Source organism: Ictidomys tridecemlineatus, chromosome 5, assembly GCF_052094955.1.
Source record: "Ictidomys tridecemlineatus isolate mIctTri1 chromosome 5, mIctTri1.hap1, whole genome shotgun sequence".
Classification (NCBI taxonomy): Eukaryota; Metazoa; Chordata; class Mammalia; order Rodentia; family Sciuridae; genus Ictidomys; species Ictidomys tridecemlineatus.
Genome location: NC_135481.1, coordinates 25,613,541 through 25,716,603, shown reverse-complemented (window position 1 = coordinate 25,716,603; position 103,063 = coordinate 25,613,541). Strand labels below are relative to the sequence as shown.

General features: G+C 34.3%; 2 protein-coding genes and 1 pseudogene across 7 annotated transcripts; 1 reads left to right on the top strand and 2 right to left on the bottom strand.

The window, feature by feature from the left end:
- Positions 1–22,077: 22,077 nt before the first annotated feature.
- On the bottom strand, positions 22,078–22,617 carry LOC101966655 (mediator of RNA polymerase II transcription subunit 28 pseudogene; annotated as a pseudogene).
- A 3,476-nt stretch (positions 22,618–26,093) lies between these two features.
- On the top strand, positions 26,094–67,648 carry Tex9 (testis expressed 9). Of its 5 annotated transcripts, none has more exons than XM_021726917.3 (12): positions 26,094–26,173; positions 26,276–26,367; positions 31,992–32,055; positions 33,600–33,679; positions 38,556–38,604; positions 39,413–39,495; positions 40,955–41,037; positions 43,591–43,673; positions 44,089–44,262; positions 52,257–52,391; positions 66,800–66,934; positions 67,413–67,648. In XM_021726917.3, exons 1-12 carry the CDS (start codon positions 26,147–26,149, stop codon positions 67,488–67,490), a joined length of 1,083 nt encoding a protein of 360 aa, XP_021582592.2. In that variant the 5' UTR covers positions 26,094–26,146; the 3' UTR covers positions 67,491–67,648. The 5 variants fall into 5 exon arrangements, with proteins under 5 accessions (XP_021582592.2, XP_021582591.2, XP_040130438.2 ...); XM_021726916.3 differs by having other exon boundaries at positions 40,865–41,037; XM_040274504.2 differs by lacking the exon at positions 44,089–44,262 and having other exon boundaries at positions 40,865–41,037.
- Positions 67,649–68,190: 542 nt separating this feature from the next.
- On the bottom strand, positions 68,191–102,114 carry Mns1 (meiosis specific nuclear structural 1). 2 transcript variants are annotated; one of them, XM_021726924.3, is made up of 11 exons: positions 101,985–102,114; positions 101,046–101,267; positions 95,774–95,901; positions 89,897–89,999; positions 87,344–87,573; positions 86,549–86,765; positions 86,342–86,449; positions 79,478–79,735; positions 76,172–76,297; positions 74,476–74,582; positions 68,191–71,182 (listed from the first exon to the last, which is right to left on the bottom strand). In XM_021726924.3, the coding sequence occupies exons 1-10, from the start codon at positions 101,985–101,987 to the stop codon at positions 74,490–74,492; spliced, it is 1,488 nt and encodes a 495-aa protein (XP_021582599.2). In that variant the 5' UTR covers positions 101,988–102,114; the 3' UTR covers positions 68,191–71,182; positions 74,476–74,489. The 2 variants fall into 2 exon arrangements, with proteins under 2 accessions (XP_021582599.2, XP_077905703.1); XM_078049577.1 differs by lacking the exon at positions 101,046–101,267 and having other exon boundaries at positions 101,985–102,108.
- Between the last annotated feature and the right edge of the window lie 949 nt (positions 102,115–103,063).

The window sequence follows — 103,063 nt, the reverse complement described above, 5'->3', positions numbered from 1 at the left end:
TTTAACAAGTTTATATTCTTTTTTAAATATATATATATTTAGTTGTAGTTGTGCACAATACCTTTATTTAATTTATTTTTATGTGGTGCTGAGGATCAAACCCAGTGCCTCACATGTGCTAGGCAAATGCTCTACTACTGAGCCACAACACCAGTCTAAGTTTATATTCTTTCTGATAATTCAAAGACATATCTGTCTTTTTTTTGTGTATAAACCTGTTAGAGGCTCAATGACACAGAAAGGAGTAGAACATGAAAGGATATAACTTGCAGCATCAAAAGTTTCTTTACATGGTGGTACTTGCTAATGGTACAAAAAAGATTATTATGGTGGTACAGGAAGTGATGTATGAACAGAGATCTGAATGAAGTGAGAGTGAACCATGTCAAACTCTGAGGAAGAGTGTTCCAGTCAGAGTACAGCAAGTGTAGGAGTGGGCATGAGCTCTAGGCTTGAGGATCAGCAAGAATGCCAGTGTGGTTAGAGAGGAGTAGGTAAGAGATGGGGAGCAACCAGATCCTGACAGGCCTTAATAAGAAGTAGGCTTTAATTTAAGAATAATACCAGAATGCTATCAGGAGTAAACAGAGGGATGACCTAGTCGGCTTTGCCTTTTTAAAAGTTTAGTATTGCTGCCATGTGGAGAAGAGATATTGGAAATATGGAAGCAGGAAAGCCATTGCAGTTGTGCAGAAACGGTAGCTTGGAAGAGCTGTAGTGTGGAAGGACTGGGTGAGAGGGAAAGTTCTGCTCTATTGCCCAACCAGACCCCATTTTTATGGCTCATCATTGCAAAGGCATGATTAATGTTATCTTAGGATTCCTTATTCTCTTGCACCTTAAATCGATATTGTAGTACATATGGAAATCCTGTGAGGCAATTTGAATGAAGTAGGAAACTAAGAATTTTTAGTGGCTCCAAAACACAAATTATATGATTTTCTTTATTGATGTTTAGAATCCCAGGTATTTGAAGGAAGAAGACAATGATGTTATTGATCTAGAATAAATATTACTATAACTCACACTATAGAATTAATATCTTAATCTAGTACATAATCATATTATGAAGGAATATCACATGATAGAGAGGGGATGGTGTGAAGGGTGATAAGAGGATAGTAAGAATGATGATAAAGAGAGAATGGGATGAGGAGTGGTAAAGAAATAATAGTGAGCAGAGGGAAAAAGGTAAACCTCAGTGTACTACCTAACAAACACAAAGGGTGGTGCAACTTCATGTCTTTTTGGAAAGTAGGCCCTCCTGAAGACCTCACATCATATTGTCACTTGTCTATAATTTATTTTAGAATAGCTCATTATGGAGAATGATACACACACACACACATACACACACACACACACACACACAATTTTAATGTACACCATAGATAGGCAGGCCAATTAGCATCAAGTAGTTGGGTATATACACATCAGTAGAGTGCCAAAAAAAAAGAAAAAAAGAAAACAAAAACAAACCACCTCATATTCCACAGGGAACATCCCTATATCTTTAATCAACACAGAGGGTTTTGTTAATTAGCATAATATGCTTCAGATTATTTTTTATTGATAAAATAATTCATGGGATATGGGTTGACTAGGAAAATTATACTGGCCCTTTTACAGCTGCACAAACAGGAACAGGATATGAAAATAGAGTGATCCCTTAGTTTCTACTCTTTGGAATTAATTCCAGTTAATCCTTTTTACAGCCACTTAAGAAGGACTTTGTGGCCTGACTACAACTAGGAGATGAACTAAATCATGTTTCATCTGCCTTGAGTGAATCTTTCATGCAAGTAGCTTGTACCAATGCTGAAAAGGACAGAAAGCTGAGGCTTTAGGAAGATTACATGATAGTCATATGACTTTTTGTTCCTTCTTACTAAAAAAACAAAAACCCAGTGCATTTATTTATTTATTTCTATATAACATATGTAATATACATCTCTGCACATATAACATACATATGCATATGTTATATAATACAAATACATATATGTATATATAAAATATATATTATATATATATATATATATATATATATATATTCTAAAATTGCCCACTAGGCTCCACCCACTAGGTGTTTCTAACATCTCCCAATTGTACAGAACTATGTGGAGAAGGTTTTGGAATGAATATATATATATATATATATATTTGTTCCAGAAATATTTTTTAAAGTCTATATTTTCTCCATTTAATTATTTTTCAGTTTTACTAAAAGGGTGGGTCTACTTCTGAAATCTCTTTTCTTTCCCATTGATCTATGTATTTACATGATTGTTGGTACTTAGCATCTTAATTACTGTAGTAACATTGTTAAAAATTGTTTTGGCTGGTTGTGTTACTCAGCTTTCAACATTGTAACAAATATCTGCGACAATCAATTTATAAGGAGAAAGGGCTTAGCTTTGCTCACTCACAGTTTTGGAAGTTTTAGTCCCTGATTGTTTAGACTCATTGCTTGGGTTGAGGCATCCCATCATGGTGGGAGTGCACAAAAGAGCAAAATTATTTATTTCATAGTCAGGAAGTGAAACAGAGAGAGAAAGGAACCATAAAGGGCACCATAATTCCCTTCAAAGGGATGACCTCAATGACCTGAAGGCCTCTTCTAGGCCCCACCTCTTAATGTTTTCACTACCTGAAATAGCAGCAAGCTGGAGACTAAATCGTTAACATGAACCTTGGGGGAAAATTCAGATCCAAACTATATTACTACATATTACTGCAAAATGATGGATGCAGACCTCAACAGATTCAGTGAAGCCATTTATTCATTTGTGGACTCGGCACTATAGGGGCTCATTTTCTAGATGTGAAAAATGGCTGTCAATTACAGAGAGGATTTTAGTTTTATAGTGTACAATCAGAGTGCTTTAATCATTGGGAACTGTGGACGTGCCATTTAGATAGCCAGGGGCTAGTTGTGCAGGTTAAAACTTTAACTCAAGAAGGCAGTTGTAAAAAGGTTGAAACTCTGTTACCTGGAGAGACAGGATCCCAGATCCTGAGGGATAAGTATCCAAATCTTACCCATTGCTTTTCTTTCTCTGGGATTCACTGTTCCCCAGAGGTTTAATATTTTTCTGTGCCTCCATTTAGGACTAATTTGCAATGGGGGAAGGTCAAAGTTTAGAGCCCAGCATCCAATATCTGCCCCCTTTCTTCGGGGCCTTTTGTTTTGGGGAAAGGATTTACTGGGAGAGGTTAATACTTGGCTAATTACCCCCCAGAGCTGCACCATTTTTCCATTTTTTTTCCCATGGGGAATGTATTGTAGGAATATTATTTTCCATAGCCCTTCACTACCCCTGTTCTCTTTTAGCTTCCATTTGCCTAGGATATCTTTTTTCATCCCTTTTTTCTCAGCCTATTTGTGTCCTTACATGTGAAATAATTCTCGTGTGGGCAGGATTTCACTAGATCTTAATTTTGTAATCCATTCAGCCATTCTATATTTTTTAATTAGAGATTTTAATCATTTATGTTCAGTAATAGTGTTAGGTCCTTAGGCCAAAGTAACTCCATTTTGAAAATCAGCACCTGCCCACCCAGGCATGACCTTCCTGTTAGGCCCAGCCCCCAAAGAGTCCCTAACTACCAAAACCACAACAAAGATGCCAAGTAACAGTCACAGGACCAGATGGGTTATTTTTTAACCACTCCATTGTACATGAATATATAGTTAAGAAGTTTTCCCAGCAGGCTGCTATGCCTTGCAGAAGGGCAGCCTGGCAGATATTCTTTGTCAATAAACCTTTGCTTGACTCAGAGATGTGTCTCTTGTGGTTATTTCCACCAGATACCCTAACAAATAGGTAAGGGGTTGTCCCTGCCATTTTATTTATTATTTTTGCATTGTTTTGGAGTTCTTTGTTCCTTCCTTCTTGTTTACTTTTATGGTTTGGTGATTTTCTGTAGTGCTAAGCTTTGATTTGATTCCTTTTTCTTATTTGTGTATCTGCTGTAATTTTTTTCTTCGTGGCTACTCTAAGACTTACATAAAAATCTTATAATAGATTTATTTTTTAGGCAGGGGTACTGGGGTTTGAACTTAGGGGCACTCAGCCACTGAGACACATCCCCAGCCCCATTTTGTATTTTATTTAGAGAAAGGGTCTCACTAAGTTACTTAACGCCTTGCTTTTTGCTGAGACTGACTTTGAACTGGTAATTCTCTTGCCTCAGCCTCCTGAGCTGCTAGGACTACAGGTATGCACCACCATGCCCCACTATTATAATAGACCTTTAAAAGGCTGATACCTTAACTTTGGTTGCACACATGTACTCTAGATTTTCATACCCCTCATCCAACTTATAATTTTTTGTCCTAATTTATGTATTTTTATATTTTGTGCTCCTTAATATAGCTATGATTATTGTTCACCATTGACTTTTAATCTTCATGCTATGGATTTGAGATATTTTTATATGTTCATTATAGAAATAGAGTACTCTGAAGTTGATTAGTTCCTTCTGTGAGCTTTATACTTTCATATGTTTTCATGAAAGTGAATATAATTCTTTCATTTATGAGATATACTCCCTTAAGCATTTCTTGTAAGGCCAGTCTAGTGGTGATGAGTTCTCTCAGCTTTTGCTTATCTGAGAAAAGCTTTGTTTCTTCATTATGCATGAAGGATAAGTTTTCTGGCTATAGTATTCTTGACTGGCAGTTGATTTTTTTCTTTCAGCATTTTTAATATATCATCTCAATCTCTCCAGCTCAGAAATCTGCTGATAGTTTAACTGGGATTCCTCTGTAAGTTACTTTCATATTCTCTTTTTGTCTTTGACTTTTGTCAGTTTTGTGTCTACGAGAGGATCTTTTTGAGTGGAATCTATTTTGTTTTGTCAACTTTTTGTTTTCTCAGTGACGGGGATCAAACCAAGGACCTTGAGCTTGCTAAGCAAGTGCTGTATCATTGAGCTACATCCAAGTCCTTGAGTTGAATCTACTGAGTTCTTTGAGTGTCATGAATTTGCATGTCCATGTCTTTAAGACTTGGTAAATTTTCAGTTATTATTTTCTTAAACAAGCTTTAAGTGCCTTTCTCCATGTCCCCTCTAGAGCTCCCATAATGTGAATATTTGATTTACTTAATCATATCCCATAAGCCTTTTTGGGATATGTAGGCTTTTTTTGGTCTTTTCCATTCTTTTCCTCTTTTTTCTTTGACTATTTTTTTTAAAGGCCTCTTTTCAATTCAGAAATTCTTTTTACTTAGTCTGCTCTTGAAGGTCTCAATTTTATTTTTAAAATTTTACTCATTGAATTCTTTGTTTTTAAGATTTCTGGTTCTTTATTATGATACCTAACTTGAATGTCTCATTTACATAATGAATTGTTTTCTTGATTTCACTGAATTATTTGTATTCTCTTTTATCTTTTTTTAAAATATTTTTTTAGTTGCAGATGGACATAATATCTTTATTTATTTATTTATTTAGTGTGGTGCTGAGGATTGAACCCAGTGCCTCTGGGTGCTCTACCACTGAGCTATAGCCCCTTCTCTTTTATCTTATTGAATTTCCTTAAGATCATTATTTCAAATTCCTTTTCAGGCAGTTCATAAATTTCCATTTCTTTGGGGCTAGTTACTAGAGAATTATTGAGTTTCTTTGTTGGCATCATGCTTTTTATGTTTCTTGTTTCCTCTGTATATATTTGTGCATCTGGTGGAACAGTCCCCTTTTCCAACTTTCATAGGGGAAAGAGTAGCTTTCATAGGGAAAGACTTTCACTTACAGATGAGTCTTAGGATTGTTGAAAGCCATTCGTGAACTACAAGTGAGAACCTTTTCAGCATTAGCCAGTGAGTGGGAAAGTTTGGTATTGGGAACTTCCTGTGGCGATCCCCCAGGTTAAGATTGCCCCAATATATGTGAATTCCTGTTCTGCTCAGCCTGGTCCCACATAGCACAGGAGATGAGATGACCTGCTGCAGCCACACAGCCTCTCAGAGATGAGTGTAATCTGCCAAAATGCCTGTCAACCTGTCAAGTCTACATATCCCCAAAAGTCTTATGGGATATGACTGACGTCATGAAGCAAGACTCCACCCCTGAAATCTTATCCCTGCTTTTGATGCACCCCCTTAAATAAAACACAGGAGCCATTTTCTAATTTTCCAGCTCCAGCTCCTGTGTGGGCTGAATCTATCAGTTGCTCCACCCTTTAAAATTATAATTCTGACTCTGTCTTTTGTTCTTCAATAATTATTTCAGACTTTAAGTTCTTCAGAGACTTATCCCTCTGAGTAGGCCAAAATGTTGTGGAAAGGTGCTGGCCATCTGGCAATATAGGGTGTCACTTTGGTAAGATGCTTTGGTTTTGATTCTGGTTCTTGGCAATCTATTTTTATTTTATTTTATTTTTTCTTGAATTACAATCCCTCAGTAAACCACCTGCATATAAATCCCTGTTTCATATTCTGATCTTAGAAAACCCTAGCAATGACACATTAGTATCAGGTATGAGATAGAAATCGGACAACTCTAAGAATGATATCCAGGACTTGAATCACCCACTGGCCTGCTGTCAGTGAGTATCCCATTGGTGAGAGTAGGTAGAGTATTGATTGTTCCTAGTATGCTGAGCAGCGAAATTGTTAAGACTTTTCAAGTGTGGTTAACTGCATTGTCTCTGTGAGGTTTCTTTAGAAATAACCCACTGTCAGTGATGTCTGTAAGTGCCTTGGTGTCTCCGTGGCAGGAGTTTGTATGATGGCAGTATAGAGTATCAGGCTGGTTTGCACACAGGGGGCAAATAGATATGGGGTGGCCCACTGCCTCAATTGTGGCTCTCCTATGGACAGGGCACTAAGCTGGTTTTCATGCTGGGAGGTAGCAAAGAGCTGGCTAACCAGCAATGTACCCTCATTCTAACAAGAACGAGTGGGACATTTCTAACCCAGAGGGTTTAGTCATACCTGAAATTCAAAGTTCTGAAGTGGATCTATTCAGAATCCTCACCCAAACTTCAGTGTCTTACTCCTCCCTTCTCAGGACCCTGACTTTAGCATTTAGAACTTGGAGAACCCAGTTTTAAAATTTAAAATTTTAAATTTCTACTCTTAAGAGTAGGTTCTGGGGCTGGTGCTGGGGCTCATGGTAGAGCACTTGCCTCACATGTACGCGACCCTGGGTTCGATCCTCAGCACCACATAAAAATAAATAAGTGAAATAAAGGTATTGTGTCCAACTACAACTAAAAAATAAATATTTAGGAAAAAAAAAAAGAGTAGGTCCTGATGGGGCTGTGGCTGTGGCTCAGCAGTAGAGCACTGGCCTCACACGTGGGTGCAATCCTCAGCACCACATAAAAATAAATAAGTGAAATAAAGGTACTGTGTTCAAGCACAACTAAAAAAAAAATTTAAAAAAAGAATAGATCCTGAGATGAAATTTTCTTAAAATACTACCAATGAGGATCTTTAGAATTTATACTTTGCTTTGAGTTGATGAATAATTACGCTAGTGTTTTAGTGAGCTTTTGCATTGCTGTCACCAGCAGACCTGACAAGAATACCATAGAGGAGAAAAAGTTTATTTTGGCCCACAGTTTCAGAGGTTCAGTCCATGGTGAACCAACTCCACAGCTCTAGATCTAAGATGAGACAGAAAATCATAGTGAAAGGGTGTGGTGGAGAAAAGCAGCTAAGGACAAACAGCCAGGAATCAGAGAAAGAGCTCCACTCATCAAGGACAAAATATATACCCCAAAGGCAGAGCCCCAATGACCCACCTGCTCCAACCACAACCTACCTGCCTCCAGTTACTACCTAGTTAATCCCTATTAGTAGATTAATCCACTGATTAGGTTACAGCTTTCATGATCTAAACATTTCACCTCTGCTTATTCTTGCTTACATATAAGCTTTTGGGAGATAACTCATATCCAAATCATAACACTTGGCCTATCTTTTTTGTCTTCAAATCATTGATGTAATTCCACAATAGCTACATAATTCCATAATGCTTATAATTATTACTCTTGGCATACTTCCAAAATGCCAGGATATTGCAAAGTCAGTGCATCCCCTTCCAGTCAATGTTGATGTGATTTACAAAACATAAATAGTCTTAACAATTTTACTGCTTGATCATACTAGAAATTATCAGAAACTATCATTGCTCTACCTATTATAGTAAGTGATTCAACTCCTATATATCATTCTGAGAGTCTGATTTCTAGCTTGTACCTGATACCAATGTGTCATTGCTGTGTTTTTTAAAATTAGAATATAAAGAATGGATTTAGGTGCAAGTGCTTTACTGAGGGCTTGTACTCCAGGAAAAATGCTAAAAAATGAAAGAGAAGAAATACAAGGAAGAGGAAAGAGCATGCAATAGTCCCATTGCCTCCTGATAATTTAAACAGAAAAATAATATAAGCAACTATTATTTAAAAATAAATTTAAAAGGTTGAGTTTATAAAAAGTCTTAAATGAATAAGGACACACAAAAGAGAAAAAATAGTATAAACTACATAAAAAGGTAATCATAAATATAAAAATTTCACTTTAATAGGAGATCTTTAATGTTAATTCTAGGTGCACATGAGAGCTGGTGATAAGCAAAACTACTGATGATTTCAGAGATAGAAGTGGAAAAGATGGTTCTTTTTTTGAGTAATGAGCTCATATTGATCTCCCAGTTTATCACATCATGTGGCTGTGTCTCAAATTTTCTCATCAACTGTGTTTGTTTTTGAAATGTGAGATATTTCTACTACATTGACACAGTTTCAGCTTTTTGCTAACCACTTTGATGAAGCCTGGAATATAGAGTTTTTAAAGTCCAAACAAGAACTTCAACTTGCGACTAAAATATCACCCAATTCTCTTCACTTAACTTGGTTGTCAGTTGTTACTTCTCTTGTGATCCCATAATAATAACCTGTGTATTCCAGGCGCTCTCCTCATACTCCATATTCATTACTCTTACCCTTCACAATATCTTTGTAAGAGAGGAAGTGTTATTTTCCCTACTTTTCAGATTAGGAAACTAAAGCTCAGAGAGGTAAAGTGAAAAGTTTACGTAGACAATAAATAAATGAGCTATGCATAGTTGCCTTTGTTCATTTTAGAAAATGCTATATCCAGATAACTGATTTTAAGAAGTAAACACTTTAGAATACTTGTCTTCTCAATGGTCATTTGTTTTATTTGCAATGACAAACTTCTATCCACCCATCTGTGGTCAAGAAAAGAAGTAAAGGCAAATATTATGGTTCAGAGAATTTAGTATTTAGTTAAAAAGAAAGAAAGGGAAGCTTTTGTTGTGAAGCAGAAAGGTTGGTGTTGGGGAGTGGCAGAAATAAACACACCTAAATACAGGCACAGTGTAATCAATTCCCAAACAGACTGTAAAGTACTTTAAAAAAAGAAAGAAAGAAAATAAGCAAAAGATTATGTTGGAACTGAAATACAATCCACAAGGACAAATGTGGTTTTTATAAAATATTCTTTTTTTGTTGTTGTTGGAGAGAATGCCTTTATTTTATTTGTATGTGGTGCTAAAGAGCAAACCCAATGCTTCACACATACTAGACAGTGCTCTACAGTCCAATAAATGTGGTTTTTTAAGGAGACTATTCTAGAAATTTCCTGCAGTTGTACCCAGAATGGCAGCTCCTAGAGAGAAAATGGAATTCCTCAGCTGTTGTTTTTCAATATTTATCAGGATATATACATTCCAATGGAGTAAACTCCCAAGTTACTTAACTCCAAACATTGTCAGACAGATGAGAAAGTAGAGAAAATTAGCCATAGTACTCAGAAAAATGATTTTAATCTTCATCCAACAGTAACAATTTACTTTGCAAGGAGCCAGATGCCATATAATGTTCCAACTTGCTTTTCCAAAAGAATATTGAAGCAAGAAAAATAGAATGGCAACATAGCAGGAGATAGACAACTGTGTAAAGAAAACCCTATGATAAACAGGGAAAAAAATCAGAGACATTTATAAAAATAATGTTGAATAATTCTGGATCAGGGCTGGGAATGTAGCTTGGTGGTAGAATGCTTACCTAATAGAGCCCTGGGGTCAATCCCCAGCACCACTATTTCCCTCCAAATACATATATACATATCATTGAATAGAGACGAAATTGTTGCAAAAATTAGAAGATATCTGAAATGCTTGATACTGAGTATGTTCCTTAAGATTGTCTGAAGTTGTTAAAATACAACTCAGAGAAGATGGATAGGCTTGAATCTTCATATCAGAAAGGACAGAAAGCTAAATATCATTTTTTTTAAGCTTCCAAGAAACTAGAAAAAGAATAACTCAAACTTAACAAAATAAGAGGGCAGGTAACAAGACAGCTAAGAGACAAAACATAGGTTAGTGGTTGCTATGGAGCTGGAAAGTTGAATGAAAACGGAAATGAGTACTAATGGACGTGGGCTTTCTAGGATAATGAAAATGCTCTAAAATTGTGGTTATGGCTATGAAAACTCTGTGAATATACTAAAACCACTAAATAATCCACTTTAAATGGAAGAATTGTATATATGTGCCCTAATATTACCACATTGTGTAGAACATGATTGTATTTGGATATTTAGGTCATTAGAAAAAAAAATCACTAGGAAAACATTCATTATATAGTGTATATAAAAACTAATGAAAAAAACTTTGCTTTCTTCTTGTTTTTAAAATTAAGAATGCACTTGAAACCTCAAAAGCAGAATTTTAGAAAGGCTAGATCTTTTTTTCATTAGTAATACTGTTTGTCCCTGTTCAAAATAACCCCTAGACCCCATCCACAAACTCCCTCTACATAGTAAGTAGGGTAGAAAATAGCCTAGTATGGTTTAGAGAAAGTATCTCTATCTAGATAAACTGTTTATCTAGATAGATAAATCTTACTTGTTTTTCTGTTTACTGATCTATCTCTCTATATGAATTATTTTACTTTTCCCCAAACATTAGTGGTAATATTGTAAATGCAGATATTCCTAGGAAAGCTTATAAATTTCCTCACACTGGATGTATAGAAATTGAGAGTTGGGGAAAGGAGTGAGTGGTTAAAAGAGCAGATACATACTTTAAATTCCTTGTTTTCTAATTCCAGCATCTGAGTAATCTCAAGGTCAGTCTCTGTTTATGAATTTTTGTTTTGACAATGGATCACATTTTCACATTTATTCTTTTGTTAAGTAAATTTGTATTATATCTTGAATTACCTAAATACTAATGTATACACTTTGGGTTGTCTTGTGTTCTTTTTTAATGAAATTATTTATTCTAGTTTGTTATACATGATGGCAGAATGCAATTCATTTCATATTACACATAGAACACAATTTTTAAAGTCACTGATTCTACACAAAGTATTTTCACACCATTCGTGTCTTCATACATGTATTTAGGGTAATGTTGTCTAACTCATTCTCCATCATTTCTACCTTCTTGCCCCCTCCCTTCCCCTTCCTCCCCTTTTGCCCTATCTAAAGTTCCTGCATTTCTCCCATGCTTCCACCCACATCGCCCTTATGAATCAGCATCCTCATATCAAAGAAAATATTTGGCCTTTAGTTTTTAGGAATTGGCTTACTTCACTTAGCATTATATTCTCCAACTCTATCCATTTACCTGTAAATGCCATTATTTTGTTTTCTTTTAATGCTGAGTAATGTTCCAAAGTTTCCCTATCCATTCATCTACAGGAGGGTATCTGGGTTGATTCCACAATTTACCTATTATGAATTGTGCTGCTATAAGCATTGATAATGGCTGTGTCCCTGTAGTATGCTGTCCTTTGGGTATAAACTGAGGAGTGGGTTAGCTGGATCAAATGGTGGTTCCATTCCAAATTTTCCAAGGAACCTCCATACTGCTTTCCAGATTGGTTGCACCAATTTGCAGTCCCACCAGCAATGTATGAGTGTGCCTTTCCCTCCACATGCTCACCAACACTTATTGTTGTTTATATTCTTGATAGCTGCTATACTAGAGTGAGATGAAATCTTAGAGTAGTTTTGATTGGCATTTCTCTAATTGTTAAAGAAGTTGAACATTTTTTTCATATGTTTGTTGACTGTTTGTATATCCTCTTCTGCGAAGTGTCTGTTCAGTTGGCCCATTTATTGATTGGGTTATTTGTTTTTTCGGTCTTAAGGTTTTTGAGTGCTTTATGTATCCTAGAGATTAGTGCTCTATCTGATGTGTTTGTGTTAAAGATGTGCTCCCAAGCTGTAGGCTGTCTATTCACCTCACTGATTGTTTCTTTTGCTGAGAAGAAGCTTTTTAGTTTGAATCCATCCCACTTATTGATTCTTGGTTTTAATTCTTGCTCTATAGGAATCTTATTAAGGAAGTTGGGGTCTAATCTGACATGATGGAGATTTGTGCCTACTTTTCTTCCATTAGGCACAAAGTCTCTGGTTTAATTCTTAGGTCCTTGATCCACTTTGAATTGAGTTTTGTGCATGGTGAGAGATAGAGATTTAATTTCATTTTGTTACATGTGGATTTCCAGTTTTCCGAGCACCATTTGTTGAAGAGGCTGTATTTTCTCCAATGTATATTTTTGGTGACTTTGTCTAATATAAGATAACTGTAGTTATGTGGGTTAGTCTCTGTGTCCTCTATTCTGTGCCATTGGTCTACCAGTCTGTTTTGGTGCTAATACCATGCTGTTTTTGCTACTATAGTTCTTAGTATAGTTTAAGGTCTGTCTTATGTTTTTTTCAGTGAGTTATTTTATCATGTAATTAAGTTGGTCAGACTCAATCTGCAAACTTTATCTCTTGGAAAACATCTCACTTCTGATATCCATGATTGGCTGAGCTGCTTGAAATCTGACCATGCATGTGTAATTTGGTAGTCTACTGGAGATCTGGGTAAACTTTAAACAAAATTTGTGGCTTTCCCATTCTCTTGTCCAGTCATGCCAATATCTGCTCTCTTGTTTCAGAAAGTCTAAGAGTTTTATATCAGAGTTTTAGGCACCCCATGTTGTGCTAACTGCAGATTGATCTCACGCTAAAAGTTATAAAAATGGGAAACACCCCATGCTATTCTCTTTACTCAGGTATCATTTCCTTTCATAAATTGCTTGCTTTTAATCACTCTTTAGTGCTCACTTGTGTGTGTGTGTGTGTGTGTGTGTGTGTGTGTGTGTGTGAATATATGTGGTTAGAATTTATAGTTATCTGCAAAATGATTGGGGCGGTAAATTAACTCAAAAATTGAAACCTGTTCCTCTCTTTTTGACTTGAAGAACATTTGTTCATTTGTCAAGAATCAGTTAAGACATTATCTGCTCTAAGAAACTTTCCCTTTCTCCTTCTTTGGGTTGAGAGTTAGGTATCCCTTACCTGGATTTTCATAAGTCCCTGTGCCAGATTTGCACTTTGAAGGAATGTGTTAGTCAGCCTTGTGTCACTGTGACAAATACCTGAGAAAAACAACTTGGAGGAGGAAAGATTTATTTTGGCTCACAGTTTCCGTTCATGGTTGGCTGGTTCCATTGCTTTGGACATGCAGTGAGGCAGAACATCATGACATGAGGGTGCGTCAGAGGAAAGCTGCTCAACTCATGAGAGCCAGGAAGCAAAAAGAGGTGTGGGGAAGGGACAGGGACAGGATACAGACCCCAAGAGCGCACCCCCAGTGTCCTGCTTCCTCCAAACACGTCCCACCTGAGTTTTCACCATCTCCCAGTAGTCCACTCAACTATTGAGGAATTAATCCACTGATGAGCTCAGACCTTACTTCCCAAAGCCCCACGTATGGACCTTGCTGCATGTGGACCAAGCCTTCAACATGTGAGCTTGTGGGGGACATTCTCATTCTAAACCATAACAAGGAAATATCAGAGTATAGGCCAAAAGCTTCTCAGTTTGCCCTCAAAAAATTGAGATGTATAATTCCCCTTAAATATAAAAAATTATGTCACAGCTGGGTACAGTAGCACATTCCTATAATCCCAGAGACTCAGAAGGCTGAGATAGGTTTATAAATTCAAGGCCCACCTTAGCAACTTAGTGAGACCCTTAGCAACTTAGTGAGATCTTAATAAAAAATAAAAAAGACTGAGAATGTGGTTCAGTGGTAAAGTGCCTCTGGGTTCCATCCCCTGTACAAAACAAACAAAAAGCCAAAAACTATGTCACAAGCAGAGGATTAAAACCAACACAGGCTCACACTTGACTGATCTGTAGGTCTTTGGCTATGGGAAGAAATTAGACCTTACCTGAGGTTATTCTCCTTAGTTTCAATAAATGTCTTAAATAGACTTAATAGTTATTGAAATATTGAGCTCTAAAAAATTCTGGTTTCATAAAGTGATTTTCAAATGAGGCACCAATATTAGATTAATAATACCTTGTGTGAAAGAGAAAAGTGCACTGTGTTAGTATTTGACATCATGTATTCCTTTAATTCAAATGTTATTCCAACTAAAGTACCAAGTTGGTATCTACAAAATTCTTGCTTCTTGTTCCTCTATGTCCTAGAATGTACCTTTGATTAAAAGGTACTTTATAGACCATTGTCATCTTTTTTAGTGCTTAAGTAGGAAAAAATACATAAGAAGTACTTGAGGAAGCTCTTCTTCTGAAGGCATCCCTATAGGTGAGATTAAAGCTATACTAAAGTGGACAAGATTGAAAAAGCAGCAGTTTTCATGCTTTGGGGAATGAACTTCATTTCCAGGAAGTTGATATGTGCATAGGTTTAAAAGGAATTCCAAAGAGGAGAAGGTGGAAGTGTTAAGTAACAAAGTGTTAGATAAAGTCATACCTAGATATAATTACTGCATTTCCATTTCAAGCTTTGCCATTTAAATAGGTTTATACTGATGTTAGACAATGCAGTGGCTGATGGCACTTCTATCCTTGTTTACTATCACTCTTGTTTCAGTATTCTCTCTATGTGACACTCTGTATCAGATTATTGGGAAACAACAAGGATGTTTGTTGTCACAGCAGAAAATTTAAAAATAAGTTCTTTTGGGGTAATTTCATTTTTGTTTTTAGTTATACATAACAGTAGAATGTATCTCAACATATCATACATACATGGAGTATAACTTCCCATTTTTGTGGCTGTACATGATGTTGAGTTACACTGCTCACATATGTTCATATATGAACAAAGGAAAGTTTTGTCTGATTCATTCCACTGTCTCTTCAATTTCCACCTCCTCCTCCCTTCCCCCACTCCACTCTGTCCAATCCAGTGAGTCTCCCCACCTTCTGCCTATTTTGAGTCAGTATCCACATATCAGAGAGAATATTGAGCCTTTGGTTTGAGGGAATTGGCTTATTTCACTTAGCATGATAGTTTCCAGTTCCATCCATTTACCTACAAATGCCATAATTTCATTCTTATTTATGGCTGAGTAATATTCTGTTGTGTATATATACCACATTTTCTTTATCCATTCACCTATTGAAGGGCACTTAGGTTGGTTACATAGCTTAGCTATTGTGAATTGAGCTGCTATAAACATTCATGTAGCCGAGTCACTATAGTTTGCTGATTTTAAGTCCTTCAGGTATATGCTGAGGAGGAGATAACTGGGTCAGATGGTGGTTCCTTTCCAAGTTTTCTGAGGGTTAGTGTTAGAAACTCATATTAATTCAATATTAAGTTTCTCCTATTATCCTTATTGGATTGGCATTGCTTTTTCTTGTTATCTTTTTATAACTAGTTTATGTGTTTTGATGTATATTTGATTTATTAGTTCATCCTCAACTGAGAAATATAAAACTTTAAAAATATAAACTTGGTATAATTAAACTAATGTACATGTTGTTTGGTTTTGGTTATTTTCCTTGAAGACATTCAAGATAATATTATTTTATAAGGAATAAAATACTAAAAGAAATTTTTGGTTATGATTAAAATATGATTTAAAGTTATTTATTATAAAAATTTAACAAAAATTTAAAAATTCAACTAAACAAGCTGATACAATAAAAATTGTGATGTATGTAAAAAAATTATCTTGAGGCAATTTAGTTAATCAGGCCTGAGATTTTGTAATATGGACTGATTCAAAAGAAATACTTAACCATATTTGGCACAGTGATTGCCTTCCACTCATCTCCCTATAGCATGGCTTCTAGTATTTGACTTTACCTTGAATATCCTACCTAAGCCTAGTAAGGGATTTTTTCTTGCAAGACCCAGAGGCCTTATTTCTCTCTACCTGTTGCCCAGTTTTTCCATTGTATTTTAGATGGATAACATCATATTTGTTTCATTTTATTTTTAGTGTTATAAATCCAGAGTGTCCCCAACTAGACGGTTCAAATTAATGATTTTTCAACTTTATGATGATGCAAAAGTGCACCCATATAACCATTCCAGTTTTCACTTTAAGTACAGGCTTCAAAATACTACATGAAGTATTTAACACTTTGTTATAAAATAGGCTTTGTGTTAGATGATTTTCTTCAACTTCAGGCTAATATAAGTGTTCTGAGTATATTTAAGGTAGGCTAGGCTAAGATATGATGTTTGATAGGTTAGGGATATTCAATACATTTTCAGCTTAGCAATATTTTCAACTTAAGATGGGTTTATTAGAATATAACTTCATACTAAGTCAGTGAGAGTTTATATTACAAAATTAATGTGTTCTTGTAATGAAGTATAAGATTTGTGATACTTGAGGCTAACATTTTAGTGGAATTGTTAAAGCATCTGTATACACTGTGTGTCTGTAGCCTGAATTATCTCCTTAGGTCAAAGATAAGAATCATTCTTCTATTAATATTCAGATTTCACTGGCTTTTGCTCCACCTGCTTCCATAGGGCATTAGTCACTTTTGCAGCATTCCTGGAGCATTTCTGGGGGCCGCTAGTGGCATTTCTTGTGTATTTAAAAAGGATTCTTACGTTTAAGGAACTGTGACTGTTCTGCTAACTTGCTACCAGCATTATGGACTCTCTGAACACCAACACTGGCTCTCTAGAGCTCTTGAATTTTCAAAGCAGGGATGACCTTAGAAGTAAAATGATGCATACACCAGGAAAATCAATAATCAAAAAGATGCTAAGTTAGTATTTTTCTAACAGATACAATTGGCCAACCAAAAAAGCTTTATTGGAGATAGATTATGACTTAACAATAAAAGGTTCATTGACTAGGATTTAAATCTTATTTGTTTCTACTATATCTATATTTATACTATATTCCAAGATACATTTTTTTTTCAAATTTTAATATATTTGAAGGCAGAAGTCATCTTACACTAACATTTAGACAAGCAGCAGAAGCAATGTGATTATGGCTGCATAAATAGTCAGGAAGATATTGTAGGTAGAAATGGTGGTGTGAACCTGTAATCCCAGCTATTGAGGAGGCTGAGTCAGGAGTCTCAGAGACTCCATGCAAATTTAGTGAGATTCTGTTTCAAAATAAAAAGGGCTGGCAATATAGCTCAGTAGTAGAGTGTCCCTGGGCTCAACCACCAGTACTACAAACAAACAAAAACTAAAAAAACTTGCAGAAAGGGTGTCAGATGTTAGAGACATGAAAGAAAATTCTAGGGAAAACAGCGAATAATGGAACATTCTTTTTATTTTCTAAATTTTCTTTTCTTTTAAATTTATTTTAACTGACATATAAAACAAAATTATACATATTAGTGGGGTACCATGTAATGTTTCATAACATGTATATATTGCATAATTTTAAGATCAGTTTTGACAAGTCCATCTCCTCCAACATTTGTCATTTCTTTGTGGTGAAAACTTCCGAAAATCCTTTTTTTCTAGCTTTTGAAATGTATTATTATTGTTCTCCACAGTCACCCTACCATGCATACCAGCACACCAGAACTTCCATCTAACTATAACTTATCATTCATTGATTAACCTTTCTTCATCTTTCCCTCACTCTACTTTCCCCAGCATCTGGTAACCACTATTCTACTCTCAACTTCTAGGAGATCAACATTTTTAGATTCCACATGTGAGTAGGATCATACACTACTTGTCTTTCTGTGCTTGGCTTATTTCACTTAACACAGTGATCACCTGTTCCATCCATGTTGCCACAAATGACAGGGTTTCATTTTTTAGAGCTGAATAGTATATATACCACATTTCCTTTATTCATTCATCAGTTTATGGGCCTTAGGTTGTTTCCATTTCTTGTCTACTGTAAATAGTGCTGCAAAGAATGTGGGAGTGCAGATGTTTCCTCAACATTCTGATTTCATTTCCTTTGGCTATATACCAAGCAGGGAAATTACTAGATATGGTAGCTCTATTTTTATTTTTTTTTGAGGAACCTTGTTTTCCATAAGCTATACTAATTTACATTCCCACCAATAGCGTGCAAATGTTCCCTTTTTTTCACATCCTCACCAGCACTTGTAATCTTCAGTCTTTTTCATAAAAGCCGTTCATATTCGAGGTGGTATCTCATTGTGGTTTGAATTTGCATTTTGCTGATGTTGAGTATTTTTTCATATACCTGTTGGCCATTTGTATGTCTTATTCTAAGAAATATCTAATTAGATCTACCTCCTATTTTTAAATCATGTGGCTTAGGGGTTTTTTATTGTTATTACTTTAGATATCACCCTTTTGTCAAATGCCTAGCAATTCTCACCCTCTGTTCCCTGTTTCCTGAAGTAGAATGCTTACTTTCTCTTACCCAGGCTTATCCCTTTTATGAATAGCTCCTACCCTATCTACCAAGAAGGTAAAGTTTATCCCCACCTATGAAACTAGATAGAAGGCAGCCAATCATTTCTGATTAATAGGTAGTTAATCATCTATAATACTTGATCCAAATTCTTATTATTATTGTGGGATTTCACTCATTATTTTATTGTCTTTCTGAATTCCATTACTATTAAACCATATGGTTTTAGTCTAAATTTCTCCTCCTCCTCCTCTTCCTCCTCCTCTTCCTCCTCCTCCTTCTCCTTCTTTTTGTATTCCAATAGATAATTGCTTCTTGTGTCTGTCTTCTTATTTCTCCAGATGCTTTAAAAATCACATATCTCTTTTGGTGTTTTGGAGTTTATCCTAGATCTAGGTATAGACTTTTAAAGTTATCCTCCTTGTGATACAGTGTTCTGCTTGAATTTATGCATTTGTTTCTTTCCTAAATTTTGGAAAATTGCAGTTTATAGCTTAGATCAGGGTTTTAGGTTCAGCTTTGTTTGTTTGTTTGTTTTATTTTGTTTTGGTACCAGGGATTGAACCCAGGGACACTCGATCACTGAGCCACATCCTCATACCTATTTTGTATTTTATTTGGAGATAGAGTCTCACTGAGTTGCTTAACACCTTGCTTTTGCTGAGGTTGGCTTTGAACTCTCATTCTCCTGAGCCACTGGGATTACAGGTGTGCACCACTGTACCTGGCTTAGCTTGTTTATATTACTGTTGACATAGCCTTGTTTATGAACACAGTTCTTCTGTAGACATTTATTTACATTATTCCTTTTATTCTTAGTTTCCTACTCCAAAGATTAGTTTCATTTACTGCAGGGGAGGGTGGGTGGAGATTTGGAGGAGAAGTCAGTAGGACACATGGATGTTTTCCTTCAAGTTTAGCAGTGTGTGTGTGTGTGTGTGTGTGTGTGTGTGTGTGTATGTGTATGTGTATAAATGTAAAATATAGTTATTTTACAATAAGAAGGTGCCCCAGATCATCTAGATTATAATTCTGTTACAGCAGAAATACTTTTAATTCATTTTTAAAGTAGGCTTTCTTTTTAGAAGTATTTTCATTTATAGAAAAATTGAGAATATACTAGTGAGTTCCTAAACCCAGTTTCCCCTGTTATTAACATCTTATCTTAATATAGTTACATTTGTTGTAATTAATGAACCACTGTTAATATATTATTATTATTAACAAAAGTATATAATTTATACATATTTTCTTGGTTTTTATCTAATTATTTTTTGTTTTAGGACTCTATCAGGAATATAATTTTATGCTCTGTGGGCTCCTCTGGGTTTTAAGAGTTTCTCAGACTTTCTTTGTCTTGAATGACCTTGATAAGTGAAGAGTAATAATGTGGTATTTTGTAGGATTCCCTTCTATTGGAATATTTTGTGGTAAAAACTTTTTAACATTAGAGCCATTTTATCTTTTTTTGGGGAAAATCATTATTTATTTGATGGATAACTTCTGAATTAATATAAAGAAATGACAGTAACTTGTATTTACATTCATTCAAAACATTTTCATTAAGCACCAAGTAGAATAGTTTCTGATCTTTTCACCAAAAACACTTTTATCATTGAAAGACTGCCTCAAACTTAGTTTATTTTGTGGGGGATGGGGGGGGCAGGGATACCAAGGATTGAACTCAGGGGCATTCAAACCACATCCCCAGCCCTATTTTGTATTTTGTTTAGAGACAGGATCTCACTGAATTACTTAGCACCTGGCTTTTGTTGAGGCTGGCTTTGAACTTGCAATCCTCCTGCCTCAGCCTCCTGAGCCACTGGGATTACAGGTATGTGCCACCACACTGGGCATTTATTTAGGTTTTTAATCAAGAAACCTAAAGGTGCCAATCAGAGCTTCTATCTGGCATGAGATGACCAGGTTAAAACCCTAAGAGTAAAACATAACTTTTAAGTTTTGACTTATACACTCCAACCAAGGGGAGATACGCTGGCCTCAGGCTAGTCATCACAGGTCATAGGTCCACAAGCCAAGTATCATCCTCACAGGTCACAAACAAAATGAGTAATATGTATACACAACGTGAGTACAAAATACATGTTCCTGTATATTCCAGGGGAGTAATGCCATTTCCCATGAGCATACAATGCAGCAAGGGGCACAAAAAAAGATACCATTCACTAACCCACAAGTCAGTGGAAGGAATAAAAGCCCTGTTCCCTGGAATGGAGTGGAGGCTTTGTGGACCAGATGGCATCCAGGCCACACCAGGAACATGAGTGGATATCGAGGCGCATGGGGAGGGATCTTCAGGGTTGGAAAGGACAAAATGAACCAAGACACAGCCACAGACCTACTGACTATTCAGAAGACAGAGGAGTGTTTGTACTGGCTGAGGGATATAATCTAAGAGTTGCATAAAACAGAGAATAGAAAACCTCTTCTGACAAGAGGGCAAAATACATTCCCCACAGAGGATCCACATGCTCTCTGTGGAGGTGAAGGAGCTGGAGATCACTCTGCAGGTCACCTCCACCCCAAAGCCCTAGGCTCTTGAAATCAAATCCACTGAACAAGAACCTTCCTTCATATAAACTGCCTTTTCTCCAAAAAGTAAAATAAAAACACAAGCAAACAAAACTCAAAAGAAAAAGAATCAGACCAAGCTTTGACCCCTTGTCCATCACTTGTGTCCCAGCTGTCACGCTAGGGAGACTGGGTCTGCTGTCACTCACACTGGTTCATTACTACGAGGCCTCTAGCATGTCGTGCTCCCAACACAGCTCCCTCAACACAGCAAACACCACACAACACATACACTCACCCAAACAAAAGGCAGCATCAACTTAAGGATCTCTGCTAACCTAGCATCCTTGAACCCTTTTTTTCTGACATATTTACAAAATATCTGCACTCTGTACTGCTATGGAAGCATTACAAATGTAGCATTAGATTCCTCTTCTTGAGGTAGTTCAAAGTCTTGAGATAGCAAATTCACGTATTTTTCTCTACTACCATGGATATGTAGTAATCATAAAAGACCAAAAACCAAATTCCTTCTCCCCTCATTCTAGGAGTACTTTAATTTTCCCTCTCGGATCATAACAAACTAACAACTGAGGGGGGGGGAAAACTATATATAATCTACATAAAATTTTAAAAACAAGCAAAAAGCCAAGAAAAAAAATCTGTGGAAAACTAATAGTCTAAACTTTGCTATAGACAAAACAAACAAAACAAAACCTCACTTTGTCTACCAAGCACTTTATAAAGTATTAAGTAATTAACAGCTCATAAAAACTGGGGAAATTATTTAGGTGGAGGTAAAATTAACACCAACTCATTCTCTAGCAAATAGCTGTTCTAAAATGCCACGTCCACACAGAGAGGTCTGGAGGAACTGTCTGCAGAAGGCTACCTTGTAGGCCAGACCTCTCTCAGGTCTGCTTCATAGGCGCAGGGATGTTGGCAGATGCCTGCTCCAGGAAGGCCAAGGAGCCCTGAGGGCCCTCGGCAGGCTTTTTGTGCTGCACATTGATGTCCTCCAGCACCTGCTGCCAATGCCTCAGCTTTGTTAAGTGCTTCTGCACCAGCGCATCTTTCCGCTGCAACTCATTCCTTAGTTCTGAGACGTCCTCTTTGATAACTTGCTTAGGTTTCTGAACAGACAACTGCAATCTTTTTTTTTTGTAGAAAAAAGCATTCTGTCTGTCTTGCAATATCCAGAAACTTCTGGATACACTGATCAACACCAGTTCGATTTTCTTCCTGATCGGTGCCATTGACATAATCCTGACTCACGAGAGAAGCAAAGCAAGCCTCGAAGGACGACTCCAGCTTGTCCACCAAGGTGCTGCTAGAAGTCCTTGGCGCGCCAGGCGCTGCCTGAAGAAGCGAAGCCTGGCCCAAGAGTCCCGGCGGGGGTTGCGGGGGGCCGGGGGATGCCCAGAGAACATACCACCCAGCGGGGCCGCCATGTCTGGGGTGGCGGGTCGCCGCCCACTGCCCATTAGAGCCATTTTAAAATGTAAAACTTGGTGGCATTAGATGCATTCACAGTATTGCGCAGTGATCCATCACTATCCTCAGCGAAGTTCTGTACTTTCCATTCTGTTATCTCCTAACTCCAGTAAACTTTATTCCATTTTCTCTCTATATAAATTTGCCAGATCTAGGTACCTGATATAAAAGGAAGCATATAATATTTGTCTTTTTGTATCTGGCTTATTTCACTTTGCATAACTCTGCATGTATCATGCCTTCATTCCTTTTTAAGGCAAATAATAGTCCATTGTGTGTGTGTATATGTGTGTATATACATATGTGTATGTATTAAATTTTATTTATTAGTTCTAGCAGGCTTTGTTTGTTAGTTTTGTTGTTATGCTTGATTCTTTTTTCCATAGATACTCATGTTATCTGGGGAAAAATAGTTTATTTTTTTTTACCTTTTATTCTGTATACTTTTTATTTCCTTTTCTCAACTTTTTGCATTAGCTAGGAGTTCAGGTATTATCTTAAATAAGAATGGTGAGAGCAGACATACTTGTGTTATTCTTGATCTTAGGGGAAAGTGAATAATTTCTTATCAATAAGTCTGATATTAGCTGTAGGGTTTTTTTTTTTTTGGTAGGTGTTTGTTTTAGTTAGCTTTTTCACTGCTGTGACTAAAAGGACTGACCAGAACAACTGTAGAGGAGGAAAGGTTTATTTGGGTGCTCATGGTTTCAGAGGTTTCAATCTGTGGATAGCTGACTTCATTCCTCTGGGCTCAAGGTAAGGCAGAACATCATGGCAGTTGAGTGTGGCAGAGGGAAACAGCTCACATGATGATCAGAAAGCAGAGCAACTCCACTAACTTTATACAAACCTATATCCCAAAGCCATACCCCAGTATTCCACCTGCTTCAGCCATGCCCTACCTGCCTTCCCTTACCATTCAATTAATTCCATCAGGTGATTGATTTCACTGGTTGGGTTAAGAGTTTCTTAACCCAATCATTTCTTCTCTGAATTGCATTGTCTCACAGTTGAGCTTTTGAAGAACACCTCACATTTAGACCATAACAATATTCTTTATCAAATTGAGGACATTCCCCTCTAGTCCTAGTTTGCTAAGATTTTGCACCTCAGTAGCTACAGTAGTCTGTCTTTTTCAGCACCCATCTATATGATCATATGATTTTTTTCTTCTTTATCCTCTTGATGTTTTACATTGCTGAATTATAATTATTGATTCTAGAATACAGAACAGCCTTCCATACTTGAAATCAAGTCCCACTAGGTCATGTTGTATATTTTCTTAAAAAATACATTGTTGGATTCTAATTGCTAATATTTTGTTGAAAAAATTTTGCACTTATGTTTATGAAAGATGTCAGTTCTTTATTTTCTCCTCTTCCAATGTCTTTAACAGCTTTTGGTACTCATAAGATGAGTTAAAAGTTCCCTTCTGAGGTAGAAGTTGCTTCTGCTTCTGTTTTCTGGAAGTGATTGGCAGAATTGGTATAATTTCTTCCTTAACTATTTGGTAAAACTCACTAAAGTAACCATCTCTAGGCCTAGTGTTTTTCTGAAAGTTTACTAACTTAATATCCTTGCCTATTCAGATTATCTATTTATCCTGTATGAGTTTTGGTAGTTTGTATCAAGAAATTGATCCATTTTTTTAATTTACTGAATTTGGGTTATAGAGTTGATTATAATATTCCTTTATTATCCTTTTAATGTTCATGAGATGATTGACCCTTTCCCATTCATAATGTTGGCATTATATTAATATTTTAAAATTTTCTGTATATTTTAATTTTTGACATCTTAAAAATCTTCTCTAACTGGGGAGAGATACCCACCCTAGGGGAAGTCAATTCTTAAAGATAACAAAGGGCTTAGCCAGAAGCATACCTCTGACCTAAAAGCTAAGCAAACTAGACACCTGACTCCTGTATCTAGGAGTTAATTCTTTTGCTTTAACCATCCTAGGGCCAAGTCTAGGCAAGTATGACTATACCGCAAACCTTTCTAAAATTATTCAAACTGCATCTAATTATTCTTCCTTGCCTTTTCTTTCCTGTGGAAACTCCAATAAAGGATATAATTTAGGTTTTCCCCTCAATCATGTTTTCTTCCTCTTCACCACCTAAAGTTTCCCTATATACCCCTGTGTGGCATGACATGCCTCACTTCTAGATCTTTGAATATAATACTTTGTTTTCGTGATTTCTCCTATGTGTCCTCTTGAGTGACCATCACATGGAAGAATACAGAACAGTTGTAATTTGTGAATTTTCTTTTTTCTTTATTAGTACTGCTAGAGGTTTATAATAGCAAGCCTCTTTTAATGTGATTTTTAGTTATTTGTATGTCTTCTTTGGAGAATTAACTAGTCAAAATCTTTTATCCATTTATTTTTTGTTTTACTTTTGTTTCATCTCTTTAGTTTTGTTATTTTAACAGTTTGCTATATATTCTAGATACAAGTCTCTTATCAGATATATATTTGCAAAATTTCCTTCCTTTCTGTGGTTTGTGTTTTTACTCTATGGTATCTTTTGAAACAAAAAGTTCTTAATTTTGATGATGTTCAGTTAATCTATTTTCATTTATTGTTTTTACTTTTGACATAATATCAATGAATCCATAAGTAATTTAAGGTCATGAAAGTTATTTATACCTATGATTTCTTTGAAAAACTTTATATTTTGCTCTATAATTTAGATCTGTTAGCCATTTCGAGTTAATTTTACATATATGAGTTACAGGCCCAGTTTCATTCTTTTTTTTGCATGTGGATATCCAGTTGTCCTCCGTTTTTTGACTAGTATTCGCAATGAAGGGTCTTGGCGCCCTTGCAAATCAGTCGATGGTAAATGTGAAGAATTATTAAAAACTGCTCTATACATAATCTTATATTAAATGAGTTAATTTGCTCTTTATAACTCTATGAGGTGAGCACTGTTCTTACTCCCATTTATCAATGAAGTAGCTGAGACACAGAGTGATTTATCAAAGGCCATAACACTAGTAAGTCAACTAGTAAGTGGCAGAACCAGGATGTAAACCTGGGCTGACTGATTTGAGAGCCTGAGCGCTTAACCACGGTAAGTAAAAACTAGAAATCTGGACTTCAGAATTCTACTGAAAAGTGTCTTTTAACCAAAGGTAGGGGTAATGACTGGCTGTAAAGCACAACAGGCTTTAGTTGCTGGCTGTATCAGAAATGGACCTGCTGAATCCCTTCCACCCTACAAATTGAGAACTTTCGCTTGCTGTCGATCAAAGCACTGAGTCAGTTTCTGGGTTCCCCGGGCAGAGCCGGCTCTCCGGTAGGTAACCACCTAGGTGCAGAGCGCCGGCCCCGCCCACGGCCCGAGCGTGGCACCCGGGTAACAGTAGAGCTGTGGAGTAGGGAGGGGTGGGCGCTCCCGCGGGAGGCTTCGGGCTTTGGGAAACTCTCGCGGGAAGATGTGTCGTCGCCTCGGTAACGGCGTCGCGGTCGCTTGAAAGATGGCGGGTCGAAATCTTGGTCTCCGGGTCAGTTCACTTCTAGACCTCTGGCTGGTGAATGGGCTGCGGGCATTGAGGACGTCCATCCTCCGTGAACGTGGGATCTGAAAGTCTCTGCCTCTTTTACAGAGACGTAGCGTTCCGGGGACTCCACTGCCGCCGCGTGGGCAGAAACCTGCCACACCTCGACAGGATCTCCTCGCCAGGGAGGAAGAATATAAGTAAGACATTCGGCGGTGGAGTTTTCTTCTTTGATCCAAACGAGGCTGCTGATGAGTATTTTTTACTGTTGTCGGCAGAACTTCCGGGACCACCCGCTGTCCAGCATTCCCTTCCCGTCATCCCGCTCACCTGCCCCCTCTCTGGACCTCCACCTTAGTTACCCGCCTGTGTCTTACTGAAGTGGGCGGAGATTGAGCCCCAGTGTAAGCGTTAGTCGGTGGGAGGGAGTTGTTGAAAGTGGTTTGGATAGCAGGAGTTGCTACGTTGTTTCTAGCGTAGGGTGTTTCGCTTGACTTCGAGTTCCTAGAGTTAACGTGAAAATTTCTTTTAGGCTCGTTTTCTAAATTGGAAGCATATTTCTCAGGGCAACAAGAATTATGTTCTTACCCACATTTGGTGGAGTTAGGGGAGGATTTCCCTTATCTGTTTTCAGTGTCATTGCTCCTCATTGGTCCTGTCCCATTCCTCTCACCATGCCTCAGTTTTCACCCACCAGCTAGGGTATAATCTTTTATTTTCATCATGTCGTTCCATTGCTGTAAGCTCCTCGGTGGTTTCCTTTTGCACTTCAAAAGCTTTGCCATATCTGGTTCTTCCTATCCTTTTATTTGATGTCCCTTCCTCTACCTCTCTTTATCTCCAGCTACCTCTTGTCTGTCTGTATGTCAGTGTCTCTCTTGGCCTAAAACTCTCCAGTTTCACTGGCCTTTATTTCCTCAAACTTTTTTCTTTTCTTTACAGGCAGTCTTACATGCCTTCCACCTATAATGCCCAGAATGCCTTCCTAACCATGCTATACAGACCACCCTGTTGTTCTTTATTTATTGTATTATTGATTTTCTTCCCAATTATAATGTTAAGTGAATTCACTTGTTTACTTTTATAAAATTTCTACTTCACTGGACTGAAAATTCCACTGAAGCAGAAATTTATGTCCATTTTATTTGCCGTCATATATACCCTTACAAAAAAAGTATATTTTAACAACTTTTCAGTTTAAAATAATTAAAAAAGTAAAAACAATCTGGCATGTCTTCAGAGTTTTAAACAGTTACCAATCATGTATAACCAAAAAACTATAAAAAAAGTCAAAACTGGAGTGTATAGGTTTTAGATGAAGTAGACACAAGCCAACTTGTACAGCAGGTAGAAAGATCAATCCTTCTCTTCCTGTTAAAAAGTGCCTTGTTGTCTTAGTTCAACAAGAGTGTACTTAAACAGCTGAGTTTATTGTCCATATACAGTTATCAGCTGGTGCTGGAATCAAAATGGTTATTTTCATTGCCATTCACTAGATAGTATTAAATACCTACTTTGATAAGGTTAATTTGTTTTAGTTATTTGAGAATGTTTTACAGCTGGCTCTGGTGTGTCATTAAGGATATATAGTCCTCATTAAAGTCAGAAATCTATAGGAAATATTCTGTTTTAGTAGGAGTTGTTTAATAGTAAAAGTGGCCAGTTGCTTGTTCTGTTATCTATACTTCAAAGTATGCAAATCTGAGGCATGTGAAGGGAGCAACTCCCTGGTTCTGCCTAAAACTTCTAGAGCATTTCTGGGCCATGCATAAATGTAAAATGTTTGGCAATCCTTATAGGCAAGTTTATAACAGTATTTTGACACCTGTTGTCTTGGTATTAAGCATATTGGTGTGTGTGTATATATATATATATATATATATATATATATATATATATATATATATATATATTCAATTAGCAGAACACAGCATTTCCCAGTGACCTCAATCCAGAATCTGCTACATTTAAGCTCCTGTCACATAGTTGGAGGAAACAATCTCTATTGGAAAGGCTAGACCAAGGAACATGCTAATCACTCCAGTTGGTAGATTCTCCAAACTTCATGCCTCTGTTATAAAACCAGAGAACAAAACAAGATTATATGATAGCTGGTAGAACAAGCCCTCCACCTTATAAATCCCAATTACATAGGATTTATGTATTTTCAGGGAATTAACATCGTTATGTATTGAATCTTTTATGAAAATGATACATCTCCATTTACATAGTTTTTAGGTTCATTTAATAATTTATCATTTTACTACATACAAATCTTGCATACAATTTCAGGGTGCCTTACAATTTTGGTTGCTTTGAGTGATTTTTTTAAAATGACATTTTCTAGTGGCTTATATATGTGAGAATATTAGTGATTTTTGCATGTTGTATTATATCTAATGTAGACAGAGATCTTCCCCTGCTGAACTTTTTCATTCTACAGAGTCCCGTGAAGTTTTGATGAAGATGGTCATATGCAAATTAAGATAGTTTTGTCCCTTTTATAATTTCTCATATATTGTCTTTTACCTCCTCTGTGTTTAGGGCAATGTAGTATAGAATAGAAAAAGCTTCCTTATTCTGGCTATTAATTTTGAGAAGCCCAATTTAAAAAAATATTTTTGATTATGAATTCAGTTTCCTCAATGATTATGCATCTATTTAGATGTACTGTTGCTTCTAAAATAAATTTCACTTGATAGTTTTCTAGAAAAGTGTTCATATATGCTTTAAAATGAATTAGCACAAGTTTATTGTATACTCATAAATCGTTGACTATATCTATGACCATGTATACATCTACTTTTGGAGCTTTTTTTAGTGTTTATTTTTTATCTTCTCCTTTTCTATCCATCTTGCCAAGAGATTTATGTATTTTATTGGTATTTTCAGAGAACTAGCTATAATTTTCTTGCTCATCTGTTTTTATATTTGTCCTTATAGAAATATAAATTATTCTTATTATGGTAAATTTACTTGTTGAGCTCATTTATTTTGTTCTTTAATAAATATATTTGGGTTTGTAAATTTTGTTTCACTACAGCTTAACTATTCCAGAACCTATTTTTTTGTATATATACATACAAACATATATAATTATATATATATGTATGTGTGTTTATATATATGCATATACACATATGAATACACACACACCTATATAATTTCTTTTGTGGTTATTTTTAAATATTTTATTATTTTTGTAGTAATTATTTAGGAGTGCTGTTTTAATTTATGTAGGGTTGTTTGTTTACTTTTTTTTTAACTGAAGTTTATTACAAGTGGCACTATGGTCAAAGAATGTTTTTGATACTGATTTTTAAAACTGTTTTGGGACTTGTGGCCACATACATGTTCACTTTTTGTAAATGTGCTATGTGTTCTTGGAAGGACAGTTAGAAATTTTATTTACTATTCATTTTAGTTTAGTTTTCATCATCACCATATTTTGTACTAGCTTTCTTGGTTTCTGTTAGAGGTATATTAAAATAATTATAGTTTTAAAAAAATCTTAGAATCGTGGCCATTTTTGTTTAGTATACTTTATTACCTGTTTAAGTTTTGATTCCTTTTGTTATTGTGTAATGTCCATTCTATCTTTTTAATTTCTATTTATTTCTCTCCTAAATTCAGTACTCTTTTGTAATATTTTCTGGGTCTTCCTCAATGATTTCTGTTCTTTCTTCCCCACCCCTTAAATTAAAATTCTAATTAAAGTCCTTTTTCAGATTGTTTCATTATCTCTTGTTCTTATGGTACAAGATTTTCTTTTTAATTTTTGCATCTCTTTGGTGGCTTGTTTATGTGATTTTTTTTTTCTTTTTGAAGTCATCTTTAGCAGGGTTTGCTTTCTGAGAGAGTCCTGTTCCATATATTCTAGATGAGAAAATATCCATATAGGGTGGTCTTGAATTTACTTTTGTTAGCTAAGAGTTTTCTTTCATTCCAGGACAGCTTTCTTCTGTATTAAAATATTGGCAGAGTGTGCCTGAACCATCTGTATAAGATGACTCCACTTACGTGTGTTCCACTTATTCACATGGTAATCTTTTTCCACCATGCCTCTACCTTCATCTTTACTCATGTAAGGTTATGGGTGGAGTTTCTGTAGCATGTGTTTACAGGTGTAGCCCTTCATGACTCATATTTAGCTCTTTGGGCTTCTATTCCTGTTTACTGCTCTCACTTTGAATTGCTGCCTTATTCTTAGTATGTGGGCATATTCCCCTTCTGAGTTTGAGCTTTGCAATAGTTCCTTCATAACATGTTATCTGGCATTTTCATAGATTGGAATAGAAGTATAGTCTCAGTCATCTCTATCAGTTATATTGTTTGAAGCTTCTATTTAAGTCCTTCTGATTCTTATTAGGAAAATTGGAAAAATCAGATAATGGAACTTTAAATGCAACTTGAAGTCTTAGATATTTTTCTTTTGACCATGTAATCTCAAGATATAAAAGTATTTCTTAAAACACCACACTATTGGGGTAGGATTATGGCTCAGTGGTAGAGCACTTGCCTAGTACATGTGAGGTACTGGGTTTGATCCTAGCACCTCATAAAAATAAACAAATAAAATAAAGGTATTGTATCCATTTTAAAAATCAAACTGTTTTAAGAAAGAATATGGTACTACCCCCTCCTATTTCCTGAGAGCTATGGTTATAAGTGGTTGTTACTTCTGATTCACATAAATAAGAAAAATTCCTCCACATATCTCCCTCATATACTTTCAAAAGAGCCTACAGGTCTAGAACTATGACCTTTTCAAAAGGAGAAAAAAGTTATATGGTTTTGAAGGTGTTTATTGTGGTGTTTATCTGTAATAGTGAAAAAGGGACTTGAACTCATTGAGCAGAATTTAGCACATGCTAACTGAAATTCATTGGAATATTGTGAGCCATTTCAATGCTAAAACTTATGTAGAGATAAACATATTCCCTCTGTCTTGCTGTGGGAAAACAGCACAGTATTGGGCTAGGGTTGTGGCTTAAAACACCTTTCTTAAAACACCACACTATTGGGCTAGGGTTGTGGCTCAGTGGTATGGTATACATACAAAATTGTATGTATACCATAGATGAAAATTGGAAAGGAATATTAAAACTGGATGATGGTGGTAGTAGGATTATGAACATTTTTTTCCTTTAAAAACAATTTTCTTCAATGATATTGTCATTCTTGTGGTATTGATTAGACCAAGTAAATAGTCTTTCTGTTCTTTGCTAGATTTCTAATAGACTGATGGGAAAAAGGAGTTTCAAGGGGAGGTCCTTTATTAATTCCTTTTATTTCTGATGAAGTTGGTATTGCAGTATGTGGCTGAGTTGTAAGCCATGTTTAGACTGCTCACTAACCCAGAGATTTAGCTCCCCAGTCACAGCAGCACTTCAGACCACAACCAGCCTCCTCTACCCGGTCCACACCCAACCTCAGATGGAGCAGGGCGGCTCTCTAAAGCAGCAAGTTTGTAATTTGTATTCTTTAAAGATAGGCCATGCCCAAGAGGATGACTAGTTAAACTCTGTTAGTTTTCCCACTTTATTCTTCCTAAATTTATTAGATATATTATTTCACCTGGAGTAAGGGCTACAGAAAGGCCAGTACTTAGTGTGTTTAAGTTTCTACCACAAAGGAGGGAGAATCATGGAGGGTTGGGGATAAGTTCCAATTGCTGTGATCATTTTAGGGTATAAATGTCATGTATATGTTCTAACATTTGTTGATTAGGTAATTTTCTAAAGTGTAATTGCTGAAGTTAAATTTTTAAAATTTCATTAGAATTTCAATATAACCCAGTTATTGACTTATTTTCTCTTTTTAGGCGTTTAAATGCAGAATTGGAGGCAAAAACAGCTGACCTGGTTCGACAAGCTGAGGAAGTAATAGTAAGTAGATATATATTTATTAATAATTTCAGGTAAGTGCTCATTTAACTTTTTAACATGATGTATAGCATATGCTCAAAAAAGTAGCCAAAGGATTATATTCAACTCAATGAATGATCACAAACTGAATGTGAATATATTTGCACAAGAATAGGTATGTGTACATGTATTTGTAATCATACATTTTCTAAAAGCCATAAGAGTGTTTTCCATTTAGATGCTCCAGTCCTTAACAAGAACACTAATATTTAACAATCTTTTCTAGTACCAAAAAATTAGTATTTGAGAGTAGCTATGTAGAATTAACACTAATAATTCAGTAAGGATAGAAATAAGTGATCTCTGGAGTAAAGTTGTAACCATTATTACAAATATTCAGATGAGAATTTGTTTCTTAAATTCTGCCATTGAATCTAGCCCCATTGAGATTCTTGTGTCTAGATTTGAATTGCATTTATATATAGGGAAAATGCTGTGAGGTTATATTTAAGCATATTATTCATCATTCTGGTACCAGATTGGATATTCCTACTTTAAACTTTCCTCCTTAAGTATCAGCATTCCTATTTTTAATTGATAGGATGGAATAGCCCTCCTTAGAGGAGCACAGTAGCTGCTTTCAGACTTACCACTTCTTACCCAAATTTAAGTATAATTCTTCCTTTAATCCCCTTCTCCCTGGCTTCAAAAATGGAATTGATGGAGGAAGGGAAAGAAATCTAGCAATATTTTAATGCCCTATACAAATCCATTATTTATTAGTTTAGGAATAAGAAATGTATCATAACATTTGAAGTAATAGATAATGGTTACAGATTTGCCAGTTGCATTTGTAATTAAATATTTTACTAAAAATATTTTCCTTTTTTAGTTTTGCCAGCATATGAAGAGCAGGGGCATACTTGTACAGAAGGATTGCTTTCTTTTCAGAGTTCCCTAAAAAGAACTTTTTTTCCCCAAAAAGGAGCAGGGAAGAAATACTGAAGAAATTTTGGGAAATGGAAAGGGACATTTTCACACCCCCCCCACAGAAACTTACCAAATATAACTTTTACCATACTAAATTGCTTACTCAACTTTTATTTCTTGATATATATTTGCCAAAGGCTTTTATTCCTGATATTTCATTTTTAGCATCTTCATGGTCATCTCAATATGAAAGTATTACCTGATTTGCAACAAGTTTTCTACCTGTTAAATGGATTTTTTTTTTCATTTCTTGTATCTCTAATTTCCATTGCATGCTACTTAAGATGGAAGACTCTAATGTAGTTGAGGGGAAACAAGAATTGCATATATAGGGGCCTTGCCATTTGTAGTTTTCTGTTTAGATTGACTGTTTTACTGAAGAATAAATGAAAAGTGAAGCCATAATATAACAGACTCTATTTTCATACCATAGCATGTTAAATTCCATACTTTGGTATCCTAAAAAAAACATGGACAGCTCTGAAATGATTAATGTTCAGAGAGGCATTTGAATATATCCTAGTTTGTTGGAATTTTTATTATAACCTGTGACACATCTTTCCTCATTTAACTAGAGAGATCAGCAAGAGGTACGAGCCAGGTCTTTTTCAACACAAAATAAATCATATGAAGAGAAAGATGATTTTAATACAAGGTAAGTGACTCAAATTCTCAAATGCCATTGATTGATTTTTAAATTTAGGGATCTATGTGAATCTTTTATTATATAAAATCTTTTTGCATGCAAATATTGAAAGTTTATAATTTGAAGAATAATATGTAAAATAATAATTATGGGCTTAGCTAGTCAGATAAAAGGCAAGCACTTTACCTACTCTGTCATGTAACACTTCTTGGTCCATCACGTGGTGAATGGATAAACAAATTTGGTACATCCATGTGCTAGAATGCTACTTAACTATAAACAGAAATGAACTACTGATACAATGATATGGTTGTTAAGTGAAAGATACCAGACTCAAAAACATATAGAATCTGTTTCCATTTATAGTCATACATTATTTAATGGCAGGAATACAGAGGTAATTTCATTACTGTAAATCTCAGAGTATGACTTAAATAGGCAATAGGAATTTTTCAACTTCATTATAATCCTGTGGGAATGCCATTGTGTTTTCAGTCCATTATTCACCAAAACATCCTGAAGGGGTTTGCTTTAGTCATCTTTCTCCACTGTTCTGACTAAAAGATCTGGTAAGAACAATTTTAGAGGAGGAAAAGTTTATTTGGGGGCTTAGTTCCTAGACAGCTTAGTCCCTAGTCCCATTCCTCCATATTGGAGATGAGGCAGAACATTATGGTGGAAAGTGGCTCATATGATGATCAGAAAGCAGAGATATTCCACTCCCCAGATCTCAAATATATACCCCAAAGGCATGCCTGCAATGTCTACCTCCTCCAGCCATGCCTTATGTACCTACAGTTACCACTCAGTTAATCCCTATCAGGGGATTAATGCACTGATTAGGTTAAAATTTGTCTTAACAATCATTTCACCTTAAATGTTCTTTCATTGTCTTACATATGAGCTTTTAGGGGACATGTCACATCTAAACTATAATAGGGATCATGACTATATTTGGTACTCTGGAAAAGGCAAAACTATAGGGATATAAAACAGATTAGTGGTTGTCTAGGGCTTAATGAGACTAACTACCAAGGGGCACATGGGACCTTTTTGGGATGATGGAAATATTCTCCATCTTTGTGGCTGTGATGGTTATGTAACTATATAGGTTGGTTAAAGTCTATTGAACTGTATACCCAAGATGGATATATTTTATCATGTGTAAATTGTATCTCCATCTGAAAAAAAATGTTTGAACACTGTTAGTATCATATCTGGATACCAGTAGTACAGTAGTGAAAAAACAGAACTGACCCTGTTCCAATTTTTTTTTTTGTAAATCAATGAATATATTTTATATTACTTGATACCAGCATATATATGTAAATGTAACTTAAAATCATTTATTCTTGTATGTTATGACCTGTGATACCTTATGAAAAAACATACTTAAAGGTTTTTAAAATTCCAAAATTTGGGTTACAAATTTGGCCTTTAATCCACTAAAGGATTGAAATCATGGTAACAACAGATGACTTCCTAGTTTCTGTTGTAGGAAGTGAAAGACTGCACAAGCATGAAAATGAATCTGTTGATTTTTCTTTTACCAAGTTTTCCTTAAGTGCAAAGTGATGAAAATGCCTGTTTACCAGATGGATTTTTTTCCTTAATATTACTGTTTGAACAGATGACTTTTACCATGTAAAAAATGGCACTTGATTAGTTGGGAATCATTGAAAAATGGGAGATAAATAAAGAGACCATCCATTTTCATGTCAAAACAATAATAACCCACCTAAAAATTATAATCAAACAATGTATAACAGTTCTTCAATACCTAGGATTACTCTTGCAAAAAATAAGGTAGGAAATCAGGATTTAATTTTTCCTAAAGTAAATATACATATCCACCAGTTTGCTGGAAGTAAAATTTACAACACAAATAATTTCAATCACATTATGAAGAAACCTTTTATGGAAAAATGTACAAAAGTAAGCAGAATACTATTGTAGTTCATTTTCCATAGAAATATACAAACAAAGTAATATCACTGAATCCTGAGGGAAACATAAAACTATTAAACATCATTTGGCCAATAGGTATGTGTATGTGTTTGGGGTTAGGGTGGAATGGAAGGTGCAGAAAAGGCACTGAAGAAATTGTAAGCAATTCCAAATTAGAGTGATTAAAGGGGACAGTCAAAATTTGTGTAATTGAAAGTATTTTCATGTCATATGTGGGAATCTTTATTCTCTGTAATTTTAAGACATTTTGTAAACTTTTTTCCCCTAAGGTATTTTTAGTAAGTAGTTAAAAGGTCATATTCAATATTATCTAAATATATTTTGTGTTTAATATTGAAAAACAATCTATACATGACCAGCTCAGTAGTGGCCTCTGATGGAAAGTAATTTTATCTCTTTTTATGGCAAGGAGTTCTAAGGTAATATGATGGAATTTATTTCTTAGCAATGATAGATACTGTTGTTGTATGTTTTCAGAGGTATTAGTGTGGATGCTCTAGACAATTGAAGGGTAGGTGAACTTTCTCTGTAATAGGCTAAATAGTAAATATTTCTGGATTTGTGAGTCATACAGTGTCTGTTGAACTACTCAATTTTGCTATTGTACAAGGAAGATGGCATAGACAACATGTAATGAATGGGTATGGATTAATTCAGCCTGTAGATTGTAGTTTGTGGGCCACCATAAACACTTTGTTTTAAACCATAAACATAGTTTAAAACCCAAAATAAAATGTGCATAAAAATGAATTACATTTTGAATGTATTAACTCATTCAAAATATATTTTAGTGCCAATATAAGAACTTATAAGTGAGTTACTGTGCCAAGTACTAATCATTGAGTAGTGGAAAAGGGAGATCTTGCTCGGGTATTGTGGCACACACCTGTAATCCCAGCCTCGTGGGAGGTTGAGGCAGGAGGATCATGAGTTCAAAGCCGGCCTCAGCAAAAGCAAGGTTCTAAGCAACTTAGTGAGATCCTGAATCTAATAAAATATAAAATAGGGCTGGGGATGTGGCTCAGTGCTTAAGTGCCTAGGAGTTCAATCCCTGGTACCCCCTCTTAAAAAAAGGGAGATGTGATTCCTGCTCTCTCACAGTGTAATGAGTAAAAAGACAGTGATCAATATTTAAATGCATTAGTAGAATAACATTGAATGTGCTCACCAAACCAAACCAAACAACCCTGTGGTGCCCACTGTGAGGGCACACTCCTGTAATCCTAGTGACTTGGGAGACTGAGGCAGGAGGATCACAAGTTCAAGTCTAGCCACTGCAATTTAGCAAGACCTTGTCTCCCAAAAGGACTGGGGATATAGCTCAGTGGCAGAGTACCTCTAGGTTCAGTACCCAATACTGGGTTTGGGGGTCAGGGGGAGCTCTGTGTGTATGTATCATTTTGTAAAATGAATAATCCCTCTGTGTAGCCAATAGTGACTCCTTATGATTTCTATCCTTTAAAATTTGGGCTACCTTTATCTATACAAATATTGGTATTATAATTTATCTTCTCAAAGGTGAATTATGTAACCAAAGCACCTTCTTCTTCTCATTCTCCTTCTTCCTTTTTTAAATAAAGTAGAGCTTTGTGGTTATATGTAGTAGTTGGGTTCATCCCGACAAACTCACACATGCATGCAAATCAGTTTTGATTCACCATCCTCCACTTTTCCTTGCTGATCTCCCTCCCCTCTTCCTTTCTCCTTCCTCCATTAGACTTCTTTCACTCTTCTAGTAATTTTTATTTATGTAATCTTATCCTTCCCTCCCCTTTTCCTTTATTTTACTCTAGCTTCTGCATATAAGAATATTCAACTTTGAATTTCTGAGTTTGACTAATTTCATCTAGCATGATATTCTCCATTTCCATCCCTTAACCAGCAAATAATTTCATTCTTTTTAATGGCTGAGTAGAACTTTATCACATATATACACCACAGTTTCTTAATCTATTCATCTATTGATGGACATCTGGGTTGATTCCATAATTTAGCCATTGTGAACTGTGCTACTATAAATACTGATGTAGCTGTGTTGCTGTAGTATGCCGATTTTAGATCTTTTGGTAAAATACCCAGGAGTGGGATAGCAGGGTCTTATGTTGGTTCCATCCCTATTGTTGTTTGAGGAATCTCTCTACTGCTTTTCAGAGTGGTTGTACTAGTTTGCAGTCCCACCAAAAATGTGCAAGTGTTCCTTTCCCCCCACAACCTCATCAGATTCATTGTTGTTCACATTCTTGCTCTTTGACTTTCTGATTGGAGTGAGAAGAAATCTTAGTATAGTTTTGATTTGCATTTCCCTGATTGCTAGAGATGTTGAACATTTTTTTTTCACTTATTTATTGGCCTTTTGTGCTGCTTCTATTGAGAAATTTCTGGTTGGTTCTCTTGCCCATTTATTGATTGGGTTATTTATTTATTTATTTAGGTTTAAGTTTTTTGAATTGTTTGTAAATTCTGGATATTAATTCCCTATTAATTGGAGGGGTAGCTAGTCAAGACTTACTCCATTCTGTAGGTTCTCTCTTCATTCTCTTAATCATTTCCTTGGCTGTACAAAACATTTTTAGTTTAATGGCATCTCACCTATTTATTCTTGGTTTTATTTCTTTCACTTTGGGGCTCTTATTAAGGAAGTTGGTACCAGCATCTAAATGATGGAGCAAAAAAGCACTTTTTTTCTAATGATACTCATTCAAAATAAATTAATATGTGGATAACTAGAATTAAAGCAGAACATAGTTCTAAAGATATAATAAATAAAATCAATTATAAAAATATAATTCTATATAATTTGTTAAAAGTAAATTAACATGTAGATAACTAGAATTATAGCAATAGTTGTGTATGTTGAATTTCATTGTCTCAGATTAGTATCATCTATTATTAATGTGTAATATTTGCTTTTGTGTAGAGGTCTATTATCGTCTGAAGAAATAGTTCATCTGCATTCAGAAAGTAAGGTATGAAATCAAACTTTCTGTGAATGCAATTACATTCTGTAGAATTTAGGTTTTTAAACATACAGAGAAGGGCTAAAACTTCATAGAAATAGAATATACTTAACATACTTAAACATACAGAAAAGGGGTATAACTCGGAGGAGGTAGAGTATGGACCTTGATACTCAGAAGGGATGCATTCATGAAGTGTTGCTTATTAAATGAATAATTTTGCCTCATAATTTCATTGAACAATTTGGAGGACAGTGGAAATTCCAAGTGGAATGAGTTTGTAACCTGAGGCTTTTCAGTTTTCTCTCTGAAGTGTAATCTAATAGAAAACCTGAAAGAGAAAGATACTTGTATACAAAGAAGGTGATTTTAATGGTTTATTCATTCATTTAAATATCTGCAGTGTAGAGATCATTCTTCCAGGTACTGGGTATATTGGGATCTATAAGTTCCCTACCATGAATATCTGGGCCAAGGGAACTGCATACTTACTTGAAGGCCAGGGAAGGCCTATGTAAAGAATAATTCATTAGTGAAAACTAGATTTCTTGAGACAAAGCATCCAAATATAATATTCCACTAACTATGCTAAATATCCTTGAATCTTTGGGACTCATTTTATTGCTGAATCTTTGGTCCAGATAATATAGAGGTCTTTTCCAGGTACATAATTGTGGGATTCTTGAAAATACAATTGAATTAATTTTTTGAAAATAGCTAGCATGTTTTTGTAGCAAAATAGCAATTCAGTGTGTTAAAAATTGCTTTCCCTGGCAAATGATTAGACTAATCAATAATTTCAATTCTTTTCATTTAGCCAAAGACCAAAAATATTGGTTCTGTAAACAAGGTTCAAAACAAACTGCACTCTGCAAATAAAGGAATTAAAACAAATTCAAGGTATAGTGCAATTTTAAAAGTATTACATTCTTTATTAGTTTTATAGAATATAATATATAATATACCCAAAATATATAAAGTTACAACTACATGTATCTTATTCATATTTGGTAATTTGAAAACATTTTCTACACAAATGTTTTGTGGCAATTAATGAATACTTTGTAAAAGGGAAAATATTTATATGATCTGAAGAGAAACATTTTTTGAGTGTTTAACAGAATGCCATACATTATGATGTATGTTTAGATAAGAATGACTTGGCATTCTCTAAGACTGTAGTACGTTATAATTTACCTTCTGTTGGCTTTGGTAAAATGAATGCAAGATGATCCTTAGGAGCATAAAAAGGCACCCCAAAGGCTGTCTAGGATAGGAAACTTTGTAGAAAAGGAAGAGGTTGGATTGTAACAACCAATCTAATTTTTAGCAAGTTATGATATTTATATATCTGTTACCCAAACTGACACTCATATTAGAATTCGGGCAAACTCTTTGATTCTTGTCTTTTAATTGCTTAAATAACTTCAGTTTTATTAAAAAGAAAGAAAAATTAAAGTGAAAGGGATAAGAAGAGAGATACAAAAATACTGAAGAAAAGAACATATTCAGCATATGTTATATCACTGGAAAAGGTTAACTTGTTTTTAGATTTTACATATCCTTTTTTTTTGTTTGTTTGTTTTTAAAGAAAGGATTGTTTTTCTAGGCAGGATTCCGATGCCTTTTGGAACCATGGACTTGATGATGTGTTTGTGTGTTAGGCCTTGCTAGGGCCTAACTCAGTGCCTTTGTAAAGGCCATTTATTTTATAGTTATTCTTCAACTTCATGAAATAAACAAAAAATCCAGCTTTTTGATAAACTTTGATTCTGGTTACAATGTGTTTCTGTAGGTAGGAGAAAAAAAGTTGAGATAATCAAGCCAATACTATTCACTCTATAATTTTTTCTCAAGAGGTATTATTCTTTCCTGGTAGAATTATAGCCAGGCATTGTCAATTTTTTATACTACGTCTCCAGCAGCATGTAAAATTAAAAGCCACAGGCTGAATTTGATATAGGTGGCCAAGTTCAGTACTTAGTTTTTATGTTTATTTATTTGGAGGCAACGTCTAGACCAACTATCTTCGTAAAGCCATCTCTTAGCTTGTGTGTTTTATAAAGATCAAAAGTCTTATATAGTCCTTGAAAGTCTCAATCATAGATTGCATCATGAATTTGACATTTGTAATAATTTTGATCTGTTATTTGGGCAAGACCATATTTCCTTTCTGCATTTCTATCTTTATTTACACGCACCTCCACACATCCCACACACACATGCACATTTTATCTACATGCATACATATATATTTTTTGTATTTTAGTGTTAAATTGAAATACTCGGATATACAAATTGCTGATGATGTTGCCATTCCAGAGGATTTCTCAGACTTTTCTCTTTCGAAAACCATTAGCAAAATTGAAGGGCAACTGGAGGAAGAGGGCTTACCTGAAGATGATGACATTTTCTCCGGTGTGAGTAAAGACATTGGAACAGGTAGATTTTCTTTTGTCATTTTTTTTTCTTCATATCACAATTACTTAGAAAAAAATGATTTGGGCCAGGCGCAGTGGCCTATGTCTGTAATTCTAGTAGTTTAGTGGGATTGCAAGTTTTAAGGCCAGTCTTAGCAACTTAATAAGGCCCTAAACAATTAGGACCCTGTTTCAAAATAAAAAAATAAACAAGGGTTGGGGATGTGGCCCAGTGTTGAAGCATCCTGGGTTCAATCCCTAGTATGAAAAAAACAAAACATGATTTGTGGGAACATTTTGTGCATTTAAACTATTTATTGTGATGCCTTGGATTTGTTTCAGGACAATCTAATGGGATGTGGTGATGGGAGGAATGAGTGGAATTATAGATGAAATAACATTGACTGTGAGTCCATAAATGTTGAAGATGGGTTGACATTTGTAATAATTTCATGAACTTATCTTTCTACTTCTGTATATGTTCAATATTTTCTATTATGAAAAGTAAAAATGACTATAGTATTGTTTTGGGTTTATTGAGCACTTTTCAACTGAAAGTGTTGCATAGCTCATGACTAAAACATTAAGAAAGTTTCTCTGCTTTTCATTTATTGTTATAGTTTATTTATTGCTTGTTAAATCAATATATGCAGAGGATAAATGAATTAGCGATGTATCATCAGGTACAATAATCAGTTTTCTAATATAATTTTCTTTATTAATTCATCCTTTGAATACTACTGTAAGAATAATACTATGTTTAGATCATCTAAAAGCATTATAATATCAGTAATGGTCTGTTTAAATTATGTATATCTTCTTGGCAATCCGGGCACATCCTATGACTTAAGAAATTTGTCGATGCCTTCAATGTCTTCTATTTTATTAGAGTATAAGTTTTCAAAATAGTTTCTAATTATCCTCTGTTTTTCTGTAGTGTCTGTTGTGATATTACCTTTTTCATCACGTATGCTGGTAATTTGAGTTTTCTTTCTTCGTTAGTGTAGCTAAGGGTCTGTCAATTTTATTTTTTCAAAGAACCAACTTTTTGTTTTGTCAATTTTTTCAATTGTTTCTTTTGTTTTAATTTCATCTCTAATTTTAATTATTTCTTGCCTTTTACTGCTTTTGCTGTTGATGTGTTCTTCTTTTTCTAAGGCTTTGAGATGTAATGTGAGGTCATTTATTTGTTGACTTTTTCTTTTTTAAGGAATGAACTCCGTGCAGTGAACTTTCCTCTTAGTACTGCTTTAATAGTGTCCCAGAGATTTCCATATGTTATGTCTATGTTCTCATTTACCTCTAAGAATTTTTTAATCTCCTCCTTTATGTCTTCTGCAACCCATTGTTCATTCAGTAGCATATTGTTTGGTCTCCAGGTGTTGGAGTGGCTCTAAAGTTGTTAAATAACATAAGGGGAGCCAGCTATGTTATTGAAACAATAAATAAGACAAATGAGTATGTATGAACAGTTAATGCTGAACTGTAATAAGTACAATTAGTCGTGACTTCAGGCACACACTTAGCCCTCCTGTCATTTGAAATTTAGCAGTTTTGTTATATAATCATAATATTATCTTGATTCTTTGGAAAATTACAAGTTTGTATGTGTAATGATATTGAACTGCAAACTGGTCAGTCATAGTGGAGATATTTATTAAATTTATTTATTTATTAAATTTATTGGTCTAATTATTAAATTTATTAAATTTATTGGTCTAATCAAACTTTCCAGGGGTAATTGTGGTAGGAAAGGTAAGTGAAATCATAAGTCAGTTGCCCTTCAGTCTGTCTCTTTTTTTTAACCACAAATTTAATTTTTTATTTCTTTTTAGTTATACATGACATCAGTCTCTCTTAAGATGCTTTCAAGGAAGTGATGGCCAGACCATGGGCAGACAGTCGCTCATGCCCACAATGTTCCTGCTCCCATACAGAGAGAACCAGGACAAATGACCTTTATCTTAAATGCCACTTTTTTCTTATTGCTGAATTATCCTGCCACTCTCAGTATCTTCCTTTTTTAGTATCTTTGACCTAAGTGGAAGAATTTTCCCTTACTCTAGATGATTGCTTAGAATGGCTGGGTTATGTATTGGAGTAAAAGATTAAAAAGTAGTTTGGGAGCACAGGCTACTTTAAAAGATTTAAAGCTGACTTTTGCTAGAGAGGATTTGTGTTTGTTTCTGTCAGTCACTTTGGGACATTACTGTCCTGAGACCCCTGTCAATTCTGTTTATTGTGGACCACCTTATTGAGTATAAATTCAGTCTGCAAACTTATGGGAGTCTAGGAGCAGGTTAGATCCTCTGGAGAGATTTTTCTTCCTCCTTCTAAACTCAGTTCTAATGAGATGTGAATAGTTAGTTGCCTGTCGTTCCTTTCTGTTGAGAGGATTTATTTTTCATTCATCTTTGCCTTCAGAGTATTTAATGACTTTAGTGTCCCTTAACAGGGATCTACCTGTTTTGAGCTATTTTGAGCATTTTTTCCCTCTTAAAGTAGCAGTATGTCTTAAAACTGCTGATATATTAATTCAGCAAAAGACAGTAAGTGCAATTATTTAAATCCACAGAGGCACAGATCAGATTTCTAAAAGCCAAACTCCATGTTATGCAGGAGGAATTGGATAATGTTGTATGTGAATGCAATAAAAAGGTAAGATTTTAAAACTTCTTAAAAGAAATGCTCTAACATTCGAAGACATTTGAGGGCAGTTTCAATTATATTTTAATGGCTTTATTTTTAGCTATTATTCAGTTACATTTTGAATTAAAAATTATATATAAATACAGAACTTTATTCCAAAATGTTGAATTATCACAAAGCAAAAGAAGTTTTAAAAGTGTACTAATTAGAATTCTTTTTCAGACTTTCAAGGTAAGCTGTTAAACACAAATAAGCTATCTGACTTGCATTTTGTAAGATGAAAATGGAATATACTTTTTTCTTCATTAAATGGGTATAAATATCTCATCAAAGATTATATTCTGAAGTTCCTCTTTTGTTTTCTGCTTTGTTTGGATATGAACTCATGTGCATTTTGTCACACTATCTCTAATTTTGTAACTAGGAAGATGAATTGCAGGATTTAAAGTCTCAAGTAAAAAACCTTGAAGAAGATTGTGTGAGACAGCAACGAACAATTAATATGCAACATTCCCAAATAGAAAAATATAAAAATCTTTTTGAAGAAGCAAATAAAAAATGTGATGGATTAGAACAACAGTTGACTTTAATAGAAAGGGTAATGATTTTGCTATTTTTCCTAACTTAATACCAAAGATACATTAAAATTATTAAAGTAACATTTGTATAAACATACTTTTGGTTATTCAATTATTAGTATTTACCAAAAACAACCTAAATACTATATATTTCATCCATTTAATTTTTTTTTTTAGTTGTAGATTGACTCAATGCCTTAGTTTTTATGTGATGCTGGGATTGAACTCAGTGCCTCACACTTGCAAGGCAAGTGCTCAACTACTGAGCTACAACTCCAGCCCTGTAAAGAACATAATTCAGTAGCTTAGTATATTCATAGAATTACACAACTACAACCATAGTCAATTTAGGCCATTTTCATAACCTAAAAAAAAAATACTTTTGTACCCTTTGGTTACCATACCTGACCTCTCTTTCCCCAAATGCTTTGAGCCGTAGGCAACCACTAATCTATTTTCTGTCTCAATAGATTTGTCTATTCTAGAAATTTCATATACTTGGACTTATATAATATGTGCTTTTTAATATTGACTTGTTTTTAAGGTTGATCCATGTTGTAACATCAATCAGTATTTCATTCCTTTTTGTTGGCCAGTAATATTCCATCATATAGCTGTAACTCGATCATCATTTAGACATGTGGATTATTTTGAATAATGCTGCTATGAACATTCACGTACATGTTTTCACTTCTTTTGGCTATATACCTAGTAGTGAAATTGCTGAGTTATCTAGTGACATTATGTTTAATATTTTGAGGAACTATTCAGTTTCCTAAACTGGCTACACTATTTTATATCCCACCAACAGGTGGAAGGAGGGGTCCAGTTTCTTCACATTCTCACCAAAACCTGTTACAGTATATTTTTTATTGTAACTATTCTTCTGGTGTGAAGTAGTTACCTTATTATGTTTTTGCATTTCACTAATAAATGATGATGTTGAAAATCTTTTTATGTGCTTATTTTCTCTTTGTATCTCTTCTTTGGGAGAAATGGCTGTTCACATTGTTTGCCCATTTTAAAAACTGAATTTTTTATTATTGATAATAACAGTTCTTTAATAGGATATATATAGCTGTAAATCTATATAGAGCAGTAAGTCCCTTATCAGATATATAATAGGCACATATTTCTCTTAAGTATGTGGGTTGTCTTTTTTTTAAATAATGTTGCTACTACTCTCTATGTATTTTTAAAAATATTTATTTAGCTGTAGATGAACACACAGTATTTTTATTTATTTTCATGTGGTGCTGAGGATCAAACCCAGTTCCTCACACAAGTGAGGCAAGCGCTTTACCACTGAGCTAAAGCCCCAGCCCCTGTGGTTTTCTTTTACGTTCCTTAAAGTATCCTTTAAAGCATGACATTTTATCTAATATTTTGGTTGTTTAGACTTGTAGTGTCATATCTAAGGAAATAATATATTTTAAATGAACTCCTATTTAATTTTTTTCTATTAATTTACCATTGTGATAATAAAAATTCAATAATACTATATAGGATTACTTTGTAAAACTTGATGATAAAAATAATAATATAGAATGTACTGAGTTTTTAGTAAGAAAATATGCCTTCTTCATTACTACATTATTATGATTCTCTTTAGTATATTTGTATGAGAGCCTATTTTTAGGCATTTTATTTTGGTATAATTGACATTATCTTTGGTAATAATTTTAGTATCAGATTTATTTAGGCATAGTTTATATACAGTAAATTTGTTTTTTAGTATACAGTTTTGATAAATGCACACAGTTGTTTAACCATTACCATAATCAATGTGACATAGAACAATTCCATTACCCCCAAAATTCCTTGTAAATTTAGTCGAGTACTTCCCCTAATCCCAGCCCTGGTAAATCACTAATAGTTTGGCCTTTTCCAGTATATCTCATGTAAGTAGAATCATACAAACAATATCCTTTGAGTCTTATTTTTTCCACTTACCATAAAGCATTTGAAATTTATCCATGTTGCCCATTCCTTTCATTGCTGAGTAGTGTAAATGGTGAATGGATGTACCACAGTTTACCCACATATTTAGTAATGAAAATTGATTATAGTATCTAATAGTTTAAGTCTGTACTGTCCAATAAGATAACCATTTATGGGCAGGGGTTGTGGCTTAGTGGTAGAGTGCTCGCCTAGCATGTGCAAGGCCCTGGGTTCAATCCTCAGCACCACATAAAAATAAATACATAAAATAAAAGTATTGTGTTCAACTACAACTAAAAAATAAATATTAAAAAAGACAGCCATTTAATATTCATAGCTAGTCTAAATTGTGGTGTGCTATAGTTATAAAATAAACATCAGATTTTAAAGACTTATTATAAAAGAATGAATAATTTAAAATATGTCAATCTTTTTTTTATTCTTATTAGTTACACATGATAGTAGAATGTATTCAATCTTATTTTTTATATTGTTTACATGTTGAAATAATATTTTAGATATATGTGGTTAAGTGAAATAACATTATTAAAATTAATTTTGCCTTTTTCTTTTTAACCTCCTCAAAGTAGTTATTAGAAAATGTAAAGTTCATATTTTACTTCTGTCAGTTTAAGAAAAATAGATGATTAGTCTAAAAAAAAAGCTGTGACTGAGAGATCAACTTGTTTTTTTTGATAGTATAGGACATTGAACCCAGGGCCTTATGTGTGTTAGGCAAGTACTCTACCACCAAGACATACCCTGAGCCATTTTTTAATCTATCTTTTTATTTATTTTTCAGTACTGGGAATGGAACCCAGAGGCACTTTACAATGAGCTACATCTCCAACCCTTTTTAGAAAGGGTCACTAAGTTGCCCAGGCTAGCCTCAAACTTATGATCCTCCTGCCTTAGCCTCCTGTTACTGGGATTACAGGCATGTGACACTGCCCAGCTATACTGTGTTTTAATTTGCCATTTATCATTTGTCACCACACACCCAAGTACTAGCTTTATCACTATTTTAGTCTCAAATAATATTGAAACTTTGGTTACATATTTGTTCTTTGCTCTCATATCCTATCCTATGCATTATTTCTTCTAAATGTTTTCATGCATCTTTTTCAGTTTCTTGTCACCACTTGGTTCAAGCAATTACTACATTATTTTTGAACCCTCTTAATAGGTCATTTTATGTCCATTCTCTCTTTGTCATCCATTATATCCTGGACTCTTATCAAATAAATATTCTTAAAGGCAGCATTGCTTATACTCTTTCCTTTGAGGAAAAAGAGGAACAATTTTTTTTAATGTTACATAGTAGGGGAACTGAGTCCGAGTGGTTAAGCAAACAGAATTCAAACTGTTTTGTCTGATTCCAAAGTCTATATTCTCCCCACAAATGAGATCAACTATTTTTTAAATTGTGTATTGTTATTTTAGCAGCTGATAGTGACAGATGGATTATTTTCTAAATTATAAAAACAAAGCATTAGGCTTTTTCTGTTATTGATCTTTTTTAAAAATTAACTATATTGGGGAATGAATTAAATACAATAAGACTTTTAAAAATACAGTTCAATGAAGTTATTTTATTCTTTGCACTGGGAATTGAACTGCTTTACCAGTGAGCTACATTCCCAGTTCTTTTTATTTTTTATTTTGAGAATAGAGTCTTGCTAAGTTGTTGAGACTGGCCCCAAACTTGTAATCCTTTTGCCTCAGCCTCCCAGGAAAGGGCCAGTGAACCTGGTCAATGAGTTTTGATGAATTAACATATCCTTGTAACCATCACAATCAAGACAGAGAAAATTTGTCACTCTCCTTCAAATGTCCTTTGTACCGCTTACCCATAGAAACTTAGAAACTTCCAATTTCTATCCAGGGCCCCAGGCAACCAAAGATCTGCATTCTTTCACTACAGTTTTGTTTTCTCTGTTCTAAAATTTCATATAGATGGAATCATAAATATGCAATTTTTGTATCTGGCTATTTTTGTTCTTAATGTTTTTTAAATACATCAGAATTATAATATGTTTTGTGGTTCATTTCTTTGTATTGCTGAGTAGTATTTATTTGAAGATATGCCATATTTTGTTTATATCTTCACTAGTTTATGTGGGCATTAAAATTTTTTTCCAGTTTATTAAAAATAAAGCCTTTTTATTTCCATACACAAGTATTTTGTGTAGATTCATATTTTGTGAATTCATATCCAGCATCAGAATGTTGGATAAATGTTCTGAGTCTTATAGAAATTACATATTAAATTTTTAAAGAAACTGTCAAATAGTTTTCCAAAGTGATAATTGAATTTTGCATTCCCACTAACAGTATGAGAGTTCAGTTCCTCTGTCTCCTCATCAACACTTGATATTTTCAGTCTTAATAATTTTAGCTCTACTAAAGGTGAAGTAGTTTGTCATTGCAGTTCTTTATTTCCTTTCTGTTAATGTTTAACATCTTTTCATATGCTTATTGGTTATTCATATTTTTCTTGTTATGTATCTGTTGAAACCGTTTTTCCTGTTTGAAAAACACTGGGTTGTAGGAGTTCCTTATGCCTCTTTGTATAAGAGGTTAGAAGTGTATGTATTGTAAATAAAATGTCCTAGTCTGACTTGACTTGAATTTTCCTAACAGTATGTTTCCAAAGACAACAGTTTTAAATTTTGATGCATTTCATACATTATTTTCTCATTTTTTTTAAAATTCTCTCCAGAAAGCTCTGTCCACCCTAAGGCCATGAGGATTTTCTCCTACAATTTTTGAGTGTGTGTGTACACGTTTGTGTGTATAATGTAAAATAAAAATTACATAATGTCCTATCTTTGAAATTAATTTTATGGTATGAGGGTTAAGGTCAATCTTTAATTTTTTTTTTCAATTTGTCCCCCTTTGGTTACCATGTTACCTGTGTAGAAAATGCATTGACTGCATATACTTGTGGGTCTATTTCTGGACTCTGTTTTGTTAGCGTGAACTATGTGTTTGATATAATTCATAAGATAAAATTTGTAGGTAAAACCATGTGGAGTTTTCTTTCTGGAAGTATTGTAGTTACCAATTCAATTTATTTAATGCATATGTCTATTCTACCTTCATATTACTTTTTGAATCAGCTTTGGTAATCTTTATTTTCCAAGAAACTTGTCCATTTCATCTAAGTAATAAAACATACTGACAAAATTGTTTATAATATTCCTTTATTTATAATATAATTTATAATACTTATATGACCTACAATAATGACCCCTTTCATTCTTGATATTGATGATTTGTCTTATTTTTAATTAATTTAATGAATTTATTTATTTAAATATCAAGCATACTGCATTTTCTAATACATTTTCCCCCTTTCAGAGATGGTTATTAATGGTTGGTCTTCTTTCTTCAACTTTCCAACACCCTTTCCAGCCTCTGAGTTCATGACTTTGCCCTCTGTTTTATTAAGAAAATAAAAATCAAAAGATAACTTCATCATCCAATCATGAAATCTACCAGCCTCTTTGCTTCTATACCCATATATTGTACTCCCTGTTATAATGGATTATTACCTCTTCTATTTAAAGCTTATCCTTTAATTGTGTGTGGATCCCATACCCTCCTACTCAAGGATTTTGCATCTTGCCATTATCCTGCCTTTGTCTTGCAAAATTAAAATTTATTGGATTCTTTTTCGTGAATATACAAACAAGCCATATGATTCTCTCTCTCTCTCTCTCTCTCTCTCTCTCTCTCTCAAACCTGTTTAGATCTCACATCTCCTCCCACCCTACATCATTGCTACATCTTCCACAGCTGCCAGGATTTTCATTCCAAGTCTATTCTTATTCTACCTTCGTTATTTGTTTCTGAAACTTGATCTGATCAGTTATTTATCCTTATCTGATTTTTCTCACCTAAATTACTGTGGAACTTTTGTGACTTTCCCAGTGTTTACTGCATTGTGCTGTGGCTGATACATGCACCTCTCTCTTGTTCCCACTATCTTTTATGAGGGATATAAGAATTATGAGAGGGTGGTAAATTATTTCCTCTTGTAGCTCCTAGCATTGGGTTTTAAAGCTAAATTTTATTTTCTTTATACTACCTAGCTTTTAAAAATATTTATTTTTTAGTTATAGGTGGACACAATACCTCTATTTTTATGTGGTGCTGAGGGTCAAATCCAATGCCTCATGCATGCTAGGCGAGCGCTCTACCTTTGAGCCACAAACCCAGCCCGCTATCTAGCTTTATTTTCTTTAAAACATGAAATTCAAGACGTGGGATTTTTAATGAAACTTTTGTTCAGCAGTATATAAACTGCTTTTTGGAGGGTAACAGATTAATTTTGTCTATTTTGCCAGTAGTATCTTGTCTGTACTTAGTAAACGATACTAGAGTATGTCTGAACACAGAAATGTTTTCAATTAGGTTTTCCTTTCTTTAGTGGCTTTATGTATGTAGAAAAAAAAATTATTTCCTGCTTTACTATTCTCCTGACTGTCCTTTTTCTTCTTCACGTCTCCCCACAAGGGGATAGTATTGATTAAAGAATTGGTGGGGAAACATCATGTAATGAAGGATGTTTTTCATTTTTCTGCAAAGTAGATTCCAAAGTCACCAGCAGGAAGGAGGTTCCCCTGGTCTGTGAGAGACGGCTGAAATTAGGTAGCAAGAACTGTAGACTTTGAGCTAATGAACTTCTTTGCCTTTTCCATGTGAACAATGAAATAAATCATATGAGTTTTTAGTGTAACTGCCACCTACAAAGCTGTGAAGAAGACTGTGACAGCAGATGGTATCCACACACAGTTTGATTTGTTTAGAAACCTACATAAAAAATAGCATGTGTTGTTTTGTTTTCCCCCTTAATTACTCAAAGCCAAGGAGATCAGTATTCAAAGATGATATAGCGTTATATCAGGAGAAAAAAAATCATGAAAGAATACAGACTATGTTTTTATTGAATCATTTTATTGTATCAGTTCTACAGTATTTATTGGGTCTTTGCTTTCAGTAAGGGTCTAGACTAGGCCTTATGTTGAAGGGGCTACAAAAAGAGTGGGTTAAGTATTTATAAGTTCAAAGATGTCATTAGTCCCTTTTATATGCCACTGAAGTGCTGGAAATAAATTAAGACAGTTTCTGTCCTCAAGGAACGAGTTTATAAAGGAGTGAAGGAAAGAAAGCAAATGGACAGTTTCATGCCATGTCGCAGGTGCTGTAATAAGTATGTATTAAGAAGTCCTAGAGGCTCTAAGAAAAGGCAACCAATGCAACCTGGGTGGTTAGTGAGGGTTAGAGATAGGAGGCTTCCTGGAGGAGGGAAAGTCCTAATGAACAACAGTGAGTCTTAATGAGTAGGTTAAGAGATCAGGATCAGAAGCAGGAAACATATGGCTGTTTGGGAGTAATCCAAGTACTGCTGATTTTACTGAAGGTAACATCTGTGAGAGATGAGGCTTGTTGATAGGGGCCAGGTTCTGGTGGAGTTTGAAGTTACCAGTATGTTCACGTTTCTTTATGTTCTTCATGTTGGCCTATTGACTGTATGCAATGGAATATCCTAGGTTATTTGCAGAAATATAAGTCTAATCCAGGACATGGAAAGCCATCATTCATAAATTATTGTTTCTGCTCAAAACTGAGATTTTCCTGTAGGACTAATACAGAATGTTTGCATTTGGCGAATTTTCTTAAATGACACATTTTGCCAGTTCTACCCAAAAACAGTGTTTGTGTGAGAGTGTATGTCTTACATTGGCCTTTTGGGAGGCTTCTGAAAGAACTACTACAGTTATAAAAGGTTGCTTATAAAAAATAGGAACTGTGTTATAATGTTGTAGGTAAATAAAGGGAGAAAATTCCAAAGTAAGAATTTAGTTCACAATTACATTTTTAGGATATATTTTTCTAATACCAGTTTGAGGCAAGAATTCCCTGAGAACTCTAATACTTAGTGACCATCTACTAGCTGTGGTGTGGGGGGGTGGGAGTGGGGTATGTGGAGGGGGCAGCAGGGATTTGCAGGGAAATTTGTGGAATGGAAAATATAAAAAGGGAAATTATCTTTTTTACTATGCAGGAATTAGAAAATAAAAGACGACTACAAAAACAGGCTGCCTCTACCCAAAGCACCACAGAAGTCCGCTTGAATAGAGCCCTAGAAGAAGCAGAAAAGTATAAACTGGAGTTAAGTAAATTAAGACAAAACAACAAGGTATGGAAAGATTAAATAGTTTTGGTAGTGATCACTTTGGGTAACTTCCTCTTATGCAAGCATCAAAAATAGTTTTAGACTTACAATTCTTGATGTTATAACCAACATTTTTCTTTTTCAGCAAGTTAGGATTATATGCTGGGGCTGTTACCTAATTGGATGATACCATAGTTCTTTAGAGAATTCATTCACTTCTTTATCCAAAAGATCTTTATGGGTGCCCAAATTATATGCCAGACACTTTTCTGAGCTCAGGATAAGGAGTGGGGAAAAAAGTGTGTTTGATGTCTCATGTTGGTTATATTCTTTTCTGAGCCTCAATTTTCTAGTATAGAAAGCAAGGGGCTGTTTAACTAGCAGTAGCTTTCAATAACTTGGCAGTAGCTCTCAAACTTGAGCATGTATCAGGATCACCTGAAGAGTTTGTTAAAACACAGATTGCTTGGCCTCAGCCTTGGAGTTTCTGACTCAGTAGGTCTAGGGTGAGGCCTGAGAATTTGGAACTTTAAAGAGGTTCCCAGGTGATACTGCTGCTGGTTCTTAAACCATAGTTCAATAACTACTGTCACGGAGCCTATTAGAAAGATCCCATCTCCAAGGCCTAGCCAATGCTTGGCATAGGATTAACATTCAATGCCTTAACTAGCTGTTAAATTAATGAAGGTTCAAGTATTGATGTATATGAAGATATCTGTACATTCTGTAAATATTGGCTATTGTTTTTTGTTCTGTGTCAACCTGAAAGGACAAAAGTTGATACTCCATTGGAATCTCTTCCCTTAGAACAATATTTAATAATTTAACAATGACATATGATGAAATTAGGAACCACCTTCATTTCATATGCAGATAATACATTTTGGATTATATTAGTAACAATAGGAATAGACTGGAACTGACCTTGATTAGTCCTCCAACATGTTTAACAGAGGCAAATATATGACAGTGACTACAGTTTTAACAATATTATCTGTGAGATTGTTTATCCTATTTTGATCAAACTATTTTCATGTTCATGTGCCATTAATGACGATATGATAACAGATTTATTAATAGAAGTTATCAGATGAGCAAATTAAGTCATCTCTTGGGACTTAATAATTAGTATATTATAATATTTCCAATTTGCATTTTAAAAGGATTTTGAAGACAATAAAAGGAAGGGTAACCATGAGTGATTCAGGATTTGCAATTCTGGTTGCAGATTTGATCTTTATATTAGCACACAGTAGAAAGTAGAAAGAAAAATTGGTTTCCAGCAGATGGCTCTCCTCATTGTATCTGGCCATCTTGAAAATTCAGGTGATGAAGACTTGTTATGTGAATAGCTCATTCTAAAACCATCAACACTATAAGAACAACTTGGATGCATTCAACATATAAACTTCTGACCCCAGATCTGCATTATGATTGATTGATTTAAATTTGTGGAATAATATTTTTGAATATATTGCTTACTCTATAGTATAATGTGGCCAGATTTTTAAAATGTAACTTATTTCAGAATTCCAAAAAACTATGTGTCTTATACTTTTGATTTAAAAAAAATTTTTTTTTGTAGTTGTAGATGGACAGAATGCCTTTATTTTATTTATTTTTATGTGGTGCCGAGGATCGAACCCAGTGCTAGGCAAGCTCTCTGCCGTTAAGCTACAGCCCCAGCCCATACTTTGATTTTTTAAAAATTATTTTGCCTAACATTTATCATTGGGGGATGTTCCAGGATTATATAGTAATTCTCTTAGAGTCTAATCTGTATGTTTTTGTGTGTGTGTGAGAGAGCAGGTTTTTTTCTTTCAATTTAATTCTTTTTACTTTACCTCTCATTTTGATTAAACATATAATTATTGTTAAATAGTCAATTAAAATTATTCAGGTTTAAAAAATATAACAGGGAAATATTAATGTTTCCATAAAACAGAACAAGATTACCTTGTAGTCATCAGAAACCAAAGATCTGTTTTTAAAAATAATGACAAACTTATTCTTAACAGAAATTAGAAAACAAATTTGGTTTTAAAGTAGGAGTAACTTTTGAAATGAAAAGTCAGTTAATTTAAACCAGGTGCTGTATGAATGAAAGGACCTTAGTCTTAATCACTATCATGTCCTCAGGGTCTAGCAAATGGTCATTGCTAAAGTCACACTGAAGGAAGGAATGATAAAAGTAATGGTTTAACTGGAATTCCACTTAAAAACAGGACATTTGATTTGATGATTACTTGAAATCCTTTTATAATGTGACACCAAAGTCTATGTTACTTCATTTAAAAAGAGATAATTTCTGATTCTTCATTAATTCATTTAGAAATATTAGGGCCTGATAAGTACTGTACTGGCCAGATCTTTATTAGAAGCTGAAAGATGGAAGGGAGATGAAAATTGAATATATTCTTTGAAGTCTTGCAGCTTTTAGTGGAGAAGTTGGATGTTTAGATAACCCATCAAGCAAAATTAAGGGGCAACTGTGAGAAATTCTGTGGGTAAGCTAAGATCTGAATAATATATAGGAGTTAAGTGTCCAGAGAGATAATTATGGACAGAAGGAATACTAAGTAAATATGGTTCTCTGGCAAGAAAAGAGGACAAGTTAATGAAAGGAAAATTAGATGTGAAGGGAGTGATACAAAGTGAAGCTTTAAAGGGTGACGTCATCTAGATCCTTTAGGCCAGGGTTAAGGATTTTAGATTTCATCCAAAGAGCAGTGCAAAACTACTATACAATTATTCTTTGAAGGGCAGAGAATCTGGCAAGCAGGCCAGAATGGATGCAGATAGATTGGTTAAGAGTAAGTGTAAGAAATGATGATGTAGTTTGGACTAAAGTGATAGTGGTAGAAATGGGAGGGGTTCTAAGTTCTCAAATACATTTAGGAGCCAGGCTCAGTAGTGCATGCCTGTAATCCCAGCACCTCAGGAGGCTGAGGTGGGATGATCACAAGTTCAAAGCCAGCCTCAGCAAATTAGTGAGGCCCTAAGCAAGTTAGCAAGACCCTGTCTCAAAATAAAAAGAGCTGGGGATGTGGCTCAGTGGTTAAATGCCCCTGGGTTCGATGCAATAGGGTTTAGTGATAGACTGGATATGGTCTGTGGGAAAGGAAAGCTTAAGGAAGGATAGTACTATTCACTGAAATAAGAAACACTGGAACAATTCTGGGGAAGAAAATTATTAGTTGTTTAAGAATATATTTCTTAAAGTTTGAAGTTATTCTGAGGAATCCAAGATGAAATGTTTTAAAATTTAGAGAAGTCTCATTGAATAGGAAGACAGAATAAGTGAGAGAAAGAGAAAAGCAAGGGCCAGACTGAGCCTTGAAATAGTCCAGTATTTCTAAGGAGTATTCAGTACTTAACCACACCAATTGATCACCAAGAAATATTTTGGTAGAGTGATAAGGGAAGAAGACAGATTTAATGGGAAATGAAAAATGAATGCAGGTGAGGAAGTGGAGATAGTGAATATATATGTGTGTAATTCTTTAAAGACACAAAAGAGTAGAGTTGGAAGGACAGAGCTGAGTGAATTTTTTAATGAGATAATTTACATACAATAAAATGCAGATTGCACATGTATAGTTCACTGAGTTTGGGCTCCTTGTTTTGGTCAGCTTTTTCACTGCTGTGACTGACCAGACCAACTGTAGAGAGGAAAAGTTTATTTAGGGGCTCATGGTTTCAGAGGTCTCAATCCATAGACAGCCGGCTCCACTCCTTGGGAATGAAGATGAGGCAGAACAACATGGTGGAAGAATATGGTGGAGGCACACAGCTTACATGATGACAAGGAAGTACAGAGACTCCACTTACCAGATAGAAATATATACCCTGAAGCCACATCTCACCTGCCTTCAGTTACCACTCAATTAATCCCATCAGATGATTAATTCAATGATCGGGTTAAGGCTTTCCTATCCCGATCATTTCTTCTCTGAATCTTCTTGCATTGTTTCACATGTGAGCCTTTGGAGGACACCTCACATCCAAACCATAATACTCCTACTTATCTGTATAACCAGCCACTTTATAGAATATTTACATTTCCCCAGAAAGTGCCCTTGTTTCTGTTTCTAGGCCCCTCAGAGACTGCACTGGTCTGATTTCATTGGCTTCTTTCACTTACCATAATATAAAATTGACCTGTGTTTTTATTTTTTATTGATCCATCTTGTTAATTATTTACCAACTACTCTTTCCAAAGACTCAACTTTTGCCTTTATTTTCTTTATAATTTGTTTGCTATTTCACTGAATTCTCTTTATTTTATCCTTTTGTCCACTTGCTTTGGCTTTAATTTGTTCTTCTATTTCTAACTTCTTAAGTTGAAGGCTTAGATCATTGATTTTAAATTCTTCTTTTCTAAAGCATTTAATGGTAGTTTCCCTTAAAATTATGCTTTAGCTAAGTCCCAGAACTATTTTTTGCCTCTTTTAACTAAATATTTCTATTTTAATATACCTACTGTAATATAATTAATTTACAAAAACCTGTACATATTTAGTGTAAAATGTATTGAATTTTGACTGTATACCTATGAAATAATCACCCATTATATATATCTGTCAGCCTTGAAAGTTTGTGTCCCTTTACAATCCTCCATTCCAAGGTAACTTGTTTCTACATTTTCTAGAATTTTATGTTCTTTTAAATTTTTTTCCAATGTGACTTCTTTTATTCAGGACAATTATTTTGAGATTCATCCATGTTGTTTCCTGTGACAATAGTTAATTTAATAACTTTTTTTACCCATGGTATATACCAGTATTTGTCCACCCATTAACTGTTGGACAGGTGGATTGTTTCTAATTTTGGCCTATTTTACAAAAACTGCTATGATCATTCATGTATAATTTTTTATATAGGCATACGCTTTTTTTCCTGTTGAATGTCTAAGTTATATTGTTAAACCTAAGGTAACAGATTTGTTTTCTTATAGAAGTTGAGTATCTTTTAGCTTTTATATTTTAGTTTTTATGTTTGGGGTTTTTCTTTATGATGCAAGATAAAAGGCATAAGGTTTTTTGTTTTATTTTGTCTTTTGGCTTTTTTTGGCATTTATTCCAGCACTGTTTGTTGAAAAGATAATTCTTTCATCATTGAATTGTCCTGAAACTTTTGTTGAAAATCTATTGCTCAGATAGGTATGGATCTATTCTGGAATATTTATTTAATTGGTCTGAATGCCTGCTTTTATGCTAATCATTATATATTAGAGCTATATAAGTCTTGATATCAGTGAGTCCTCCAACTTTATTCTTTTTTTTTTATTGGTTGTTCAAAACATTACAAAGCTCTTGACATATCATATTTCATACATTAGATTCAAGTGGGTTATGAACTCCCATTTTTACCCCAAATACAGATTGCAGAATCACATCGGTTATACATCCACATTTTTACATAATGCCATATTAGTAACTGTTGTATTCTGCTACCTCCCCTCCCATCTTCTCTCTCTACCCTATCTACTGTAATTCATTTCTCTCCTTGTTTATTTTCCCATTCCCCTCACAACCTCTTTATTCTTCCTTTTTATAAATTGCTTGGTTATTCTGAGTCCTTTTTTTATAAATTTTAGAACTACCTTAACAGTTTCCACAACAATTCCTGTTGAAATTTTGATTGGCATTGCATTAATCCATAGATGAATTCTGGGAAATTTGATGATATTGTGTCTTAAATCACAAATAGAGAATATCTTTATTTTAGGCCATCAATTCCTCTAAGCGATATTTTATACATATTAATATGTAGGTCTTGTGTATTTTTTGTCAACTTATCACTTAGTATTTCATATTTTTGATGTCACTATAAATGCTTTTTTAAATTCAAATTTATCTTTGTTACTAGAATAGAAAAATACTATTTACCTTCAGTACATTGTATACGTCTGCAATTATGCTAGACTCACTTATTCTAGAAGCCTTAGGATTTTCTGTACAGACTATGTAAAATGCCAACTAGTAAATATTTTAGGTTTTGTAGGCTATGTATGGTTCCTTTTTGTGTATTCTCCACTGGCTTTCTTTTTAAAATTCATCTAACCCTTTCAAAATAAAAAAATTTTCAGGAGTCGGGGTGGGTACTAGGGATTGAACTTGTGTGCACTCAACCACTGAGCCACTTCCCCAGACCTATTTTGTACTTTATTTAGAGACAGGGTCTCACTGAGTTGCTTCCCACCTCACTTTTGCTGAGTCTGGCTTTGAACTCAACATCCTCCTGCCTCAGTCTTCCCAGCCGCTGGCTGTTGTGCCACCGTGCCTGGCAAAATAAAAACATTTTTAACTTATGGCCTATAGAAAAACCGACCAAAGTTCCCTGGAAGATCTTAACAGGAATGCATACAGGATTTCTTTTCAGTTTCCTTTTTCTTGATCTTTTGAGATAATAATATATTTTTCTTTTAGCCTATTAATGTGACGAATAACATTGGTTGATTCTCAAATATTAAGACAAACATATTCCTGGGATGAACCTCACTTGAGATGTATTGTTATCCCCTTTATGTAATATTAGGTTAAATTTGTGAAAATCTGCAGGCCTGTAAACTCAGTGGCTCGGGAGACTGAGGCAAAAGATGGCGAGTTCAAAGCCAGCTCAGCATAGGCAGGCGCTAAGCAACTCAGTGAGACCCTGTCTCTAAATAAAATACAAAATAGGGCTGGGGATGTGGCTCAGCGGTCAAGTGCCTCTGAGTTCAATCCCAGGTACCAAAAAAATATTGTGAAAATTTTAGAGACCTTTTTGTTTTTTAATATATGTACATATGGGAACATACTTTTAGTCTGTAGTTGGTGTGTGTGTGATTGCATTTGTGGTGCTGGGGATTGAACCCAGGGCCTCCTGCATGTTAGGCCAACACTGTACCAATCAGCTACATCCTCCAGCCCTTGTTTTACTTTTCTTATAAATTCTTTCTCATCTATAGTTTATTTGTAAAAGATTATTGTTTTTGTTTTGGTATAAGCGTATAAGTTATGTCATGGAATTAATTTCCAACTTGTTTTTCTGGAAAAGCTTAACTTTCTGAAAAAGCTTTTGTAGAGTTATGTTTTTCTTTGAATGTCTGGTATAGTTCACAAGTGAAGCCATATGGACCTACGGTTTTCTTGTGGAACTATTTTAAAATTCAAATTCAATTTATTCAGTAGTTAAAGAAGCATTCTATATAGAGGCTTTTGTATTTTCTTGTTTTTGGTATTTCCATCTTGCAAGGAATCTGTTCATTTTACCTATGTTGTTAAATTTGTTGGCTTGAAGTTTTTTTTATACTATTTTTCCTTATTATCCTTTGACTATTCCTCTTACATTCTTATTTTTGATTGTACCCACCCCCAGCTTCTTCCTTCTTTTTTTTTTATTGGTAATTGGCTTCTTATCAGTCTCCCTAAAGACTTACTAATTCTGATTTCATTGATTTTTATCCGTTTTATGTCTCTTTATGATTTATGTTTTTTATTATTTCCTTCTCTTTATTTTGGGTTAAATTTGTTCTCATTTCTTAAAGTAGTGGAGTCTGCTGAAATGAAACCTTTTCTAATGTAAGCATTTAATCCTAAAAATTTTCCTCTGTGCATTCCTACATCCCATAAACTAAAATTATTCATCCTATTTTGAATATTTTCTAATTTTCCCCTTTGACTCATAAATTATTTAGAAGTTTGCCATTTCTAAATGTTTTGGGATTTTCCTTAACCATCCTTACTGATTTCTAATTTAATTATATCATGGACAGAGAATATATATGGTCTCATTTATATCACTGTAAATTCATGGAGACTTTTGATTCAGAATTAATGGCTTAAATTGATAACTATTCCACGTGTCCTTGAAAAGAATATGCATTTTGCATTTGTTGGGTGGAAAAGTCTGTAAATGTCAAATACATCAAGTTACTTAATGGTGGTATTCAAGTTTTCTGTATCTTTACATATATTCTGTGTACTACTTCTATCAAGGATTAAGAGAGGTACTGATTCTAAGTATACTTGTATATATACATATATATAATATGTCTGTTTCTTCTTTCAGTTTTATTAACATTTGCATCATATATTTTGAAACTCCAATGATGCTCTATTACTATGAATATTAACATTCAGATTGTATGTCTTCCTGATGAACCGACCCCTTATAGTATTATAACTTTTATTTCCTGGTAATAGACTGTGTTCTGATATTATTTTATTTGATATTTAAGCAACTCAGGTTTTATGTTAATTGTTAGCATTATTTTATAATTCCTTTGTTTCTTCTTATAGACATCATATAATGGAGCTTTGTTTTCTGTTTGTTTTATTTTATTTTATTTTTTATTTTATTTTTTTGTACCAGGGATTGAGCCCAGGGGTGCTTAACCACTGAGCCACATCCCCAGCCCTTTAAAATTTTTTTTTGAAATGGGGTCTTGCTAAGTTGCTTAGGACCTCAGCCTCCCAAGCTGCTTGAATTATAGGCGTGCCACCATGCCTGGCTTGTTTTTAAAATCTGACAATCTCTAACTTTTTAATTAGGGTACTTACACCTTTGCATTTAATGTGATTTTTAATATGGTTGGAATGAAATCTATTAACTAGCTGTTTGTTTTTATTCCTTATGTTCTTTTTTAAAATTAACTTTTAAAAAAATGATCTCCCTTTTTGTCTCATCTCCACTTCTGTGTGTGCATTTTAGCATTCATTATATACATCTTTAACTTATCAGGTAATATAGAATTTTATGAATAATGTAAACCTTTTAGCAGTATACTTTCTTTACACTATCCTTCCCTTTTTGCTACTAAGTAAATTTAAACATTTAAATTGTGGCAAACTACAAATGAAAATTACCCTTTTAAACATTTTAAAATGAGGTATATATATATTCATATCGTTGTGCAACCAATAACCAGAACTCTCTGCATCTTGTAAAAACAAACCCTGTAGTTCCCTCTTGCCGTCGTCCCAGCCCTTGGCAAGCACCATTCTGCTTTCTGACTCTTCCTCACATGAATGAAATCATACAGTAGTATTTGTCTTCCTGTAACTAATCGACTTCATTTGACGTAGGTACTCAAAGTTGACCCATGTAGCATGTGTCAGAATCTGATTGCTTTCTAAGGTGCAAAAATAATCCATTATATTTATAATATCACATTTTGTGTGTTCATGTGTCAGTGAATACTTGGGTTGTGTCCAACTTTTTGGCTGTCCTCAATAGTACTGCTATGAACAAGGTCTACAAATATCTGAAACTGCTTTCAATTCTCTTAAGTGGAATTACAGGATCAGAGAAAATTATTTTTGAATTTTTTTAGGAACTGCTATTGTTTTTGATAGCAGCTGTATCATTTTACATTCCCACTTAGAGTGTACAAATTTCCCAGTTTCCCCAGATCCTTTCCAATACTTCCTATCATCTACTTTTTTTTTCTTTTTTTTCAATAGTAGTTATCCTAATGGGTTTGAGGCTTTATTTCATTGTGGTTTTGATTCTAATTTTCCTAATTATTAATTAAAAGATGTGGAACATCTTTTCATGTGCTTTTTAGTCCTTCATATGTATTCTTTAGAGAAATATATATTACAATAATTTAATGAAAGTATTATTATACTTTTAATGTCACATAGCTAAGAAATCCTTGCCACATCCCATGTTATGATCTTTTCCTCCTGGGTTTATAAGAGTTTTATAGCATTAGCTCTTATTCTTAAGTCTTTGATTCACTTGAGTTAATTTTTGCATAGTATGAGATCAGGAAAGAATTCTTTTGCATGTGCATATTCAGTTCCCCAGCACCACTCTGTTAAAGAGACTATCTTTTCCCATCTTCTTTTTTTTTTTTTTAAATCTCTTGACCATATATGTGAGGGTTTGTTTCTAAGATTTATTCTATTCTATTGATCCATATGTCTGTCTTGATGCCAGCACCACATTGTTCTAATATTGTACCTTTGTAGTAAGATTTGAAATCAAGAAATGTGAGACCTTTATCTTTGTTCTCTTTCAAGATTAATTTGGCTATTTGGGGTTCCTTGAGGTGTCCTATGAATGTAAAGATTTTTCTATTTCTATTTTTCTATTTCTATTACTGTGATTTTGATAAAAACTGAATTTAATCTGTAGATCTCTTTGGGTTACTACTGACATCTTAACAATATATTAAGCCTTCCAATCCATAAACACATGATGTCTTCCCATGTATTTGTCTTTAGTTTCTTCCAGCATGTAAGTCTTTTACCTTCTTTTTAAAGTGTATTCCTTAGTATTTTTATTCTTTTTTATGGTATTTTAAATGGAATTGTTTTCTAAATTTCTTTTTTGGAATGTTCATTGTTAGTATATAGAAACAATTCATTTCTGACTTTACTGAATTCATCTATTAGTTATGATAGTTTTTCCTTATGGTTTTCTACATATAAGAACATGTTGTTTATGAACAGCAATGTTACTTCTTCCTTTCCAATTTGGATGTCTTTCTTCTTCTGTACTAATTGGTCAAGTTACAACTTATAGTACTATGTAAAGCAGAAGGGACATAAATTGGTGCCTTTCTCTTGTTCCTGATCATAGCTTTTGGGCTTTTCACCATTGGGTATGATATCAGATGTGGTCTTTTCACGTATAGCCTTCTGTTATGTAGAGATAGTTTCCTTCTTTCCGGGTTTTAAATTTTTTAATCAGGAGCTTTTGAATCTTGTCAAATTGGCATCAATTCAGATGACAATGTGGGGTTTCTCCATTCTGTTAATATGGTATGTTAACATTGATTTTTGAATGTTTAATTAGAGAACTATAAATTCTGTTTGATCACCATGTATAATTCTTTTAATGTGCTGTTAACTTTGCTATTATTCTGTAAAGGATTTTTACATCAAAATTGATCAGGTGTTGAGAGCCACAGCCAAAGGGGCCCCAGCAAACTTCCAGCTGATGATTAGCTCACAATGGCCCCAGCAACATCTAGCTGATTGGCTCCTCTGCGGTGATGTTCATTGGGCTGTTTCCCTGCCCTTCAGACTGCCAGCTGATGATTGGCTCACAGCAGCCCCAGCAACATCTAGCTGATTGGCTCCTCTGCGGTGATGCTCATTGGGCTGTTTCCCTGCCCTTTCAGACCACGGAGCTGCTCATTGGGGGACTTCTTTGGCTCCGCCCACACGACCCAGCCAATCGGCCTCAAGAGCAGGAGGATTGTGGGAGGTGGAGAGGCTGATGTGGGGGGTGAGAGGCTTGTGGGAAGCCGGTGGTGGCAGTTGGGCTCTGAGGGTTTTTTCCTGAGGAGCTGTTTTGTTTGGTGTGTATAGTTCTAAAAATAAAGTTAGTTTCTTTTGACAAGTGGCTCCTGAATTGTGCCCAGCCAGACTGCGGCAATCAGGGATATTGGCTTATAGTTTTCTGTAGAATACAGAAGTGTTCAATTCTAGGGAAGTATTTAAGGATAGATGGTGTTAATTCTTCTCTAAATGTTTGGTAGAATTCACAAGTGAAGCCAGACAGTTCTGGACTTTTATTTATCAGAAGGTTTTTGATACTCATTCAGTATCCTTACTAATTATAGGTCTATTTAGAATTTATATTATTCAGTTTTGGTAGGCTGAGTTTCTAGAATTTTTAATTTTATTTTGGCTATCCAAATGTTGGCTACACTGTTCATAGTATTTTTATGATACTCTCTATTTCTGTAAAATTGGTTGTATTGCCCCCTCTTTCATTTCTGATTTTAGGTATTTGAATCCTCTTTATCTTTTCTTCATCAGTCTACCTGAAGGTTCATTAATTTGTTAATCTTTACAAAGCACCAACTGTTTCATTTGATTTTTTTTATTCTCTTATTTCTGCTCTCATGTTTAGTATTCTCCATTTCTGCTAGCTTTGAGGTATTTCTGGTTCCTTAATTATTAAGTTAGGTTGGTTTGGGATCTTCTCCATTCTTAATATAAGCATTACATTATTAATATTAGCAATGTTTATACTCTATCCTATACATTTTGGTGTATTGATTTTCTAATTTCCATAGTTAAATCTTCTTTGACCCACTGGTAGTTTGAATGTGCTATAAAGTTTGGATCCTGAATGTCCCCCAAAGGCTGATGTGTTGAAGACTTGTTGGTGGCCCATGAATCTATGGGCATTAGTGGACCTTTAGGAGACAGGGCCTATGGAAGGAAGTTAGGCCCTTGAAGGGGATATTGGGACTCTAGCCCTTTCTTCTTGTTGCTTCCTGGCTGCACTGAGGTGAACAGGCTGCCTCTGCCCTGTACCTTCTGCTATTATATACTGTGCCCAAAGCACCAGGACCAGGTGACCATGGACTAAAAACCATGGGCCCAAATTAATTGTTGATCTCAGGTATTTGGTCTTAGTGATGAAAAGTTGAATGATACAGGATTGTGTTGCTTAATTTGTGGATTTTCCAGTTTTTCTAATTTCATTCCAATAATTCAGCATTTTAAAATTTATTAAGAGTTTTTTTTGTGGTCTATGATAATGTATCCTAGAGAATGTTCCATGTGCACTTGAACACTTGAATGTTCCATGTGCAATAAACACTTGTTGGGAAGAGTGTATTCTTCTTTGGTCTAGTTCCTTTGTAGTAGTCAGAAAATAAACAAGGAAACAGGGGACCTGACTACTACAAAGCAACTAGACCAAAGAATAATAAACTCTTCCCCAAAATGGGTAGTTTTCTCAAGTGCACATTTTCTATCTAGTGGTTATATCTATTATTCAAAGCAAGGTACTTGTGTTTTCTACAATATTGTAGAGTTGTTTCTTTCTTTAAATCTCCTATAATGTTTGCTTCATACATTTAGGCACTCTGATACTTGATGCATAAATATTTATTATAACAGTTTTGACTTAGTCTATTTTCCCTTCCATCCCAGAGAAGGAAATGGGAATTGGCTGTACCAGTGAGGATGTGGGGAAAAGGCAAACAAATACCATGTGATGTCTGCCCATCTTATATGTGGCTTTTGCTTGATTAGGCATTTTCTTCATTGCTGCCTAATTGACTTCTAGAGTTCTCACAAAACTACTTAGGCCTGGAGCTTCCTAATCTGCCATCTTTCTAACATCACTTTTTTCCTTTTTTAGTTGTTGATAGACTTTTATTTTATTATTTTATTTATATGTGGTGCTGGAAATCGAACTCAGTGCCTCACACATGTCAGGCAAGTGCTCTACCACTGAGCCACAAACCCAGCCCTTGCTAATATCACTTTTAAAGAGTGTTTTTTTTCCTAAAGAAAAAGTATAGCTGGGTGTGGCTGTGCATACCTGTAATGTAATCCCAGCAATTCAGGCTGAGACAGAAGGCTTGTAAACTCAAAACCAGCCTCTGCAACTTAGTTCCTATCTCAAAATAAAAGGGAAATTGGGATGCTCAGTGGTAGAATGCCCCTAGCTTCAATACCCAGTGCCATGGTGGTGGTGGTGGGGAAGCCTATACCTACTGCACTTTACTTTTTCTAGTATTCTTTTTTTTACCTTTTTAAAATGTGTTTACATAAATAGATTTGGATTTCCTTGGCTAGCAGACTTGTCTGTCTTGCAGGGACCATGAGTTCCTAAATGGCATTAGGGTGTGTGTACTGGCCTGCAGTAAACGGGACATCTGCCCAGTGTTGGGACATCTGCAGCGGGTCTGCTCTTAGTGCCCCCAATACCATCACAGCCAAGGAGGACTATAATGGTGGAATATATAAATCATGTAATGTTTAGTATAAAGAAGGTTTACTGGCAAAATTATCAGTGATTTCCTCTTGGTATCATTTTATGAAAGAGTAAACATTTCAGTATTTCAAATACAGAGAGATTATGTTCACTGATTCTCTTTTGCATTGTGTAAGACAATTTTACTATGATGTAGTCTCCCTTATGAGCAGTGCATGAATTCTCTGCTAAGTTTTTAGACTATACCTGTTCCCTTAAACAGGTTCCCAAGAACCCTATCCTATAAAGATGTATGTATGCAGATTTCAAGGGCTTTTCAGAGGATTTCCACATAGAAATTTGTACCATCCTGGCAGTACTATTAGTCCAACAAGACTACTGCTTTTGTTTGAGGTCTATCCCTGTGAACCCATGAACTGGTTAAGTACATTCAGGAAAAATCAGGTGAATGAGGTCTTCAACCAGTATATCCTTTAAAGATCATATTTTGCTTAGTAGTGATTACTCATCTATGCCTTGAAATGTATTTTTGGGATTCAAATATTTGTTAACTGTCCAGAGTTCATTCAATACAAGTTTTTAATATGACCTGACCATCATAAAGCTATCAAATTCCAGTAATTTGGTAATACAAAGAAAATTTTATGTACATGTATATTTCAGTTAAAAATAATTTTTATTACTGATGTGAAATAAAAGAATTTAGTTAAAAGAAATATAAAGATTACATACTAGAAATTTTTCTTTTGTAGGATATAGCAAATGAAGAACACAAAAAAATTGAAATGTTAAAATCAGAAAACAAGAAGCTAGAAAAACAAAAAGGAGAATTATTGATAGGGTTTAAGAAACAATTAAAATTAATTGATGTTTTAAAAAGGCAGAAGGTGAGTATCAATGAAGGATTATAGATATTATCTGGACCTTTGTATTAGAGTTTTACTTTGTTTCATTTTGGTATCCTTAGACAAATTTTTATCTAAATAAAATCTATTATACATAAGCTTGTATAATGTATCATGCAAGTAAATAAGTTACATGGAAAATGGGACCGGTACAAATATAGAATCACATTTCCTTTTCAAACCTTAAAGAACTTTAATTCCAAATCACTGTTGTTCCTTGCTCTTAATATGTGGGAAGAAAGGAGTTCATAGTACTCCCACTTTCCTTTTTAAGGTATTTTACAATATTGAATTTTAATGGTAGGTTGGTACAGTATTACTGTTGGGATAAGAAAGGCTTTTCAAATATTTTGCTTATTAGAATGCATGTTTCTCAAATTTATATTTTGATATCCACACTTTTCCTTTTATAAGGTCTACTCAATATTAAGTCAGACAATATTGATTTCTTTTTAAACAGATGCACATTGAAGCTGCCAAGATGCTCTCTTTCACTGAAGAAGAATTTATGAAGGCACTTGAATGGGGCAATTCATGAATGATCTACTTCAATTAGTCTGTATAACTTAAAAAGTTAAAACTTTTTAATTTCACAAAAAAAATTAGATGTGGGGATATAAAACTTTTTCTCATATGTAATTATTAATGAAAAAGGAAATATTGTATAAAATAAAGCAGCAAGAATTTTTTAATCTATTTCTTACGACCATTTTTAATTTTTTTCTTAGGACCTTTTTGATATTTTACAACTACACTTAAAAATATTTTACATCCTGGGAGATGGAGCAAATGGTAGAATAGGACTCTCCAGTGATCCTTCCACAGGTGTAATATTTGGCACCCGAAACCTACAGGCACTGAGGTCTGTCTGCCTACTGATGAGGTTTGTACATAATCTAAGGCTGCTGCGCTGGCTAGCAGACTTGTCTGTCTTGCAGGGACTGTGAACTCCTAAATGGCACTAGGAGTCAAGGGGACATCTGCCCAGTGTAGGGTTTTACTGAAGTGGGCCTGCTATAAGTGCTCCTAATACCACCAGAGCCAATGAGGGCTGTAATGGTGGAATATATAAATCACGTATGTTTAGTATGAAGAAGGTTTATTGGCAAAATTAAAAGTATTAATTTGTTAATCCTGAGATGTATATAGGCACAAAGATGTAATCTGACATCAAATATATAAAGTGGAAATATACAGCAATCTTATGTGATCAAAGTTATCAGTTTAACATAATAACCTGTTTTATAAAAGTCTCTTTAATAATCACAAAGCAAAAGCCTGTAGTACACTAAAAATAAAAAGAATCAAATCATACAATTATGATAATGGAATGTGATGGACATTATTACATGGATGAAAACAAAAATTGGTGTGAATATTCTTTGTATACAACCAGAGATATGAAAAATTGTGCTTTAGAGGCTGGGGATATAGCTCAGTTGGTAGAGTGCTTGCCTAGCATGTACAAGGCCGTGGGTTCAATCTACCACTGGGGGGAAAAAAGTGTAATAAGAATTGTAATGCATTCTGCTGTCATATATAAAGCCCTAAGAGTGGAAGATCAACAAAGCAGAATCACAAAACAGTAGTAGTAAATGCTGGAATGTTAATGGATTAAATTTTCTAAATAAGAGGAGCTAAATGGATAAATAACAAAATCCACCCGTACACTTCCTGTAAGACTCAGGATGTACACAAAGTAAAGGGATGGCAAAAACATATTTCATACAGAGAGAACTAGGATAGTTATGTCAAAGTACACATTAGACACAAACTAGATTAAAAGGTCATTATGTAATATCAAGAGCATTAATAAGAAACTGTCAAATATGTATGCACCTAAATACATATAGCAGTTTTTATTAAATGATCTGAAGGGAAAGATGGTATAGGACCTCAATGACCCACATTCAACAATGGATAAATTGAGAGAAAAATCAAACATTGAATGTGAGTTTCACTTCTAAAAAACAAAATTTCATCCAAGAACAAAATACATATTTTTAAGTGCACTTAAAACATTCTTCAGGATAGATCACATTAGTCCACAAAACAAATTTTAATAAAATTACATCAAGTATCTTTTTTTTAGCCACAATGGTATAAAACTATAAATTGGTAACAGAAGGAACTTCAGAAACTTTACAAATACATGGAAGTTAAACAATATGCTCCTGAATAACCAGCAATCAGTGAGGAAAAGGTAAATTTTGAATTTGAGAGGAAAAATGAAAACTAAAGCATTTCTAAGGGAAGTTCAAAGCAATAAATGCATATTTCGAAAGGAAATAGTTCAAAACACCAAAATTGCACCTCAAGGAATTAGAAAAAACAAGCTCAATTCAAAATTAGTACAAGAAAGGAAATAATAAAGATCAGACATAAGGGAAACTGGAACTAGGAAAATGAGTCAGGTTGGATATCCCTACTCTAAAAATATGAAATCATCAATCCTCCAAAATCCAAGACATTTTGTCTGACCTGATGCCACAAATGAAAAACACTTAATGTGACAGGTTGTAGAAAATAGTTATGCTAAAAATACTGTAAGAAATTGCCTTCAGGGTATGTGCATATGGAATATAAAATGTATTTCATGTTTAGGATAGAGTTTCACCTCCAAGATATTATATATGAAAATATTCTTGTCCAAAGCATTTCAGATAATGGATAATCAACCTGTGCAAAAAATTAACCAAAAAAAAAAGGTTGGTTTTGGAAAAGATTACAGTTATCTAAACTTGAACAAGACTAAAGTTGAATAAAAGATTCAAAATCAGATGAAAAAGACATTAAAAAGGATCATAAGACTAATACAGTTATATGCCACCAAGTTGGATAAGTTACAAGAAATAAATTTATGGATGCACACAACCTACTATGATTGAATTATTGTTATGGTTTAGATATGAGGTGTTCCCATTGTTCAGAGATGAAACAATTGGATTATGAGAGGAATAATGGCTTAATCCTCTGATATGGATTAACTGGGTGGAGGAGACAAGTCACTGGGCCTTTGGGGTTTATTTTGTGTCCGTGGTGAGCAGAATTTTCTGCTTCCTAATTGCCATGTTCTGAGTTGCTTTCCTTCACCATACTCTCTGCCATGATATCCAACCTCTTCTTGGGTCCAGAGCTACGGAACCAGCCATCTATGGACTGAGACCTCTGAAACCATCAGCCATCAGATTGTTCTTGTCAGCTCTTTTGGTTATAGCAGCCAAAAATACTGATTAAAACAGAAATTGGTACTGAGAAGTAGGGTCATTGATGTGACTAACCTGGTCACATGGTTTGGAAGCATTTGGAGCTAGTTCTTGGAGGGTGGAATTTGCTAAAGTTTGGAGATGCAAACTGAAAAACTTTAAGTGTTATAAGCAAAGCTTAATGGGTGAATCTGGTGGGGTTTCATAAGACTAGAATGCCCACAGGACAGTGGAGAGTAAAGATTGGGCTCATGAGGTTTCAGAGAACGATTCTACTGGAAATTAAACTACAGTCTAAAGCAGTTGTCTACATTTTGCCCATGTTCTAAGACGCTTTGTGAGGCTGAATTTAAAATAATGGATGGAGGAAATTTCAAGGCAGCCCAGCATTCAGGCAGTGGCATGGATATTACTGGCAGCTTTTAACCAAGTTTACTGTGATAATTAGGAGGAGAAAGCAAAGATTTGAAAAACTTGGTCAGAGAAGTGTGAGTAAAACTGGGGCTAAGGAAGGTGTGGTTATTGAAGAGACACTGGTAAGTGCTCAGAAACAACAGGAAAGACTGATGTTCTGAGGACATCTCAGAAATTGACAAGATGACAACCATGTCAGGCTCAAGGATGCAAAAGTTCTTTTGAGAAGAAACCCTGCAAGAACCCTGCTTGCAGGGTGAGGGTGGGACTAGGAAGTATTTTCACCTTGTTCAGCCACTCAGGCTGCTTACAGCCATAGTCCTTAGAGACTACTGCTCAAGATGGCAGGAGACCTTGGCATCAACTGTGTGGTTCTTCAGGAATGCAAGACGCTAGGATTAAGGGGATCATGGAGGATTCCACCAAGATAAACTTTTCTTCCTCTACTTACTCTTGTCAGGTGTTTTGGTCACAGTGATGAAAAAGCTGATTTCTATGAAGAAACAAAATCTTAACAGACCAATAATGAATGTCTCCAAAGAAAAGCACTGATGGTTTCACTGCTGAATCATACCAATCATTTAAAGGATAGGAATTCTTCTCACTGTTCCTAAAAATAGAAAGGAAAAGAAAAGGAATTCTTCCAAACTCAACTCAACAGTGACTAGCATCACTCTGATACCAAAATAAGAAAAGGCATAACCAAACAAATTAGAGGCCATATCTCTGATGAACACACATGTAAACATCAACAAAATATCAAATTGAATAGTACATAAACATCATTCACCATGATCAAGTGGAAATCATTCCAGGAATGCAAAATGATTCAACATATAAACATATCACCCTAGTGGAATGAAGAACAAAAACTTTCAACAGATGCATAAAAAACACTTGATAAAATTCAATATCCCTTTATGATAAAAATGCTGAAGAAACTAGATATAGAGGGAATGTTCATCAGCACAATCAAAGTCATATGACAAAATAGTTAACATCATACCAAATGGAAAAGTTGAGCTTTTCCTCTAAACTCTGGAAAAAGACAAGGAAGCTCATTTGTGCTACTTTTATTCAAAATACCAGAGGAGGTCCTAGACTAGGGCATTTTATTAGGCAAGAGAAAGAAATAAAAGGTATCTAAATTGAAAAGGAAAAACTGTCCTTATTTGCAAATGATTTATATATAAAAGGCCCTAAGGACTATACCAAATATCTGTTAGATCAAATAAATTCAGTAAAGTTATTGGATACAACAGTCAACATAATAAATCAGTAGCATTTCAATACACTAATAGCAAAGTATCTGGAAAAAAAAGCAATCCTTTTTACAAAAGTTATCAAAAACAAAGAAAAAAAGGTAAATTTAACAAAGGAGGTGAAAGATATCTGTTCTGAAAGCTACAGAATATTGAATAAAAAATACAAATGAAAGATGTTCCATGTTCACAGAAGAACAAATATTAAAATGTTTATACCACCCAAAGAGACATATCAATGAAGTCCACCTCAAAACACCTATTATATTCTTCACAGAGATAGGAAAAAATCCTAAAATTCAAAAATAGCCCAAATAGCCAACATAAGGGCGGGGGGCAGAGGCCATATAATGCCTGATTTTCAAAACATATTACAAAGTTATATTAACCAAAACAGCATGGTACTGGCATAAAAACAGACACATAGACCAAGGTAAAAAAAAAATAGCACAAATAAATTAATGCATTTACAACCAAATGGTTTTCAACAAAGATGCCAAGAATACATGATGGGGAGAGGACGGTCTCTTCAAAATAGTGGTACTAGGAAAGTCAGATATCCACATGCAGAAGAATGTCAGACCCTTATCTCTCAATATATACAACAATTAATTCAAAATGGATCAAAGACTTAAATGTAATATCTGAAATTAAGAAACTACTAAAAGAAAACAGTGGAAAAGCTTCTAGACATTGATCTGGTTAGTGGTGGACAATTATTTTTTTGGATATGACCTTAAAAACACAAGCAATGAGTTAAATGGACTTAGAATACACTAAAAGCTTTCTATACAGTCAACAGTGAAGAGACATCTACAGAATGTCAAATTTTTTTTTGCAAAGTATACATCTGATAATATCTAAAATACATATGGAACTCAATAACAATACAAAAAAATCCCACTTTACAAATGGGCAAGACATAATTAGACATTTCCCAGAGAACACATATAAGCCAAGTATATGAAAAAAATGCTCAATATCATTAATGATCATGGAAATGTGAATAAAAACCACAACAAGATACTACTTTGCTCTAGTTAGAATGGAGTTTACCAAAAAGACTAATAACAACAAGTACTGGGCAAGGGTGTGGAGAAAAGAAAAACTTGCACACTGTTGGTGGGAATACAAATTATCAGAGCCATTATGGAAAACAGTATATGAGTTCCTCATATATTAAAAATAGTAATCCCATTATTGGATATATATCCAAAATAAATGAAATCCATATGGTGAAGAAACATGTGCATGCCTGTGTTTACTGCAACACTATTCACAATAATCAAAATATGGAATTAACCTATGTGTAACAATGGATGAATGGATAAAGAAAATGTGATAAATATACATAATGTGATACTATTCAAACAAACAAAAAGAATGAAATGCCATCATTTGCAGTAACATGGATGACCTTGAGGACATTATGTTATCATAATAAGCCAGACACAGAAAGACAATGCACGATCTCGCTCATGTAGTTTCTGGGGGGAAAAAAAAAAAGCTAATCTGACAAGTAGAGACCAGAATTGTGGTTGCCAGAGGATGTATTAGGGTCTGTAAACAAGTCAAGATGGCGCCTGGCATTTTGCCAGAGGGAGTGGTTCGTGAAGTAACGCCAGCGAGCCATTAAGTGTGGAGATTCCTTATTGGTTGACTGCTGTTATCTAGTTTATGTTAATTAAGATAAGCTGTGTGTAATGTATATATACCCCTCCTGTTCTACAATAAATGGCTCCCACTCCTGCTATATCAGTGTACACAAGTTGCTCGTTACCCTCTGGTTATTTTGCTGCAGCCGGACTGCGGCAAGGATGAGTGATTGGAGGGGACATATAAATATGTTGGTCTAAGGATACATAATCACAACTAAGAGGAATAAGGTATTTATTACATAGCATGATGACTATATTTAATGACAATATATTATGCTCTTGAAAAATGCAAAAAATGGTTGTTATGTGCTCTTAACACAAAAATGGTAACTATGTGAGTTAATATGTGTAAATTAGCTAGATTTAATCATTGCACAATGTATTTATACTTCTAAACACTGTAGAACATGATAAATACATGTAAATTTACTGTCAATTAAAAATTATTTATGTTCTAATGATTTTATATTCATTTATGAACTAGAGAGATTCTTTTTAAGTACCTATGATGATCAAGCTCATTCAGTAATAAAGCACTTTAAATTCTTACTCTCTTTATTTACTATTCTCCTCTTTTATATTTGACAGCAAAATGTACTTTAAAACCAAAGTCTAAATATGCATTTCCCTGGCCAAATTAGTAAAGTTGCTAAACATAACTAGAGATGGAGGCAGTTCACTAGAACCTAGAACTTGGTATAAACTAAGGTAAATAGACTGTCTAGAAGATGGGATGCAAAAAAAAAAAAAATCTCTGAACAGTAGGACAGGTACTGAGAAGCTAGCCTCCTAGGTTTGGAGCCTAGGAGCACATATGCATGCATATATGTAAAATAAATTTTCAGTTAAAATATTCATTTGACACTTGTTTATAAATTATGAAATACAGTGATAGAAAGTGCAAGAAAACATTCCTACTCTAACTCTAAAACAATAGTTACGCTGACATCTAGTGGTAATGTACAGAAAAATCCAGATTTTACCAAGTTTGATGGTATCACTTTTCTTCACAAATTTCCTTCCTTTTCTGATATGCTTTCCTAAACTCTTCACCAAGCATATCAATATCATCCTCTTTTTTAAATATTCCCTATAAGAAAAATATTTTGTGTTACTTTTTGAATGCCAGAATATTGCACTAAATGCTTTAAGACTAACAAATACACAGACATGAGTTTAGTAAAGTTATCCAAAACAATGAAATCTATTCAATAAATTTATGAAACTTAAATCAATATTTTCCAAAAATATGACTTTACATTATAAGTATTCTTAGACCTAATTTCCTGACTTATCAGATCCAGAGCAGGAACTTGTGATAGGAATCTGGGATCTTCCACTTTATAATTACAATTGCCTGGAAGGAAAGGAATTTATATTGTACCCTACTCTTGTCTAAAACAGTTCTATAATAAGATGGAGATTAAAGGTGAAGAGACTAAGCTCTACTAGACTCATACATGGAATCAGTTCTTCATGCCTCTCTTCTATGGCTAATCAGTGAACATTCTGTCAGGAAAGAATCCAGATTTGGAGTTAAGTCATTTAAGCAAGCCCTTTGAAATTCTTCATATTTCTATTTATTTTTCTTTTCCCCTATAGAAAACAGCAAAAGCCTCTTTAAAACAAAGTTAAACTGAAATATTTATCTTGCATTCTAAAGGAAGAGGTTAGTTAAGTTATCTAAAACAATGAAATCTATTCAATAAAATTTATGAAACTTAAATCAGTATTTTCATTTAGGTCATTTGGGGCCATTAGGACAAAGAATAAAGGTCATTTTTGGGTGATCAGGATTATTAGATCATTCTCCTGCCTCCACAATTATTCTCCCCACAAAAAATATTGACACCCAGTTACTCTCCTAGAATTTATAACTATTTTATGAAATTTATCAATTACATAGATTTTTCATTAATAAGCCCATTGAGAATAATAAACATAACTAATTTCATTAATTCTAAACAATTAGACTATAAGGTCCTGAAGCCAGGCAATAATTACTCATATATTTATCTTTCTTCTTTCTTAGTTTTGGACTGAACATTAAAGATGCATTTCTTCTTACTTAGTTTTGGACTGAACATTAAAGATGCATCTCTCAAAAGATAGATTTATATATTTGAAGGATGGTGATTTTAATTATATGAGTCTAGATGTTGAGGTGACCTATGAAACTCATTATTTTATGAGATATCTATGAAAATTTATGATCTTTTGGAATTACTTTTAAAAATTAAAGTTACCTAGACCTAGTTATAACATAACCTCCTAATATAGAAAAGATCTGTCTCAAACTCAGTTCAAGCATAGGCCTGTCACTGTGTTACCAATTACAATGTTTTCACATAATTTATTATCTTTGGTACATAAAGTATTGTGGTTGCTTTAGGGTGGTTTATTTCTAGATCTCTGATGGTGAAAAGGGAGAAAAGAACCTAAAATCTAAATTCAATTAATAATCTCATAGCTCAATGTGCCAAGACCAACTCTCTCATTTTAGAGATGTTTAAATATGATCCTGGTGATTATGATTATTCAATGCCTGGCCAAAGTTCCACTAATGCTTTATAACAGAGCAAGATATGTGTGACAACTTCATTTTCTGATATTCTAATATCACATTGTTTCCACTATTTGAGGCCACGAAGATTATTCCTTGAGCTAAATCTCACTTACCTTAGGGAGATATCCTAATAATTTTGTAGCATGTTCTTTGAGAAGTTTTAGCCTTTCTTCCTCAATAATATTGTTAATACAACCTTGTCTTCTTTGCTGTAACTGCCATTCTTCCAGCTCACGTTGCTGGAAATGCAAATCAGGTTTTACTAATGGTCATGGAATATGTTAATCTTTTTAAAAAGTTTTCAAATAAAACTATTCTTTCAGTGAATTAGGTGATAAAATTAATGAATTATTTGTGATAATAAGTTCAAAAGATATTAGTGCATAATATCTCATACTATTTTATATGTACACACATAACTTTTTTCATTTTTTAAAGTTACAAGAATAATAGGTATGACTACAATTTTTTAAGGAAACAAGTATATATAGCAAAATGTCAATACCAAGTATTAAAGGAATGATTTCCTAATAAACAGTGTAAAGACAGTTTACTGTGTAAGACAAAAACAATTAGTAAATAAAACAGAGTTATCTAAAGGATAAATATTTTCTTATATATATCAAATTTTTTCAAAGTCCATATAAAGCACAGGTGAAACAGCAAGAATTCCAGCAGAAGAACCAGCATTTCTCAGGAAAAACTCTTAATACTCAATCACATTAAAATTCTGTGCCATGTAGTGCAAATGTTATGACTGTAGGTCAAAGTTTGAGGTCTTAATTAGGGACTCATGGAACTGTATCCAAATGTGCCTATTGGATAGGGAAGGATACAAAATGCAGATCATTGAGATAGTGATGCATCTCTACCAGGAATTGCTTGAGAGTAATGCTAAATTCTCCCTTGAAATAATACACTGAGGTCACTACTTATTCAGTCTACTCCTCATCAAAGATATATAAACCATAACGGAGTATGTGAAAACAAACTTCTATGTAAGCTAATAACTCATCTAAGTTACTGTATAAATATAAAAAAGTATGCTGGCACATAGCCAATCCAATGCCACTGAAAACTGGAACTGCTTCTCAAAATATTTTTATCTACTATATTGGATAAATTTTTAATTTTTTACAGAATAAGAAAACATTTATGTTCAACTGAGAAAAAACTTACTCTCTCACTCACTGATTATTCTTGCTACTGAATCAAAGGTTGAGTTGCTCTTAATTAATTTGTCTCTAAGATAAAATAGGGTATTGGAATCTGCCATGAAATTGTTGTACCTGATTTTTATTTTTTGAGTTACAATTCTAAGGCTTCTTTATAGCCAGCTGTGGCCACAAAGTCAGTGGAATGTAAGTGACCTTCATATGGAAGCTTCCACCTTTTATCACTATCTCTGCTTGAAACATGGATACAAAGGCTAAAGATCTAGCTGAGATCATACACACGGGGTGAGATCATACACATCTATGGGCTACACCCACAGATGCCGCCGGAGTGAAAAGCTGGAAAGAGTCTGAGTCCCTGAAGACCAGGGAACACACCTCCATTTCAGCCCTGGATTGCCTTCCGGTAGATTTTCATATGAGAGAACAATAAACTAACCACTCATCTACCGTTAATGAGACTCAATTTCTAAACCTAATTGTGACATTCTTTATAAAGGGGAGATGTAAGAAACTTCTGTAATATTGGGGAAAAGCACACTTAGATTTTTGTCCAATAATGCAGAGTATCTCAGGTAAAATATAGCAATTTCCTTCCTTGGACACTGGTCACAGTAAGTGTATATCCTAAAAAAAAAATTCTGGTAAATAGTGTAAATGACTTAGACAGCATGAAACCTATTTACCCATATAAGAGAAATTCTGAATAGCTCTCTTAGTAGGAAATTATGGGGAGTTTCAGATTTTGTCTAATTATAAAACTCTTTAGAGGTAAACACTAGCTAGGAACAGTTCTGAACTCTTAAAAAGCAGGATCAGAACCTCACGCTTAGCAGTGTAAGTCTAATGGAATGATGATTTTTTGTTGCCTGAGGCCAAAACAAAAACATGGCCCAATCCTCCTGACACTTAAAGCTAAGTCCACAGCCTCATACTTGATTTTTATTAAAAATTAAGACATAAATTTTATAATTTACAATTTATGCATTAGGTGGTTTTCTTTCTTTTTTTCCATCTTCTGCCTCAAAAAATTTTTTATTATTATTTTTTTGCATTACAATTCTTAATACACCTTTATACCACAATTTATCATGTCTCTGATTGTATATAAGGTATGTTGAGGTGGTTTTATTTCATTGCCATTTGTAGCTGTCTTGCTGACTATCTCTCCAAGCCAAGAGAGAGGACAGTCAGTCACTGGTTCTACTTTTTTATAAGCAAGATTCAAAGCCTTAAGAGAATTCCCAAAATCTTTTAACTTTCTATCTTCTTAATTACTGTGCTTCCTAACATGGTTGATCACATTCATTAATACAACATTAAGTATTTATCACACATCAGGCACACTGCTAGGTACTTTATAAATAATCATCTCCCTTAATGTACAGAGTTAAATCATGACTGGTTTATATCAAGGCTAAGAAATTGAGATTTTACCCTATAAGAGTCCACTGAAGTTTAAGCAGGAGAGGGACATGATGAGATCTTTTAAAACCCTGGTAACATGTGGCAGACAGACTAGTGTTACAAAGTGACCAGTTAGAAGACAATTTCAGTTAGTCTATGAGAATGCTACTGAATGTCTGAACAGTTACAAATGAACTAGATTTCAGAGTAATTGCTGAGGTAGAATCAGTACAATTTGGTAACCAAATAAAAATCATTAATTGAGTAAGAGGGAAAATCTAGGAATGATTCCAAGGTGTGTTAGGCTTTTGTTGCTGTGACCAAAATACCTTCCTTTTCACAGCTTTACATGTGGCCCTCTCAGGACTGCCTGCAGGGGTTCTGACCCTGCAACATTGTCTGACCTCCCAGTTCTCCTCGTTCAGTGACTCTCACTGGTAAAGGTCCAGCTTCTTAACACAGTGTTCCAGGTACTCATGCCCTGTCAGCTCTACTCTGCCATCAACACCATGCATATCTATATAACAGTACATGCATGTGACAAATCTTTATAATTAGTTTTTGTATTGTTCTCTCCACCAAGACCATAAATTCACAGATGACATAGACTTAGCTGTATTTACCTTTATGTTCTCAACACCAAACCATATTTAGCACATACAAAACACCAATAAATAGTTTCTTGATTCCTTAATAAATGCTTGGTCAGAAAATATATCGTATGATTGATAAACAGATATCTAACACTGGCATATAAAAAGGTCTCAGTAAATGTTTAGTGGATGAACAGATAAGTTGATTGCTGTTCAGTGCCAACAAAAAACCTTTTATTCTTACCTTGTCTGCAAGAAACTGGTTTCGACGTTCTTCAATAAGTTTTTCCACAGCCCTTCTATGTTCCAGTTGCTTCATTCTTTGTTTCTGAGCATTCATTAATTCTATTCGATCATCCTCAGCAAGTTTAGCTAGCATTGTTTTTCTAAAAGCCTCCTCTTCTTCTTTTGCAGCCTGTAATACTAATTCCTTCAAAGCCATTTGTTCTTCAAAATCTTGCTTCAACTCTCTCTGCTTTCTCAATTTCTCTTCTACTTTTTCCTAAATAATGTAGATAAGTTAATTTAGTAATCATTATGCCTTTTTATGACACTTTGCCCCACCATTTAAAACTATTTGGATAAAGGACACGTTCCTTTGGATAGCTTTCTATTACGGTATATATTTCTGATCTTGGTTCTATACTCATAATTAACATATAACACTTTGAAAAGAGTTAATTTTGCACACCTGACTATTAATCTGTGGTCTCTGAAATGTGCACCAACTATGAATCATTCTAGAAACTTGCCGGAAACAGCTGTCCAAACCACTAAGTATTTTTCAGTTTCCAACTTCCTGTTTATCAAAGCTGCATTTATCCAACTTTAGTCTTCTAATACTCTTTTCATTCTCAAAATTCTTTAAAATTTAAAAACAATAATCTAACAATGACAATTAGACAATTTTCAGGGAAATTCAAATTCACTTGAAGCAGCAAAACTCTTTTCCTCCAAGTTTTATTTTCCAAACATTGATGAAAAATTTCAAACACACCAAAAAATTTAAAGAATTTTACAGTAATCATCCACATCTAAAACCTAAATTCTAATTATGTTTTACTAGTCTTGCTTTATCATCTGTCTATTCAATTAGGACTATTATAAAAAAATTATATGTATATGTATACATATATATATTATATATAAAGTTATAATTTACATATATATATATATAGTTATAATTCCTTTTTTAAAAATCTAACCAACTTTGCCCAATTCTAGCACAAGCTCCATGTAAGCCAATATCCTCAATGCATCTAAAATAACTGTCTTAACACCTGTATTGGTGAGGGTTCTTACAGATAACAGGGACCATAAAAGATTTACTACAGGTCATTGTGTTGCATACAGGACTTCTGGAAGGACCAGAAAACCAATGTTTCCCCATGACAATGCTGTCAAAACTGCCCCTAAATGATCTGCTCTTCCTGTGGTGTGGCTGTTATCTCATTTTGCTCACTTGTATCTTCACACCTTAAAAGGAGGGAGACAAGTGTGGGAGATAATCTAGGTCATATGAAGACCTTAACTAAAAGAAGAGTCATTTTTACTTTTTAGTTTTTATAATATAGTAAAACAACTGTTTCCAAAAAGGGTGGGTAGAGTAAGTGAACATCAGCTTTATCAACACTGTTCCCTATATATAGCTACATTGAGTATTCTTCTCTTCTTTGTCCCTTCTTCATTATGTACCTTGAAGTCCTACTCTGTCTATAAAGTTTTCTCCAGTCTAATATTCATCTTCCTTTCTGGCCTCTTAATTAAAAAACATCAATTTATCATCTAATTGTATATTATATATATAATATGTCATATGTCCTCACTGAAAATAATTTCCTAGAGGACATATTTTGTTTTTCATTGGGATGCTGGCTGCATAAATGTTTCTATAATATATATTTTGTGTTTATTTGCTATGTATTATGTAGAAGGCTCCTTGAGGGCAGAGTTACTGTCTCATTTGGTTTGGAATTCCTCTAGAGTTTATCACAACACTCTGCATACAGAAATATAATATATACCAAAGTTAATATAGTAATATAGTTGATATTTCCTGAAATCCATCTCCCATACAAAATTTTAGTTCAATTCAATAGTGAAGACATCTAGCTAAAAAACAGGTAAATGTTTGGCAAAAATAAAATATTTCCAATGTAGAGTGTTCCTGTACTCTTTGATAAGTCTCGATCAGTATTATTAAAATTATATACCATGAACTGCATGATTTTCCATTCTGTGGTTTTAGAAACAGCTGTTCATTGAAACTTTGAAATAATTTGCTATAAAACTACTTTGATTCTGGGAACTTTCAGGAGATCTCCTAATCTAGATTCTCCTACAGACTAGATATTTTACTGGGGGAGATAATACCAGTAAATAGCAGGGAGGGACAAGCAGAGTAAAATGGGAAAGGAAGAAAAGCAAACACACAATGTTACATCGCTGAGCTGGTGACCATGGTGGACAACTGAGGCTCAGTCCTGTCAGGACCTTGTAAGGAGTATGTGGATGTTAACTTTCTGCTCCCAGAAACTGTCAGCACCGAGTCAGTCTAAGCTTTCATAAAAGTTCTCCATAGCTGTCACTGAAATCAGAAGGTGGGACTGAGAGGACATGAGGCAAGGCAAAAAAGTATTGGAGGCAGGAGATAGCTGTCATAATATTTTGCCTGATCATACAACATTTGGAAAATCGGCTGGTTTAGATTTCCACATTAATATATAATTGAATAAGTAACCTCTTTTTTCCCCTGATCGTCTCTATATTTCCTTTGATAGACCACTTATCCTTTCTTAATCTATTTGGACTTTTTTTATGTTCTTTTTGATAAAATGTCTTAGTTTTTCCTTAATAGTAAGCAACTAGATTAATTGATAGTGTGTTTTCCTAATCTTAGTTAATTTCCACTTGTAATCTTTATTTCCTTATACATTCTTGCTCTAATACTTGAATTTGTATCCTTTTTCTAAGTTCACTATTTTTTTTCCACGAAACTTCACTAATTGCCACAGGTATCAGTATTATAAAATCTTATATATTTTGATATATAGAAATAGTATCCTCTAAATAGTTGCAGTTTTTCTCTTCAATCAATAACCGAGAAAGATGTTTTTGAATATTTAGTTAGTTGATTAAAATATTTCTTACTAATTTCTCGCATTTCCCTTGCATTATGCTGGTAAATTTCCTTTAGATTTCTAATAGCTTTAAAAATTATGTATTTCAAGGCAATGCTACATGGAAGATTAGTTTCTTTTATTACACCTTCAGTATCAATTATATTTTTTATCTGTAATACTTAGGATTTGTTTGATGTTCTAGTTTATCTGGTGATAACCCTGAATCTATCTGCTTCCTAATTGTTCATAAATACCTGATATGCCTTCATTTATCATTTTATTAACTTTTCTGCACAGTTTGATCTTATGTATGTGAATTACATTAAGATATTCTAAAAGGGTCTGTACATATTTTTTACATTCTTATGTTGTTAATCAAGAACATACATGCAATGTATTTTTATATCAATACATGTATGTAGCGATTTCCTCCTCACTAATGAACCAGTGTATCTAAAAGAACAATTTGTTTTGATAAAGCTGAAAATTATTATACAAAACAATAGTACTAGTTACAATTTATTACATGCATATATCTTGTTTTGTGAAGAATATGTTAAAATCTTTTTGCTTCCTTAAAGATTGGATTCTTTAAAGACTTCAGTATACATACAGTAAAGTGTTCTTTACAACTTACATAAAGGTTTTCTGCAAGATTGAAATATAGGAAATATTTTATCCCAGACTGTGGTTTGCATTTCATTTTCCTAGAAATGTTAGGAAGTTATTAATGGTGAAAAAGCTCAATCTCTAAATTTTTCTTTAAAAGACATGCCTTCTTTAAACCTATCAACAAATGCCATTCCCAATTTCATGAAGACCTTCTTGTGTTTGCTTCTGTAAATTATATAGTTCTAGCTTTTTTGTTCATATCTGAGTCCCATTTTGAGTTAATATACTAAAAACTAAAATAACAGGAGTTGGTAAAAATGTGGAGACATTGGAACCCTCAGACATTATTAGCATGAGAATGTAAAATGGTACAGCCTTTGTAAAAAGCAAAGTTAGGCAGTTCATAAAAAAATTAAACACAAAATTACCATACTGGGGCTGAGGTAGATAGCTCAGCAATAGAGCACTTGCCTAGCATGCCTGAGGCCCTGGGTTCAGTCTTCAGACCCCCCACCCAAACACACAAAATGGCCTAGCAATTCCACTTCTATGAATATACCCAAAATAATTTTTAAAGGCGTTCTAACAAAAACTTGTATACAAATATTCATAGTAGCAATATTCAAAAACATCAGAAGGTAGAAACAAAAAAAATCAACTGTTGAATAGATAAACAAAATGTGGTATGTCCATATAATGCATATTATTTAGTCAAAAAATGAATGAATTACTGATACATGAATGACCTTTAAAAACGTAATGTTAGAACTGAGGATGCAGCTCAGTGGCAGAGTACCCAGCATTTGCAAGGTTCTGGGTTCAATCTTCAGCACAAGAAAAAAAAAAATATGCTAAAAGAAAAAAGCTGAGCATTAAAGGTCACATTTATATGAAAATAACTAGTAGTAAAGTCTATAAGGCACAAAGTAGACAAGTGGTTGTCAGGGGCTAGGGTAGAAGAGAATGCACACAAATACCCTTCTCAGGTAATGAAGATGTTTTGGAATTAGAGGTGATAGTTTCACAACATTGTGAACATTCTAAATGCCTCTGAATTATACACTTTTATTTAAAATAGCTAAACTGGTAAATTTTATGTCATGTGAATTATACCTCAATTTTAAAAATACTGATATAACTGAAAGGCTAAATACACAAATTCACAATATGTTAGAGACATCAATAAACCCTCTCTTAACACTTGACAGAACAACCAACACAGAAAATCAGTAGGGATGAGAAAGAGTCAACACCATATCACCAAGTAGTACCTAACCAACATGTATAAACGATTTAATCAACAAGAGCAGAATATGCACTCTAGTGCCCCAGAACAAATTTAATGAAATCGAGATCAAACTGAGTGTGTTCCTGATCACAGTGGAATCAAATCAGAAATCAGTAACTAAAAAGATAGCAGGAAAAATATCTGGATATTTGGAAATTAAGCAGCATAATTCTCCATAATGAATGAAGAAAGAAGTCTTAAGAAAAATCAGAGCCAAGTATAGTGGTGCACACCTGTAATCCCAGTGCTTTGGGAGGATGAGGAAGGAGGATCGAAAGTTCATAGCCAGCCTTAACAACTTAGCAAGGCCCTGTCTCAAATAAAAACATAAAAAAGGACTGGGGATATGTGCCCAGTAGTTAAGCAACCCTGGGTCCAATGGCCCGTACCGAGAAGGAAGAAAGAAAGAAAAAAATCAGTAAATTTTAGTTAATGAAAATAAGATGCGGCAAAATTTGTGAGATGCAACTAAATAAGGACTGAGAGACATTTATAGCACCAAATACGCACACACATTTAGGAAAATGCATATGCAGATTCAGTATCCCTAATTCAAAAAATTCAATATCCAAAATCCAAAGCTTTTACACAGCATCATGCTGGCATGTCAAGATTTGAATTTTAGAGAATTTCTAACTTAGGGTTTTTAGATTAAGGATGCTTAACCAGTGAAGTCCATAAACATATTCCCAAATCCAAACACTCCAAAATATGGAACACTCTGAAAGCAATAAAAGATAGTAAACCTGTGTAACACTAATTGCATGCATGTGAGAAAAGTCTAAAATAATCTCAGCTTCTACCTCTAGAACCTATAAAAAGAGAAGTAAAGTAAACTGAAAGCAAGAGAAAGAAAATAATAAAGATATGACCTGGAATCTAATGGATTTAAAATTAGGAAACAAAAAAATAATAATTTACGAAACAAAAGGCTGGTTTTTAAAAAAAAATCAGTTAAGCTGAAAGACCTTTAATAAAGTTAACCAAAAATAAATATATAAATATGTTTTGCTTATGAGTTCATTAGGTTATTTTCACTTTTAGTTATTATGAATGGTGCTGCTATGAACATTAATATACAGATTTTTGTGTAGACTTAGGATCATTAATTTTTCATTATTGTTATTTTCTAACTTATTTATTAAAACACATGAACTCCCCATTAAGTACTGCTTTAGCTGCTTCGCACATATTTTGGTATACTCTTCTTTTATCATAAATTTGAAAGATCTAATTTCCACTATGACTTCTTCCTGTGCTCACTGCTTATTTAGAAGTGCATTGTTTATTTAAAATATTTTTAAGGATTTTACATGTATATTTTCAATATTGATTCCTAATTTAATTACACTGTAGTCAGAAAACATACTTGGTATGTTTTAAAACCCTGTGAATTTATTGAGAGTTACTTATGTCCTAGAATATGATCTGTCTTGGTGAATGTTCTATGTGTACTTGAACGGAATTTGTATCCTGCTGTTGTTGGGTGGAGTATTCTCTGAATATCAGTTAAGTCAGGTTTGTTGACATTGTTGCTCAGCACTGTATCCTGTGATTCAGATCACTTAGTCTATATATTAGTAAGAAAGGAATATTAAAATCTTTAACTCTTGATTGTGGATTTGTCTATTTCTCTTTTCAAACCTGTCAGTTTTGCTTCATGTATTATAAAAGGTTTGCTAGTTAGGTTCATATGCCTTTAGAACTATTATACCCACTACATTAATCTTACAAAAATCCTTGTTCTGAAGTTGACTTGGTCTTATATTAAAATAGGCACTCCAACTTGCTTTTAATTGACTAGGGTCTATGTAGTATATATCTCTTTTTGCTTTAAACTACATGTTGTCTTCATACTTAAATTTGCTGATTACAGACAACACAGTTACATTACACTTTATGATACAGTCTATGAACTCTCTGAGTGCAGCTTTTTTATTCAACTTGAAAATGTCTTAACTGCATTGTTTACACCATTTACCTAGAGTGCAATTATCGATAGGTTGGGTTTAAATTTACTCACTCTACTGCTTCATCTCAATATTATAGTCTTCTATTAATAATTCTTTTAATATCTGAAACTTACTCTTAGTTGCCTCCTGTATATTTCAGCTTGTTCTTCCTGGTATAATTCCTGTCGTACTTGTTCCAGGTCTTCACGTTGCCGCAGCATTTCTGCCAATTTCTGAGTCAGCTATTAAATTAAAATATATATATATATTTATAGGATCCAAATTCAATACCTAATTATTTCATAAATTCACCATTGTCAGAGAAGTGGTTATTTTAATACCGCATTCTGAAGCTGCAGCCTTTTTTCCTCATTTTCCTGAACTTTTGCCATCCTTTGTTCTTCTCTTTGCTGCTGCATGTTAGCAAACTCTATGATTTTTCTGTTTTCTTCTTCCATCTCCTCACGTTTCTTGTTTCTCCAGATAGTCTGCTCTTTCTGAAACTCCTCAATATATTTTCTAGTTGCATTCATTTTTTCTAATTTTTGTTGTCTTTCCCTAAAGAGCAATAGCAGATATAGTTTTATAGTAAAAGAAATAATAAAATATAAAAAAATAAAAAGTTCCTTCTGTTAATAATAATGTTCAGGGAAACAACTTCCCTATTTACAGTTTGTTCATTAACACTACAAATGCCTATTACGTGTCACTACAAATTTTCTCTGGATAAAATACTACTGTACTTCTCTTTTAACCTACTAATGGAGTTTTATGCATCTCATTTCAGAAAGGCTATGACCTGTTAACATGAGCCTTGTAGTCTACTCTTAAGCTGTCTACTAAGGAAATTTATCAGAAAATATGTCCCATAACATATGGTATGGATATATTTAAGAAACAAAGATTTAGGTCAATCAGTAGTAAATAAGCATTTATTAAATATGAGATACTTATTAACAATCATGCTGACAAAGATAAAGAAGAGCTGGTCTCAATTTTTGTGATCATAATATTTATTGAGCATTTACTATGTATTCACACTGTTATATGTGCTTCACCTCTTCACAACAAACCTATGACAAATCCGAAGTAAACGTTCAGGCATTAAGAATTTTAAGTTTCCATGACAAACTTACATTTGATCTTCTTCATAGATTTTTCTAACAATTTCATCAATCATGAGTTTCTCTTTCAGCAAGTGCTCATAAGCTTCCTGCTTTTTTCTCTCTTGTTCTTCCAGTTGTTTCTCCAAGTCAAGACAGTACAGCGCTTTAACTTTGTTTTTTCTATCTTCGGCAGCATGTTCTTCCTTCATCATTCTCTCGTGCTCTTCCATCATGGTCTTGGCTATTTCAGCATCACGTTTCTGATATTAAAACAAACTTTATCTTTCTCTTTTCAAATCTGAACCCAGTATGATAAAATACTTTAAATAAATGTAACTGAACATTATAAAGCCTGTTACATAAAATAAATTTTTTCAGCTGTCTAGGTAAAAAAGTCAAAAGTAAGTCATTGTGACCTAAAGGGTCTGAATGATGATGCTTGGGTAATACCTGATAAGGATAATCAATAAGTCTATACCAGAAAAACAGTAAGAAAAATTATGAGTACTTTATTAGTAACCATTTTAAACTATGAAAGCAGTAGTGATCTTTTTCTTTTGTTATAAGTTGATTCTCAATTTTGATTTTTCATAGTATCAGTTGCTATTTGGAATCAAGATGGTACTGCCATTTTCATATAGGTCTGCTATTAAATGACTCTGAGCAGCTATTAAGTTTCTCCTAGTTGAAGCTTTCTTTCCTGCCATCATCCCTTGAGTTTCTTCTTTCTCATGTATTAAAGGCCCTTTGTAATCTCTTTTACTTGAAAGGGTTATATATGCTACTGTGCCTGTTTTCTGCAGTTTTAATACACTCTGTACTGAGTTAGAGACAATCCTTTTCTTGGATGGATTAAATCCCTTAATTATTTTGAGCAATTTCAAATCATTTAACAAAATATGTTTAAATTAAATATAATGGAGCATTTTTTAAAATTAATGTTTGCCTTTATGATCACATCCTAGCATTTTTGGGTGTGGGGGGGTATCAGGGATTGAATTCAGGGGCACTCGACCACTGAGCCCATCCCTACCCCCATCTGTATTTTATTAGAGAAAGGATCTCACTGAGTTGCTTAGCACCTTGCTAAATTGCTAAGGCTGGCTTTGAACTCACAATCTCCTTCCTCCGCCTCTCAAGCCACTGGGATTACAGGCATGTACCAAGGCACCTGGTCCACATCATAGCTTTAACAGCATCAAATATAAAAAGCAGATTAAAATATGAATGATAAATGTCATTCGTTATATAATTAATGCTTATAACATGTACCCTGTTAATGTATCTTAACCAAAATTTCCTTGCACTTTTCTTTGTACATGTTGACTAAATTCTTTAAAAAAAACTTTTATGTACAGATTAAAACATACTTATAGAAATATATTGTTCTTATTTTACAGATGAGAAAACATAAGCTCAGAGAGACAGAGCCAAATACTAGTACCTAGATATCTGACACCTAGTTAAGTCAAGTCCTAGGAGTATTTGGTTTCAATTTTGTGGATCAATTTTGACTTAGAAAATAGCAGCAATTCATTTAGAAATCAGATTAGAATATCTATAATGGTCTTGAATAACCTCAACTATCAGGATAATTAAAACTACAAACCACTGGACAAATCATACATTGTGTTCTAGTTTATTTTGAAAGGATAGAATTTATCCTTTCAAACAGAGGATATCCTTTCAAATAGAGGATAGAGGCAATGAAGCCTCTCACATTTTCCTACCAGCTGCTATTGCTATATCTAAGGTTTTCACTATTAATAGCATGCTATATTAATTCCTACAAATATATATATGCACAAAACATATATACCATTTATAGCCTGCATCTATTCCTAATGAATACTGCACTAGTTAACTATTTTGATATCACCTCTATAACTGTGTGTATGAACATATTTACGTTGATATACACACCTATGTGTACATATATTCATATATAATTGGCCTTTCTGTGTGATGATACAAACTCAAGAGATAATGTATACCCTGTTTGTGTTAACTTATGGACTGTACTTTATATTTATACTGTATTATACTCCTTGCCCTCAACTGGGTAACATGTGAGGAGTCAGAAAAGGGGAACAAATAGAAACTTGAGAAAGGGGCTGCTTTTGTAAAATAGACAAGTTTCCTATACAAAATTATCAAAATATAAACCAACATGCAAAAAATATAGTTATCAGCTGAAAGGTTCTAATATTAAGTTAAACAATATTTCCTATGAAATCACTGAAAATTTTGGATACCTTAAGAATCTGAAAGGTATATCAGTATTTGGAAATCGTGCAGTATAAATTATTTTTTTTTTTAAGAAAGAGGGGGGAGAGAGAGAGAGAATTTTTTTTTTAATATTTATTTTTTAGTTCTTGGCAGACACAACATCTTTTTTTGTATGTGGTGCTGAGGATCGAACCCAGGCCGCACGCATGCCAGGCGAGCTCGCTACCACTTGAGCCAAATCTCCAGCCCCCAGTATAAATTCTTTACAGAATGCAACAATTAAAAAAAAAAAAAAGGACTCTTTTTTGGTTTTCTTTATCATACTAAAAACAAAGTGACCAGAAACAACATTACCATTTGCTCATATTTAATGGCATCCTTCTCAGCAATCTGGGCTGCTCTTTCTTTATTCATGTAAGCTGCTTTTAATTTCTTCTCCAATTCTCTGAGCTCAATACTGTGGGGGAAAAAGTCAAATTTAAATCTGCAGATCCTTAAGAGAATTAAGCTCCACAGAAAATTAAGTGACAACATTTTAAATTTTCTCAAAGATAGTATACAACTGGTATTATTTTAGATCCATAGGAGAAATAAATTAGTTCCTTAATGGATGACTCACATTCCTATCAGCAATGTCTGAGGGTTCCAATTGTTATTTTCTATTGTTTTTAACTAGCCTAACCAGTGACACAACACCTTGTTGTGGCTTTAATTTGCATTTTCCTAGTGACTAATGATGTTGAATATCTTTTCAAGTGCTGATCGCCTATTGTGTATCTTCTTGATATAAATATCTATTTAAGTGCTTTGGCCATTGTTTGAATAGGGTTGTTTGGTATTTGTTGTTGAATTATCATTTTTCTTTATATATTTGAATATTAAATCATTATCAGAAATATGAATTGTTCTTCCAATCTAAATGAGTTCTGAGTTAGGTCAAACAGAGATGAAAATTTTGTGTTAATCCTCCAGGTAGCCTCAAGGCAAGTTAGAACAGACATAAACAATAAATTGTAAATAAGGTATGCTCTGCTCCCTCCTTAAACCAGGGAGCAAGGTCTCACTAGGAACTAGGGCTTAAAGACTGCCTCAGAGCTAGGAGGGGATCCAACAGGGGCAAATAAAAGTACCACAAAACCTTCCTACCATTTTTAAGGTGACTTTTTCTTGATTCAATATTTGCTTGGTTGCTATAAATCTTTGGATATTATCCAGAGTTTTTATAAAGTTGCTTCTGACTACTTCTCCATGTTTTTTGATATTTCTGGTAGGGGAAGAGGTGGGGAGGGACAGGAGTTTGGAGCTGCCCACGCTGCTATTTTGTTAATGTCACTCCAATCCCACAACTTTTACTATGAGGTATTTTCATTATCAGTTAAAATACTTTCTAATTTCAACTTTGATTATTATTTTTTGATCCAAAGGTTATTTTGAAATACATTTGAAAATATACTAATCTAGAGATTGGTAATATTTTTGTTTCTGATATTTAGTGTAATTCCACTTTAATCAGAGAGCATACTATGTATAAATTGAATTCTTTGACAATTTGTTGATGCTTTCATTTCGGTACAATATGTCATCTATTATGGTAAATAGTTCAAATATGTTTACCATAACTACTAATATAGTTGAGTTTAAGTTGACAAGCCCAGTATCTTCTACTTGTCCTCCGTTCTGTGTTCTCTTTTTTCCCCTTTTTGCTTCTATGATGGGGTTCCACAACCACCCCCAGGTTCAATGATTCACTAAGAGGCTACACAGGACTCAACATATAGTTTTACTCAACTGCTATAACAAATTCCAGTGAAAGGTAACAGAGCAAAACTGGCAAAGGAAGAAGACACATGGGTGAAATCCAGAGGAAACCAGGTGCAAGCTTCCAAAAGTCCTCTCTCAGTGGAGTCTCACATAACATGCGTGGTTCACTCAGTAAATTACTGACTTGTATCAACACATGAGAAATGCTGTCTACCAGGGAAGCTCATTAGAAAGTCCACACCTAGGATTTTTATAAAAAGCTATATTAAAAATACTGCATGGTACTGACATAAAAACAGACACATAGATCAATGGTACAGAATAGTACACAGAGACAAACCCACACACCTATAGTCACTTGATCCTTGACAAAGATGCTAAAAACATACATTGGAGAAAAGATAACCTTTTTAACAAATGATGCTGGGAAAATTGGTTATTCATATGTAGAAGAATGAAACTAGACCCTTATCCCTCACTCTACATAAAAATCAACTCAAAATGGGTCAAAGACCAAGGAATTAGACCAGAAACTATGCAACTCCTAGAAGAAAACATAGGGTCAACACTGTAGCATACAGACACAGGCAATGACTTTCTCAATAGGACCCTTAAAGCTCAGGTAATAATGCCAAGAGTTAATAAATGGGACGGCATCAAATTAAAAAGCTGTTCAACACAGAAAACAATTAGGAGTGTAAAGAGAGAGCCTACAGAATGGCAGAAAATCTTTGCTAGCTACTCTTTTGACAGAGTAGAATGTACAAAGAACTTAAAAAACTTCACACCAAAAAGAATCAAATAACCCAATTAATAAATGGGCAAATGAATTAAAAAGTCACTTCTCAAAAGAAGAAATACAAATGGCCAACAAATATATGAAAAAAAATGTTCAACATGATTAGCAATTTGGGAAATGTAAATCAAAACTACACTGAGGCCAGGCATAGTAGTGCACGTTTGTAATCCCAGTGACTGAGGAGGTTGAGATAGGAGGATTACAAGTTCAAGGCCAGCCTCAGCAATTTAGCAAGGCCCTAAGCAATTTAGTGAGACCCTGTCTCAAAATAAATAAAAATTTAAAAAGGGCTGGGGAGGTAGCTCAATGGTAAAGTGCTCCTGGGTTAAACACCAGTGCCACTCCCCCGACTCTGCAGAAAAACCCCTACACTACACTAAGATTTCATTTCATACCAGTCAGAATGGCAGTCATCAAGAATGTAAATAATAAAAATGAAGATAATAAATGCTGGAGAGGATATGGAAGAAAAGAAATAATTTTATTATGCCAGCAGCTGGATTGTAAATTAGTACAACCACTATGGAAATCAATATGTAGGTTCCTCAAAAGATAGGCATAGACTTATCTTATGACCCAGCTATACCACTCCCCAGTATTTATCCTGAAGAATCAAAGTCATCATACTACAATGATGCATACTCAAGTTTATAGCAGCACAATTACAACAACCAAACTATGGAAACAGCCCAGGTGTCCTTCAGTAGATGAATGGATAAAGAAAATGTGGCATATATACACCATGAAGCTTTATTCAGCCATAAAGAAAATGAAATTATGTCATTTACAGAAAAATGGATGGAACTAGAGACAATTATGTTAAATGAAATAAGTCAAACTCACAAGGTTAAGGGTCATATGCTTTCTCTAATATGCAGAAGCTAGAGAGGAGAAAGGAAAAGGTGCAGGCATGAAAATCAAAAGGAGATCAATAAAGGAAAGGGACCAAGGAGTGGGAAGTGGGGAAGAAGAGGGGAGCTGCCAGGGAGTGATATTGGCCAAATTATGTTGTTATATTGTGTATTGTGTGCATATACAAATATGTAACAACAAATGTTGGGTGTAGTGGTGCACACCTGTAATGGTAGCAGCTCAGGAGAACTGCAAGTTCAAAGTCAGTCTCAGCAAATTAGGAAGGGCCTAAACAACTTAGTGAGATCCTGTGTCAAAATAAAAAATAAAAAGGGCTGGGAATGTGACTCAGTGGTTAGATGTCCCTGGGACCAATCCTTTGTACCCCCACCCCCAAAATCCCATCAGTGTGTAGAACTATAATGCACCAATAAAAAATGAGAGGGGGGAATATTTTCCTGCATCTCAGAAACATGTATTTTAAAATTCCTTTGGTGAAAATGATTGTATAAAATGGATATAATGAAGGGAATCTATTTACTTCATGAATTGGGAAATGTAAATCAAAACTATACTGAGGCCAGGCAGTATAGTTAAAATTTTAACAATAAAAACAAGTATTTGTTTCAAAAAAATAAAGAGCCTAATTTTAATATACGTGATTCTGAATTGCTTATGATACATTTTAAGCACCACAGCAAAAAGTTCCCTGAATTTAGACCTGCCAATTTGCAGATAAATACATCAATCTAACAAATAATCTATTTCTGCATGTCTGTCAAAATGTCAGCATGGCTCACACACAAAATAAAAAATAAAACTTAAAAATTCTGGCAGTGTTAAGTGAACATATTCAGTTTCAAAGAATATCCAACTGACTGACTCTGCCCTTAATTCTGAAGAGATTTTTTCACAAAGCATAAAATTCTGGATGAGCTATAATTTTTTTGAGCTCTTCAAATCAATCATCTTCTAGTTTTTACTGTTTCTGTTCAAAATTCAGTGATATTTCTTATTATTGCTTATTTGAAGGTAATAGTCTTTTTGTCTGGCTGCTTTATTATTTTTATGTATTTTGTTGTTGTCTTACAGTTCGGGGAATGAATCCAGGATCTCTTGTGTGCTAGGCAAGTGCTCTGTCACTGAGCTACGTTCCCCATCCTTTTAAAAATTACTATTATTTTATATTGTTGAGTTTCAAAAGTTTGACAAGGATGAGTTTAGGTAGAGTTTTTATTATTTTGTGTGTTTGACACTGAGACTTTATGTCTTGTATCATTTTTGCAAAATTCTTGACCAGTATCTCTTCAAATAATGCTTCTACATCATTGTCTTTCATCTGTGCAACCAGGACTAAAATTATGTGTGTTAGAACTTTCCACCATAGCCCATATTTATTTTAAGTTTTTATCTGTATTTTTTATCCTTTTATCTCTCCATGCTTTATTCTAGATATTTTACACTAATCTTTTACAAGATATCCATCATGACTATGTAATAAAATCTAATTAAATTATATTATTAAGGAATAAGAACTTAAGAGTAAAACTTTATGAATGGTATTGAACATGTTGCCATGAGTTTATCAGCCAAGCTCTGCTTTGCATAACTCTCAGTTATGTTTTCAGTAACAGCAGAACCCTCCAGGAGAAATGCAGCTACCAATGCCAGGCTCACCAGTTTGGTTTCCTTCTATTCCTGGTTCTTATTTTTACATTTTCTCCAGACTCTTTTCTCTGAGGGAACATAAATCTGAATCATCTAATCTGCAATGCTAGACGTGGACAACTCTTCTATTTAACTCTTATTATCAGTGAATTACACAAAGGCATGAGGATATATTTGCTGCATCTTCAAATGATATAATGCCATAAGTGATAGCTAACAATGATTAGAGAATTGGGACTTCAAAAAGATAGTTTGAGACTAGTATAGCATATAGATTTTGGCAGTAATTTTAAGCCCACCTCCTCCCCTGGGACTAATAATTTCTTAGAGAATATGATTAAAATTGTAAACCCAGAAAAATACAACATGGGTATATATACTGAATATATATTTTAATGAGGCTCAAAATCCCTGAAGCTCATCCATGATTCCTATGATACACAAAGAAGTCCTTTGAAATAAAAGGAACAATTATCAAAGTAAATTTCCAATATATTCAACTATACAGAAACAGGATGAACATTAACTTGGCCATAAGTTTGATCAACAGGTGACATGGCTGTCCCTAAAAAGTCATTTAATCTTAAACATCGTTAAGAAATCTGTTCTATGAATCTGACCAAATTTCCTACCTAAATATATGAAATACCATAGTGAAGCTCATCTTTATGTATATCGACAAAGTACTAATTAAAAAAAAACATAAATAAATAAAAGAAAGACCAGTGAAGTAGAGAAAGGGGATGGGGGGAGGGAGGAAGGAAGGGAAAGGAGAAGTACTGGGGACTTACATTTCATGTTTATATGTTAAAGTGAACCCTAGTATTATGTATGAATAAAATGAACTAATTAAAAAAAGAAATCTATTCTAGAAATAAGTAAGTCTGTTTTTTATAAGAAGTCATTTTAAAATTTGTGCTTAAGGGAAAGAACAGAAGGGGCTAATATTTATTAAATATTCAACAATTACTTCTATGAATACAACTTATTTTCTCAAATGAATATTCTGGGATTTAAAGCAATATTTCCAGGCAAAATATTAAATAAGTGCAATGATCTAAACAAAGAAATTTCAGTTTCAGGTGCTAAGAATTACTTAAAAGTTTAATAGTAAACAGACTAAATAAATAGAATAGTAGAAACCACAATACCTGTTTTCTCTTACTTGTTGTCTCATTTTTTCATCCTTTAGACTTTCATGTTTTAATTTTGCCAATTCCAGAGCCAATTTTTCTTCTTGTTCAAGCTGGAGTTCCCTCAATCTTTTGTTTTCTTCTGCCTGAATAAAAAAGACAACTTTAATTATTTGTCCTGAGGAATCAGACTTTTTTTCATCCAAGGTTGAGTTTGTTTATTTTACAATGTAAAACTAAATGCCTTAACAGCAAAGTTCAATTATTTATGTCTTATTTTAAAGTATAAAATATTTCAATAAGTACTTTTTTCAAATATTTTATCATGGAAAGACTTGGAAGAATCTTAAACAATGTTGAAGGCTATTCTCACTTATCCTTTCAAAAATTAACAATGTGTTAATTGTTTTTTCTCTTGAATTCCACTCTATTTTCTTATTCTTTCTCCGCTATAATATTTTACAACAAATCTTAGACATAATGTCATTTACCATGTAAATAATTCAATATGGATTTCTACCTGATAAGAATTTCTTTTTATATAACAACCATGCCATTAAACTGTCTAAATAAATTAACAATTCCTTACTAATACCTACACACATTCAAGCTTTCACACCTGTCTTATAGATAATTTTTCTTCTGGTTGTTTGTTCATATCAAAATCCAAACAAAGTCCATATCCTGCATGTAGTTATTATTTCTCTTAAGTTTCTTTTATATTCTATAATTGTCACCTACACATACATGCATGCACTGTTTTTCCAAGCCATTGATTAGTTGTAGAAATTAGAACATATAGCTCAAAGTATGTCCCACATTCTGCATTTATTTGAGTGATTGTCAAAAGTATGTCACTTGTTTTATATTTTATATAAAATGATAGATCTACAAATTCAGATCCGTATTTAAGAAAAATAAAGACTGAAAAAAATGTTCAACATCATCAGCCATCATGAAATGCAAATTAAAATTACACTGAGATATCACTACATCTCTATTAGAATGACTAAAATAAAAAATAGTAGCAACTCTAAAAGTGAGAAAATGAGAAACTGTATACTCATAATGTTAGGTGGGAATATAAAGTAGTACAGCCACTTTGGAAATCAGTCTGGTAGTTTATTATAAAGCTGACATGCAACTACCACACAAATCAACAGCTACACTCTAAGCATGAATCTCAGGGAAACAAAATTTATATTCATTTCAAAATTAGTACCCAAATACTTACAGAGATTTACTCATAATTGTTGAGAGCCACAGCCAAAGGGGCCCCAGCAAACTTCCAGCTGCCAGCTGATAATTGGCTCACAGCGGCCCCAGCAACTTCTAGCTGCTAACTGATTGGCTCCTCTGTGGTGATGCTCATTGGGCTGTTTCCCCGCCCTTTCAGACCACGGAGCTGCTCATGGGATTTTTTGGCTCCGCCCACACGACCCAGCCAATCAGCCTCAAGAGCAGGAGGAGAGGGGGGAGGTTGAGAGGCTTGTGGGAAGCTGGTGGTGGCAGTTGGGCTCTGAAGGTTTTTCCTGAGGAGCTGTGTGGTTTGGTGTGTGGTTCTAAAAATAAAGTTCGTTTCTTTTGACAAGTGGCTCCTGAATTGTGCCCAGCCAGACTGCAGCACATAATAGCCACTGCTGGAAATATACCAGACAACCTTCATCAGGTGAATGATCAAGTAAATTTAGGTATATCCACACTTTGGAATACTACTCAGCAATAAAAAGGAATATAAACAACAACTTGGGTGAATCTCCAGGGATCATGCTGAGTAGGGGAAAAAGCCAATTCCCAATATGTTAAATACTGTCTGATGCTACCTATGTAACATTCTTGGAACATCCTTTTTTAAAAATTGAGATAATTTAAAAATTGAGATAATTTAGGTGAATAAAATTCACCTTTCACAATCTACAACTTAGTAGCTTTTGTGTACTTACAATATTGTGCAACCATTACTATTATCTCTTTAAAAAGATGGACTTTATTTCTTTGGAATTTTGGGTTCATAGAAAAATTAAAATACAAAGAATTCCCATATGTTTTTCAAATTTCTTGGGTATATACTTCTTAGAAGCAGAACTGCTCTGTTAGTATGCTTAACTTTTTAAATTAAATTTATGTAACTTTTTGAAAAGAAAAAATTACAGAGATGGAGGAAAAAAAGTAGTGGTTGCCAGTCACAGTAAGGGTTGAAAGAAGTGCATGTTACAACAGAGTAGCAGACATGAGATCTGTGTGGCGATAAAATAGTTTTATAATTTAAGATGGTGGTTGAGCACATCGACACATGTAATAAAATAACATGTAAGTATACAGATATATTGTGCCAATGTCGTTTTCCAGAGTTTGATATTATACTTCAATTATGTAAGACTTGACCAGTGAGAAGAACTGGCCAAGAGCATAATGGAGCTCTCCATACCATCTTTGCAAATTCCTGAGAATCTATAATCATTTCAACATAAAAAGTTAAAGAGAGGAACAAAAACAACCAGATATGGGGGAAACAATAGAGTGTAGACTACGGCAAATTAACCTATTAAAAGTGAAACACATAACCACACCAGAGAACAGGAACATGGACGTGAACTTTGGGAAACAATGTTTGATTCGATAATGGGAGACTAAAGACAGAAAGAACTATACCAGTCTGTACTTCAGAAGTAAATTTGTTTCTCTAGGGGTGCAGGTAAGCAATTCCAAAATTACTTTATGTGTATAGTAGGGTTGAAAGAATAAAGGAAAGCTATGTAGATATCAACAGCCAACCTTCTTTTTGTTGGAGAAGGCAATTACAAATAAGGAAAGGGAGAAGAGTGAAATGCAGGGTACACTGCCAGGCTGACAAGGCAATGGTTTCATTCCAGTCTGAGTCTGAAGGCTTGAGAACCTGGAGGACCTACATATAGTTCCTGTCCAAAGACCAGCAACTAAGACCTAAAAAAGGCTAATGTTTCAGTTTGAGGCCAATGGCAGGGAAAAAGCATCAGTCAGGCAGGAAGAATTAATTCTCTTCTATCTGGTGAAGGGTCAGTATTTTTGTTCAGTTCAAGCTTTCAACTGACTGGATGAGGCCCACCCTCACTAGGGAGGGCAATCTGCTTTACTCAATCTACCAATTTAAACGTTAGTCTTAGCCCAAACACCAGAACAATGTTAGATCAAATAACCTGAGCATGCCATGGCCCTGTCAAGTTGAAACAAAATTAACCACCACAAGCCTAAAACATATTGTTCTGATAAAAAGCAAGGAAGATATCAAAGATTAAGAGTGTCTTGTTAAAAGAGCACAGAAGCAATATAAAAAAGCATTCATTGGGAAGGACAAGATAATTTGAGCATCAAAAAGAATAATAATGTAATTATAAGTATATAAAGACCCATGAGTTCAGATATTTTAAAAAACATTTAAAAACTAAAGAAAACAAAAATTTTAAACCATAGATACCAATCTACTCTAAAATTAACCATTTATCCCCCTTTCCAGTAAGAACAAATGAGTCTAGTTGATGAGGAAAAGTTTATTATGAAGGAATTTTCGCTAATTAAATGTGAAAGGAATAATATAAAAATCAGTTTATTCCAACTCCTAATGAAAGAAAAATTTTTTTGTGAAACTACTTATGAAAGTTTGATGAGAACTTTTATAATTAAGGAAGGAGGCTGTCTCACTGAACCCAGTGATTAACACTGGTATTGTTAAAAGTGGAATGACCAGACCTCAGGTTCCTTAGGATGTGACATAATGCCAGTATCACCTATGAAGCATTCTTGCCAAGAGACCTGATCTCAAATTAATCATTTCTTTAGGGCTAACTTCCATTTAGAGAAAATATAAGAAGTAGAGACATAAAGTAAAGAAAACATGAGGAAACAAACAGATGAATACAGAATGTGGAACACTAAACAACTGCCCTAGGTAATTTTAATAAGTTAAAAACATGAGGTTAGGGCTGGGGTTATAGCTCAGTGGTACAGTGCTTACCTAGCATATATGAGGCACTGGGTTCGATCCTCAGCACCACATAAAAATAAATAAGTAAAATAAAGGTATTATGTCCATCTACAACTAAAGAAATATTTAAAAAACATGAAGTTAAAAACACAAAGGATGAAAGAGGAGCTATTTTAGATTAAAAGGGATTTAGACATAGCAAGCAAATATACTGTATGAACTGTACTGGGCCCTGATTAAAACAAAAAGTTGTAAAAGCCAATTTTTGATATAGTCACAGAAATTTGTTTAAGAAATTTTAAATTTGTTTAAAATAATGTCATTAGGGTACTCCATGAAACTATTCATACTTTGTTTGATGCATACTAAAACATGCAGAGAGAGAGATGGTATAATATCTGGGATTTTCTCAAAACGTAATAGAAAAAATTGAATAGAAAAAATTGAATAGAATCTGCTTGCTCAAAGTTAAAAAAAAAATCACATCTAAGCTTTTGGAATTTGGAACACAAAGGAATGGATACAACTTTTAAAACTTAGTTTTGCTATTCCCTGCAATATCCTACAAGATGGGGAATATATAGCCGGCACTCAAAAAACTAGTATCATAATATTTCCTTCACATTTATGAGACTTCATTTCTCCTGTATCTCACTTATAGGTTTCCCTTTTTCTATCAATTTGATCCTTTAAAATATTTAGAAATAGCATTGAAAAATGATCTCCATATTTTAGGAATCACATACATATATGTGGTACATATACATATATGAATTATTCAAAGTAGTATTTAAAATAGGAATAAATTTATACCTAATATGTAAGTGTTCAGTTTCTACCACTTCATAATGTACCTGTTTAATTTCAGTAAATTCAGAAAAGACATCCTTATATTTTTGTCCTTAGAAATATATAGAAAGTAACACATGAACTGTGGAAGTTAATAATTATGCATTTCACATTTATGTTAAAAAAATCTGGGCACTTCTTCTTGCCAATAACTAGGCATAACAAGGGTTGTGCATGTATTTACTTATTACTAAAAATTTCTGAGTAGGAAGTACCATTATTACTCCCCAAGTTGTAGATGAAGATGAAAAGTAAAAGCAAAATACCTAAGATTCTGCAGGTATGATATAGTATAGGATTTTAAAAGCCAGTCTAGCTCCAGAAAGTTGGCTCTTCATATCCATACTGGATGACTTACAATAAGGCATCCCTTACCTGACTTTTGTCCTTCTAAACAACTACAGTATTAGCAGTTGGCTTTTATCATTTCCAAGGTGAAAATGAAGGGGAGAAAAATGTAACTATCATAGTAAAACTTACTTTTTGGATGGCTTCTTCCATATCCAACTCAAACTGTTCATTCTGTAATAATCTGAGGAATCTCCTGCACTCAATACTGTCATCAGTTTTATTCTTCTCCATTTGTTTGCTGATTTGAGTCTGCATCTCTTTTAGTGCTTTAATATCCAAATTTCTGCGAAAGTTTTCATCTACTAATTTCTGATGCCTTTCACTAAAGTTCAAAGTTCTCTTTGGGGTGGCCTATAATGGATAAAATGTGCATACTGAAATATCCCAAAGTCCGATTTTAAAAATATATTGAAGTAATACAACAAAATAAATAATAATAATGAAGAGTCTTTGGCTTCCTTCCTAAATTCAGAGTATACCTAATAAAAGAGTAAATGTAGTAGCTTAATACTTCATTAATTAAATAACTACTAATATTATTCCCTATTTCATAGATGAGGTATGAAAAGCAAAAGAAATTAAACCCAAGGTCCCGCAGCTTCTAAGCACCAATACTAGGCTTCAAAGATAGGCCATGGAATTGTACAGACCCAGCTGTTAACCATTACCCCGGGAATTCCTCCTCTCCTTCCACCCACCACCACACCACACGGCCACAAAGTACTATTCAGAAGCTGGCCAGCTTTTCCTAATATAAACTAATAGGTAAACCGCTGCTACTAATCTGTTGGCTCTGTCCCAGACCCATCTCTCCACTCATTGGTTCAGAATTCCTGTAAGGCAGATTTTAAAACAGATCTACTACTGTGCAGGGCGGGGGTGAGGGTGGGGGGTGCCAGTGAATGGAAATCACTGCGACTGCCCCTTAAGTAACAGCACCCGACGCCCCTGAAAAGCAAACACAAGTTTCCCACTTAGCTCTCAGATTAAGCACTTCCGAGTCCTTTTTCAGAGGTAGACGAGCTTTAAACCATAAATAAGTAGTTGTGAGTCCCTCAACTGGCTCACCATCTTGGCTCCCACAGCCACCACCTTTCTGCAAACGCAGGCTCCACCAGGTAGAAGAGACACTGGCTGGACCGCGCGCTCCAGTGTTTACGCGGTGTCCCGGCAACCGCCGCCACCCGCCCGCCCAGCCCGCGCAGGACGCGGCTTCCCATTGGTCACGGAAAGATCCAATCAACGTTGAGCTTCTTCGGAGGCAGGCAGAGGGGCTCCTTCTAATCGGTCTGAACTAGACAGGCGCGAAGTTCAGATCATCGCAGGTGCAGCTGCAAGGCTTTTGCAGACCGCTAGGGAGCTCAAGATTTCCCTCCAGCGTCTGTACGCTGGGTTAGAAGCCACGCTGAGACCGGTGTAAACTATTTGCAAGAAATACACAAACTACTGTTTAGTATATTGGGTCGAAGACGCTTTCACACCCTGAGCATCCTGTGCCTTCAATACCTACCCTGCCTTGGCAGTGGGAGTCCTGGTCACCGGCTGCTGTGCTGGGTTACAGTGGGTGGTTTGTGCTTCCAGGAACCTTCACCTCGCCCTTCACAAACACTGTTAATAAACTTTGGGGATAAAATATGCAAAGCCACATGGATCTTAATTCTGCCATATGGTCCAGGTACCAATGAGAGAACAGAACAGATGATAGCCCAATATTAGTCTGACATTTTTCACTGTTGGTTAGATACGAAAATCCATTTTAAAGAATTTTAAGTACAAGAAATGATCAGAGAAATAGCTAATTTCTGCTTAAAGATTAATAATAAAAAGGACCTAACTTTTTTTCCACATGTAAAATGCTAAGAAATTGCCCTCCCAACCTTACCACCAGGAAAAAGTTGAACAAACTAAAAACAGTTTGAAGTCTCTGGCACTTTAAGCTATAAGCTAATATTAAACACAGCCTAAGTCTTAGTCACACTAAATGCCTATTAGTTGCTATTATCCAACAAATCATATTCAGCTTTCAACAACAAGGCTAAAGGTGAGTTGCTAAAAGACACAGTAAGCATCTGAACCAGATTAGGTATGATGCATTTGAGGATTATTAAATGGGAATTTTAAATAACTGAGTAATGTGCTAAGGACTG

Coding starts and splice junctions, on each gene's coding strand:
- Tex9 (XM_021726916.3), top strand. CDS start 26,147: ATGGCGGGTCGAAATCTTGGTCTCCGG. Junction 26,368..31,991: donor GCCAGGGAGGAAGAATATAA/GTAAGACATTCG, acceptor TTCTCTTTTTAG/GCGTTTAAATGCAGAATTGG. Junction 32,056..33,599: donor GACAAGCTGAGGAAGTAATA/GTAAGTAGATAT, acceptor TCATTTAACTAG/AGAGATCAGCAAGAGGTACG.
- Mns1 (XM_021726924.3), bottom strand. Junction 86,766..87,343: donor ATCTATGAAGAAGATCAAAT/GTAAGTTTGTCA, acceptor ATTGCTCTTTAG/GGAAAGACAACAAAAATTAG. Junction 74,583..76,171: donor TATTAGGATATCTCCCTAAG/GTAAGTGAGATT, acceptor TTTTTCTTATAG/GGAATATTTAAAAAAGAGGA.